The sequence below is a fragment of the Oreochromis aureus genome, linkage group 2 (genome assembly GCF_013358895.1).
Source record: "Oreochromis aureus strain Israel breed Guangdong linkage group 2, ZZ_aureus, whole genome shotgun sequence".
NCBI lineage: Eukaryota > Metazoa > Chordata > Actinopteri > Cichliformes > Cichlidae > Oreochromis > Oreochromis aureus.
Genome location: NC_052943.1, coordinates 26,488,325 through 26,631,884, shown reverse-complemented (window position 1 = coordinate 26,631,884; position 143,560 = coordinate 26,488,325). Strand labels below are relative to the sequence as shown.

Genomic DNA, 143,560 nt, shown 5'->3' with positions numbered 1-143,560 from the left:
ACAGGTATTGATGGTAATTTGCAGTGGTTTAGTATTGATTGAAATACCTGTGAAGTCCTGTTGGTTTTAATGATGATTTTATTGTTGCTTCAATATTATCCAAGGGTGCAAACGTGGTGGAAAATCAGAATCAGAATTTAACATTGACCCAACATCAGACCCTAACATTGTTTCAATATAGGACAGCGAACTGGATGAAAGTGACAGCGAGTACGAGAGGATCCCAGAGTCAGGCCTGAGGAACAGTTAGGAGATCAGGGGTCAGTTAAAGGTTATCAATATCTGATGTGTGTAGGTAATCAATAGTGTGTGTGTGTGTTTTTGTTTGTTTGTTTTTGTTTGTTTTGTTTTGTTTTTTTAAGGTCAGCAACAGTATTCACCCTCTGTCTGAATCTTTGAGATGATTAAACTTAATCCAAGTCTGGTGTGACTTTTGAGAACATAAGGGTAATGGTGTTACTTTGTCTCTGTTAGAGCTCCCCTGCTGGTCAGGGTGGCAGCAAAAAACCCATTTTTGCAAGAGCTTTGTAAACACTGGCAATCCCACGTCTCCCAAACTGCCTACCACCTCATTTATTTCAAGCATCGGCTGATTAATTATCTCTCTTTAGTCTCTACATCCTTCCTATATCCGTTATGTGACATTTGGAAATTATCCTACAGACAATCGCACCAGATCTCTTGTTTTCTCTTTTCTTTTTGAAATTCAGCATATTCATGCAGGATAAGACCAACACTAAAAAGAGAAGATGAGAACCTGAAAGACATGTATTTCATCCTTCTAGATTATTTAATATTTTAGGGGTGGCTGTAGCTCAGGAGGTAGAGCAGGTCACCTACACCTACAGACAACGATGAGACGGCCTATAGAGAGGAGGTGATGGCACTGTGCAGTGGTGCCTGGAAAATAACCTGACTCTCAACATCAGCAAAACTAGAGAAATGATAGTGGACTACCGGAAACGACCAGTCAGGGAACACCAGCCCATCCACATCAACGGTGTCAAGGTCGAAAAGGGTCAGCAGCTTCAACTTCCTTGGAGTCAACATCACTGAGGACTTCTCCTGGACCCTCCACACAGACACTGCTATCAGGAAAGCTCGCCAGCAGCTTTACTTCCTGAGGAGGCTGAGGAAGTTTAGCATGAACGCCAACATCACCTCAAATTTTTACAGGTGTGCAATTGAGAGCTTGCTGACGAGCTGCATCACAGTTTGGTACAGAAGCTGCTCTGCCAGCAGCCGTAAATCACTACAGAGGGTGGTGAAGGCAGCAGAGCACATCACTGGCACGAGGCTTCCTGCCATTCAGGACATTTATCTCCAGCGATGCCTCCGTAAAGCACACAGCATCATCAAGGACCACAGCCACCCAGCACATCAGCTCTTCTCCTTGTTACCATCTGGCAGACGTTACAGGAGTCTGTCTGCTTGGACTACAAGACTTAAAAACAGTCAAAGGAGTTTGCAAAGAAAAGCGTCTGGACTTCTTTAAGTTGCTTGAAGACGTTTCACCTCTCATCCGAGAAGCTTCTTCAGTTCTAAGGTCAAATGGCGAAGCTGAAGAAGCTTCTCGATGAGAGGTGAAACATCTTCAAGCAACTTAAAGAAGTCCAGACGCTTTTCTTTTGCAAACCTTTGACTACGATGACCTGGATGACTGAGAACCTTCACAGACAAGACTTAAAAACAGTTTTTACCACCAAGCCATACGACACCTCAACCACAACACTTAAACACACACAACACAGCACTCAGAAGCTACCCTGCAGCTTCACAAGTACTCTGTTTAATCTGCACTGGTCACTTCACTTTATTGTTATTGATATTTATATTTAAAAAGTGCAATACTGTAATTTTCTGCTGCTCATTCCTGTGCAATATCCCATCTGCCCTCCCGTCATATTTCTTTTCAAGATTTTCTTATTTAATCACTAGTGTACATATATTTATATTTATATTTATATTTATAGATACATATATATTTAGTCATCTTTTCTCTTTTACCATGTCTCTCTAATATTTTGCTCTTTGCTATTTTTTTTTTTTTTATTTTATTATATTTTATTATATTTTCTCCTACTGTATCATGCTGCTGAGTGACTGCTGCTCGTCAAACACATTTCATTGCAATGTTGACCCTGTGCTAACTTGGATATGACAAATAAAACTGAAAACTGAAAACTGGGAATCCCCGGCAGCCTCACGTCTATTGCAGCATAACTAAGGGAGGATTCAGGATCACCTGGTCCAGCCCTAACTATATGCTTTAGCAAAAGGAAAGTTTTAAGCCTAATCTTGAAAGTAGAGATAGTGTCTGTCTCCCGAATCCAAACTGGAAGCTGGTTCCACAGAAGAGGGGCCTGAAAACTGAAGGCTCTCCTCCCATTCTCCTTTTAAATACTCTAGGAACAGCAAGTAGGCCTGCAGAGCGAGAGGCGAAGTGCTCTAATAGGGTGATATGGCACTACAAGGTCATTAAGATAAGATGGGGCCAGATTATTTAAGACCTTGTATGTGAGGAGCAGGATTTTGAATTCAATTCTGGATTTAACAGGAAGCCAATGAAGGAAGCCAAAACAGGAGAAATATGCTCTCTTTTTCTAGTCCCTGTCAGGACTCTTGCTGCAGCATTTTGGATCAGCTGAAGGCTTTTCAGCGAGTTTTTAGGACATCCTGATAATAAAGAATTACAGTAGTCCAGCCTGGAAGTAATAAATGCATGAACTAGTTTTTCAGCGTCACTCTGAGACAGGATATTTCTAATTTTAAAGATATTGCGCAAATGGAAGAAAGAAGTCTTACATATTTGTTTAATATGTGCGTTGAAGGACATGTCCTGGTCCAAAATGACTCAAGGTTCCTCACAGCATTACTGAAGGCCAAGGTAATGCCATCCAGAGTAAGAATCTGTTTAGATACCATATTTCTAAGATTTTCAGGGCCAAGTATAATAACTTCAGTTTTATCTGAATTAAGAAGCAGAAAGTTAGCGGCCATCCAGGTCTTTATGTCTTTAAGGCATTCCTGCAGTTTAACTAATTGGTGTGTGTTACCTGGCTTCATGGATAGATAGAGCTGCGTGTCATCTGCATAGCAGTGAAAATTTATGCTATGTCTTCTAATGATGCTGCCTAGGGAAGCATGTATAATGGAAATAGAACTGGTCCTAGCACCGAACCCTGTTTAACACCATAATTGACCTTAGTGTGTGAAGAGGACTCTCCATTTACTTGAACAAATTGGAGTCTATTAGACAGATATGATACAAACCACTGCAGCACAGTACCTGTAACACCTACAGCATGTTCTAATCGCTCTAATAGGATATTATGGTCAACAGTATCAAACGCAGCACTAAGGTCTAGCAGGACAAGCACAGAGATGAGTCCACTGTCAGAGGCCATAAGAAGATCATTTGTAACCTTCACTAAAGCTGTTTCTGTGCTGTGATGAGCTCTGAAACCTGACTGAAACTCTTCAGATAAGCCATTCCTCTGCAGATGACCTGTTAGCTGTTTGACAACTACTCCAACACTTCCAGTGTTAAGAGCCCAGACCCATTTTTTACCGTCATAAAACCATGGGACAGTCAATTCTGAAACATTAACAGAAAGTGTCCTCAATGTGTAAAGGGCAGTGACACCTGTGTCACTGTGGGTGCTAATATATACATTTTAAATTGTTATTGATCCCTTTACCCCGAATCCTAAAGTATATATTTATTTTCTTACTCTTCTTATATTTGTTGTTTGTTTACTTGCACTGCTGTAACTGGAGCCTCGTCGTCTCGTCTCTCTACATACTGGACTGTATGTAGCGGAGATGACAATAAAGTTTACTTTGACTTCAGCAGCGCGCAGGCGCACCGAGAGCTCTCGCGCTCACTTTTCAGGTATAGAATTTCGAAAAAACATCAGTGCAAATTATAAGTCTGTATCATGATGTCTGGTGTTTTCGTGTTGTTGGTTTGTTTTAATTTTGTTTTATTTTGCGAGTTGGTTATTAGATGCTGCTCCAGTCAGCCAGAGAATCCCCGCCGCCCGCCCTCTCCTCCCTGTGCTGCAAGAAGCAGGCGCACCTCGCAAACGGAGGGCGCCCTTACTCCCAGCAAATGGGCGATAGAAAACCGATCGGTGCCTATGCCATTCCCAATATGCGCTGGCTGATGTCGGGGCAGCATGAGTACGAGTAATTTATTTATTTATTTATTTTGCCGATGCCCGTGATGCCGCCCCCCCACGTCAACTGCCCGTGTCGCCCGTATCTAAAACCGCTACTGATTGTAACATTGTAAACATAATGTTACAATTTTACATTATGTTAAATTGTAACATAATGTAAAATTGTAACATTAGAAACATAATGTTACAATTTTACATTAAAATTGCAACATTGTAAACATAATGTTACAATTTTACATTATGTAAAATTGTAACATTGTAAACATAATGTTACAATTTTACATTATGTTACAATTTAACATAATGTAAAATTGCAACATTGTAAACATAATGTTACAATTTTACATTATGTTACAATTTAACATAATGTAAAATTGTAACATTGTAAACATAATGTTACAATTTTACATTATGTTACTGTCAGAGTCGGACGGTGCCCGACCGGTCGACCTGTGTGTGTGTGTGTGTGTTTGTTCCTCTCTCTCGCTCTGCTTTTTCTCCGGCTCCGCTGCGATTGTCACGCGGTCGCGTAGCAACGGAAGACCTCAGACCCGGAAGTGCTGCCGCTCTGAGCTGCCTCACCTGCGACCGATTCGTCGCCAGCTACTGCCAATTATCCACCATCGTTGGTAGGGCTATTTAACGGTGTGGCTGAGTGACAGACAGCGCTGGAGTATTGCACCAAGCCTGGAAGCGAACGAGACGGAAGGGGAGACTTCACTGATTCTCTGGAGTTTTGTGGACACACGAGGGGAGACGGGGAGAGGAGCACTGAAGGGACTTGCACTGTGGATAACTGTGGATTGGTTTTGGCTTCACTGTAAATAAAGACACTGTTCAACTTAAACGAGAGGTCAGCGTCTGAGTTCGCTAACTCACCACCCTTAACAGTTACAATTTAACATAATGTAAAATTGTAACATTATGTTTAATGTTACAATTTTACATTATGTTAAATTGTAAGATAATGCTTAACAGATAATGGTTATCCTTTTTTATATCATACACAGTTCTCTTTTTTCACAGGTATTGATGGTAATTTGCAGTGGTTTAGTATTGATTGAAATACCTGTGAAGTCCTGTTGGTTTTAATGATGATTTTATTGTTGCTTCAATATTATCCAAGGGTGCAAACGTGGTGGAAAATCAGAATCAGAATTTAACATTGACCCAACATCAGACCCTAACATTGTTTCAATATAGGACAGCGAACTGGATGAAAGTGACAGCGAGTACGAGAGGATCCCAGAGTCAGGCCTGAGGAACAGTTAGGAGATCAGGGGTCAGTTAAAGGTTATCAATATCTGATGTGTGTAGGTAATCAATAGTGTGTGTGTGTGTGTGTGTGTGTTTTTGTTTGTTTGTTTTTTTTGTTTTGTTTTGTTTTTTTTTAGGTCAGCAACAGTATTCACCCTCTGTCTGAATCTTTGAGATGATTAAACTTAATCCAAGTCTGGTGTGACTTTTGAGAACATAAGGGTAATGGTGTTACTTTGTCTCTGTTAGAGCTCCCCTGCTGGTCAGGGTGGCAGCAAAAAACAACATTTTTGCAAGAGCTTTGTAAACACTGGCAATCCCACGTCTCCCAAACTGCCTACCACCTCATTTATTTCAAGCATCGGCTGATTAATTATCTCTCTGTTAGTCTCTACATCCTTCCTATATCCGTTATGTGACATTTGGAAATTATCCTACAGACAATCGCACCAGATCTCTTGTTTTTCTCTTTTCTTTTGAAATTCAGCATATTCATGCAGGATAAGACCAACACTAAAAGAGAAGATGAGAACCTGAAAGACATGTATTTCATCCTTCTAGATTATTTAATATTTTAGGGGTGGCTGTAGCTCAGGAGGTAGAGCAGGTCACCTACACCTACAGACAACGATGAGGCGGCCTATAGAGAGGAGGTGATGGCACTGTGCAGTGGTGCCTGGAAAATAACCTGACTCTCAACATCAGCAAAACTAGAGAAATGATAGTGGACTACCGGAAACGACCAGTCAGGGAACACCAGCCCATCCACATCAACGGTGTCAAGGTCGAAAGGGTCAGCAGCTTCAACTTCCTTGGAGTCAACATCACTGAGGACTTCTCCTGGACCCTCCACACAGACACTGCTATCAGGAAAGCTCGCCAGCAGCTTTACTTCCTGAGGAGGCTGAGGAAGTTTAGCATGAACGCCAACATCACCTCAAATTTTTACAGGTGTGCAATTGAGAGCTTGCTGACGAGCTGCATCACAGTTTGGTACAGAAGCTGCTCTGCCAGCAGCCGTAAATCACTACAGAGGGTGGTGAAGGCAGCAGAGCACATCACTGGCACGAGGCTTCCTGCCATTCAGGACATTTATCTCCAGCGATGCCTCCGTAAAGCACACAGCATCATCAAGGACCACAGCCACCCAGCACATCAGCTCTTCTCCTTGTTACCATCTGGCAGACGTTACAGGAGTCTGTCTGCTCGGACTACAAGACTTAAAAACAGTTTTACCACCAAGCCACACGACACCTCAACCACAACACTTAAACACACACAACACAGCACTCAGAAGCTACCCTGCAGCTTCACAAGTACTCTGTTTAATCTGCACTGGTCACTTCACTTTATTGTTATTGATATTTATATTTAAAAAGTGCAATACTGTAATTTTCTGCTGCTCATTCCTGTGCAATATCCCATCTGCCCTCCCGTCATATTTCTTTTCAAGATTTTCTTATTTAATCACTAGTGTACATATATTTATATTTATATTTATAGATACATATATATTTAGTCATCTTTTCTCTTTTACCATGTCTCTCTAATATTTTGCTCTTTACTATTTTTTTATTTTTATTTTATTATATTTTATTATATTTTCTCCTACTGTATCATGCTGCTGAGTGACTGCTGCTCGTCAAACACATTTCATTGCAATGTTGACCCTGTGCTAACTTGGATATGACAAATAAAACTGAAAACTGGGAATCCCGGCAGCCTACGTCTATTGCAGCATAACTAAGGGAGGATTCAGGGTCACCTGGTCCAGCCCTAACTATATGCTTTAGCAAAAGGAAAGTTTTAAGCCTAATCTTGAAAGTAGAGATAGTGTCTGTCTCCCGAATCCAAACTGGAAGCTGGTTCCACAGAAGAGGGGCCTGAAAACTGAAGGCTCTCCTCCCATTCTCCTTTTAAATACTCTAGGAACAGCAAGTAGGCCTGCAGAGCGAGAGCGAAGTGCTCTAATAGGGTGATATGGCACTACAAGGTCATTAAGATAAGATGGGGCCAGATTATTTAAGACCTTGTATGTGAGGAGCAGGATTTTGAATTCAATTCTGGATTTAACAGGAAGCCAATGAAGGAAGCCAAAACAGGAGAAATATGCTCTCTCTTTCTAGTCCCTGTCAGTACTCTTGCTGCAGCATTTTGGATCAGCTGAAGGCTTTTCAGCGAGTTTTTAGGACATCCTGATAATAAAGAATTACAGTAGTCCAGCCTGGAAGTAATAAATGCATGAACTAGTTTTTCAGCGTCACTCTGAGACAGGATATTTCTAATTTTAAAGATATTGCATAATGGAAGAAAGAAGTCTTACATATTTGTTTAATATGTGCGTTGAAGGACATGTCCTGGTCAAAAAATGACTCAAGGTTCCTCACAGCATTACTGAAGGCCAAGGTAATGCCATCCAGAGTAAGAATCTGTTTAGATACCATATTTCTAAGATTTTCAGGGCCAAGTATAATAACTTCAGTTTTATCTGAATTAAGAAGCAGAAAGTTAGCGGCCATCCAGGTCTTTATGTCTTTAAGGCATTCCTGCAATTTAACTAATTGGTGTGTGTTACCTGGCTTCATGGATAGATAGAGCTGCGTGTCATCTGCATAGCAGTGAAAATTTATGCTATGTCTTCTAATGATGCTGCCTAGGGGAAGCATGTATAATGGAAATAGAATTGGTCCTAGCACCGAACCCTGTTTAACACCAATTGACCTTAGTGTGTGAAGAGGACTCTCCATTTACTTGAACAAATTGGAGTCTATTAGACAGATATGATACAAACCACTGCAGCACAGTACCTGTAACACCTACAGCATGTTCTAATCGCTCTAATAGGATATTATGGTCAACAGTATCAAACGCAGCACTAAGGTCTAGCACAGGGGTCGGCAACCTGCGGCTCCGGAGCCGCATGCGGCTCTTTAGTCCTTAAAGTGCGGCTCCGCTTGGTTTGGGCAAATAAATTAGAAGTATTTAGCTGAAGTGTATTTTATTTATGTTAGTTCTTTTTAACTTGTAGTTCTAAATTGGAAGATGATGTTTTTAACGAACACCTTTTATTGCATGTAATGCACAAACACACCAACAGAGGGCAGTAATATTCCTTCAACATACATTGTAAAATTACTATTACAACACTCCCACTTAATTTTACCATGGAGTTCACTTACTTGACTGCCATTGCTTATTTCTTTCCAAAAAAAACAACATTATGCACCTATATCACAGTGTTACTAGAAAATAAACATTTTCTCTCGTTTTGAACTCACACAAAAAAAAAAAAATGTACTGTGTCCATCTTAGACAAAAACATTATTTTTCATTACAGTTATATGCATCACATCCTAACATAAGCATAAGGATAACCCTTTTAAACTGAACACAGTCCAATCTTCTCTCTGAGATACTCAAACCTTTGTCTAGGCAGTGGTTTGGTTAAGATGTCAGCCTTCATGTTCTCTGTACAGCAATACTTCAGCTGGATTTGTCCATTTTGCACACATTCACGAATGTAGTGGTAACGAATGTCTATGTGCTTTGTTCTTGCATGATCAACTGGATTTTTTGCGATTGCAATTGCTCCTTGATTGTCCTCCAGGATCACTGTTGCTGTGGTTTCCATTCCAAGTTCAGTTAGTAGTCGTCTTAACCAAACTCCTTCTTGTGCGGCTTGGCTCAAAGCAATATACTCAGCCTCTGCAGTTGAAAGTGCAACTGTTGCTTGTTTCTTGCTAAGCCAACTAACTGCACCTCCTGCAAGTAGAAAGATGTTTCCAGTTGTAGAACGTCGATCGTCCTGATCACCTGCCCAATCAGCATCTGAATACCCAATCAAGGTTCCTGTTTCTGTTCTTTGATATTTGAGTCCCAGGTTTAGAGTTCCTTTCAAATATCTCAGGATTCTTTTCACAGCTGTAAGGTGTGTAGTGTTTGGGTTTGCATTGAATCTTGACACCACACTCACTGCTTGTGCAATATCTGGTCGTGTGGCCATGGCAGCATACAATAAACTTCCAACCATTGACTGATACATGCTTGGGTTTACAGGTTGACTGACATCATCACTCTTTCTTAATTTAACATTTGTGTCGGCTGGAGTTCCTACAGGATTGGCACTGTACATTCCATACTTTTGTAGTATGTTTTCAATATACTGTCTCTGATGAAGCACAACATGGTTTTTGGCCTTGTCTTGGACCACTGAGATGCCCAGAATGTACGATAGCTCACCCATGTCCTTCATTTTGTAGTGTTTCTTCAGAGTGTCCTTTAAGTTCGTCATGCTCTCTGCTGATTCTGTAATCAAAATCAGATCATCAACATACACAGCCAATATTTCCAACTCCTGACCTGTTCTAACAAACACACACTGATCTGAGGTACTCTGTGTAAAACCAATACTTTTCATGAACTCTGTAAAAGCTTTGCTCCAGCAACGTGGAGACTGCTTCAGTCCATATATTGACTTGTTTAGTTTGCACACTAGATGTTCCTGTCCAGGTTTGATGTAACCCTCCGGCTGCTCCATGTAGATTTCCTCTTCCAGGTGTCCATTCAAGAATGCGGTCACAACATCCATTTGATGCACATTCAGGTTGTTTTGCACAGCAAATGATAACAATGTACTAATTGAACCAAATCGTACAACTGGAGAGAATGTTTCATCATAGTCTGCACCATAAATCTGTGAATACCCTTTGGCAACAAGTCTGCACTTGTATCTTTCCACTTGTCCATCACTGTGATGCTTAACTTTAAAGACCCATTTTGATCCAACTGCTTTGCGATCCTTTGGTAGATCCACTAAGTCCCATGTGTCATTTTCCAGCAGTGACTCATATTCCAAATCAGCTGCTTCTTTCCACTCCTTTGCATTTGGACTTGACATAGCCTCTTCCAGTGTTTTTGGTTCTGTGACACAACAGAGGTTTGCATAATGATCAACTGTAGCTACATCAGCAAACTCCTCAAATCCATATCTCTTTGGAGGTCTTCTGATCCGCTGATCTCCTTTTGCAGCATCACTGGCGACAGTCTCCTCAGTACTTGTTTGTCTTTCATCCGTGTGTAGTGTCACCTCATTCCCAAGACAGAGATCATCTTCACTTTGTTTGCATTTAAACTCTGTTTCATTGAAGACCACATCTCGTCGAATCAGTATTTTTCCTTTTTGCTCATCCCACAGTCGGTAGCCTTTTGCATTGGTTGCATATCCCAGGAAACGAACTTTCACTGCCTTTTTGTCCAGCTTCTTTCTCTCTGTGTCTGGAACATGAGCATAAGCAACACAACCAAATACTTTCATATGGCTAACATCTGGTTTTTTTTCATACCATCTCTGATAGGGTGTTTCATTCTTTAAAGCAGATGTTGGGAGCCTATTCTGTATGTAAGCTGCAGTAGCAACAGCTTCTGCCCAGAATGTGTTTGGCAACTTTGCATGTGACAGCATACTTCTAGCTGATTCCACTAGAGTTCTGTTTTTTCTCTCTGCGACACCATCTTGCTGTGGTGTGTGTGGTACAGTCATTTCATGGTGGATGCCTTGAGCTTTCAAATATTCTTGAAACTCTTTAGATGTGTATTCCCCACCATTGTCAGTTCTGAGTCTTATTACTCCCTGTCCACATTCATTCGAGAAGATTCTTTCAAACTCTTTGAACTTGCTCAGGACTTCCGTTTTTCTCTTATGAAATACACTTTACAACATCTGGAGTAGTCATCAATGAAAGTTACAAAGTACTTTTTTCCTCCTAGTGACTCAGTTTGAAAAGGACCACAAACGTCACTATGCACTAATTGCAACTTGCGTTTTGATCGAATTTCTCCCACTGATTTGTAAGGCTTTCTTGATAATTTGCCCTCAACACAAGCTTCACAAAAAAATGTCTTCCTCTTCATTTGTAAAGCTAACTCCTTTTACCAAGTTTTTGACTTTTTTCAGATTTGTAGTGTGACCTAGGCGCTGATGCCACATACTTGTCGGAACTGATGCAGTTGACGCTCCATGACAAGTTGTGCAGTTTCCCTCGATGTCCAGCTGATACAATCCGTCAGATCGTTGTGTTCCCATTCCATGGAGAGCTCCATTCTTTCCTCTTATGTAGCAATGAGTCCTTTTGAACTTCACTGTGTTTCCTTCTTGGCAGCAGCTCCCACTGAGAAAAGGTTCATTGATAATTTGGGAACATACAGCACATCAAACATTGTGACATCTTTTCCATCACTAACTCTGAATGACATTTTCATTGTTATGTTGCCCAGACCTAAAGCCTCAACTACTCTGCCATCACCGAGTTTCACTGTTTGTGGTTCTGAAAACTCTTGGTAGTTCTGTAGAGCTTCTTTATTCCATGTCATGTGTTTTGACGCTCCTGAATCAATTAACCATTCTTCTTGTTGTGCATCACTTTTACATGACTCATTTACAACAAAAGCTCCCTCATATGAGTCCTCTTTGTCTTTATACAGCACGCTTTTAGCCTTGTGGGTTTTGTATTTCTTTTTAATGCTTGGACAATCACGCTTGATATGTCCTTCCTTCCCACATTTGTAACATCTCCATGAGTCGGAGCTGTTTGCTCCCCTGTTTTTGATCCACTCTGCTCATTTCTATGCATCTGAGATGACATAGCTGATACACTACTGGACACAGTGGTGTTGTCAGTAAGCACTCGCTTTTGTTCCTCATTTATCAAGGCTTGTTGAACAAACTGTAGTGTCAGACTGTCCATCTTTGTCTCCAAAGCAGTAACAACAGTTGCATAGCTGGGTGGCAAACTACCTAGAAGGGTGACAATTTGATCTTCCTCTTCAATTACAGAACCTATTGCCCCTAGCTGATCAGTAAGTTCCTTCATCCTTTTAAATGATCATTGAGATGTTCTCCTTCCTTCATTTCACACCGGAAGTACTTCTTCTTCAGAAATAGCTTGTTGGCAATAGTATCTCTTTTCAAACTGTGCTTTTAGCATCTCCCATGCTTCTTTGGGGTCTTACAGTTTGTTATCAAGTACAATTGGGGTGTACTTACATTCAGTACCAGCACTGAAAAAGCCTTTTCCTTCTTCCGTTCAAATTCAGCTCGTACTTGGGAATTAGCATCCGCAGCTAGCTGCTCCGTCTCTTGTACCATACCCCACAGTCCTTTTGCCTTCAACAGGTGCTCCAGTTGAAATTTCCACGTTGCCCAATTCTCCGGTCCGTTCAGCTTGTCAATAAACATTCTATCTTCCATTGTGAATCCCACAATCCTGTTTATGACTCCCAAAAAACGTGTTAGCAGCTTCCTTTGGCGACCTCTGGGCCCATAACCTGATGTTTTTAACGAACACCTTTTATTGCATGTAATGCACAAACACACCAACAGAGGGCAGTAATATTCCTTCAACATACATTGTAAAATTACTATTACAAAGGAAGATTATTGTGATATTGAAATATAAAAATAAAATCATATTTTCTATTATTTTTTCATCGCTCAAAATAAGAGTCACACTCGCGGAAGCCGGTGTTCCCCCCCGAAACGCCGTGCATTTATCGAGACTTTCAACCCCAGGTAGGCCAATTATGGATCTTCGGATCCACATTATGTCAGCAGCTGTTCTCCACCGTGAACTATGTTAAAGACAAACACCGTTCACGCCTGACAGATGACAGCTTACAGTCCTGCGTAAACTGACTTTGTATAGCCCTGATTTGCGGACTGTGCGCAGAGGTTCAGGAGCAGAAGTCCCATTGTAAACATATCACGGCAGACCCGACGATGTTTCCATGAGCATGCTTTTGAGCATCTCTTTATTGAGCACTTTTCACACACGGTTGCTGTACGCATACAGCCGGCTGTAGCTTTTCAGCTCACAGCCCGACAACACAACAGCACAGATAGCGCAGACTTTAAGGCAGCGAGGCGTGATTGCGGGTGTCGCTCAGGTGCGTCCGCCTCCCCTGCAGCGGCGCTGCAAACCACGCCCCGCCGCACGCATTAACCAGGTAAAATACATATTTAGGCAGAATTTTGCAAATATCTATTTTTCATTTTTCAGCAGCATAGTGCTTTTTTCCAATTATTTTTAAGAGTCAGGTCAAGGCTCCAACAGCCCAAAGGGGATATAAGGGTGGCGGCTGACAACAGTTTTGTTTGCTACATGGATCATTTTAGTTCAGGTTGGTGTCTTTCCTTTTGTTATATTTCTTTAAGAGTTCAAAATGTGTTGATTACATAAATATAATGTAATTTTCTCTGTAGCACTTCATGGATTTCATAAGCAACACACTTAAGTTGTTCACACAAAGCATAAAGATAAAAAACAATATATACAGTGTTATCTTCATTTTAGATGTCAAAAAGTATTTGCGGCTCCCAGTGTTTTCTTTTGCGTGGAAACCGGGTCCAAATGGCTCTTTGGGTGTAAAACACAGACACTGCTATCAGGAAAGCTCGCCAGCAGCTTTACTTCCTGAGGAGGCTGAGGAAGTTTAGCATGAACGCCAACATCACCTCAAATTTTTACAGGTGTGCAATTGAGAGCTTGCTGACGAGCTGCATCACAGTTTGGTACAGAAGCTGCTCTGCCAGCAGCCGTAAATCACTACAGAGGGTGGTGAAGGCAGCAGAGCACATCACTGGCACGAGGCTTCCTGCCATTCAGGACATTTATCTCCAGCGATGCCTCCGTAAAGCACACAGCATCATCAAGGACCACAGCCACCCAGCACATCAGCTCTTCTCCTTGTTACCATCTGGCAGACGTTACAGGAGTCTGTCTGCTCGGACTACAAGACTTAAAAACAGTTTTACCACCAAGCCATACGACACCTCAACCACAACACTTAAACACACACAACACAGCACTCAGAAGCTACCCTGCAGCTTCACAAGTACTCTGTTTAATCTGCACTGGTCACTTCACTTTATTGTTATTGATATTTATATTTAAAAAGTGCAATACTGTAATTTTCTGCTGCTCATTCCTGTGCAATATCCCATCTGCCCTCCGTCATATTTCTTTTCAAGATTTTCTTATTTAATCACTAGTGTACATATATTTATATTTATATTTATAGATACATATATATTTAGTCATCTTTTCTCTTTTACCATGTCTCTCTAATATTTTGCTCTTTACTATTTTTTATTTTTATTTTATTATATTTTATTATATTTTCTCCTACTGTATCATGCTGCTGAGTGACTGCTGCTCGTCAAACACATTTCATTGCAATGTTGACCCTGTGCTAACTTGGATATGACAAATAAAACTGAAAACTGAAAACTGGGAATCCCGGCAGCCTCGTCTATTGCAGCATAACTAAGGGAGGATTCAGGGTCACCTGGTCCAGCCCTAACTATATGCTTTAGCAAAAAGGAAAGTTTTAAGCCTAATCTTGAAAGTAGAGATAGTGTCTGTCTCCCGAATCCAAACTGGAAGCTGGTTCCACAGAAGAGGGGCCTGAAAACTGAAGGCTCTCCTCCCATTCTACTTTTAAATACTCTAGGAACAGCAAGTAGGCCTGCAGAGCGAGAGCGAAGTGCTCTAATAGGGTGATATGGCACTACAAGGTCATTAAGATAAGATGGGGCCAGATTATTTAAGACCTTGTATGTGAGGAGCAGGATTTTGAATTCAATTCTGGATTTAACAGGAAGCCAATGAAGGAAGCCAAAACAGGAGAAATATGTTCTCTTTCTAGTCCCTGTCAGGACTCTTGCTGCAGCATTTTGGATCAGCTGAAGGCTTTTCAGCGAGTTTTTAGGACATCCTGATAATAAAGAATTACAGTAGTCCAGCCTGGAAGTAATAAATGCATGAACTAGTTTTTCAGCGTCACTCTGAGACAGGATATTTCTAATTTTAAAGATATTGCGCAAATGGAAGAAAGAAGTCTTACATATTTGTTTAATATGTGCGTTGAAGGACATGTCCTGGTCCAAAATGACTCAAGGTTCCTCACAGCATTACTGAAGGCCAAGGTAATGCCATCCAGAGTAAGAATCTGTTTAGATACCATATTTCTAAGATTTTCAGGGCCAAGTATAATAACTTCAGTTTTATCTGAATTAAGAAGCAGAAAGTTAGCGGCCATCCAGGTCTTTATGTCTTTAAGGCATTCCTGCAGTTTAACTAATTGGTGTGTGTTACCTGGCTTCATGGATAGATAGAGCTGCGTGTCATCTGCATAGCAGTGAAAATTTATGCTATGTCTTCTAATGATGCTGCCTAGGGAAGCATGTATAATGGAAATAGAATTGGTCCTAGCACCGAACCCTGTTTAACACCATAATTGACCTTAGTGTGTGAAGAGGACTCTCCATTTACTTGAACAAATTGGAGTCTATTAGACAGATATGATACAAACCACTGCAGCACAGTACCTGTAACACCTACAGCATGTTCTAATCGCTCTAATAGGATATTATGGTCAACAGTATCAAACGCAGCACTAAGGTCTAGCAGGACAAGCACAGAGATGAGTCCACTGTCAGAGGCCATAAGAAGATCATTTGTAACCTTCACTAAAGCTGTTTCTATGCTGTGATGAGCTCTGAAACCTGACTGAAACTCTTCAGATAAGCCATTCCTCTGCAGATGACCTGTTAGCTGTTTGACAACTACTCCAACACTTCCAGTGTTAAGAGCCCAGACCCATTTTTACCGTCATAAAAACCATGGGACAGTCAATTCTGAAACATTAACAGAAAGTGTCCTCAATGTGTAAAGGGGCAGTGACACCTGTGTCACTGTGGGTGCTAATATATACATTTTAAATTGTTATTGATCCCTTTACCCCGAATCCTAAAGTATATATTTATTTTCTTACTCTTCTTATATTTGTTGTTTGTTTACTTGCACTGCTGTAACTGGAGCCTCGTCGTCTCGTCTCTCTACATACTGGACTGTATGTAGCGGAGATGACAATAAAGTTTACTTTGACTTCAGCAGCGCGCAGGCGCACCGAGAGCTCTCGCGCTCACTTTTCAGGTATAGAATTTCGAAAAAACATCAGTGCAAATTATAAGTCTGTATCATGATGTCTGGTGTTTTCGTGTTGTTGGTTTGTTTTAATTTTGTTTTATTTTGCGAGTTGGTTATTAGATGCTGCTCCAGTCAGCCAGAGAATCCCCGCCGCCCCGCCCTCTCCTCCCTGTGCTGCAAGAAGCAGGCGCACCTCGCAAACGGAGGGCGCCCTTACTCCCAGCAAATGGGCGATAGAAAACCGATCGGTGCCTATGCCATTCCCAATATGCGCTGGCTGATGTCGGGGCAGCATGAGTACGAGTAATTTATTTATTTATTTATTTTGCCGATGCCGTGATGCCGCCCCCACGTCGACTGCCCGTGTCGCCCGTACCTAAAACCGCTACTGATTGTAACATTGTAAACATAATGTTACAATTTTACATTATGTTAAATTGTAACATAATGTAAAATTGTAACATTGTAAACATAATGTTACAATTTTACATTAAAATTGCAACATTGTAAACATAATGTTACAATTTTACATTATGTCACAATTTAACATAATGTAAAATTGCAACATTGTAAACATAATGTTACAATTTTACATTATGTTACAATTTAACATAATGTAAAATTGTAACATTGTAAACATAATGTTACAATTTTACATTATGTTACAATTTAACATAATGTAAAATTGTAACATTGTAAACATAATGTTACAATTTTAAATTATGTTACTGTCAGAGAGTCGGACGGTGCCCCGACCGGTCGACCTGTGTGTGTGTGTGTGTGTTTGTTCTCCTCTCTCTCGCTCTGCTTTTCTCCGGCTCCGCTGCGATTGTCACGCGGTCGCGTAGCAACGGAAGACCTCAGACCCGGAAGTGCTGCCGCTCTGAGCTGCCTCACCTGCGACCGATTCGTCGCCAGCTACTGCCAATTATCCACCATCGTTGGTAGGGCTATTTAACGGTGTGGCTGAGTGACAGACAGCGCTGGAGTATTGCACCAAGCCTGGAAGCGAACGAGACGGAAGGGGAGACTTCACTGATTCTCTGGAGTTTTGTGGACACACGAGGGAGACGGGGAGAGGAGCACTGAAGGGACTTGCACTGTGGATAACTGTGGATTGGTTTTGGCTTCACTGTAAATAAAGACACTGTTCAACTTAAACGAGAGGTCAGCGTCTGAGTTCGCTAACTCACCACCCTTAACAGTTACAATTTAACATAATGTAAAATTGTAACATTATGTTTAAATGTTACAATTTTACATTATGTTAAATTGTAAGATAATGCTTAACAGATAATGGTTATCCTTTTTTATATCATACACAATTGTCTTTTTCACAGGTATTGATGGTAATTTGCAGTGGTTTAGTATTGATTGAAATACCTGTGAAGTCCTGTTGGTTTTAATGATGATTTTATTGTTGCTTCAATATTATCCAAGGGTGCAAACGTGGTGGAAAATCAGAATCAGAATTTAACATTGACCCAACATCAGACCCTAACATTGTTTCAATATAGGACAGCGAACTGGATGAAAGTGACAGCGAGTACGAGAGGATCCCAGAGTCAGGCCTGAGGAACAGTTAGAGATCAGGGGTCAGTTAAAGGTTATCAATATCTGATGTGTGTAGGTAATCAATAGTGTGTGTGTGTGTGTTTTGTTTGTTTGTTTTGTTTTTTAAGGTCAGCAACAGTATTCACCCTCTGTCTGAATCTTTGAGATGATTAAACTTAATCCAAGTCTGGTGTGACTTTTGAGAACATAAGGGTAATGGTGTTACTTTGTCTCTGTTAGAGCTCCCCTGCTGGTCAGGGTGGCAGCAAAAACCCATTTTTGCAAGAGCTTTGTAAACACTGGCAATCCCACGTCTCCCAAACTGCCTACCACCTCATTTATTTCAAGCATCGGCTGATTAATTATCTCTCTGTTAGTCTCTACATCCTTCCTATATCCGTTATGTGACATTTGGAAATTATCCTACAGACAATCGCACCAGATCTCTTGTTTTTTCTCTTTCTTTTGAAATTCAGCATATTCATGCAGGATAAGACCAACACTAAAAAGAGAAGATGAGAACCTGAAAGACATGTATTTCATCCTTCTAGATTATTTAATATTTTAGGGGTGGCTGTAGCTCAGGAGGTAGAGCAGGTCACCTACACCTACAGACAACGATGAGGAGGCGGCCTATAGAGAGGAGGTGATGGCACTGTACAGTGGTGCCTGGAAAATAACCTGACTCTCAACATCAGCAAAACTAGAGAAATGATAGTGGACTACCGAAACGACCAGTCAGGGAACACCAGCCCATCCACATCAACGGTGTCAAGGTCGAAAGGGTCAGCAGCTTCAAGTTCCTTGGAGTCAACATCACTGAGGACTTCTCCTGGACCCTCCACACAGACACTGCTATCAGGAAAGCTCGCCAGCAGCTTTACTTCCTGAGGAGGCTGAGGAAGTTTAGCATGAACGCCAACATCACCTCAAATTTTTACAGGTGTGCAATTGAGAGCTTGCTGACGAGCTGCATCACAGTTTGGTACAGAAGCTGCTCTGCCAGCAGCCGTAAATCACTACAGAGGGTGGTGAAGGCAGCAGAGCACATCACTGGCACGAGGCTTCCTGCCATTCAGGACATTTATCTCCAGCGATGCCTCCGTAAAGCACACAGCATCATCAAGGACCACAGCCACCCAGCACATCAGCTCTTCTCCTTGTTACCATCTGGCAGACGTTACAGGAGTCTGTCTGCTTGGACTACAAGACTTAAAACAGTCAAAGGAGTTTGCAAAGAAAAGCGTCTGGACTTCTTTAAGTTGCTTGAAGACGTTTCACCTCTCATCCGAGAAGCTTCTTCAGTTCTAAGGTCAAATGGCGAAGCTGAAGAAGCTTCGGATGAGAGGTGAAACATCTTCAAGCAACTTAAAGAAGTCCAGACGCTTTTCTTTGCAAACTCCTTGACTACGATGACCTGGATGACTGAGAACCTTCACAGACAAGACTTAAAAACAGTTTTTACCACCAAGCCATACGACACCTCAACCACAACACTTAAACACACACAACACAGCACTCAGAAGCTACCCTGCAGCTTCACAAGTACTCTGTTTAATCTGCACTGGTCACTTCACTTTATTGTTATTGATATTTATATTTAAAAAGTGCAATACTGTAATTTTCTGCTGCTCATTCCTGTGCAATATCCCATCTGCCCTCCGTCATATTTTTTTTTCAAGATTTTCTTATTTAATCACTAGTGTACATATATTTATATTTATATTTATATTTATATTTATAGATACATATATATTTAGTCATCTTTTCTCTTTTACCATGTCTCTCTAATATTTTGCTCTTTACTATTTTTTTTTTTTTTTTATTTTATTATATTTTATTATATTTTCTCCTACTGTATCATGCTGCTGAGTGACTGCTGCTCGTCAAACACATTTCATTGCAATGTTGACCCTGTGCTAACTTGGATATGACAAATAAAACTGAAAACTGAAAACTGGGAATCCCCGGCAGCCTCGTCTATTGCAGCATAACTAAGGGAGGATTCAGGGTCACCTGGTCCAGCCCTAACTATATGCTTTAGCAAAAGGAAAGTTTTAAGCCTAATCTTGAAAGTAGAGATAGTGTCTGTCTCCCGAATCCAAACTGGAAGCTGGTTCCACAGAAGAGGGGCCTGAAAACTGAAGGCTCTCCTCCCATTCTCCTTTTAAATACTCTAGGAACAGCAAGTAGGCCTGCAGAGCGAGAGCGTGCTGCTCTAATAGGGTGATATGGCACTACAAGGTCATTAAGATAAGATGGGGCCAGATTATTTAAGACCTTGTATGTGAGGAGCAGGATTTTGAATTCAATTCTGGATTTAACAGGAAGCCAATGAAGGGAAGCCAAAACAGGAGAAATATGCTCTCTCTTTCTAGTCCCTGTCAGGACTCTTGCTGCAGCATTTTGGATCAGCTGAAGGCTTTTCAGCGAGTTTTAGGACATCCTGATAATAAAGAATTACAGTAGTCCAGCCTGGAAGTAATAAATGCATGAACTAGTTTTTCAGCGTCACTCTGAGACAGGATATTTCTAATTTTAAAGATATTGCGCAAATGGAAGAAGTCTTACATATTTGTTTAATATGTGCGTTGAAGGACATGTCCTGGTCCAAAATGACTCAAGGTTCCTCACAGCATTACTGAAGGCCAAGGTAATGCCATCCAGAGTAAGAATCTGTTTAGATACCATATTTCTAAGATTTTCAGGGCCAAGTATAATAACTTCAGTTTTATCTGAATTAAGAAGCAGAAAGTTAGCGGCCATCCAGGTCTTTATGTCTTTAAGGCATTCCTGCAGTTTAACTAATTGGTGTGTGTTACCTGGCTTCATGGATAGATAGAGCTGCGTGTCATCTGCATAGCAGTGAAAATTTATGCTATGTCTTCTAATGATGCTGCCTAGGGGAAGCATGTATAATGGAAATAGAATTGGTCCTAGCACCGAACCCTGTTTAACACCATAATTGACCTTAGTGTGTGAAGAGGACTCTCCATTTACTTGAACAAATTGGAGTCTATTAGACAGATATGATACAAACCACTGCAGCACAGTACCTGTAACACCTACAGCATGTTCTAATCGCTCTAATAGGATATTATGGTCAACAGTATCAAACGCAGCACTAAGGTCTAGCAGGACAAGCACAGAGATGAGTCCACTGTCAGAGGCCATAAGAAGATCATTTGTAACCTTCACTAAAGCTGTTTCTGTGCTGTGATGAGCTCTGAAACCTGACTGAAACTCTTCAGATAAGCCATTCCTCTGCAGATGACCTGTTAGCTGTTTGACAACTACTCCAACACTTCCAGTGTTAAGAGCCCAGACCCATTTTTACCGTCATAAAAACCATGGGACAGTCAATTCTGAAACATTAACAGAAAGTGTCCTCAATGTGTAAGGGGCAGTGACACCTGTGTCACTGTGGGTGCTAATATATACATTTTAAATTGTTATTGATCCCTTTACCCCGAATCCTAAAGTATATATTTATTTTCTTACTCTTCTTATATTTGTTGTTTGTTTACTTGCACTGCTGTAACTGGAGCCTCGTCGTCTCGTCTCTCTACATACTGGACTGTATGTAGCGGAGATGACAATAAAGTTTACTTTGACTTCAGCAGCGCGAAGGCGCACCGAGAGCTCTCGCGCTCACTTTTCAGGTATAGAATTTCGAAAAACATCAGTGCAAATTATAAGTCTGTATCATGATGTCTGGTGTTTTCGTGTTGTTGGTTTGTTTTAATTTTGTTTTATTTTGCGAGTTGGTTATTAGATGCTGCTCCAGTCAGCCAGAGAATCCCCGCCGCCCGCCCTCTCCTCCCTGTGCTGCAAGAAGCAGGCGCACCTCGCAAACGGAGGGCGCCCTTACTCCCAGCAAATGGGCGATAGAAAACCGATCGGTGCCTATGCCATTCCCAATATGCGCTGGCTGATGTCGGGGCAGCATGAGTACGAGTAATTTATTTATTTATTTATTTTGCCGATGCCCGTGATGCCGCCCCCACGTCGACTGCCCGTGTCGCCCGTATCTAAAACCGCTACTGATTGTAACATTGTAAACATAATGTTACAATTTTACATTATGTTAAATTGTAACATAATGTAAAATTGTAACATTGTAAACATAATGTTACAATTTTACATTAAAATTGCAACATTGTAAACATAATGTTACAATTTTACATTATGTAAAATTGTAACATTGTAAACATAATGTTACAATTTTACATTATGTTACAATTTAACATAATGTAAAATTGCAACATTGTAAACATAATGTTACAATTTTACATTATGTTACAATTTAACATAATGTAAAATTGCAACATTGTAAACATAATGTTACAATTTTACATTATGTTACTGTCAGAGTCGGACGGTGCCCCGACCGGTCGACCTGTGTGTGTGTGTGTGTGTTTGTTCTCCTCTCTCTCGCTCTGCTTTTTCTCCGGCTCCGCTGCGATTGTCACGCGGTCGCGTAGCAACGGAAGACCTCAGACCCGGAAGTGCTGCCGCTCTGAGCTGCCTCACCTGCGACCGATTCGTCGCCAGCTACTGCCAATTATCCACCATCGTTGGTAGGGCTATTTAACGGTGTGGCTGAGTGACAGACAGCGCTGGAGTATTGCACCAAGCCTGGAAGCGAACGAGACGGAAGGGGAGACTTCACTGATTCTCTGGAGTTTTGTGGACACACGAGGGGAGACGGGGAGAGGAGCACTGAAGGGACTTGCACTGTGGATAACTGTGGATTGGTTTTGGCTTCACTGTAAATAAAGACACTGTTCAACTTAAACGAGAGGTCAGCGTCTGAGTTCGCTAACTCACCACCCTTAACAGTTACAATTTAACATAATGTAAAATTGTAACATTATATTTACAATGTTACAATTTTACATTATGTTAAATTGTAAGATAATGCTTAACAGATAATGGTTATCCTTTTTTATATCATACACAATTGTCTTTTTCACAGGTATTGATGGTAATTTGCAGTGGTTTAGTATTGATTGAAATACCTGTGAAGTCCTGTTGGTTTTTAATGATGATTTTATTGTTGCTTCAATATTATCCAAGGGTGCAAACGTGGTGGAAAATCAGAATCAGAATTTAACATTGACCCAACATCAGACCCTAACATTGTTTCAATATAGGACAGCGAACTGGATGAAAGTGACAGCGAGTACGAGAGGATCCCAGAGTCAGGCCTGAGGAACAGTTAGGAGATCAGGGGTCAGTTAAAGGTTATCAATATCTGATGTGTGTAGGTAATCAATAGTGTGTGTGTGTGTGTGTGTGTGTGTGTAAGTATGTACTTCTATGAACATCAACTTGATGTTTCTTAAAATGATAACTTATTAATTCATATATAAACAAGGGGCCCAAAGCTCCTAACAAGTAGGGGTGGAAGTAGGTTTGGTACAATGACAGACGATATCAGTAGGCCTGACACCGGAACCGGGCTGGACCCGCTTTTGCTTTCAGCCATCAGAAGGGGGTACACTGTGGTCATAACAATACTCAGACTGTAGCATTTAAAGGTCCCAAAGTGTACCAGGAAATATCCCTGCGGTTACACCAGCAGCCTGAACTGTGAATGTGAGGGAGGATGGATCCATGCTTTCATGTCGTTCACTCCAGATTCTGATCCTACCAGCAGAAATTGACACTCATCAGACCGGGCGTCATTTTTCCATCTTCTTCAGCATGTTCAGAGCTCTCCTCCGTACTTTGGTTGCTGTAGCCTTTGTATTGGCTTGAGGCAGTCAGGTCATTTGAAATCAACATGACCCAACCGGCCTGTCTAGCACGGACAACCACATCACGAGTCCATTAAATCATCTTTCTTCCACATCCAGATCCACACTTTGAACTTCAGCAGGTCGTCTTGCTCATGTCTAGAGTTGCACTCATCTGAAACGGGTTAACAGCTGAACAGGTGTACCTAATAAATCGGCCAGTCAGTATGTGGATTTTGGCTAAAAAAATTTTTTTAAAGTGTCACAAAAGGGTAAGAAGACAGATTATTGTTCAGATCAACAGAAAAATAACCACCAACATGTCCTGTCAGGTTGTGTACATACATTTCCATGTGGGACCATTTGTTGGATATTTTCGGGCATTTCGGAGCCAAACGATTAATCTGTCAATCATATTCCCTACTGATATGATAACACACAGATCTTGAAAGTCAACAAAAATACCAAGCACAGATTCAAATTTTCCTTTTTATTATTTTTCTTAAAAAACAAATATACATAAGAAATGATAAATATAAAAAAACAACCCAGAGCCAAAGAAAAAGTTCTTCAATGTTACAAACCACTTCGTACTGCAGAGAAAACAAACACTAGTGTTACACCTGACAGTTAAACTCGTGTTGCCTAAAGTCTTAACTTGTTCTTGTTGCTATGAAGCCGTCCCTCATGAAGACGAAGAGTCACATCCGAAGGAAACAAAGACGTCAGAGTTTTTAGTGCTGTGGATCTAACAGCAGATTATTCACACCGTACGAAGACGACGCGCTGCAATACGGAGCTGGAACACATGGACATGCAACTTTACTACAACACCGGCCCTTCATCTGCTCCGATCCGGGCCCGAGGAAGCAGGCAAACAGTCTCAGACTGCCTTATTTAAAACCTACAACTGAAGTGAGAGGGGTGGCACGTAGAGGACGAGTTAGAGACACTCCAATGTTAAAGAAAGATCACTCCCAAGGCTCAGAAAATCACATCTGAATAAAAATAAATAATCTGTAACTGGTTTGGTTGGTCTGTTAACAGGATTACTCAAAGAGCTGTGCACAGACTTAAAGGTTGGCTCAAGTTGCAAGTCTTTAAAGATCTAGATTTGGGATGGGGTTTTTTTTACCGTTATGGGTAATAAAAATAGATAAAAAAAATAAAAATGGACATTTTGGGACATTATATCAAACTGACCACTGATGTTCTTAAGAAAATATCAGAATAGTCTGGGTTGAGATGTTAATAATCGGGAGAGAATATGCGAACATGTTATCAAAATGTTGTTAAGAGTTTAGAGTGCTACCCCCAGCCGCCTAGCAGATGCACCTACGACAACATTTTCAGAAAACTTGACCTTGACCTTCACATTTAAGTTGAGGTCACTAAAAGGTCAACCTTTTATGGCTGAGGGATAACAAGCAAGAAACAACTTCAAGGCTCCGAGAAATGAACCTATAAACTTGAACTGAAACAATGTTGTGAAGTTAAAAAAAAAACATACATGAAATTTACTTTGTATTTGGATAGTTTTTGTGAGTTTGGTCAAATTTGTCGACATTCAAAGCTAACCCATTCTAAATTTCTTAAAGACAAAGACAAGATGCAACCTGAAAACCCTGCAGGTAACGATGAAGGTTTTATACTTCTTTTTAAAAATCAAGAGGTGAAATGTTTTCACGTAGGCTGTAACCTAAATGTCACTGAGCTACGAGCAGCACAAACATCACAAACACCGGTGGAGGTCACGTTTGTGACAGATCTGGGGTTCAGTTCAGGTTTTGGAAACATTCTTTACCTTCTGAGACGAGACAGAATTTGACTTAAATCAGCCTTAAATTTGTGTCTTGCTTCTTTTTTTTTTTTTTTTACCTCTGTGATTTCAAACTGATGCTTCTTTTTTAAAAAGCTCTTGTCTTTATGCAGATGTGACAGATGTGACCTTAAAGTTAGATGCACCCTGTGTTTAAATAAAAAATACAATAAAATCCACTGAAAAAAAAAATCATAATCTGATTATGACAACGCTGCATAAGTCAGTTGATACAAAGATTCTGATTGGAGTGTCACTAACCCACAGCTCACCTGCTGACCCTACACCTTCAGCAGCAGCTTGACCTCTGCGTGCCAACTGGATGGATTGAAATTGGTAAATGAAACATATAATTAATCAGCAGACAAGGAAGAGGAGCTGAAATGTTTCATTCCAAAAAGAAATAGAGTTAAATAAATAACAAATTTGCTTTGTTAGTTCATGATTTTCACATAAAGTCCTTAAACAGGCCGGTCACGCTGGAAAACCCTCCAAAGTTTCTCAATTAAAACAATTCTATAGAGACGTCTGGACAAAAATACCCCAAAGTGAAGTCTGTTTGTGTTTTAGGAGACACACCACTTAAAGCTTGATGGGGATTTTACTGTTTTTATATCACCACGTTTGTTTACCATCTCGTTTTTGTCATTATTCCAATCACACTGATGGATTTGAGTCTTGCATATGAGTATCTGTACAAGTTCTAACTGAATACTTAAAATGATCAGACTTTTCTGATGTTGGAATGAAACTTCTCAGTTCCAGGTTAATCTGCAGTCAGGTTAATCTGCCCGGCGACAGCAGTCACATGGTCCAAACTAATCTAAGTGTATCTGAATAGCAGGAGTTACATATTTCCTTTGATTGCTCTTAGTTTTTTCTTTTCGGGACTTTTAAACATGAATAAATGTGTGTGTGTGAGAGTGTAAGTGTGTGTGGTAATATCTGAGCTACGAACACTGTTCATCTAAAATACTTTACAGCTACTTCAAACGGACGTCAGTGATGAATGAACTCCATCTTTAGTGCAATTAGTTAACATGCTCAGAGCATTGAGTGCGGCGACCACGGCCTCGCTGCTTTTTCACACACATGCTCTTAATAATTGAAAGCTGAATGTCAGACTGAGGTCCAGTTTTCTGCACACGGAGAGATTTCCCACAACAGCTTGTGAATCTGTCGGATTGTTTTGTTTTTGTTTGGAGGAGACGCTCCTCAGCTTGGCCTCTCTGAGTTCGGTTTATCTGTCAAAGTGAAGGAGGTGTTTGGCAGAGACGAGGTGCATGATGGGAACAGTCGCAGCCTAAACACCGCCGGTCAGAGCCAATCAGCTGCGCCCATTAACATCTCAGGAACAAAAAGTGTTAAACTGCACACAGATGTTCATCGTCACAGCAGCAGACTCAGACCAGAAACATGTCAGCAGGTCGATGTTTGAACACAACAAACTTTAAACTGACTGAACCCACAGAACGTCCAAACTCCAGACTTCATCCTTAGGATGTCTCCATGGAAACACCTTCAGCTTCAGTTTACTGTAAACAGCTTAAAAAGGTAACATTTTTGAATAATGTGGATGAAAGTTGCTCTGTTTCCACTGATGCAAATGGTAAAGTGCCCACAAGCTGCAGTTCCTCTAACATCCACCAGAGGATCCAGCAGCGAGTCAGTCCCCATAAACCCCCATGTTAAAACTTTACAGCAGAAATAAACATGTTTACAGTTTATATAAAAATGTTTTTTGTCTCTATAGATAATTTACACCTTCATAACACTTCTACAAGTCAAGAATGTTTTTATAACTCACCTCTTTAAATTATATTAAGGCTTGAAGTTTGCATAATTAGGGGTGTGGTCTATTTGACTGACAGCTGGATGGTGATACAGGTGACTGTAGCTGCTAGCTGTCTGCTAGGCTTCACCTCAAGTAACTGGAGTTAGAACTGGACCTCTGCACCATGTTTGTTGGAGCATTTTTAATGCAATTATCTGACCAATAATATGGCTGCTGTGAGGTTTATGGACTAACCGACTGTCCAAATGTTCTGAGCTTCAGTTTTGGTGAGGGAAATTTTAGGATTTTATTTGCAGCACTAATTAGGTTCTAAACCTTCATTAATTTCCCTCCATTTTGAACCTGGTTTCCAATGGGAGTTACTCATGTGCAGATCATCATAATGATTTAGGATTTGGGATGATATAGGAGTGTTCAGTCTACACAACATAACTGAGATGTAGGTCCCCAAAGTGCCCAGATAAGGCCAGACATGTTTGCTATCTGGGTTAAGTCTGTATTTCAGTCTGAAGGAAGGACGCTTGGATTCAGCCTCACACACAGCTTAACCTGCAGTGCAACAAGGCAACATGTTGGCCAACCAGGAGAGTAGTTGCCTCGGCAGCACCGTTGCTCTCAAATCAAAAGTTCCACTTTCTTCAGCACTTGACTAAAGACTTTCTGATAACTCAAACTCACATTTTGGGCAACCTTTCTTGCTCAGGATGCCCAATGAGTTGCCTTGTTGAACAATAAAAGGAGATTAAACCTCTGACAGTCGAGCCATTGGTCGGACTTCCTGCCTGAGGCGAAATTAATCATTGAACCTGGAACATGTTGAACAAAAGGAAGCAGGAAGACTTGTTGTCGTTGTTGATGTGGTCACATGATGCAGTTTTTTTTTTTATTGCTGACTGAACTCAGCCGTCACATCTCCCACCGTCTTCTCGATGGAAACAACAATTTTGATTTGTGGCGGTTTCAGAGATCGGCTCTGGACAGGAAGTGGGATCCGGGTGATTGTTTGTTGGAGCATCCGTCTCTGACTCCAGTAAACCGTTTTGAGCCCCGACCACGAGGGGACTCGGCTGATCGTTACAGCCTACGAGGTGAGAGTCATGTGACTGATGGAGACAGTTTTCTATTGGCTATTTATAGGTCTGATATGCATCAAAGATTCTGTCCTGATATGTTTAGGCAATGCACAATACATATCTTGGTGTTTGAAATGACTGATTGATATTTTTTAAAAAGAGTGTGATTTCAAATGTATTGATTTATCAGTCAGGAAACCTTTTAAAATTATTTTCCATTGTTCACAGTCAATATGTTATCTGCAGTGGGTGGCAGTAGGCCACACCCACAAGCAGATGCACAAACTAGAACCATGAGCTGCTATGTACACAAGATTTTCTCCACTTTACCCATATTAAACAGCTTTTTTTAAACAAGGAACTGATGCTGTTACACTCCACCAGACCCCATTCATAAAAACAGTAATTTTACCCCAAAAAACACAGGAGTTACTCATCTACTGTTGCCACAATTGAATAGTTTGTAATATTGTGTTACTTTGGTGATATAATGCATTAATTCGGACCCAAACTAATGCATTAAAAGCAAAAGTCACACAAAGAGGTCAACAAAACTCTATTTTCAGTGTTAAAAAAATCCCTGTTTTTGTCAAACAAGTCTGGTGGATTTAAAAAAAGAGCCACTAACCCCGTCTTCTCCACAAGCTCTGTTGTCCTTCCTAGCTGCAGGAGAACTTCAGGCTTCAGCAAACTGAAGGTGCTTCATTAAGGAGTCACATGACTGGTCTCATGACCCACACCTTGCAGGTTGTAGCATTAACTATGGTAGAAAAAACAAAAAACGCACACTCGTGGTGATCCATCCCACATGGAGTCTGGCAGCCTCAGTCTGACCTGGACAGATCTCATCCACCAAATAAATGTAGTTTTATGGCTGCTGTTCGGCCTGTCCACAGGCCCCACCCCTTTGATGACTTGGTTGACGAGCTGTTGTCGGGTCGTCTCCAGAACAAACGTTAAGACAAAAAACGGAAAAGTGGCTGAAAACTGTTAGGAACTGAAGAGTGAGCGATGAGTTGGGGTGAGTTTTATAAAAAAGGACATCACTACGAAAAAATGCATCAGCCGGTTTAAAATCTGCAGCGCTTCAATATAAAGTGCTTCATTACATTGTTACTTTTTTACAGTTTCTTATTAAAATATTGTTTTCCCTGGAGTGAAACCATAGTAAACATGTTACACGTTGGTAAAAATAAACATTTGGAATGTCTCTTTTTAACAAGTCCCATTGGCTGATTTTGGTCAAGCTGAACTCGTCCCCGGAGCCTGAAACAGGAAAATGGTCATATGGTTAACACAAGTCATGATCAAACACATTACAGGCAGTCACACAGGGTATGGAGGGGAGAGCAGAGCATAATGGGAGATGAAGGTGAGTCAGGTCCACATAGCTGGAGCAGGGTTTGCTTATTTCCGAGTTTTTCTTACTAAGTTATTCACTTCAGTTTTTAATATTATTATTATTATCATCATCATTATTATTATTATTATCATCATCATCATTATTATGAGTGTAACAATTCTTCAGTTGGTCCCTTATGCCCATGAGAGTTCCAATCTCTGGACATCCTGTTTCATGGGGACGCTCATGGGGATGCCTAGAATAAATGAGGCTCTATGGACTTAGAGCTAAAAGGGGTAAATTTTGAGGGTTAAAGATTTACTTCTGGAAGATGTTACTATGTTTCTGATCAAATGGAATAAAAAAAACAACAATGACAACAACAACACTTTTGTTACAGTTTTAGATTTTTGTGGTAAAATCCCTTTCCTCGAGTACTACAGCACCAGAAGCTGCTTTACTATATCTTACATTCTGATATCTGGCTTCATACAAGAGGTAGCTTCCACATAGTATTACCTTTAACAACCACTTTGTCTACAAACACTTGTAGGATCTATATAGTTATTGCCACCAAAGGAGGACCTCCTGTCATAAATCCTAAACTGAGCATCCATTAGCAAAACAATGATGGTTTTTAGGCAAAATTGGCTTCACTGTAAGACTAACTGAAGGACTATTTGTAAAAAATTAGCCTAGAATCTGGCAAATAACCTCCAACTGATCGAGACAGTCCATCCTTCCCTGAGCCTGGTTCTGTTGGAGGTGTCTTCCTGTTAAAAGGGAGTTCTTCCTCTCCATCATCTCCAAGTGCTGTTCATAAGAGTTTCGTCTGATTGTTGGACCTCTTTCTTAAAGTTGTAGGCTTTTGACGTTACGGTATTGAACTGGTGTTATAACAGTTGAAATAACCATTTTAGCAGTTTGGCTCCAGAGTGGAAAAGCTATCCTTAAACTGCTCTGCAAAACTTTAAGAAGCGACTCAGGGTAAAGTGTATCCACCACAGCTATTTTTCCAGTGCTATTCCTACCGTGACAGAATACTGGGGATTTTTCACAAACTGAAACAAAATCTGCACAAACCTACAAGAGCTGGAGTGGTCCTTTGCATCTCTCTGTTGTTGCTGCACTTCTAGATTTGGTTGTTTTTTGTTTCTCTGCAGTTTTTCTTTGGTTGATTGTTGGGGGTCGCTGATGGACAAACATACAGGACGTGACAATCACCTGGTTTCTGGTTTTTAATTCGTCTCACTCTACCAGGAATAAACATCTGGTGGGGAAAATAATGAACCCTTTAGAATTCATTTCTGAGTCAGACCTAGCTCTTCCTTAGCTGCTCGAACTGTGAGGGACATGAGTTCAAGAGATGAAATATCATTATATGAAACCAAACAGGAAGCTAGGACCCAGAAGAAAGCATCTTTCTAAAAACCACCTTTAGTTAACCTCAATCGGCTCCCGAAAAATAGATTTTTTTTTAATCTATGGTCCATAAACTGAACTCTGTCAACATTTTTGATTCATATTTTAAAAATGAACTAGCCTGTCTTATATCTGTTCCCATTTTATTGGTTATTCAATCATTTTGATCAGCAGGGGAGAGCAGAGTTTACATCTCAGTTTAAAGAATTTTTCTCCAATCATAAGGTAGTATATCTAAAAACGTGATGACCAGGACCAGAATCACAGAAGCACAAAGAGAGCCTGAGACTGAACCATGAACCTGAAGCTGCAGCTTACCATCTGCTGAGTCCTTCTTCTCGTTTAAAGCACCACAGTGAGAAAATAAGGCTGAACAGAAATTCACTCAAACAGCAACAAAAAATCAACACATTTATAAAAAAATATTTCAAATATAAAAATTACAAAAGTAAAAAATAAATAGATTACAAACAAAAAGTCAGTAGGAGTTTAGTCTCTGAGGAATCAGCCAGCATGATGATGATGATGATGGCGGCGGTGTAAATGGGTTTGGCTAGCATGCGTCAGTGGGCCATCCAGTCAGCATGCTTGAGTCACCACATGCATCAGTTAGCATGTATAGGTTAGCACACAGTGTTTACGGCGGCTGATTTAACATGTGATTTGGCAGAGGGGGCGGGGTTTGGCGTGTTCAGCAGGCTGATAAACAGGAAGAGAGTGGAGGTGGGAAGGCAGACACAGAGGAAGAGGACGACGTCCTCGCTGAGACAGAGGACAAAGTCGCTCTGCTCCATCAGCATCCAGTCCACCAGCACCCCCATCAACAGGTAGTACACCTGGAATTCCTGATGCTCCTCCCACTCCCCGTCACCACCCCAGTCTGGACCCACCGATGCCTCCTCCAAAGAGTTCTTCTGCCTGGCCACGCCCCCTCTGGTGTCACTGTCACTCACCATGGGCTTGATCTCCGCCCCTTCTGATGCCACTTCCTTCACCCGACTCCGCCCACGTTCCACGGCACGCTCCAACCGCCGGCTGCTCTCCACAAACTCCTGCAGGAACACAGAAAGGTTGAACGAAGACCAAAAAGGTTAAAACACTGCGCGCCATTGATCTTCAAGAAAATCCTGTTATGAGGAATCATAATCAAAACTTTATTTAGAACATAATCATGTTTAACAATGAAGGAACTACACATCCCATAATGCATTGCAAACTGGAGATTCAACAACAAACAACTCACCCTTCTTGAACTGACACCTGCAGGTTATCATTACACTGACATATTTTCAGAGTTGAATGTTACCATATCAGTCATTTTAGTTAATTCACCGAGCTCTGAGGGAAACAGACGAAAGATCTCACCATCAGAGCTTTGTCCATGAAGAACTCCTTCCCTGGAGTGCCGTCGTTGTACTTCGTATCAATGGCGAAGCAGAGGAAGAGGACGTCCACCACGATCTCAAAGATGGACAGGAAGCAGTGGGCCACCAGGAAGGAGAAAAGACACACGATGATGAGCGGCAGCAGCCACTCTGCGTAATCCCGCTGGTAGTTCAGGAGGAGGACTCCAGCGAACGCTGTCGTCGTCACAATCAGGATCTGAGGAGATATATTCAAATAAACTGATGACAGGTTGGAAAAGAAAAACTGAAATCCACTGTCTGCAAATGCCGTGATGATTCAAAGTTCACTTGCTACTTTTTTTCTATTAAAGACAGAAATCAACAGAGCTCCCGAGAACACCTTAGACAGGTAACCTACCAGTCAACATCAGCTCCAGCTCTGCTGGGGTGTTTGTAAGCTAGAAATTTATCTATCAGCTCAATGTGGACAAAAGCGGAGATGAAAGCCCTCCCTGCCACTAGATTTTACAGCTAAAAAACAAATGCAAAGAAAATCAAGAAAGAAGATGAACATAATAGCACTGTTTCTGGATCTGGCTAGCTAATAGCTCCTTTCCCCACCTATACTGGCGTATACGTATAGTATAGAAAAAACATTTAGGCATGGCATTGAATCTCATTTCACGGGACCAGTAAAAGTGTGTAAAGTCAATGTTTTGGAAATTCTGAACCTAATCCAACAGAACTACTGTAAATGGTAAATGGACTGGTTCTTATATAGTGCTTTTCTGCTGTACCTGAGCACTCGAAGCTCTCTTACAGCAACATTCAGTTACGTGGTCACAGTGAAAGTGAAGATCCGTCCTCCAAAGCAGCACAAACCTGGCAGGAAAAATGGAAAATCAAGCTCCCGCCTCACCTTCCCCAGGAAGAGCACAAAGTCTCCAATGGCGTTGATTGTGGCGACTCGCAGCGCGTTTTCTACCAGGATCACGAAGGCGTCACGTGCAGACGTGCAGAAACTGGTGCTGTTGATGGCTGTGGCTGCATATGCATTCTGGGAAATAAAACCAGACATGGTGAGATGAATGTATCAATGAAGAGAAGAGAAGAGAAGAGAAGAGAAGAGAAGAGAAGAGAAGAGAAGAGAAGAGAAGAGGGTGGAGTATTACCTGATTGAGATAGTTGAGGCACTTCTCCAAACACCACAGACAACAGATACAAGTTTTCAGCATACAGCGAGCGCACGCATTCTCCTGATAAACAACAGATAACATCAGGTTATATACAAAATGTATTTATGTTTACATGTCACATACAACACACTGTACATGTAATCATTTTAAAAAAGGATGAACGAGTTGTTGATGCAACAGAAATGGTGTGGTAGTGATGAGGACAGTTCTGTATGAACAGCAAAACATCATCAGCATACAGACGGATGCTGTCTGGTCTGTATTATTACCAAACCAAGTGACAGTGTTATGGTAAGGTTCCCTACTGAGAAAAAAAATCCATAAACCTATGCACATCTCAGTATTCATCAGGAGTTTCAAGAGGACATACAGAAAAAAAGAGGAAAAAAATCTGCCTAAATGCTTTCTTTAACTAATTGTTACATAAGATCAATGTAAAATCTTAAATTTAATGGGATCTGGTGAAATAAAATTTACTTGGTTGTTATATATTCAGCTTATACTAAGCACTATCCTCTTTAAAAATTAGGTATTTGAATAAATAAACCTTGGATTTTAGGTATTTCGGTTGCGTCTTATTGCTTTATTGCTTCATGTTTATTAAAAGTGAAACATTTTTTGAGGGTTGGATTTTTTTAAGGCTTCTGGCGCCCCCTGTGTCTGTCAGCCTGTTACGGCAGCTCTGCTCATTTCTGAGCTTCTTTCTTATTTCCTCTTTATCTTCTTGTAACTTTCTAACTTAAGTCTTAGCAATTAGATGCTGCCATCATGCGCTACTGTTTTGTGCTAATTATAGCATTTTATCCTATTTTATATATTATGCTATTCTTTTATCTTATTCTATTCCATTGTTTTTCTTAATTTTTGCTGCTGTAACTTTGCAATGTCCACTTTCTGCTGTGACACAACAAATTTCCCAGGTGTGGGACTAATAAAGGTTTATCTTATCTTATCTTATCTTATCTTGGCGGTCTAGTTATAAATAAAGTTTTTGTACCTTTCCTTTGAGCTGATTATGAATGTACATGAGGATGAGTCGTGGGATCTTGACCAGTGTGATGATGAAGGATCCTTTAGCAACTGTGCCCAGGTGGTACCGGACCAGCCTCAGGACCGAGGACAGGATTGGAGTCACCGGGAGTCGGTTCTTGTCCCTGAAACACAAAGTCCTGGTTAAGAGTCTTTCCTGTCAGGAGGCATTTAGCAGAACCTTTGTTTCCTGAAACAAGGAGGTACTAATGTGGAGAATCCACTCTGAAACCCAGAGTTTAAAAAGGCAGGCTAAAAAGATGCAGTATTATGCTGTCATTGTATAACACAGTGACTAGAAATACAGACAGTATGATTTTAATACCTTGAGAAAAAACAAGAATAATAATTTTTTGGTAATTTTGACTCTGTACACCTCCACAGTGTACTTTACTTCAAAGAATTATGATGTGGCTAAAGTGCACTCTCTAGAAGTATCACGGCCAAGGTCTACAATCAAGAGACACCTTCAAAAACATAAATCCATTTTGCAGCTTTCATCCAATAAGAGGACCAGATTAGACTTTATGACAAAACATCTAAAGAGCCTGCACAGATTAACTTACTCCAAATGGCAAAAGAAAAGTATGGAGAAAGAGACACACATGATCCTGCTGTCCAAATACTTACAGACCAGCTGTTCATTTTCCTAAAAGTACACAAGCTGATTTTATCCACTTTCCACCATGATGCTTTACTACATTGATTACGGTCATTGGCTCAGGCGAAGAGAAGCTGTCTTTTCTATTTAAATACCATCATATACCGAATTCCCCAGTGAAATATCAAGTACAAAAAAGGTACGTAAAGTATAGTATGGACTCACCTGGTGAAATAGTACGTGACCACGGCACCGGCCACAGTCATCTGCTGACAGGCCAGGATGAACTCACTGATCCAGACCAGGCCCACAGCATGGTACCAGGTCAAGTACTGAAGAGGACCGGTCAGTCTGAACTCCGTCAGCCCCGTCTCCTCGTTCTGTACAGGGTTACCTGGACGACCACACAGAGCAAAGAGAGAAAGAATGATTTGATGAATAAAACTAAATGAAATCTGCTACTTTACATTCAACATTCGACACAAACGCAAATCCACAGAGATAGTTTCCAGTACTGGGATTCGCCCAAATTGGTCCAAGCATAATTTGTAGGATAAATGATTTACGAATGAGTTAGTACAACCAAAAGGTACAACAAGAACAGAGAGAAACTGTAGATATTGGACAGGTGAACATGTGTATGTGATTGGGGGTTTTTTTCAACCAAATATATACCAGCTGTTTGACTTATTAGCAAAACAAAGACAAATATCTAACAGCATTGCAGTTTAAACTGAAGACAGGAGGCCCGAGGTAGCAGTAGCAGAGTTAAAAATGTTAAGGTGTTCACTGGGAGTAACCAGGAGAGATAGGATTAGAAATGAGCACATCAGAGGGACAGCTCCGTGTTTATGATGTCAGCTTTTCTCTTTGACAGCTGCAACTGACCGGTGGTTCCCAAGAAGAGAAGGACCAGGATCCAGTAGATCCAGAAGAGCAGGAGGGCAAAGAAGGTGACAAAGGGCTGCAGGGTGAGGAGGGGGAGGTGGATGAAGACTTTTCCTGCCACGTGGAACAGAGCGATGGTCAGAGCTACTCGTTTCCTCATGAAGAGCATCAGCAGCAGGAGGATGATCTGGAGACAAAACACACAGTCAGTCTCGGGTTTAAAACTCCAACTGATCACACTTTCTCCGCTCTGTTTGATGGCGAGTACATACAGTGAATACAGTGGCAGCAACGGCATAGACAAGCAGCGCCTGTCCACTATCTCTGGTGACCTCCACCTCCTCCTTCGCTTCCTTCAGCACTTTAGAGGAAGTGTCGTTCCCGTATAGCCGGTAGTCAATGTAGAGCCACCAGAGCACACTAGTCCCCGCTTAGACACAAAAAGCAAAGCCCTGATTTCAGACACATTTCATCTGTTTACATCCTTTAATGCAACCAACAGACAGGAAGTGGTCTCACCAAGGGATCCAAGGACAACCAGTGAGGTGAGGATCCAGACGAGGACAGCAGAGATGTAACGAATGATCACCATGAGGATCATGGAGAGGACTAAAAAAGTCAGGCAAAAAAGTGATGTTAGAGCCTCAAGTGGCCATTAGAAGAACTGCAGTTTTTGGCACTTCCATATGAGAATTAGATTTTCATCTTAGAGGTTGATGCTTGTTCTCACACAGTGCGAGGACACAAAGTCCGATGATGATCTCTTTACTGGCAGCGACGCCAGCGATCAATCGGTGCAGAACACTGTTATCCCCGACAAACGTCACCACAGCCTCAGCAAACCTTGCGTAGCAGGAGATGTCCACCGGAGTGCAGCGATTAAACACGGGCAGCGGTTTACTGAGAATGGAAGACAGAGGTCAGAGGTCACAGAAACAGCAAAAAAGCAAGTGACTTTGGGGTGAAAAGCTGCTACATACCTTGGTGGAACAGGTAGTTTGGGGCATTTAGTGGTCCTCTGTTCGAGAACAGGATATCTATGAGCTGCTAACTCATAGGAGCACAGCTCAGAACCTGAAAGAAAAAAAATATTTTAAATAATAATAAAATAACTTCTAATACAGCCCTTTAGATGCAGGGAAGGTCTTTGACAAGGTTTAATGATCCTAGTTCTTTAAAGTCTCACTGGGATGGTCCTCTGCTACCGCTGCTGTTTACACTAGCAATTCCACTTTTGCAGTACCTGTACCCACAAATCTATGGGTTAACAACAGGACACACTGGCCATCAACTATCACTATATGTTGATAATATAATTTTGTTTATGCCAACAGCATCAGACTGATGTTTGCAGACGATATGCATGACCTAATGGAAAGCACATCTGCTTCAGTTGCATTCAGGCATTTACAACACAGTAAATCAAACAGTTCCTGAAATAGGTTTCTACTGGCTTAACCATTTTAAAAACAATAAAACGTAATAATAAACACTGAAACACTGACACCATTTTAACTAAATATTGCATCCTGCGTCATTGAGAAACCTGCAAAACAAAAATGCATGAATTGGATCAAGATCAAATTGCAAAGTGTCAGAGATTGTCAGTTAAGTTATTAGTATGAGAAGCCTATATTATATTCTTCCTGTGTAAATACACCTATTGCATTCGCAAGATTTTTAGTAAACATAACCTCTGACCTTAACCTTGAGGTCAAGGTCACCAATATTGATACTCGTCCAAGATTTTTAGTAGATGCACTTATGGGATCAAGTCACTAAAAGTACAAAAGGCACCACTGTTTAACTATAAGCTGTTCTGCTGTTCTGCTAAATTTGGGGTGTTTTGATATTCACAATATTGGTATTCTAGTCCTCAAGTTACAGAATCAGTATGATGTTAACATGCAGACTTTCATGGTTTTCACATCCAAGCTGATGTCATGGTCGGGGTGAGTGCTGGGTTTTTCCACAGTGCCAGCGTTTCCACCTCTGAGCGTAGCCGCCGCATCACCACTGACAGGCTGCACCTGAGTGTAATCTGGGCTGCTGGCTTCTTGAAATCAGTGCTCACATTCACACTCCGCCAGATCGTCTGCTAACCCTTGTTAGTCAAGGCCGCCACAGTGATAGTGTCTTGCCATAGTTATTTCTGTATTGACCTTGTACTTTCTGCTCACAGAAAACCTCCTCCGGATGTTGCTGAAACTCACTGCCATAGCCCGTCTTGGTTTAGTCGCTGGTCAGCACGCAGCTTCTCCACTTACACTCACCTGCCTGCCTCCCTGTCCAGCACTCTGACATTAACGAATTTACTCATCGGAGTATCTCTACACCTCATCCGGACCACCAACCCCTCTATGCTTCGCTTCCGCCTGTGAAAAGTAAGATTGTTTGCAATTTGCAACCTACGCCTTCGATCAGCATCTGGGAGCCCTTCTAACACTTGTTTCCCTTGTTTCAGTGACACCCTTTCCCTCTGTCCCACACCCCATGGGTCCTGCACTGGATGTTACCCAGTGTCGGGTCCTCAGCCCTCGTCCGCAACAGCCCCAAGGCTCCCTCACAGACCATGTCACAGTTCACGTAGTGATTTACTAACCACTCATTTCAGTGTTTTTGTAATTGTGTGACTTTTTTATAGTGTTGTTTCTGTGCTTCATAGTATACTTCACGTTCATAGTGTTTCTTTGGAGCATTTGAGTAGTGATTATGGAACAGTTCAAGGAACTAGTACATCATAGTATTACTTCTGTTCATAATGTGTCAAAGAATTATTTGAGTAGTAGCTTCCTAGTTTGCTTTGTCACTCGCCCTAAGTTTATGGTATACTTGCTAGCGCTCCTTGCATTTCTGTATACTTTGTGCCTCAGTTCACGCTTTGTAATAAAAGTCTATTTTGCTCACAGTCTCTGACTCCAAGTGTGGTCTGCATTCAAGTCCATTCCCTCGTGTTGACAGCTGGAGGAAAAGTTTAGGAATTATAGGTCTGTACTACACAGACAACTTCCAGGGGCCAAATGTAACTTGTGGTACAGGGTTTCATTAATTCATCATAAATTAAACAGCCAAAAGGTTGATAAAAGAGTCCAGGTCCATCTGCTATTGGCAGCTGCTTGTGTGAACCCACAGCATGCAGCCAAAGAAGCTCTTAGAGTCTAAGCATCTTAGTTTAACTACCCTAAGCACAATACAAATCCTTCACTGTTCCCATGACTTGTGACACTAGGTGAGGATAGATCGATAGTTTGGTACATTCAGAAGAAAAATGGAACACAATGTTGGGCCCAGCAGTACGAAAAGGTCTGCACTTCCACAGAAGACAACAGTGGAGGATGATCATAGGATCCTTTCCATGGTCAAGAAAAAAGAACACTTTCCAGGAGCTAAACAACGTTGCTGAAGTTTACCATAAAGACACGACTTCAGAGAGCAACTCGAGTGGGTTCAGCACAAGCTGCAAAACCCTTCATCAGCCTCCGGAACAAAAGCACCAAATTAGACTAGAAGAAAAGAAAACATTTAAAGCCTGAGTAGCTCTGAAACAGCAGACAGATAACACTAAAATAAACATGTAGAGTAATGATGGGGGGAAAATGGGTGGAGAAGGCTTTGAACAGCTCAGGATATGAAGCAAACCACATCCATACAGTGTGCAGTCCAGACAGTGTGATGCATGGACCAGTTTAGCTTCCAGTGACACTAGGCCACTGCTGATTACAGATGGACTCTGAAATGTACATGGATATACTATACTGGTATACTCTAGAGGTATGATACTATTTTTAAACCAGTTAGTTACTTGGGCTTTCATTTTTTGGTGCAACATAGACATTACTGTTTATCACACGGTCAGAAACATTGCAGAAAATTGCACATATTTGTATCAACAAGGTATCACTACCTCTGCTCTACACAGTGATCATGCTTGCTGCCATACATAATCACCACCCAAAGGCACCATTCTTGGGAGGAAAAAACTCTAACAAAAGAAACATGCAAAGCCACAGATGACTACAGTCATTAAAATGTCTTGTGTGCAAATCCTTTAAAAAACCCATGGGAACACGTGGCTGAAGAGGGGAAAAAACACACCATCCAGTGCAAACGGCTCCAAGAAAAGCAAGTCCCCAACATGCCCAGTCATTTGACTAAGATGCCCAGTTTGTATAATTCCTGACTGTGAACTTGATTTTTATTTTGAAAGTTTAATCTGAAACATATGAATATTTCCGCTTGTATGAACAAACTGAGTCTGAACGTGCTGGAGCAGGGCCTCTGTGACAGGCTGCTCAGGTGTAGCAGATAAACTAGTTCCTCTGTGTGAATCTGTGACAGTGGATCCTTTATAAACGACTGCCGGAGGAGCTGTGAGGTCACCTGACCGAGGGTCTGCCGTCACGTTTCAACACGTTTGTGTCTCAAGCGAACAGTGAAGGCTCTGAGTCACAGAGCAGCCATGATGGAGGAGAAGCAGAGCAGAGTGGCACCAACGACACAACACGCATTAATGCTGCCTTTGTTACTGTACTGTAAGTTCAGTATACTGTTGGTGTGTCCGGTCTGCAGACATTCAATCATCACGGTGACGCGATGGCGAGCGGTCGGCCAAGTGCTGACATCACTGCTTCCTTTAAAACCAGCAACATGCTCGTACTTCTGTCTCCGTGAGAACATCGAGTCACACAGTGCACTCCCCAATCCCCCGCCACTTCCAGCACTCCACCTGCTTTTTGCCTCCAACGCATCACCCACCCTTCATATTTAACACCTGCTTTCAGATTCAGCACATTGTGTGTTTTCACCTTCAGCAGATCACCCGTTTTACCTTCAACACTTTGCATGCTAGAAAAGGATTATTTATTAAAAAAATCATTACAGAGAATGCCTTTGTCAGAAGTGTAAAGCTTGCACATGCATGTGGCAGAATGTGTGCAAAGCAAAAAATAACACAAGAAAACATGATGCAGCTGAACTGGTCCAGTTTAGAAGGTTGGTTTCAAATCCAAACCAGGACAGGGAGCAATGCAAGTGCAGGCAGACGGGAGTGTTTCACTGGGCCCAGCTCTCACAGCTAATTACTCTCCAAATCAGACAAGACGCAGCACAAACCACAAAATGAAAACCAAAACAGGGACATCTAGTGCCTAAGGGTCGTCACAACTTCAAGACATCACGTGCTTTCACCTGGAGCGGTTTACCTACTTCCATCTTTAATGGTTCACCTGCTTTAAGCTTCAATACTTCATCGGCTTTCCTCTTTAACACTTTGCATACTTCTTTCAAACTTTATTATATTATTTAACCTCAACATATCACCTGCTAGCCATACAAGGGTAGAGAGATGGGGGGAGGGTGGGAAAAGTTTCTTTTTTGTTCTTTTTTGTCCCACATACTGTCTTATCCTAATTCTTTCTTGTAATTATCAATATTGTTATTACTTTTTGTGTTTGGTTTTCAGATGTTTGAAATGATCCTTGAATGGCATGGATACAAGAATATACACCTAAGTGTGTTCCTGTAGTCACAATAACTGACCATACTGTAACGAGTTGTGATATTTACTATGTGCCATAAATGTTCTGTAAGAGCTTTGGGGTTTTTTTTTTAATTTAAAAATGAAAATAAATCTTATTAAAAAAAAAATCACCTGCTATCACTTCAAACATGTGAGCTTCTTTATGCTTTATTTCCTTCTATTTTTATTGTTTCCATTATCTTCATATTTATTAAGTTACCTGCTTTTATTTTTTTACATTCTGCACGCTTGATCTCAACACAATCGTCACCTTCTTTCAGTTTTCACCTCCAACACATCAACCGGCCAGCTTCACCTGTTTTCATCTTTAACATATAATCTGTTTATACCTCAAAAACTTTACCTGCTTTGAATGTTTGACCTTGCTGAACAATTAAAGACACATATTCAAATACATTTCCCATCAACACCCTCTCCTGCCTCTAAAGCCAAGAACAAAGCCTCTTTGTCCCTCAGCTCAGACGTGAAAAAACACATCTGGATATCCAGACAAGCGTGCAAGGAGTTGTGTGACATTTATGTCCTCACCATTGACCATAGCGAACCTCTTCAGGTCCTGGTAGGTCTTCAGCTCCTCTGTGGGACACAGAGACACACAAAGAGCCATCGACTTGATTTTCCTTTGAACAATGTCGATGTTACAGGGATCCAGGAAGAAGACAAACCTGTAAGCGACAAAAAGCACAGGAAGTCAGCACATCGACATTTATAATAGAAAAATGACTCAATATATTTTTTTTTTTTTAAAAACGCAGGTAAATGCCTCCAAAGACCTTAAAATCTAAAAAAAGAGTGAGACCAAATAGGTCAGCAGTGGATTGGCATTTAAAACATTTAACGAATGGTGCTTCTAAAACCAGAAAAATCTCCATCTTCTAATAAATATGAAGACATGAAGCCAGTAACTTTCTCAAAGTTTAATTTCAGGAATTGCTGATAAAGAACACAATGCATTTTTAAAAGAAAAGCACAATTTTCCCGACTTTAGAAGAGTACTAAATATTATAAATAAAGCAAAAAAGCTTCTGAAGTCCTTTAAGTGTCTTTAAGTGCAGGGAAGTGCAGGGAAGTGCAGGGAAGGCCTTCAGTAGGGTTGAATGGACCTTCTTATTCAATGTGTTTTAAAGTATCAGTTTTAAAGGATCACATTTAATTAAATATCAACTGCAGAAATGTTTAAGAACAGGAATATTTTACACCTAATTTCTATTAAAAGAGGGGTATCGAGACTGCAATAGAATGCAATCACATTAAGGAAATATATTTAAAAAACTGGATAAACTTGAGTGTAAGTTATAATTTTATACTCATGATCCATTTTATTATTAATCAACCTCATTATGATACAAAACCCAGCAGAAGCACTACATCAGCTGCCTGCCCTTCAGTCCATCGTGTATCAGTGCTGCTACTATCTGACTGTTTCACGTACTGAAGACTTGAACTGACTGTTGAATTTTGGCAGCGCTGCCCACTCTGCCCAGTTTGATAATCCCGACTTGAGTCATGAACAGAAGTGTTTGAGTAAAAATAGAAGCTGAGACTGAGCAGAGGAGGATTAAAGCTGAGCAGAATGCAGGAATGTAGATGTGGGAGAAACGTGTGACTCAACAACAAATGGAAACAAAGAGCCACAAAGAGTCTGCAGAGACTCAAACCCTCGCCGTTCCTCTCCTACAGGAGCAGGAATCTGTGATCCTGCTCACTTCACCTGAAATCACCTTGCTCTCTGTTCAGCCTCGTGTTCCCGTGGGTTTATATCAGCTGAAGGACTACATCTGATCCCACATCAGTCAGAATGTCTCAGAGATCAAACAGTCTGACACAGTAAAGAGCTGACAGATGTCTAACAAATCAGATCTGTACCGTGTGTAAAAGTAGGTCTGACATCGCCTCCAAACTCCAACAGCTGCTCGCCCTCCAGCAGGTGGAGCTCTGTGTGTGCGTGTGTGTGTGTGAGATGAGTCACAGCTCTCAGCTAGTGTCAGCATAATCAATGCTGAACTCTCCCACAGGACCTCAAACGCATCGAGTGTTAAAGTGCCAGGATGAGCCGCCACAACGCTCTAAAAATACCAAAGTACTACTTCAGTAATACTGCAAATTAACAAAGACAGACTGTACAGGACAGACGTGCAACACAAAAATACTACAGAATTACAGTGAAATTAAATTATTTACATATATCACCACCAGGAGCACAAAATAAAGGAAACAAAACTGCAAAAAGACCTTGCTAACTTAAAAAAACCAAAAATATTTATGCAAAAAAATCCCAATTATTAGACACTAAAAACACGGCATTGTGTAATAAAATATCACCACAATAATCGAAACTGCTATGCACTGAAAAAGCTTTATAAACTGCAAAGATGAACACCTTAATACAACCTATAAACTAAGATAAGCCAAACTACACAATTCCTGTAGTCACGACAAATTCATAGACAAAATCTCCCTCTGATAACCTTTTTTTAAACATTGCTTTGGTAAGTGGAGTATATATTTACTCAAATATCACATTTTTGTTTCTCAAATAGTCAGAAGTAACTTCAAAATGCACAGATTCCTGTCAAACAGTAACAAACTCAACACTTTAACTGTACAAGGAACAGTAAAAACACCAGGACTTACTTCCTGTCAGTGTGGTCGAGGCCACTCAGCCTGACGCCTTCAATCTGTTCATTTCGTTGGCCGCAAGTGTTGCCATAGCTGTCATATCCGAAGACGAGGCGAGCGGCGCCGCCGGTGACGATGGTGAACCCGCAGATGCTGCCCTGGAGGATAGAAAGAGAGTCAGTGAGTGCAAACACACACCTTTAGCAACAGGCGCGTTTCTTGCTGTCTGTATTCACCGAATCTCATCACTGCACTCGGCTCCATCCCTCAGTGCACTGTATCCCATCTACTGCTGTCACATTCTCCAGTTACACTTTAATTTATATTCAATCAATAATCTAATCTCACACCAGACTCTGAATATATATGGAAGCTTTTCATGACTCTCGTCTCAGCAGCACGTAAAATGACCGAACTCAGGATGAGTTCCAAACTCCGTCAGGACATCACTGTGAAAAATCTGAGACCACATGACATCTAAAAGGTTTAAATCCACAGAAATCAGGGCTGAAGAGCAGATGTTCTGACCTGAATAGGTTCAGATCCACTATTTATTCTCTACTCATCATAAAATTTTCATGCATCTATTTCTGTCCTCACTTCAGTTGTAAAATCAAACGACTCCTGACCAGTCAGATCTCTGCCTGAGGCTCTACAAGCCAATCAGCTGCCTGCTCTGCTCCTGCTGCTACTTCCTGTTACCACAATGTTCATACAGATGTGCACATTCATTCAGTCCCCCCAAAAAATTATATAAAGGGGCAGACATATACAGTTTAACAACATGCTTCAGTGTGATCCACATAGAGCCACATAAAGTTTATTAGCCATCAAGTTATAGTTTGCAAAACAATTCATTCTGATTGCAGTTTTTCAGGTACCTCACAACTTTCACAAGTCTGAGTCTGACAGCTATGGTTAGAATGAGGCATTTCATAAAACCAAACATGTCGTGGTGCCGAGTCAAAAAATAATACACCTAAATAATCAGGGAGTTTGCCCGCATCATACAGCCTGGCCTTCTGCCTTCAAACGTGCTGCAAATAAAAATGAGTTTCATCACTGCTGTGCTGTAGTTACAGGTCTCTTCAAACTGCTGCCTGCCTCAATAAGTCTGGCAGGAGATGTTGTTGATGGTCTAACAGCATTTTGGTTTGAGTTGTTGAACCCACCAGGGCCAGCGTATGAACATCTTACCACTTCACCTTGAAAAGTAAAGCAATCTGTCCTGTCTTTTCTTTATTTCTGAGTTTTTTTCTCAGAAATTTAAGATGTATCAGAACCCAAAAGTTGTGTAATTACTAAGCTGAAAAGGAAGAAAAACTACTTAACCATGTTTATTAAAGGGCAAAGAGACAGCGGCGTTTCAGCAGTAAGCCATCGTCAGTGATCATCAGCGATTACTGTGTTACAATGGCTAACTATATATAAAATATAAAAAACTGAAAACTTATTAGGTCAAAATCTACAATAAGGGGTTAAAATGTAAAATGAATGCAGTCATTGTGGCACAAGGTGGTAAAGATTTTCCATATCTGTGCTTGTAGCAGCAGAAAAGTATTCAGCTGCATGTCCAGTAAGCAATTTTCCTCATAAATCAACTCAAACAGAAACACTGTTAGAACATCAACAACACCAAACATATTACAGAGGCAGGCAGCAGTTTGAAGGGGCTTCTAACTACAGTGCAAACAGTTTCTTCAAGTCAATTCTTAACAAGACGAAGCTGTAAAGGCAAGTTTCACCGACTTTACTTTTCATACATGTTTTTTCTCTACAAGTGTTCACAACTCTCGCACATCTTGCTTATACCGTCATGCGCTCTCACGCTGCTCAGCCAAATCCCAGTTACAGAGAGTCTCAGAGTCCGTTCTTTATGAAAAACATTAGACTAAAACAGGCTTGTTCCACATTTTAGCACCAACTCTGAACCATAAACATCAGAAAATGCAAAATTCACTTGCCTGATTTTCTGGGTCAACGCTTATCGGTCAGTAAGATGCAGATTCATAATAATTTGTATTTTTATTTCATTTAAAATCTTTGGTTTAGTGTCAGTGAATAAAAATTTGCTCATTTAAGTTTAAAAAACAAAATAAAACATAATTTCATTTTCAGCCGTCGGCCACTTTACTGGTTACATCTGTTCAGACTGCTTTGAACTCAAATGAAGGCAACAGTATCTCAAATAACCACTCGTTACACCCAAGACATGCAGAAGAGCATCTCTAAACGCACAACCGTGAAGCAGATGGGCTACAGCAGCAGAAGACCACACCATGTGCCACTCCTGGCAGCTAAGAACCGGAAACTGAGGCTTCAATTCACACATGCTCCCCAAAACTGGACAGTAGAAGATTGGAAAAATGCTGCCTGGAATTTAGGGTAAACAAAATGAGAATGTTGTGGTGGTGGTGTAATGGTGTGGAGGGAATTTTTTGGCACACTTGTCCATTAGCTGTCCATGAATTTGGGACCAAATTCATTTCCTGATGGATGCTTGACACATGTTCCTCTTTGTGACACATCATGTCACAAAGAGGAACATGAGAATGAGCTCACTATATCCAGATGCCACTCACAGTCAGCAGATATGCATAGAGCACATCTGAGACATGGTGGAACATAAGATCGATATCATCAGCAGGAACTATGTGATGCTATCACATCGATATGGACCAGAATTTCTGACAAATGTTTCCAGTACCTGAATAATTAAAGCAGTTCTAAAGACAAAAGAAGGTCCAACCTTAAAAAGGTGGCCAATGACTGTATAATGTGTAGTATTTGTCAGATTGTAAGATTTAGGAAGTGTGGAACTGTCCGGTTACACAATATACCACACAAACACCTGACTGAGTGTCAGGTACATATCCCAGTATCAATAAACAGATGCACCAAAGCCTCCACAGGTGTGTCGTGTTAACATATTTGCACAAAGACTAAAACAGTCCAGTTTGCTTCGGGAAGCTTCCTAACCGACTGCAGTGACCCGGAAGTATCCACATAGCAGCCATAACAAGCACCAATCGAACATCCGACTATTCACGAAAACAAAAACCATCAACACAAGTGGCACAATCATGTTTAATCAACTGTGCGTTTGGAGCCTCTACGGACAGGCTGTTAATCCCACACAGGTGAACTGTGAACGTTATGCTGCTGTGATAACATCTGCTTCTTATGAAGTTTTTGTCATGTGTGAAGAATGCAGATTTATACTTTAGAACAGCGGTCCCCAACCCCCGGGCCACGGACCGGTCATTTGGTACCAGGCTGCAAGAGTTGAGGCTAGTGTGAGAAATTTATGGTTTTCAGGGTTTTTATCGTTAACTCAGTTTCCCTGGGTCTTTTCCCGTTGTGTGTCTTATTTTGAAAGAAATATTTACTTCTTACCATAGCAACCAGAGAGCATTAAGGGGCAGAGAGGAGGATGTTACTCTCAATGTTGTTGCTGCATTTCAGGAGGATGCTGCTAATAAAGTTGCACAATTACACAGTGAATTGCATTTATTATTATATTTACAAAATACCACAGTTTTTGTCTTGGTCGTATCATTTTATTTTGTTGTATTTATTCGCGTTGTATTAAGGCTGGTCCATGAAAATATTGTCTGACATTAAACCGGTCCGTGGTGCAAAAAAGGTCTGGGACCGCTGCTTTAGAAGGTTTAGAAATGAAGATTATGAGCTAGATAAAGTCATCAAAAGGAAGCTAAGCTGTGTCCTAATTTCCTTGCTATGTCCTTACTACTCGGTATGACCATTGCTGTGTTACTTTTACTTTTATTATTAATTAATTTGACTTCAGCCACAGAAAGCCTTAATAATTTCACTCTATCGTCTCTCCACCAGAAAGAGATTAAAGGACAAGCATTGCATTTCACTGTTTATGAGCTATATATCCATTATTGTTTATATTCTTCCAGTCTTTGTAATGAAGTGATGATTTTAACCTTATTTTTTATATGACCTGCTTCAAAGAACACGTTAAGAACACGTTAGCAAAATATCCAAGGTGAATTTAATAAGTAAACAATATCATTTCATTTTTTGAATAAAGCCTAGTTTTTATTTCAGTAACTAAAATTTATTTCGTCTGTAACTCAGAAAATATTCATAAATGAAGCAAGTAACTTTTAAATAATGTCTAATATGAGATCAAGATTGGTAACAGTGAAAATAATTTTACTGCAGTTATTGTTAGAGATGAACAAATCTTGCAATTTTCAACATAATCCTTCACAAACTAATAAAATGATTTTGTGAGCAACACAGAGAGAAGAGCTATGCTCATAATCACAAATGAACAAAGTGGGATCTTATTTACCCAAAAATCTACTATATTTTGTGCTTTTATTTTACTTAGTAGTTAGTGCTGGTGGACATTATTAGCATAGTATAACTGTTTTATGAGGTATCACTACTGTAGTATCACTGTAGCATTGGTGGTATAATTGCTGTAATACAGGAGGGTGCTATTGCTATAGTATCACTGTAGTACAGGAAGTATTATTACTGTGGTATTACTATATTATTGTGAGGTAATATTAATGCACTATTACTATTGTTTTGGCACTCTTATTGCTATAATATCACTGTAATGTCGAGGGTATTGTTACTGTATTTTTACTGTAGTACTGGGGTATCATTACTGTAATTGCTGTAATTACCAGAGTATCACTGTAGTTTTGTGTGGTATTATTACTGTATTGATACTGTATATTCGAGGGTATCATCACTGTAATACTGGGATGTTACTGTAGTATCACTGTAGTACTAAGAACATTATTTCTACAATAATATTGTAGTTCTGAGGTTATCATTACTGTAATAATAGGATATTAATACCATATTGTCATTGTACTATTAGTTGGTATTAATACTCTAAAAATACTGTAGTTATGGGAACATCTTTACTGTAATATTTACTGTGGTATCACTGTAGTATCAGGCATATCATTAATGTAATATTACTATAGTTCAGAGGTATAATACCCAGGGTATTACAGTAATAATACTGTAGTGTTATGTGACAATATTACTGTATGTACTCCTGAGGTAATATCACTGTAATACCAGGTTACTATCGCCATATTATCATCGTAGTATTGTGTGGTATTATTACTGTAGCATTACTGTAGTACTGTGAGTGATGTGGGTGCTGATGGAGGGTTTCTGTGGTTACCATGCCGACGCAGAAGACGGTGAAGAGCAGAAACCAGGGCAGGTCTGTGCAGCTCCGGTCCTCCAGCGGTCTCCATTCTCTCTTTGTCCTCTGAAAGACACACACGCACGCACGCACACACACGGTGAGAGCACAGCCGGGCCTGCAGGAATTCCATCCCTCCCTCTATCCCACCTGCCCCGGCCTGCTAACTCGGCTCGGCTCGGTTCCATCCCCCAGCTCCGTGTCTGTTTACGGCCGCAGAGAGCGGAGTGGGGCCGCTCACAGGCCGCGGTTACCCGCCTATTCCTATTCCCGGCTGGAGCTAATTGGATTAAACGAGCTGCTGGCTCTAATCCTAGCTCGGCCCGCTCTGCTCCCCGGGACCGGTTTCCCTTTCACGGTCACAAAATAAACATACACCGGCGCTCTGCTGAAGGACACACTTAGAAGAACGAGCACGGTACCGGATCGAGCCGAACCGGACCGAACCGAACCAGGTCGCGCGTACCTCCGTGCTACCGCAGCATCCCATTGCAGTCAGGGTGGAGGTGCCCGGAGCTTCACGGAGCTTCACAGAGCTTCAGCTCAGCAGCAGCGGGGGTCTGGAGCCCGACAGGCGGGGGGGTGGGGGGCGAGGAGGAGACGACCAGCCCCGCGTGATCCCGGAGGCCGAACCCGGAGCGGAGACGGTCCCGACGGTCAGACAGAACGCTCCGACCCGCTGAGCATTCTACTTGTCGGAGGCTACTCCGGGTACCTAACCGAGCGGGGATTAACGGCCGAGGATTTGTCCGCCACACTTCCTGGTGGGCCGTCAGGTGCTGCGGCCATTCATCTCATTGCGCGTGCGCAATTAGTGCCCGCGCCGTGAGCGGAGCAGAACAACAAAGCCGCTTTTGACCCGCAGCTGCAGTACCCGCTTTGACCACTAAATCATTCTAAAGGCAAGATGCCGCTGTTTGCCCTGTAGAGCTCATTTACACTAGAAAGTAACACAAAACACCCTAAACAGTCACATCTTCTAAGTAACAACAGTAATCAACAGTTTTCTCAAACAGAGTGAAATACCCTAAAGTTATGAAACAATCTATCCAATAAATAAATAATTAAACCTCAGTTTATCCCCCCAAATAACGCAAATAAACATTTCTGCAAACCAGACTGATATCTGCTATGAAAGGTTCAATAAAAGCATAAACCTCTCAGAGGTGTGGCTTATTTAAAACAATAATAATAGTTTGGATACTAAGTAGTACTAGAGTACTACTACGTCGTACTCTACCCTATTTATTTTTAAAGCTTTATTTTTTAATAGAATATTTTATTATTATATAATGTATTTAATATAGATTAGTCAGGAGTACAATCAGTTGAAATCATCTCCAGCTGCAGCATTAGAGTGATGTGTGGCAAGGATAATGGAGCATTGTCTGATATGAAAATTAATGGATCGATAATTTTATTAACTTGTCATTTTAAACTACAGAAGAGAGATGGATGCAAAATTAATTCAATTTAAATTCAGTGTGCCGAGCACTGAGCAGTGTATATGCTTTGATTATTTTATTGACTGTATTTTTTATTGTTTTTTTGTAACATGATATAACATGATATGAAGCACACAGGAGCTGGAGGTGGCAGTACTGAAGGTGCTCAGATTTCCATTGGGAGTGAGCAGGATGCAGGATTAGAAATGAGTCCATCAGGGGGACAGCTCAGTCAGAAACGTGAGGCTGAGATGATTTGCACATGTGCAGAGGAGGGAGAGTAAGTGTACTGGACAAATGATGATGAAGGTGGAGCTGGCAGGCAGGAGGAAAGAGAAAGACGTCAGAGCAGGTTCATGGATGTAGTGAAGGAGGACGTGCAGAGGGTTGTTGTAGAGATGGAGGCAAATGATCATCTGTGGCAACCAAAATAAGAGGAGCTGAAGATTAATTTTCAGTAAACTTCCTCACTTACAAATACTGTTTATCCTTTCGATGTTTTCACTGTTGGGATGATAAGTTTGACCTGTGCTGCAGAAGAAGCTGCTCTGCTGTTGTCAGCTCCCCCGCATGTATGTATTTATGTACTTTTTCATTTCCCTCCTCTTCCTCAGTGTGCATTTGCTGTTGAAGCTGAATAAAGCCACTGTGTCCGTCACCGTAAACGTGCTGGTTTTGATAAAGCTTTTAAAGAAAGCAGTTTGACCTCTGACCTCCACAGACAGACTGCCACGCAGAGCTCCTTCAACATTTAAAGAAGTGACATCTTTGTTTCACGTCCATGTGAACACTCAGTGCACTGTTGACATTCTCCACCCCAGTCACCACATACACAAAACACCAACATACAACAACACGCGCTTTCTTCCACATGCTGGACACATCACTGTCATAGCTAAGAAAGAAAAAAGGCTGGCGTTTGAACTCTGCATCACTACATGTTCATATACCTCCAAGAGACTATGTTGGCTCATTTACGACGCCATGCAGCTGCTGTGGTATTTTCAATTATAGAAATGTTTCCTACCATGAATTCATCATAATTCTACTTTAACAACTTTTCATAGCTATTTATAGAAACTGCTCCATTGGTGTGGAAAGGAAAGGAAAGGAAAGGAAAGGAAAGGAAAGGAAAGGAAAGGAAAGGGAAGGGAAGGAAAGGAAGGGAAAGGAAAGGAAAATAGAAAGTTGTGTGGAAATATTTTTAGCACTACAGGCTCTGATTTTGTTCTGATTTTTGACTTCTAATGGCTACCCTCTGATATTTCGAAGAGACAGATCTAGAAGAAGACTCGAAGATATCCTGAAGTAGGTGCAGTTTGACAATCGAGCAGCCAGAGCAGATGGTGAACAAACCTGCTGCTTTCAGGAATATTTGAACAATGTTTGTAGCGGGGCCTGTCTCCCTGGTTCTGATCTCTGTGAGGATGAACAGTTGGTAGCTTTCAGAGCCAGGTGCAGTTTCAGGCAGTCCCTTCTGAGAAAACCATGATGCCAGAACTGCATTTTTTCATAAAATGACTGAAAATCATAATTCATGATGTCAAAATATTTTAGAGTGTCTGAAACAGTTATAAACACAAACAGTGCCATGAAAAAAGGCTTCCTTTGTAAGTTATGATGAGGTCTTGACCTGCAGCTGTTTCACTTTCTTTTTATAGTGTACATATTATTTATTAATGCAATTTGCACTGTTGTTTAACTTCCATCCATCCATCCATTCGCTTCCGCTTATCCTTTTCAGGGTCGCGGGGGGCGCTGGAGCCTATCCCAGCTGTCATAGGGCGAGAGGCGGGGTACACCCTGGACAGGTCGCCAGTCTGTCGCAGGGCCAACACACAGGGACAGACAACCATTCACTCGCACATTCACACCTAGTGACAATTTCGATTATCCAGTTAACTTGTTTAACTTAATCTAATTTAATTTTTGTATTTTATTTGCTGGTTTTAATCACTATTGTATATATAAATTTTGCACAGCATACTATGCACCTGTGGCATTTTTACTGTAACTATATTGTTTATTTATTGCAGACTGTACTATTTGTATTCTGCACTAACACAGTCATTTCCCTTATTCTCATTTGCTATTAAGTCCTTTCACCTGTGCTCTGTCCTCCCACCTTTTCTTCCTTTGCGCTCCTGTACTCCTCGAGTTAATTCTTTTACTCCTTGTGCCTGTTGTGGATGCTGGTTTTGCCATTTCTTTGTGGTTTTGTTTACCTTTTGTTCAAACAGCCAAATAAATTACTCGCTTTTGGTCTGATTGTGTCCTGCATTTGAATCCTTCACACACCACTTTCTCACACTAGATATTAGATTTCTGGGAAAAGACTTCTTCAAGTTTGTGTCACTTCTACAACCACAGCTAGACTCTAGACTCAACTTTCATCATGTCAAACTTGAGTGTTTGAACTTTTATCTGAGAGCTGAGGTGTTACTGCTGGTATAAATCTAAAGAAGGATTTTCCTTCAGTTGATCTGATCTGAATGTTTAAAGAAATTCTCAGTTTATCCTTTGAGGCATTCATTAAACCATCTGTTAAAGTGGGCGTGCCTTCAGTCGTGATTACCTTTTTTAGCATTTTTATAGGCTGTCATGGCATCGCGCCCAAAGACGTAAAAACAAAAGTTTATTTTGTGCTCTCTCTGACTGCCATGAAGTAAAGGATTCGGTCTTCATGACTGCAGCTTCTGCAGCAGGCTGTGTGCACCTCCTTAAACTGTTTTAGTGCTGATGTGACTGTAAGTGTAAGACAGTGAGGATGCTGATTTTCATTCAGTCTTACACTGATTTCACAAAGTTTCCTTCACATTTGTATTTGACTTTAAAGCTGCACTCACTCTGCTAACTTCCTGTAGCCCCTCGTTGGCTGAAATAAGCACATTTCCCTGATTTTAGTAGCACTTTGTGTGTAAATGCAGTGTTTTTCTATTGTTGTATTTTACTCATACATTTGCTGCAGTGAAAGCTTCCCCTACCTCCTCAGGTCATCCCTCAACAACAAATTGTTTCTGATGATTAAAATCAGGGGTTAAAGTGCTTTTTTTAAAACTTGCTTTATATTGTTGAGCCATAAAGCTCTCTGCTTTCATTTTGTCAAGTTTAGTTCTCCACAAAGGACAGTGAACACTGGAGTAGCAGCACGGGTTAGCAGATCACAGCCTGTACACAAAGCTCATAAAACAAAGTGTAATCTTAGGGTTCCCCCACCTTCCAGATCGCACTTTAACTCCTCAATAAGGGTACTGCAGTCAGTTTAGAAACTCTTGTATTCATTGTCCAATCAGTGCTTTGTTATCATACTGTTGTTGTATTTTTTGTAGTACTTTAATATCACTGTTGGAGGTAAGTTTACTTTTTTGTCACACTACTTTTCCTGTTAATAATAATCAGATTCTCACCGAGTCATTGAGCAAAACCAAACCAACTTTTTATTGTTTTTGTTCATTTTTGTGTTGCTTTTTTGAGTGTGTGTGTGTGTGTGTGTGTGTGTGTGTGTGTGTGTGTGTGTGTGTGTGTGTGCGTGCGTGCGTGCGTGTGTGTGTGTGTGTGTGTGTGCGTGTGCGTGTGCGTGTATTCTCCCTCCCTACGTCAAAACACGTACAATCAAACAGAGTTTCTGTTCTTGACAACAAGAAAAAGGAGAAAACGGACTCAGTGAAAGCACGATAAGAGCATGATGCTGTCAGTGTGGAAATAGGAACATTTTAGTTCATGTAAAATAATCACGTTTGCTGTGTGAAGAGCAGCAGATCTTTTACCTTTTGCCTGAGTCGAACCTGCTGCTGAGAGCTTGAGGAGAGGCGCTTGGGGTCCATGTTCCTGTGGGAGTCCTGGAGGGTCTCGGAGGGTTCCGCAGAGTCCTGGTGCTACTGTCAGACTGAGGACGGCAGTGATGTAGGTCTGATCAGGCTGCAGAGGACAGAGAGCTTTTGTCTTATTGTTTACTGTTGTACCAGGCTGAACACTGGGGGTGTGTGTGGGCATGTGTGTTCCTGCGTTCTTCTTGTTATGGGGAGACTAAACTGTTCACACGGTCACATTTCGGGCACATAAAGCAGTCGAACCTCATAACATAAATCATGAAGTTTTATTAAGAATCAAAGTCTCAAATTAACACACACAGTCATGTTTCCATTCCTTCAGAGGGCGTCATGACTGTGTGCGTTCATTTAAAGAGTTGACAGGCAGCAATGTTCAGCAGAAATATTTAACTTCTCTCAAAATCACATTTGAATCAGGCAGGAAGCAATCGTGACCAAACAAATCTGTCAGGAAGAGGCAAAAATCCAAAGACAGGCAGACACACGAGGAATGAAACAAACAAGACTGAAGAAATTTCTGGAAGGCTTACTGGTGAGAACAAGAAAACACTGCAAAGGACCAAAGACACACAGAGGAGTTTACATACTGGAGAGTTATTAACAGATTGCGAGCAGGTGATGGTGATGGAGGTGGGGCAATAAAGGATTGTTTCCTGTCTTAGTCTGCCTCCCTTAACACTGAGATGGCAGGAATACAGAAGAACCAAAGATTACAAAATAAATTAGGAACTGGTTTAAGACAAAGCAACTCCTGCAAAGATGACATATTTGTGTAAAATGTTCCCAAAGAAATGCTATAAATATTAAACTCTGTGCAATTTTTGGTCTCTGATTTCAAAAAGAAAAAAGTTTGTGTTTGTGGAAATGGAAAAAGTAGACAATGTAAAGAACTTTTATTAGAGATGGAGCTGCAGTTTTCTTTGTTATTTTCTCTGAAACAAACAGACTGACATAATGAGGTGCCCTTTGACCTCTTGAGTCTGTTTGAAGGATTTGAGTTGTGTCGAGTTGATTGATCTTTTTACACCAACCAAATGCTCCTGTGAAGTTAGACACAGGTTCATCCATAACTTTTCAGTGTGCTTGCTGTCGGTGTCCAGTCCGACTCTGATGGAGACACAGCAGTGTTCAGATGTTTGTTTTGTGCTTTTACAGGCTGTAAATTCATCAGTTCGCTTCAGCCACTTCTGTGTTTAATGCATTTATCGAGGGAAAGGAGGCATAACATGGTCTGACAGGGGGAAACAAACTTAGTCACAAATACAAGCAATTAGAATAAAAGAGCTGCTGATAGGCCATGTTTGCATTTAATTTACATTTATTCTGGTTTTACTTTCAAAATTAAACAAAGAAGAAATAACAATAAACAAGCAAAAGAGAAAAAACTCCATTAGTTAATACATATAGAATCATATAGAATCAGAGAGGAGGCCCTGAGGGCAGCCCCAGGACACGCTGGAAAAAATAAAAAAAATTAAAAAGTAATCATTTGATTGCTGTTTGAGTTCCATGAGGTCTATGAGTATGTCCACGAGGCATGTTTAAATGAACCCATTTAGTCTGTAATTAAGTCTGCACAGGCTGCAGCTTTATTATTAAACAAGAAATTGTGTAAAATTTCTTGAGTAGGGGAATAATAACAGTTCTTTGTATTGACTAGACTTGATATTTATCCATAAGATAAGCACTATTATTAAATGTTGTTGTTGCCATGCTTATTTGAAGAGTTTCATTCGGGTTTCAGAGCTCATCACAGTACAGAAACAGCTTTAGTATTTAAAAGTAGAATGGGAGGCAGAGCCTTCAGTTTTCAGGCCCCTCTTCTGTGGAACCAGCTTCCAGTTTGGACTCAGGAGACAAACACTATTATCACTATCACACTAAGATTAGGCTTCAAACTTTCCTTTTTGCTAAAGCATATAGTTAGGCGGGGTCAGGTGACCCTGAATCCTCCCTTAGTTATGCTGCAATAGGTGTAGGTTGCTGATGGATTCCCATGATCCACTGAGTGTTTCTTCTTCACTCATGTGCGTTTAATCATTACTTATTATTAATCTCTGGCTCTCTTCCACAGCATCCTCCCCTGACCCCTACCAGTCGGGGCAGATGGCCGCCCTTCCCTGAGATTGGTTCTGCTGGAGGCTTTTTCCTGTTGAAAGGGAGTTTTTCTTTCGCACTTTCGCCAAAGCGCTTGCTTATATGGGGTCATATGATTGTTCTGGTTTTCTTTTTATTACTGCAGGGTCTTTACCTTAAAATAAAAAGCATCTTGAGGCAACTGTTATTGTGATTTGGCACTGTATAAATAAACTTTTACTGAATTGAATTGAACTGAAGTTTATTAACAGGATCATCCAACATGTTCGAACAAAGGAACCTTCAGTATTTATAACTGATGTGATGGGTGCGGTTTCACTCTGGTCCAGCAGAGGGCAGTGTGACACAGCAGATGCTTCATCATCGTTGGGAAAAACGCAACAAGACAAAAAATTTAAACTTTCCAAGCTGACTTTTACTTTATTTCACAGTTATAGACAATCAGGTTATTACAGGCTTTCTGAAATCTTATGTCAGCTAAAATCTATTAAAAGTGTGCTTTAATGTCTGATAAAGTTCAAACAAACATCTTTTAATGCTTCCTGGGGGCAGCAGCTGGAAGTAAACTCTCACAGCTGGTTGTCATTTGTGCAGCTGTGCTGTCATGGTGATAAGTACCCTTGTGTAATTACCCACAAAAGAGCTCAGGTACAGCAGTGGTCTTCTGTGGGCCAGACTTGAATTCAGGTCACTTATTTCTGTTGCACACTTAAAAACAATCAGGAGTTTACTCAAAGTGCTTTCCAGACACCAAGGATACAGAAAAATATGCAGAATACGCAGTGACAACACAGAATAGGTGGTGCAAAGGACAAATCATGAAAATCTCATAAAAGTGATGTCAAATAGAGTAGCTTAAAGGAAAATACATTTAAAAATATTATTGAATGGATAAAAGCTAAGCAAAATTGAGAACATATAAAAATATCTATATGAATGTCTTTATATCAGTTATTTAACTGAACATATAGGTGAACACAATCAGGGAATAACTTTAAAATAAAACAGGAAATAGCCAAACAATAGAACATAACTACCAGTAACACCTGAGATGAAAGAGACCAGGAAACAGAAGGGACCAATGTACAAACACAGAAACAAAGGAGGTACCGAAAGAAACACTGATGTACACACATGGGAAAAATAAAGTTTTCACAGGATTCTACTCTTGCCAGTGAAAACTTTCTTTTACACATTATTGTATCCTAATAACATGCAGATTGTTAGCCAGAACACAAGATATCAATAAAATGAACTGACCACCAGAAACTGTGAATTAAAAATAGGAACTAAAGACTCTGAAAATATTTGAATTATAAAGCCTGAAAATGAACAGAAACAAAAAAAAAAATCTAAACTTTAAACATTGTAATAACATTAAACATAAACTTAAGGACTCCATTATATTCTCTAAGCACCCAAAACAGAACTCAGCGGAAATGTGGAAAAGCTAACTTCAAGCCAGTAGCAAAAATCACCATTAACTGCAGAATCTACCAAGGAGTTGCCCTGTGCCCACTGCTCTTCTACATGGGCCTGAACCCCTCAATGAGATCACTGAAAAGACTGGCTACGGATACCATCTATGGAACTGAGCAATCGTCAGCCACCTCCTCTACATGGATGACATCAAGCTGTATGCCAGGAGTGAACGAGACCTCAATTCGCTAATCCACATCACAAGGATATACAGCAATGAGACTGGAATGTCATTCGGACTAAAGAAGTGTAGTCGGATGGTAACAAAGAGAGTAGGTAGTCAGACCTGAGGGCATCGCACTATCAGAAGGCAGCATCGCAGATATCAGGGACGGCTACAAGCACCTTGGTGGGGATGAAGAGGCCACTAGGAAAGCTGCAACCACAAAATACCTGCAGAGGGTCAGGCAAGTCCTGAAAAGTCAGCCGAATGGGAAGATCGGGGCAATCAAAACCTACACCCTAGGTAGGAGGAAGGTGAGGGGATTGGTCATTGGTACCCTGCTGGGATAATAAGCTGCTCAAAGGAGGAGATAGAAGCCACTGACATCAAGACAAGGGAGCTCCTGAAAATGCATGGAGGGTTTCACACCAAATCCAGCACCCTGATACTGTACGCTAAGCGAAAGGAAGGAGGCCAAGGACTGGCGAGTGTCCGAACAGCTGTCCAGAATGAGACAACAAACATCTATGAATACATGAGGAAGATGGCCTCAACCAACCGTGTGCTTAGTGAATACCTCTAGCAGCAGAAACCAGAGAAAGAAGAGCAGCAAGGAGCAGAACCATCATGGAAGGACAGGCCCCTGCACGGTATGTACCACTGGCAGATAGAGGAAGTGGCTGACATCCAGAAATCCTACCAGTGACCAGACAAAGCGAGACTGAAAGACAGCACGGAGGCACTAATCATGGCAGCACAGGATCTCTGTCCCAGCCTTTATAGATCTAAGTACAAGATCCATAGAGGCTAGGGTCTACCACACCAGGCAAGACCCCAGGTGAAGGCTCTGCGGAGATCCACCTGAGACAATCCAGCACATAACAGCAGGGTGCAAGATGCTAGCAGGCAGGGTATACATGTAACACCATAAACCAAGTGGTCGGCATAGTATACAGAAACATCTGGGCCAAGTCCTGAGGGACTTCCACACACAGATGGACAAATTAGTAATGGCCAACCAACCTGACAAACTAGTGGTGGACAAGCGGATGGAGATGGCTGTAGTGACATGTAGCTACATGGTGTGATAGTAACATCAGCAAAAAGGAACACAAGAAGCTGGAGAAGTACCAAGGGCTCAGAGAAGAGCTTGAAAAGATGTGGAGGGTGAAGGTAACAGTGGTAAATCGGTGCATCGGTGCAGTGACCCCGAAGCTAGGCGAGTGGCTCCAGCAGATTCCAGGAGCAACATCCGAGATCTCTCTCCAGAAGAGCGCAGTCCTGGGAAGAGCAATCAGCAAGAAAATGATTCTGTCTGTCAGCTGCAATGAGGTCACAGCAGCCCCTTCTACAGCCACCATGATTCCAGTGTTTTATGGGAATCAGCAGTTGTGTGATGCCTGTGCCAGAAAGTTGGCTTTGTCCTCTTCAAAATAACTAGAGTAGTGGAATAACTGATATGTTTGACAGTTACAGTGACGATGTGGGAAGAAAATGTGCACAGATACGAACTGTCAGAGGTCCTACTAACTATCAGTCAAAAATAATTACTGCTCCAATGCAAACTGTGCATTTGTTATTCAGGTCCATAAAGACTGATTTAGAGCTACAACCTTTGGAATTGTTTGTGAACGTCACTTTACAATCTCAGGAGTGTGAGCTTGTAAAATGACATTATCTGTTTTATTGATCCTTTCTGGGTCAACATATTTCCTAGATTTAATACACATCATCAAGAGGAATGGGCGGCCACCGCGTGACACCACCTGGGAAACTACCTGCCTCGGACGTGGGAATAGTTACAGGATATTTATTCCTGGGATAAGCCAGAAACTTGCACAATGCTAAAAGGACTTGAATTCTTTCTGATTGCCAACAGGGGGGTAACTCTGGTTTTGAAAAGAAAGCTGGTTGTATAGAAGTACATCAGAATCAGAAAGTGTTTTACTGCCAAATGTTAAGCAGATTTACAACATTAGGAAATTGCTGCGGTACTTTGTGCGAGACATACAATAAGACAAACACTTAAATAAAAATAAAAAGTACTAAGCAGAGAAATACATGAGAAAATGACTCTCTCACTCACTTGATCTGTGACCCCACTGAACACTTTCTTGATGGGTCTATGGCCTGTAGTAGTAGCCTGTAGTTTCAAGCCTTACTGAACACAACATGATGATATTTGATCAATTTTGGTCACATTACTTAAAAAAAAGATGAAAAAACAGACTGTATTAGAATGATATGATGATGATAGGGATCCCTAGTGCAGGAGCTGCATGGTACCGCCTGGCTGCTCATTTTCATGTCTTTGAAATGGACAGAATACATGTCAAATATTCAGCTGCAGGAGCCTGAGCTTTGTGACCTATATGCACCTTTATGCCACTTCTGTTTTCTCTGAAGCTCTATAATGGTGGTGGAGAACACAACATTAGCCTTAAATTTGACCTTGACCTTACCCACATGGACACAACAGACACATTAATGTGAAACAGAGCAAGTAAAAGCTTTATGTCCAGGGTCCAGTCAACTACTGACTACTGAGGGAGGGCAAAAACTGGTTCATGGTCACCTGATCCAATCTTAACTATGAGCTTTATAAGAAAGAAAAGTTTGACATCTGGTTTTTAAAAGTAAAGAATCCAATCTGAGAGTTGGAGCTGAAGTTCTGCCTCCCATTCTACTCCCCTTCTAGGAACCACAAGTAAGCATGCAGTGTTCTATTGAAATATATGGTGCTATGAAGTAGCGGGGAGCCATATAATGGGTAATCTGGGAAATATACAGGGAGTGCAGAATTATTAGGCAAATGAGTATTTTGTCCACATCATCATCTTCATGCATGTTGTCTTACTCCAAGCTGTCTAGGCTCGAAAGCCTACTACCAATTAAGCATATTAGGTGATGTGCATCTCTGTAATGAGAAGGGGTGTGGTCTAATGACATCAACACCCTATATCAGGTGTGCATAATTATTAGGCAACTTCCTTTCCTTTGGCAAAATGGGTCAAAAGAAGGACTTGACAGGCTCAGAAAAGTCAAAAATAGTGAGATATCTTGCTGAGGGATGCAGCAGTCTTAAAATTGCAAAGCTTCTGAAGCGTGATCATCGAACAATCAAGCGTTTCATTCAAAATAGTCAACAGGGTCGCAAGAAGCGTGTGGAAAAACCAAGGCGCAAACTAACTGCCCATGAACTGAGAAAAGTCAAGCGTGCAGCTGCCAAGATGCCACTTGCCACCAGTTTGGCCATATTTCAGAGCTGCAACATCACTGGAGTGCCCAAAAGCACAAGGTGTGCAATACTCAGAGACATGGCCAAGGTAAGAAAGGCTGAAAGACGACCACCACTGAACAAGACACACAAGCTGAAACGTCAAGACTGGGCCAAGAAATATCTCAAGACTGATTTTTCTAAGGTTTTATGGACTGATGAAATGAGAGTGAGTCTTGATGGGCCAGATGGATGGGCCCGTGGCTGGATTGGTAAAGGGCAGAGAGCTCCAGTCCGACTCAGACGCCAGCAAGGTGGAGGTGGAATACTGGTTTGGGCTGGTATCATCAAAGATGAGCTTGTGGGGCCTTTTCGGGTTGAGGATGGAGTCAAGCTCAACTCCCAGTCCTACTGCCAGTTTCTGGAAGACCCCTTCAAGCAGTGGTACAGGAAGAAGTCTGCATCCTTCAAGAAAAACATGATTTTCATGCAGGACAATGCTCCATCACACACGTCCAAGTACTCCACAGCGTGGCTGGCAAGAAAGGGTATAAAAGAAGGAAAACTAATGACATGGCCTCCTTGTTCACCTGATCTGAACCCCATTGAGAACCTGTGGTCCATCATCAAATGTGAGATTTACAAGGAGGGAAAACAGTACACCTCTCTGACAGTGTCTGGGAGGCTGTGGTTGCTGCTGCACGCAATGTTGGTGGTGAACAGATCAAAACACTGACAGAATCCATGGATTGCAGGCTTTTGAGTGTCCTTGCAAAGAAAGGTGGCTATATTGGTCGCTGATTTGTTTTTGTTTTGTTTTTGAATGTCAGAAATGTATATTTGTGAATGTGGAGATGTTATATTGGTTTCACTGGTAAAAATAAATAATTGAAATGGGTATATATTTGTTTTTTGTTAAGTTGCCTAATAATTATGCACAGTAATAGTCACCTGCACACACAGATATCCCCCTAAAATAGCTAAAACTAAAAACAAACTGAAAACTACTTCCAAAAGCATTCAGCTTTGATATTAATGAGTTTTTTGGGTTCATTGAGAACATGGTTGTTGTTCAATAATAAAATTATTCCTCAAAAATACAACTTGCCTAATAATTCTGCACTCCCTGTATGTATATGATCTGTCTTTCTAGTCCACATAGTGCCCCTGCTGTGGGATTTTCTTTGATCAACTGAAGGCTTTTCAGCAGCTTTTTACTGCAGTCTGATTATAACGAATACGAAACGATCCAACCTATAAGTTTGTCAGCGTCACATTCAGACAGGAAGTTTTCTAATTTTAGTGATATTTATCAGATCCGGTCAAAAATTACTCCAGGGTTTCTTACATTGATACTGGAGGCAATGGTAAAGCCGCCCAGAGGAATTCTCCGCTAGGCATGACGTTTCTGAGACGTTTAAAGTGAATTTAGTTTCATTGTACTTTCATTGTTTTTTTGTTTGTTTTGCTTTGCTTTTCTCAATACACATTGATATTTGACATCGATACTGTCAACTTTATTAACCAAATAGAGAATATCACTATATGCTGATGATGTGCTGTTTTATTTTTTGGGATTCTGCTTCATAATGGAACAATGTCAGCTTTTATTAAAGTCAGTAAAGTCTGTACATCATCATATCAGTGCCAAATACCTAATAGATGCTAAAGTCTTTCAAATTCTCTGTACATTAAAGAGATTTTACAAAAATAATAACTCTGAGGAGCAGCTCTTTCTCTGTGACAGGTCTGTGTGAACGCTGAGTGTATATGGCAGAAGATTTTTAGGGTGAAGGGATTGTGTTTCTGTGTCACAACAGCTCAGATGCATTCCCATGATTATATCACACGTATCCAGCTGTGTGATCATCTGGAGCCAGGCCTCTGGGTCAGCAATCAAGCTGTGATGTCACTGTACAAACACCAATGAAATGGCTCCACTCTCACCTACTTATATAAAAGTCATATAGTTTGTGTGAGCTTTTTACAAGTTTGAGGTTTAGTATTTGGAATATTCTGATTCATTGTTAATCATCCAGGTAAGAAGATCAAATCACAAAAAGTTGATTCTGTGGGAGAAATGTGTCAACTTCTTCAGTCTCAGCAGGCTTGCCCAAACTTATAAACAATACATTTCCAATACATTTAAGTACCATTCACAGAGAGTTGGGGAATGGTTGCAATCACAGCATTATAAGATAGTCAAAGATGTACTCACAGGAATTGAGGAGGGGGCCTAGGATCTTTCACCATCCTACAATGCTGTGATTGCATTGTGAAAGTTGTCAGTTTTTGCCAAGTTTTTGTGCATCAGCAGAATCTTGATTATGAGTTTCATTTTTGATTAATAGAAACTGTTGGAGCTATTTGTTCTTTATTTCTATTATTCTGAAATTTGTTAAAGTTTGTTGTTAGTTTACTTATATTTTGGGGTTTATTTACAAGTTTATTGGTAGGTTAATATTTGTTTGTTTGGTGTTTACCTTGTTAAATCAGTCAGTATGAGCTGTAGGGCCATTTTGTTTCTATAAATAAAGAGACTGGTATAGGACCAGCATGCACTGGGGTGGGCCTATGGTTTTTTACCAGAGCAGGAGAAGCAGCAGGAAGAAACAAAAACATGGATCTTGTTATTGCTTGCCAAACTGGATGAATAAACCATAAAAAGGCAACCTTCAAGTTTGGACAGTGGAATTCTTTTGCCTGCGTACAAAATATTATCTCAGTGCAGCAGTGGCTTGTGGACTTTTAATTGTGGGATGTTTGGTTTGTCAAACAAAGGAATTGCCACCACAGAAACCATAAAGTTAAAAATAAACATTTTCCTGAATTATCTATAGAAATCTAGACTCCTGCTTGAGAATATCAGGCTTTCTTTTATTGTCTGAGATTCATTTTATTTTCTAAGTATGTCCTACCAGTTAGTCATCCATCAATTTAATATGTCTATTCGGATCCTTGGATCACCTCAGCTGGCTCCCTTTGTTGTCGAGGACTAGCAGTTCTGCTCTGAGTTTCTCCAAAATGACCAATCCCCTCACCTTCCTCCTCATCTCTCCCAGAGAGGCCAGACACCCTCCATGGATCACCACCTTATCACTAGTTAGTCTAAAATGTAGTAAAACAGAATAAATACCAAGTAAAATAGGCAAGCAACTTAAAATACATTAAAAGGGCAAACCACCATAACGTGTAATGAATAAAAATGACCCCTTAGGTACTTTAGTGCAGGCTGTGTCAGTAAAACTAACATCAGCTTAATAACAGAATAAATCTTTCAGCATACAATGAGCTCTAATCAGTGAATAAATGTACACAGTTCCAGACTTAAAAAAACAAACAAACAAAATAACAAAATAACGAAACTACAAAATAAAGTAAGTGATGTGTATGCCAGGTTAAAGATGACTAAATAAACAAAGATTCTAGTACTTTGCGTCTTCAGTGTTCCCATTTCACGTGAATCACTGCGGAAACTCTCTTATTGTGAAATATCAGCTGGACTATCTTTTATTGTGAAACAGTGAACCCATCTGCTGGTGACCGAGAGAAACCCCGCAAAGTGAGCGCTCCACCAAAGGACGGTCAGTATGACCGGAAGCGTTGCTACCACAATAAAAGCATATAAAAGCAATATAAAATATAAAAGCGATATAAAAACGATTTGCTTTTCACGCTTTTTAACAGGTTTAACTTTAACTTTTTAAATTTGCATTTGACCTGTTAAAACAAAAGCATGTCTTGAACAAATTACTCACAGAACTAATACAAAGTTATTTTATAACACTAAAGTTTTTATATTTTGGTTGTTTCTGTCTTATATTTTTATTCTTTGCCTGTACTTGACTGGTTGTTACCAATTTACGTAACTTATAATTGTACTGCAGTCATACAATATCAAGAGTCTTATTTTTTTCCTTAATTAATAAGGTTGCATAAAATCTTATAAAATAAATTAAATGTATTACATTTCATAAATTTAAATCAGGTAGCCTATTTGTTAGCTTTTTACCTGTTGGTCCACACTAAAAATGTATTATTTAATTAGCTTTATTAGTTCCTCATGACAGGGTAAAAAAAAAAAAAAAAAAAAAACCCAACAAAATATCTCTGTCAAAAAGCAGAAATGAAAGTGAAATATAAATATTGTTTCACTTTAAAATACATGAATAAATTGTCACTTTTAAAGAATAAATATGTTAAATATTATATGAAATATGATACACAATATACAATATTTAAAATATATTATCTAAAAATAGAATGCGATAAAAGAAATATTTACCAAAAGCAGCCTTAAAATGTGCTCTTTAAAATGTAGTGAAGCCGGAAAAAGAGCACTGACATGCTCACTACCCTCCACCTGAAATCAGCAGCAAAAATCAATAAACCTGAAAGATCCGATCTATGTAGATGAATTTAAGTAGATTTGCTTTGATTAGATCTGGAGGCGATTACATCAATGACCGCTTTCATGGACTTTTCTGCTGTTTTAGGGTTGCTCAGCTTTGACATTTGCTTGTTTTGTGTTTTTTGTTGTTATCCTGGTTGGATAAATGTTTCATTAATTATTTCCAAAACATAAACAAGTACAAAGTCACACACCGGTTTGTAAAACTTCCACCAACATTCTTGTAGTTCGTTTCCTCCCTGGCGGTCCGGTTTTATTTTGAAGGTCCTGGGCGGAAGTGTGTTGTGACTATTGGGGCTTTACTCCGGTGAGTTTTGTCCGGCGGCTGCTGCTCCGTGAGCAGCAGATGCTGCTGAGTGAAGGCAGAGGAGGAGACAGGGAGTCCCGGACCGAGCAACTGACTGCTAGCCACACAGGTGAGATCACTTCGCTTCTCTCCTCTTGTCCTCCTCTTTCATGTTCTCCCCTCTGCTTCTGCTCTTTAATCCGGTTTAAACTGCGGTACAGTGGGAACACAGCGCTCGGTTTAAACGCGTCACGTTTTACCTCAGGGGAAAACAGAAAAGTTCGTTTTAGGTTCCCGGACTGAATAAAAAGCATAGAAGAGGCTCCAAAATAAACTCCAAAGAACAAAAAGTGAGACAGTAAAGAGGAGAAGGAGGTCGGGGTGTGAACCCGGTTCACGTCAAACCTTTAAACTCTTTAAAAAACAGAATAGACTCTTGCTTTCAAAGTGCATTTTAAAGCATTTAGCGCGAGTTATTTGGATTTTTAAGAAAGTTTTAAAGCGAGTTGAGAAGCAGAATGTGCAGTTTGTGTTCGTACCGCTGGGGACGGTGCAGCAGCCTGTAGCTGAGGTTTTATCAATCAAACTCATAAAGCGGCATCAAACTGCAGATCAAAGCTTCTGACATGTTTTATCTGTCCGGAAATGTTTATTCCTGAACCTCCACAAGTCAGAGTGTGTGAAATGTTCATATTTACTCACTTTTTTTACGCCACACAGCCTCCTCCAGAGTCCCAGGGGAGTAAAATCCAGACCTGATGAGCTGAAACCAGCAGCAGAATCAGCTTTTAGAAAGTCTGTGAAGAAAAGCTCAGTTTTTATGTGTTGTAGATGATGCCATGTCAGGCTGCATATTTGTCATATTTGCTCAGTGTGTGTGTGTGTGTGTGTGTGTGTGTGTGTGTGTGTGTGTGTATTCAATTCAATTCAATTCAATTTTATTTATATAGCGCCAAATCACAACAGAAGTCGCCTCAAGGCGTATGTATATGTGTCAACATGTGTCACGCTGTCTGTTAGAACCCACAGACATTAAATCCTCAGTCTGGGAGTGTTATCACTGATGATTGGATTCTAATCATTTACCTTAATCAATAACTGCATTGATTCGGGCAGACTTTGAAGATGACAGTGTGGCGTTTTCGAGATGAATTGTGGAGTTGCAGATTTACCTGATCAAGCTTTATCCATAAAGTTTTCTATAGATGAAGCAGCTGCTGCGCCGTGGGCCGTTTCTGATCTGCTGATTTAATCATGGGCACACCACAAGAAACAAGTGTGTGTGTGTGTGTGTTAGAGGCGGACCTGCGGCTCATTGATCAGTGTGAGTAAAGGTGTGTGTGTCCATGTGGTCTCCTTCCTTTTTGCCCAATCACACTGATCAGTCGGGCCAGTACCGATCAAACTCTCCACTGCTGCTTAAACTACTTTCAGATCAGTGAAAACTTTATTTAAAACCACGGGCGGCTCGGACTATTCTCGACTTTGCTCAAAGATTAAGGCAGATTAGTCGTAACTTTCAAAACTAAAGACTACGCCCAGGATAAGTAAAGCTAAGTCTTATTTCAGAGACGTGCCTGAGGAGCAGCCCCGATGGCAAAGGAGGGGAGAAAAAAATAACACAGCTGATAATTTGCACGGCACAAAAGAAAGAGAAGAAATTGAGCTCAGCAGTTTAGATTAAAGACTTGATCCTAACATACAGGTGATAGGCATGTATTTAAATGCCTGTAAATAGCAGCGGTGCGTTTCAGGTGCAGATCAGGCTCTGACAGCCCTGCTGTGGATGGTCGGTGTAATGAAATGAATGAATTTAGTCGTCTATCTAAAGTCTGAAAAGATCAGTTCCAGCTTAAAAAGCCAGCACTCATCACTTCTTAAGCAGCTCTCCACATGTGTTCGCTCAGATCAGATTAATCATGCTGGCTGTAGCTCAGGAGGTAGCGCAGGTCATCTACTGATCGGAAGGTTGGTGGTTCGATCCCTGGCTCCTCCAGTCCATGCCTGAAAGGAGCAGCTCCCAGGTGACGTCCAGCTGATCCCTGCGGTGATGCAGCAGGTAGACGTCCAGAGAGCGTACATCGATTCAGTTTAGACTCCATCTTTAGTGCCTGCTTTGTGATGAGACAGGACACAAGTAATAGGTATTCACTCTCGTCATTATGCATTATTAAACTTAAAAAAAAAAAGGCACACTATGAGCAAGCACTTGGCAACAGTGGGAACGAAAAACTCCCTTTCATGTTCTTCAGGCTTGGGGAAGGGCATCCATCTGTGGCAACCGGTTGGGGGTGAGGGGAGGAAGACAGGATAAAGACACACTAGAGCCAGAGGTGAATAATAACTAAAATTCCTTCAAAAGGATCTTCCTCGAAATATAATTCAAATAAAAAAATTAAAAGATGAAGAAAAGGCAGTGTTGGGGTTGCTGGTATACACAGGGATGGATTCTGGGCGTTTTTGACTGTAAGGGTTATTACCCAGCCTGTACCGAGCGAAGAAACACAGACTGTGAGAGTCACCTAGACCCTAATTCCTGGTCCCTTCTTAGGGTCCTGTTCTGTTACCATGTCCTGAATCTCATTAACACCACGAGTAACACCTGAGCTCCCTGAACCTGGCGACAGGACGCATGATGACCTCTCACACCACCCAGACTTTAAACCCGAGACCTGCAGGTTAAAGAGCGACACCTGTGGCTCATTCTCAGGTTAATGTAGCGCACGTGTAAAACCAGCTCGCTTTCTTAGGCTACGTTCACACTGCAGGCGAAAGCGCATCAAATCCGATTTTTTCGCCCCTATGCGACCCGTATCCGATCTTGGTATGACAGTGTGAACGGCACAAATCCGATATTTTCAAATCCGATCTGGGTCACTTTCGTATGTGGTACTGAATCCGATACATATCCGATGTTTTAGAAAGCGACTGCTGTGTGAACGGTCAAGTCGCATTAAATCAGTCTTTTACGTCACTGACACAAGACAGATGCCAATTATCAGCACCGGAGAAGCGCCCGAGAAGACATCACGAATGATTTCCTACCATCCGGTGAAACTGTTGGGAAGACAACGTTGGAGAAATGTGAACATTTTATTTTTACTGTATTTTCTGCAGATTCTGACAGAAATCTGCAACTATCCTTTGAAGCACCGCTCCTCTCTAAAACAGCAATAAGGATAATTATTAGGTTATTTACATTATTATGTAAATAACAAAATAACTTAAAGCAAAAATCTGGAAACATAAAGTCTGAAGTCTTTATATTAAGGGCAATCAGTCAAACAATATTGTTTGCTCTGGGTCTAAACAGAGCGAGTGGTGTGTGACATCTTCTTTTGCGCATGCGGGCCGCTTTGAGCGTTCACACTAGAGCGCGTTTGATGTCGCATTTTATGTGTAGTGTGAACAAGCAGACAAAAAAATCGGATTTGATCAAAAAATCGGAATTGAGCATTAAGACCTGCAGTGTGAACGTAGCCTCTCTTAACAAGTTTTACTGTTTCTGCATCCGAGAGTATGCGGGGTGACATGAAGTTTGTTATCAGACGGTGAGGGTGGGGCTCAGCTTGGACATCCATAGGCTCTGCAGCTCTCTGTGTCCATACCAGTCAGTGGGAGGTGAATGATTGACATCTCTCATTTAAATCAATACAAAATAGAAAACAGAGCAGCTTCGTATGGAGACGAGGGTTGTGCGTGTGCCGCAGTCCTGATGCAGCTTTTTGCGTGCTGCCTATTGTGTGTGTTCTGCTTTTCTGTAAAGAAAACCACCAGTAGCCCACGAGAAGTTCTCAGAAACGAGGGCTGACGTCACATGGGTGAATATTGCTGACTGGATCTCTAGTTGACGTCTCTTACTCATTGAAATGTCTGACCTTAAACACCACATATCGTATCTAAGCGCATATTCATGCCGCAGTAAAGGAAGAGATAAAGCTTTAGTTTCAAGCTTTATGGTGTAGATTTTTACGTGCACTTTGAGGCGTTTGAATGCTTACACGCTGGATTTAAATCACAGGTGCTCAGTTTGTTATTAGCTTGCAGGCGTGTTTTGTTTGGTTCAGACTTTCAGACCAATTGGAGTTACGACAAAAAACCCACAAAGAGAATCAAAATCACTTTGCATGTGTTTGAAGATGCAGAAACGTGTTTATTTGCAGCTTCTTGGTATTAGACCTTCCTCGAGTTCTCTACCTATTCTGCTAATTAGTGTGTGGGAGGCTGTTTGCAGATCCAGACCTGAAAAAAGTCAAAATACGAGGAAGGGATCAAGTTTTTACTGAATGATGGTTTGACGTTATACAAAGTAAAGTGGAATAAAGTAACGCCTACAGGCAGGCAACAAGATGGATGTGCTCTCTGTTTAATAAAGTCATAATAGAAGGCAGTAGTCATCACGGTTCAAAGCGAGACCAAGCCCATGTAGGTGATGATGGCAGGGTGGAGGTATGTGAGGTAAAGTTGTTTTTGTGCTGTTGCGTGTTTACAAACTCAAGCTAAAGTAAACCCGAGTGCATGAAACCAAAACGTGAACCTTAGTTTGGAGTTTGTGATGTGAGAGACGCTCAGGTGTGTATTTTTAAATCCTGAAAGTTGGATCGTTTCATAGCCAGAAGTGACCAAATCTGGATGAGAGGGTGGAGTAAACCCAGGAGGAAAACAAGAGAGCTGAGAGGGTAAAAAAGGAGATTTTCTTAGATTCACCTTTGCTATAAATAATTCTAAGGGGATGAAATCCTGAATCCAGAAGGATACCTGGATCTGACACAGGTTGCGATGTTCTCCTGAGATCATCCAGGTGACGCCTCATAGTTCTGATTTCAGTTTGATGTGTTTGTAAAGATGTAATGGCAGATGTGCAGTTTGCTCCAAAGGTTCCTGGGTCAGGATTCGAATCACCTTAAAAAAAATACAGATGTCCGGTTTCTGATTAAAATCCTCAGATAATTTAAAAATGTTTGATAAGATTTTAATTAGTGTTTAACTTTGTGAAATATTTCCTGTTTTATTTGTAAATGCTCTCACTAAGAATGAAGAGTGAACCCCGTGAGGACGACTCCGATGGGAGACACTGAGACAGTTGCTGACTGTGTTTCAGCTGATAACTTGGACTGAGATCAGCAGCTTCAGTATCTGATGTGACCTTTGAGCACCTTTGAGCTCAGTGTTGTGTGTGCTTTAATGCAGAGCGAGCGGCAGCTGACGATCATTCCGGCGGAGCAGCGACGGCGGCAGCAGGCATGTCTGTCACTACACAGCTGGGTCTGCTGCTGTGGAAGAACTTCACCTACAGACGACGACAGACGGTCAGTCACACACACACACACACACACACACACACACACACACACACACACACACACACTGTTCATCGGGGCTTAGCCTGCGAACCTTTTCATTCATCAGGGTGTCATTTGGTCTTTTTAAAGGTTCTTTTTCAGTTTCGGCATTATTCAGTCAATCACTTGGTCCATAAATAACCTTTGAGGACCTTTAGACCCTTAAAATGTTAAATGTTGGACTGAAGGAAAAGTATTGCTAGACAAAACAGTCGATTAGGCTGCTTTTATGAGCCTTTACCTTCCTGTCCTTAAGAAACTGCACCTTCTTCAGCTCTGACATGTTGGATTTATTAATCAGTCATGCGGTTCCTGAAACAGCCGATATCTTGAACTGAAGGAAAAAGTGTTTGTGGGATTTTTACAGATGGCTGAAGAAAAGTCTAAAAACGTGGATTAAATGCCATGTTGTTTGAATATGTTATCGGTGTTTGCCTGTCCTCGCAGAAAGAATTACTTGTATAGCAATTTAGATTAAATGTTATTTAGCTGATCAGTTTCTGGATAAATCAATTGCTTGATTGGTTGATAACATGTCTGATAACAGAGAGAAACATTTTTTTAATGATGCTCTTCTGCAAAGCATCATGAGTGGAGCTGGAAATAAAAAGAATAATTTTATTTTCTACATTTTTATGTTTGCAAACTGAGATGAAGCTGACTGTAAATGGTTCAGTTTGTGTTACCTGGATAGATCCACCTGTCTGATATGTTTTATGTTTGATCACAGAAACAAAGCGGTCAGCGTGATGGGGGTTAAAGGTCACCTCTCTGGAGTTGTGTGGGGTTTTTTTGTTTTTTGGGGGGGGGGTTTTCACTCGACCCTGATCAGTAACCTGCTTCGGGCTCTGCTGCTGATCGATCAATCACTTTTCATTAATTATGAATAACTTCTAATAATAAACACATGAAGCTGCTTCCTGTCGTGGGGAAACACTTAAAAGGAGCCAATCAGGAGGCTTTTAGACCGCATGCACACATTCTTTGTGTTTTTCTCTAATGGTTTCCTGTTTCTAGCTGGATTACGTGTTAAAGTCTGTGTCTGTGTGTGTTTCAGCTCCAGCTCCTGGCAGAGATCGTCTGGCCCCTCCTCATCTTCTTCATCCTCATCTCTGTGCGGCTGAACTATCCTCCCTACGAGCAGCATGAGTGTGAGTTGAAAACCTTTATTTAAACGTTACTCTAATGGCGCTCTGGTTCAGAGCCTGAGTCGATCGACCCGTTGAGGCAACAGCTGCCCCAGTTATACAAAGTTTACCTCAAGTGATGAAGAGTGATGTCAGAGAGCATCCTCGTCCAATCAGCCTGCAGCATCGTGTCTGTTTGATCTGGGAGACAAATCTTGGCGTGATGCGAAGTTTATGCTTGTCATGGTTGACCCAGCACACGGAGCTTCGGGCTAAAAATGATGATGTCATAACCATGGTGGTGACAACATCGGGCTCTGTTTGACGTATGTTGGGCGTCTGTGGGGACTGACATGTTTATCGGGCCACTTTTATTTCTACGTTGACTTCGTTTTTCAGCTATGAAGGTGATTTTCTTTGCACAAAAAATGAGCACAGCTTCAGCTAGAAACGCTCTCAAACCAAAACAGAACTGGACCAGCACCAGTCAGGTGGTGCAAATACGCGCTGGAGGTGAGAGACATGAACACAAAGGTTCAAATCTAGAACATTCCTGCTGTGAGGCGACCCTGCTAACCACTGCACCACCATTATATAAACCACACGTATAATATATTAGTGTAGCGGGGGTGGGTTGTGCTGATGGACGATTTTATCAAAGAATGCGCTTTTCTGTTTTGTTTTTTTGTCTAATTTTCCCATTAATGTGCAGATAAGTCACACACAGACTTGTGTGTTCTTGCCCAGAGCTCTGCCCTCTTTGAAATGAATGATAAAAAAAACCCAGAGCCAGGCTGATGTTCAGCTGACTGCTCTTGACTATTATCTATGAATTAAAGCTAAATCTATATCCTTTTTTTAAAAATTTATATTTTACAAACAAAGTCGCAGGTGTGTTTCTGACACCAGCATCATCATGGAGGGGGGATAGCGCTACCTTAATTTGTGCACCCTGACCCCACCTCCTCACCCGGCGTGGCAGTGAGGGTGTCAGTTATCGGTGGTCACACAGAGGGCGATCAGGCTGTGGGCACATACATTCCAGCCTAGTCCAGCTGAAGTCCTGCAGATGTTGCAGAGGTGTTTTCAGGTGTTTCTGAAGGGTCCAGGGGCAGCCAGGTGTGCGCTGGTTATCATCTCTCTTCAGACCCTTGCACCTTTAGGAACATCTGATATCGGTTTCACACTCATTGATTTCCGATTACCCGAGGTTATTGATTGACAGTGGTCCTGGAAGCAGGAGGAAGTGCATTATTGCTTACTGCTGCAGGATTTCAAATTAAAGCTCCATGTGCTAAATGAATCGCCCTGTGTTGTTTGTCACGAGGAGCTTGTTTTTTATTGCTCTTTATCGCTCATTATCAGACATCGTGAAGGTCGCAGAGATTCATCGACGATCATTAAAGTTCTGATAGGAGTGATAAACTGCACGAAAGGGTTAAACCTCACTTCAGCGTCTTCGTTTTCCGTCTCAGCGTAGACCTCGATGTTGCATAAATAAATCAGCTGTTTAAAATCAGATGTTTTGAACATCTCCCCAAGCCTGAAAGGAAATATGACGAAGGACATGGAGAAGTTTGGAGAGAAGAAGCTGACTCAGACAGGAAGTTATGGTGCTCTCACAGAGAGAGAAAGCAGGAAAACATTTTCCAGGTTACTTCCACATGGAAAGGAGCTCATGTTTGAATCAAAGGTGTTTGAAGCTGGATTGAACTGCAGACGGAAATTGGTCTTTTTTAAGTTTTCTGTAATGTGTAGATTCAACACCGGTTAATCTCTTGAATTTGGTGCCTTTTTATGTTTAAGTGATTCATTTGTTAATGCTAAGTGGTTAAAAATGGTCAGGTATAAGAACTGGACCATGGAAAACTGGAAAATGAGTGGAAAAAGCAGCAAATGTCCAGAGAAAAACTGGATTTTGCTTCTTGAAAGCAAAATATGAAGACTTGAAGGGATGACTCGGTAGCGTAGGTCCACTTTAAACCGATAGTGAATGGTTGTGTGATGTGAGGCCTTTTTGCCCGGCAAGCGCTGTGAAAATGAAGAAAAACTGAACATCTGCAGTGACTCTATTTATTAGTCACATGTCAGCAACTTAAATATGTTTCCACCCATCTGTTTGTTCATTTACTTTGAGCATTGACTGACACGTCCGCTCAGCAAAAGCTGACGTCGCCCGACCAACAGTCCAAACCTCAAAAACACAGAGTTCACGATTGATCAGTTCACGTTCTTCCCAACAAATGATCGGTAAACTCTTCCGCAGCTGCAGACGATATTGTGCATGCAGCCAACAGTCATATTTTAACCTGGATGACCCCTGTGAGATATAAAGTCGCAATCTGGGACGACCCCAACCCCAACCCTGTTTTACAGCAGTGCAAAAAAAAAAAAAAAAGCCTTCCTGTTGTGTGTCAATCAGAATGATTGTTTTCATGCCGAGACTTTGAAGAAACAAAAAAGTAATTTTTCTCATTTATTGAGCAGTTCAGTTGAAAAACAGCCTGAGATTGCTTAAGAGAAATTAGTGGAATCAGTGGAAATATACCAGTTTTTTTCCACACTGCTGTCCTTAGAGACCCATTGTTATTCCACTGCCATGAAATCTTTACCGGAAAGGTATTCAAGCAACTTCTCCAGATCAAGAAATGCTTTTAGATTTTAACTTTCCGTATTAAATCTGGCATCACTGCACTGGGAATATCTGTGATTTTACCGGGAATTTGTCACAGTTAATAACAGTAATTTGCTGTAATTGACTCTTCAGCCGTCTTTTCATCTCGCTCTGTTGAAGCTCAGGAAATATTTCCTTAAAACGACACAACTTTTAAAGTGTAACACACGTCGGCATAAACCGGCTCAAATAGGGTGTAAAATGCCAAAGTTTAAAATGACTGAGGGGCTCTTGAGATAATCCGGTGTCAGCAGCTGAAGATGAAGAATCAGGAGCTTCAGGCTATACTTTTTTATGGGATGAATGAAACCTGCCTGACAGGAAACAAAAGGGAACGCTTTCATTCCTCACCGATTATCTCAGAGGAGGAGCGCCTCTCTGCCTCACTCGGGCCAAACATCAACATCAGGAGATGAAGACGGAGCAGGAAGCTGCTCGTCTTCCTCTTTCCCCGTGAAAGCAGAAGCTCTGGGCACTCGAAGTACTTTCAGTTCTCATGCTGTATGAGAATAGTTGTGCAGTGATTCACGCAGCATGTGAGTTGCAGGGACGTGTTGAAACTCGCCACTCTCGGCTGGAAGGCGCTCGGAGAAAGTTCCTGAGGATCAGAGACGAGCTGGAGCGTGGTCCCGCTCAATCCTTTAATATCCAGTTTTACACGACAGCGTAGCTTTGAACGTGTTCATGGAGATGAATTTATAATGGTTAATCCCTCTGCGTGGGCACTTTGGGTCAACACCGCGTGCTAAACGTGCTGTACAAATGAATGTGACTTGACGTGACACGACAGCTCCGCTGCACACAGTTCATCGTCTGCTCTGTGGAAACTTTTCTGTTTGTTTTTGTGGCAGATATTCAGAGCTGCTGAGCTGCTTTCAGCTGTAGATCCCACTTTTCTTTCAGGCGATTGTCCGCCATGCCAGCCAAAAACATCAGAAATATAATGGATGTGACTTTTAGCTGTGAAGCTGGGTTAATGAAACATAATCGGACTGATTGAGTCAACAGGATAAAATTACTTTTTAAGGTTAATTTCTAAAAAGAATGTGGCTGTTGACATCACCTTTAACGAGTCTGAATCAGTTATGTGAGGGCAGTCTTCGTCATCTGTGGCTCATTTTTAAGGTTTTTGCACATTATTCACTTTACTTGACTTTGTTTCTAAAAAAGTTTAGATGCTGTTTAAAATCTAAAGAGTAAAACCAAAGTGTGGATGTTTCATCCTACAGCAACTCGTCAAGTGTTGAAATGTGATTGTCTTTTAAAAAATATCAGCTTTTTCTCAAATTCAGTTGTTAACACGCTTGAGTGAAGTTGTTACGGGAGAATGTTTCCCACTGAGGTGCATCACATCTGTACGCCAGCGTGTTCCTCCAAAACCTCTGACTTTTCAGAGGTGTACTTGAATGCATCGCCAAGTCTCACAGGTGATTTAGAGTTAAGGCTTTGCTGAAAAACTCACCTGCTGCACCGTGAAGCGCTTTGGGAAGAAAATATTTCAACTATTTCTTTATTTTACCAACTTCTAGCAAACTCTGAACACCTCAGGGGACATGATAAGTGAAATTACTAAATAAAGCAGCCAGCTGACTGAGGTGCAACCACGCTGGAATATAACTGCAAAGAAAACAACGTGATGATGTGGATGGTGTGACGCAGTTATCACAGCAGAGTCAGGCCACAGCGCGTAGCTCCACATGTTTGAGTTGGCAGCACGAAACAGAAGTTCTGTTTCATAATAAGACACAGACAAGAGAGACTCCACCTGGTGCTGGGACAGGTGGAGGACTGAAGGATATCCCTTTAGTCTGTCTGTGCCTAGACTAGCACCAGTTATCTTTAGAGTGTAACTAGTTGCATTACGGTGTGTAAAAGGCTGTTTACGGATGTGATTCAGACGTCACTGAATAGCGAGCTAGCGTAGGTTACCAACCATGAAACCCACATAACCTCAGCTCTCCTGCAGCTCTCTTTCTTCCTCTGGTTTTTTTTTTTTTTTTTTTCAGCCCCAGTGGGAAAAATCTTGATCTGATCTGTCTGTGTGTATGAACATGACTTCTCTGTCACGGGCAGCAGACATGATGAAACCAGTAGTGATAAGTTTATTAAAATATTTCTCTAAACCCGCATGTTTATGTTTACCTGCCTGTTTTTGAGGATTCTTGGCCGCTGCTGGTGTGGGGAAATCATGGTTCAGTCCGTGGATGCCCGTCGGCCTGCAGAGAGTGGCTGCTGGTGGTCTGTGGGCCACTCTCTTGGTTGTTGTGTTGTTGGTCCTAAAGGAGAGTGAAGTCATGATGTGCAAGGAGGTGAAGTGAAACCAAGTGTTCGACTGACTCATGGCGTCATCCACGTCCCGCACTGTGCAGCACTTGGGAAACTGCATGGAGCACGTTTGCGGTGGTTGGAAAGCCCTCTCTGGGGAAACGCGTGCACAAGTGGATCCAATTGCAGTACTGTAAATTGCACATGAGTCTGCTTATGCCTTCTTATGATATAAATCTGAACCTGACAAACACCAGGAGGGAGGTCCGAGCGGCTGGAGCTTTTGCTCGAGCTATTAATTGATTATTAACGTTTTATGATCATTATCAGTTCACATCAGTTCTTTTACACCCAGTCTAACAAGTCAAGCTCTGGTGTTTTGATCTGGAGCCTGTGGGAGTTTTTCCACCCCTGTCGTCCTGAGCTCATCCTGAAGTTGTTGTTCCACCTGTGTGGCCCTCACTCTGCTGTCGAGTGAAGTGAATCTGCGCCTCTCGTTTATCTTATCTGTGTTTTGATTAAAAAGAGGCCAGTTGGCAGTCTTAAAGGTTCCCTGATATCAGCGCCTTCTCTGCGCGTACAGCTAACACGGTGAAGCTCGATGAGAGAAGGGGGTAAAGGTCTTTGCTCTCCAGTGAACCCGCTCGCGCCTCTGTCCTCAGCTTCAACCTGCAGCAGGTGCCACTGATGCTCGACTGCGGGCGACAATAAACCAATTGCAGCTTATCTGACACCTCTGAGTCCAGGGGAACGTGGGAACACTTTGTTCCATCAGATCAGGAAGATAAAGGAGCACCCTGAACATCTTTCAGATTAAATCTGACCGCAGCACACAGGCAAAACCACATGTATGGCTTTAAAACCTGCACATCTTACATTGGGAAACACAGGGGCTCTATTCTCTTCATGTTACAGTGCACAGGTGAGTTGGAGGGCGCCTCAAAATGTGCACTACATCTCCCATGAGCCTATTTGGAGATCTGTTTGCTGTTTGAATTAAAGACTCACTCTTCTTTATAAATTTAATTATAAAATGTCGAGCTGGTCACAGCTTTCCTGTCACTTTTACTGCAAGATCTTCAGACTTTCTTGTGACTTCCTGTTTTCATTTCCTGTCTGCAGGTCATTTTCCAAACAAGGCTATGCCATCAGCCGGGACGCTGCCCTGGCTTCAGGGAATCCTCTGCAACGCCAACAACCCCTGCTTCAGACATCCGACACCGGGCGAGTCTCCAGGCATCGTCGGGAACTTCAACGACTCCATGTGAGTGCCCAAAAAAGAGGCTTTTATTCTGAAAAATTGCTCATCTTTGTTAAACTGCTAAAGCGTGCTTGTGGTTTCATCTTTTACTAATCAGCAGACATTTTTAAGTAAAATGAATTTTATTTTGATAGTACCTCACATTCTTTCATTTCTTGTTATTTACATTTACATATCAAGTCTGTAGAGTTGAAACAGGCTGTCAGTGACTTTATTTCTGAAACTTTATTGATACACTTTAACTTTCCTTCTCTCACACATTAACAGACAAAACTGGATTTTAAGATTTCAGCTGCTCTCAGTGTTTTTGTATAAGCTGACGCTTCAGCTGTTTTCATGGCCAATATCACCCAGAGGTCGCTGGAGGTTCACAGGCTGGTCTCTAGGCCTGTGTGACTGAGGCCTCAAATCGTTAATCTTATTGGTTGCTTATCAAATTCCTGCTACTTTTTCCCTCTCCTAAGGAGCCAGAAGCTCAACTACTCTCAGATGTTTTGAAACATAAACATCAACTACTTTTAAGACTTAAAGCTACAATATAAATTACTTATCTGAGGTTTTTCACTTTAACACTTCAAGTTATATAGTGACACTTAATCTTCCTGTAGAGTTTAATTTTGAACCTTTTTCCACTGTTTCACTTCACATATTTTAAATGACACCTTCCTCCCTTTTCTGTCTGCAGACAGTCAGTGTAAGAAGGTTAGCTTTTGAACCTGTGGACTGAAGTAGTAATCCTGACATATCTACTACTTTTATCTAGAACCTACTTTTGGCTGATCCCTTATTCAGAAGGTCGTCACGATCTGTGATCAAACCGGGGGATCTTTTGCTTGTTAGGCGAATGTAAACCTTAAACTCTGGAGTTCAGTTAGTCACTGCTTCCATACAAACTAACACTTTAACTGTTTTGAGCGTCAACAGGAATGTGTCATTTTAACCTGTTTGTTGTTTTCACTGTAAGCTGGCCTGTGCCGGGTCTTTCCCTCTGTGTTTGTATGTATGCTAAGAGCTCCTTTGTGGCTCACGTTTGATGTTTTACCTTTATTTTGCAGAATTTCTCGCCTTTTCTCGGACGCCAAGAAGATCCTCCTGTACAGTCAGAATGATAAAAACCTTGAGGGCTTCAAGGAGCTGGCTCGAGCCTTGCAGGTGCTGCAGTCCAGCCGCTCAGGTAGGACACACAAAACGCAACCTTCACTTTGTGGAGATGAGCTCAGATTAGGGTTAGCGATGCAGTTTGACTTTGTTTGATTTTGCTAATCTGCACATCAGTGTTGTTTGGAGTGATAGCAGACATATCAGCCGTAATCACGTCATCACCAAATAAGAAAAACACAGTGTAGATAAAAGCTCAAAGCGTGTTTAACTGGTGAAAGTTCCAGCTACGAGGTGTATTTACAGTTATGTTTTTTTTTTTTTTTTAATCTTAACAACCTGCACACGGCAACAAAGATTAAAAAAAAGGACTTTGTCAGCTTTTGGATAAGAAAAGTAAATCTTACTGTGTCAACATGACCATAGTAATATTAATTATTATGATTTTTAAACTGTATAACAGAACAAATACAGAATGTAAAAGAAGTAGAACATTTTTTTTAAACATCCAGCCGGTGCCTAAATGTGAAGGTTTTATTGCCATTCCCACAAGGTAGTCCTTTAACAGAGGAACCTAAAGGCCAAAATGCATGCACTTATTTTGAAAAGTAATGTTGTAAAAACACAGCAGAACCCTAAAACTGGTCACCTGGGCCCTGACTGGTGTTAAGAGGTTAAACTGACTGAGACTTCGGGCCAGATGAGAGCCTCTTAAACCAGCCACATAACACCCATCTTCCATATTTCTGTACAAACCGTTCCACCTGCAAAACAAGGAAGCTGGAGGCAAAGGTTTAAACATTTCTGGTGCTGATTTCATGGTAGCTATAGGACTTGGTCTTTTCAGACGTTTAAGACGCACCTGATGAATTCCTTAACCCCAGGTTACCATGTTAGAGGAGAGGATGGACTGAAGTTATCACCTAATGCTGGCTACATTGGTTAGCAAGCTTCATCTACAGACTGTACAGTAGGACACACACAGTTAACAGACAACTTGGAAACTGTATTCATACAATTAAGCTCACAGCAGCCATAATATTGGTCGGATAATTGTATGAAAAATTAAAAAACTGCTGGAGCCTCGAGTGGACGTTAGAGGAACTGCAGCTTTTGAAACTGGAGCCTTAGCTTTTATTTTTTAGCCCCAGAGGTTAATGTTTGGAGAGCATGCCTGGACTAATCCTACGGTGTAATTCATAAACCTGTGAGTCATGACTGTCGGCAGGCTCTTTTTTGAATGACACCTTCGTCAATAAATCATCTCTGAGCTCGCTGAAGGAGCCTAACAGCTAGCGAGTCTTTGCAGAGCCTCTCAAAGGTCAACAGGTTTTTAGGCATCCTCTCTCTGCCGCAGGAGATTTCAGGCTCGCTGAACAAAAAGAATTTCTCTCTTTTGTGCGTTAATTTGCAGCTTTGGCTCTCTGTGGGGGGCGTTTGTTTTCCCTACCTGCACCGACCTGCCGGCTCTCTTGCTTCTCCTCCCTGTTGATTGAACATCAGCAGTTTCTGCTCTTTATTCCCACTAATCTGATAATAAATGAAGCTGTTTTATTGGTCAGGAGGAGCGATGGTGTGATGAGGGGGCGGCATGACACGCCGCAGCAGGTTTACCTGCTTACCTTCCAGGTGAGCTCACCTGGTTAGGGAGCAGCAACCAGGATTCAGCAGTTCTCAGGAAACTTCATAGCCCGAGGGCTTAGAAACAGATCCGTGAAAATGCAAATGTTTCTCTGCAGCAAGCGACCTTTAACGGTTTGTTTAGCAACAATAAAACGGAAAAATTTTCATTTCAGTTTTAAATCCAAAGCAAGCATAGAAAGCTAATCGGCTAATTATCAAGCTTCAAATGAGCCAAGACCCCCAACTTTCACATCGAGGCGTTAAGACCAAAGACCGCACACTGAAACACACTGAAAGTTTTTCCTTTGTTTGTTTCTCTCTGGTGGTTTTTATAGTTTGTTTTGTCACTTTGTGTTGTTTTTATTTGTATTTTGTGTTGTTTTTGGTTGTCTGTGTTTGTGTCCTGTTTTTGTGTTTCATTGGTTTTTGTCTCTTCACGTTTAATTCGTTGTCTTTTTGTCTGTTTTTGTCTCTTTTGTAGTTGCTTTTTGTCTCTGTATGATATTTTGCTTCTTTGTATCCAGTTTTTGCCTCTTACTGTTTGATTTCTTCCTCTTTGTGTTGTTTGTCTTTGTTTTCTGTGGTGTTTTTGGTTGTCTGTGGTTGTTTTTTTGCCCCATTATGCTGGGTTTGTTGTTTTGTGTTGTTGTTTTTGATCTTATGTTTTGGTTTGTTTTGTTTTGTATGGCATGTTTTTTTTGTTTTTTTTGTCTCTGGTTTATTTATTTGTAGTTTTTTTGTCATTTTGTGTCCTGTCCTTGTCTCGCATTGGTTTTCTTCTCTTTGTATTTGATTTTTGGCTGTTTGTGTTGTTTTTGGCTCTCTGTAGTTGGTTTTTGTCTCTGTGGTGGATTTTGGTTTTGTGATTTTGTGTCTTATTGGTTTTTGTTTCTTTTTATCTTGTTTTTGCCTCTTCATGTTCGTGATTTGCGTCTGTTCATTTTATTTTTTCTGTGGTTTATTTATTTGCCACTTTGTGTCCTTTTTTAATTTTTGTGTGATTGTTTTTGTTTCTTCGAATTCAGTTATTGCATCTTTCTATTCAATTGTTCCCTCTTCATGTTTGATTTTTGCCACTTTTTGTTGTTTTCTCTCTGTTGTGGATTTTTCTTTCGGTTGTTGTCTGATCGTGAGCGGTCACTCCACACACAGTTTTCTGATATCAACACAACTGTCTTCTGACTCTGCTGAGGGAGGTAGAAGGGTGGCAGCAAGAGCCGATTCTGATTGGCTGGCCCTGTGGCCCCTCCCCTGCAGGTGGACTGACAGGGTCAGTGTGTGTGGTGTGTGTTCGCGACGCCCTGTCGTGTTGGGTTTTCTGCTGCTCAGCTCGGCGCCGTCCCGCAGAGCGTCACTGAGTTCAGATGTGTCCCTGCAGCTGTACAAACGTGTAATTCAGAGTGCCTTAATGGGGGTCCACATCAGACCTGAACCTGGATTGGGTCACTGCAGTCATCTCACATAACCATTACTGTACAGTTTAGCAGCTGACTGTTAGTTCCTCTGTGGATTAAAACCAATCTGGCGAGGTTGAAATCATGAAAGTGGAGGAGCGTCTTTATTTTCTGAAACGCTATCAGAAAGTTCAAACATGATGAGCGGCAGACAAGAACCAGTTTTTTGATGTGGCTCCGGAACGCGGTGGTGTGGCGGTTTAATGACGGCGAGTTGTGATTGAAGCAGACGGGCTTCTCTGCTGGAAACTGCTTCTCATTTGACCAATCACATCACTGCGAGCTGCTGATGTCAGACAGCTGGACCTGTCCTCTGACCCGTCACTAACACTAACTGTAGTAACACACAGTCGGCTTTTTGTCCCCAAAGGGCCTCTATACCGCCGCACATCTCAGCACAGATGAACACCACCTGATTGCCGCCTTGGAGCTGAAACAGGAAAATTAATCATCGATTGATTTATTAGAGACAGATCAGAGAACATATGATACTTCCTTGGAAAAGACTCGCTTTTACAGCGTTCCTGCCTGAACTTGATCTGTTCAGGGTTCCTCCTGCTCGAGCAGGAAGTGAAGCGAGTAGCTGATCTGGGCTGGCACTGAAATCAGATTGAGGCTGAGGAGTGACGGCTTCTGATTTAAAATAATTTCTTTCACAACAAAATCACATAAATCATAAATACGATCTCTGTATTTTAGCTGAACATGCTGAAGTCTGCAAACATGGAATGAAAAGTGGACAATTTTAAACAGGTAAATATGGAATGATAGATTTTCCAGGCTTACAAAAGCTTGTAAACCAAAAAGATGTGTGTGAAGTGTCCTACATGACATAAGTTAAAGTGCATTTAGTGGAAAAGTGTCCTAGTGTCAGTCCCAAGCCCAGATAAGTGGGAGGTTTGCGTCAGGAAGGGCATCAGGCGTAAAATCTATGGGAAAGCAGATGTGCAGATCCATCCACTGTGGCGACCTCTGGGGAAAATAAGGAAGCAGCCGGAAGTACCTGTACTGTCCAGTCCAAATATGGTCGTTTGTGACAAACCTGTAATAAAATATAAATATTAAGAAGAACCAACATGGCACGAGCCAAGCTACTAATGTTAAGTCACTTTGAGTGAGCTAAGGTAACAACTGTGTGACAGCACAATGGCTTTGTCCATGTTCTATAAAGTCTGTGAATAGAAGGGTAAAAATATTAATTGGATGTATGAAAATACGGATCAAATCTTGGAAAATAAGAAGTGAAACAGGAAAACGGCAGAGAGGGATAAAAAAATATGCCTCAGTTTGATGCTTTCCTGCTGATAAACAGAGTGATGAAGGAGCCGATTAATAACGGTGACGTCGTTCTAAGCTGGAGGATAAAAGCTTCTGAGGAAGCTCGACGATGCTTTTATTGAATTTTGGGGTTTCTGATGGAAGCTGGCTGATGGATCAGCAGCCGCATTTTACCAGTTAGAGCGTTTCTTCATGGATGTCCATAAAGCTGCAAATAAAGCCAATCGATCGATACATTTCTGTGGTTTGCTGATGTTCAGCAGGCTGGAGGCAGGAGGACAGCAACACAGCAACGACTGTAATCTCGGATGATCCGTCATCTTAAATCTCCACGTTTTGAAAGAGTGAAGCAACACAGGCAGAGAAGCTTCACACGTTAGCTTCCTGTTTGTTTCAAATGAATGACAAGAGAAGCTCCTCTCAGCCTTCGTTGCAGCTGCCTGTTCAAACCTGCAGAAGAAGAAGAAAGGCGCAGGGAGGGGTGGGCATGTATGCGTGTGGGGGCTTCATGCAAAAGTGCATCCAGCTGCTGTGATGGAGCTGAGTGGAAAGTTTGAGCTGCAGGCGTGTGAGAGCACGCAGGTCGAACGAAGAGCAGCGATGACGTAGCAAAGACTGAACGTAGAGGCCACTTGCAGCCGCTCTGGTACGGACGTGCCCCCGACAAGCCCAAATATGGTCCGAACGCCTCCTCAGGCCGCGGTTATAGCATCTGTACCTTTACTGAAATGATTTCTATCTGACTTTCAGACTCAAACTGACATCAGATTAAAATTTAAAAAATCCAACCACAGTAAACGGACCATTAACAATCACTCCAGCCTTCCAAATCCAAACAAATAAAACCTCTCAATCTTCCGGGATTATTCGTAGTTCAAATATCTGTCAACAAAGGTTTTTATTGCTGTAGCAGTCGGCTCTGTTACCAACAGTCACACCTGTTTTGTTTTTTTTCTTTTCTTTATTTTAATCTCAGATCTGTGTTTTTGTGTAATTGAATTTTTGTCATTGCAGTTTTTTGGGTGTTTGAGGGATTTTGTTTTTCAGGGATTACTCACAGTTTACTTACCCATGTCATGAGAACATAGAGGAAGGTCTCTGTTTAACGCCCTGACTGTTACCTGTTAGTCTTTCTCCTGCACCAATCACGAGTGAATGGTGTGTCACCTGAGAGGCCTAAAAGCTTGAATGAAACCAACATTTTATCAGCCTGTCTCGTTCCCAGCTTGGACGGATTTTAGTCAAACCGAAAGCAGAGATGTCATTTTAAAAATGTGCTGGGGGAACTGCTTCATCCCCTCTGTAAAAAAAAAAAAAAAATTACAAAATTGCTTTGTGGCCACAAACACGTTCACATTTAAAAGACAAAACCCTCTGATTTACTGGAGGTGGAGAAGGAGGAGTCAGGTTTCTCTGACCTGCTCTGTTTTGTCTGTTTTTGTTTTTTCTCCCACAGGCTTCAAGTTGAAGCATTTCCTGCGAGACAATGAGACTCTGTCAAGTTTTCTGTTGAGGAACGCCTCCTTCCCCGAACACAGCGTCCAGCAGATCACGGAGGCCGGCATCAACCTGGAGAAGGTGAGGAGGCATTCTGCACATGCTCAGTCTGACCCCTGTGAGCCCTACATGGATACGGGCAGCTGGAGGAATTTTACTCTAACAGTGTGGAGTAAAACCATCCAAAATATACGGGATAAAAAAGTTGGCAGATATCAGATGAAAGTCTGAAAATATAGGTAAAATTAAAAAAATATATAAAATGCACACAAACACAACACAGTATGGAGTATAAAAGAAGAAGAAAGTGTCAGACTAAATGGAAATCATTTAGGAAAAAGTCAGTTTAGAATATTTGGAACATAAAATTAAAGAAGTCTGAGCCGATGGTGGAAAAGTGACTGAATTTGGAATAAAAAAGTAAAAATTAGAAAACAAAAAGTGGAATATTAAGCGAATGACAACTTAAATTCAAATATACGAGAGTTGGATAATACTGAACTTAACTTTATATCCTGGGGTTTTATTCACTGCATTTAGTCAACTGCATGTATTAAAAGCAGTGAATAAGATTGTGTGATTATGGGGATTTTCTTAAGGAAGGTCTTAAAATTGGGATTAGGTTTGGTCACTGTGGAAAATATGAAGGAGAACAATGAAGACATGGAATATAAGCTTAAAAATATGCAATAAAAGCTGGAATATTGTGGACCGGTGTACAGAACACAAGAAAGAAAAATGCAAATATGAATTAAGTGGAGGGGTGGAATAACAATAAGGAGGAAAAGTTTGTGGATGTTTAAACACTTGAAATAGAATTTGCCTACATGCAGAAAATCTGGATCCAAACTTGGAGAATATGGAATAAAAGACTGAAATGTTGGAGTACATGTTACACAATAAGAACATGAAGTAAACACAGTGATTGAAACTAATTTCAGAATATTAAAGTCAGACTATAAACCTGAAGATAAAGAAGTCCGTCTTTGGCCTCTGTTTCTGTCGCAGGTCCTCCTCGGGGGGTTTGGGGTCCACCTGAGGGACATGTGTCCCAGCAAGGGGGGCAAGCAGAGCCTGGAGGAATTTGTGACGATCTCGGACCCACAGGTGTCAGCGATGGTGCAAGAAAAGATCTGCCAGACTCCGCCCACCTGGCTCAACCACGCCGAGGAGCACTTTCTGGACAACGTGGACTTCCTCAAACCCATCCGGGTAAATACGGCCCCGCTAATCCACTGATATGATTCATTTTTTTGTTATGGTTTACAGATGATCAGTTTCTGCTTTAATAAAGTTTATTTTAGCTTCTCCCAGTGTGAAACCACTTCCTGCAGCGTTTCAGCTTATCCTTTATGAACACATTTCAAATCTTGACTTGTCTTCTTGTCTGTTAAATACTTTCTCAGGTTTTATAAACTTATTATATAAAGTTCCTTATAGATGTTAAACACTTGAACTGACACATTGAGCACTTTTAGCCCAGAGTTCTGCCTGCAGGTGTGTCTTTCAGGCTGCCTCTAACATACTTTAAATAACAAACTTGTCTGAAAACGTGGTGAATTTTACACTGGAATAGTCCAAAGGCATTTTTTCCTTTCTTCCCCCCCGCTCAGGTGACACAGCAAAGGTGTGCTGGCGTGTCCTCAGCATATTAAATGTGTGTGTGTGGGAGGAGGCGTGCCTCGGCCTGTCCCGGCTCTTTACAGTCTCAGTTTTCGTAGCCGGGAGACCAGTTTTAAAGAGTTTGAAGGATTCATTGCAGCCGTATGTCACAAGAGGCCTCAGCCTCTTTTGTGTGCAGAAATCTACGAGCGCTTCGAGTGACTGCGAAGCTGAAACCGAGCGAGTTTCCACAGCAGCACAGAACGAAGTCCGTGAAAATCCAGCAGCCTCGTCTCAGAGAAGTCATAGGTGTTTGGCTAGTTATCAGTTATAGGAATCTTAAAGAGAATGAACTAGACTTAAAAACCAGATTTTAGGGGAATAACCCACACACATGCCCATTATTGCCGTGCATTTATCTCCAGTTATGACACAGCAACTTTTTAAACTTGATTAAAAATCAGACAAATGGCAACGTTCGGAGAAAAGTGGACAACACGAAAGCAAAGAAATGTTAGATATTCAGAGAAGTCAAATCGTCACAAATATGAGCCCAAAATAAACAACAGCGAGCAGAGTTCAGGTGATCTGCTAGAAGTGCAAAACACCTAAAGAGTTCAGAGTTCAGTTTGCTGAATGAGTGCTAAATCCGTCTGTTTTCAGGGTACAGAGAACGTTCATATGATGACTTATGTCATTTCAACACTGCTGGGAAGGTCTCTGTCTCATCTGACTGTGAAACATGTAAAAATAAAAATGCACTGAAATAACTAAACTGAAGATAGATGAGTGGGTTATTATTTATTTCAGCCAAGGTTGAGTTGAAACTGAAAACGTTTCTTTGTGTCTTTCAGAGGGACGTCAGGGCTGACCCCGAGGCCGTCCAACAGGTCGCCAGGGCAACCGACAACCTGCTGGATAGTCTTGGTTCACTGGCAGTTGAGGTAAGTCATAAGCAGGAGCTCAGACCTTTATTAGTACGATTAATATCTCAGCAGCCGTGTTATTGGTCCACAGGTCCAGTTCAGACACTGAGGTTTAGCCTAGCATAAGCTAGCAGCTTAAACCACCTGTCAGTCAAAGAGGCCACTCCCCTTTTGTATCAGACTCTGAAGGTGTTTATTTTTGCTTTAAAATTGGCCTCTTTGGGGACTGGTTCACTCCTGGAGCCTTTGGTGGACATTAGATGAACTTCAGCTTCAGCTTAACTTTTCATCCCTGATGGCTGATGCTTGATTCAGGCTAATGCAAAGATCATCAGTCAGTTTTTCTTTGTGTCTTTTCATCATGTGTTTTTAACGATGGTGTTTGTCTCACGAACAAAGATCAGGGCACAAAATATCACAGTCAGCTTTTTACTGGACATGCGTGTCCCCCAGTCAAGTCTTCCGGGCCACGTCAGCACCATCAGGGGCCACTGGGTTTACTTGGCAGCTCCGAGTATCTCTGCAAGTCTATGTGTCCAGATAAAAGCAGTTTCCCTGCAGCAGAGACAGACGAGTTCCCAGCTGAACAAAGACTCAAATGTCTCAGTGGGTTTTCACTTCACAGCCGCCTCAGGAGGAGAAAACACGAGTCCGAACAAACAGCAAACACTGAGCGTCCATCTATGTCCTGCTGAGACGCTGCAGACCGCAGATGGCTGCATGCAGCCTTTAGTGACCATGTTAGAGGTCACAGAGACACTGAGGAGGCTCTGAAAGCTGCATTGTGCAGCAGAAAGTTGTTTGTGACACATCTGCAGCTCTGCAGAGCCTCCAGCCTGGGATTACAGTGGGAATAGACTGGAAATAAACTTGGAGTGGGAGACTGTGGTTGGCGTGAACAGTTTGATAATCAGAGTAAAGTTCAGTGAGACTTCTCCAGATTGTTGTTTTTTGCCCCGAGGTTATCACATACTTTAAAACACACAGTACACACAATCGCTCTGTGGGCTAAAGTGAAAACATGTGACAGAGTGTTTTGTTTGGTTTGTGCAGGCGCTGAGTCAGGGACAGGACGAGTGTGATCCTGTAAAAAAGGAACTTAAGATGGGCATTATTGAACTGGCAAGCCAGGAAATTACAACGTTTAGTTTTAAAAAAACCAACAACAACTGTTTAATAACTTTAACAATCTTATCTCCTTCGTTCTACTTTGTTCTCCCGGTCAGAGAGGAAGTGTTTTTCCCAGCACTGCATTAAAAATCATGTGATGAAGAAAAAAGAGACACTCGGCTGTGATGGGACCGTTAGAACAAAACCCATTTTACATTTTCTGTGAAAAACTCCCAGTTTAAAATAACTTTATTTAAACATCTGGAGCTCCATCTGTTTGATAGGATCCCAGTCATATGAAAAACACATACAGTGTCTCCCTGTCCACAGGTAAACACGTAGTTTACACGCCCACGCCGTCAAAACCTGACCTACTTTCAAGTGTCTCAGCTGTGAGGTTTAAAGACGATATGTACGAGACCCGACGATACAGCGACAATAAAGTAGTCCTTATTTTACTGCCTGGTTAATATTATTAGTTTAATCAGTTCATAAAAAGAGTGCTTTGAACAATAACTTGAACAGCTTTAACATGAATGGTAAAACACGCCTGTCCGAATTTCCCAGAGCCCAGAGGACACACTATAGAAGCACTGACAACAAAGGCTGGGGACAGTAGAGACACAATAAACATGCTGAGAACAAAAACAGGAAACCCAGCGTAGAAATACTGGAAACAAACTTTAGAGATACTCGACACATAGTACTCAAACTTTTGCAGATAATCCGGATAAATATTGAAGAGGTGTTGGGGACAAATTGAAGAAATACTGGGACAAAACTGTAGACATATTGAGGACATGTTTGGGACAATAACTGACCTTTTCCTCAGATTGGAGCTGCAGCAGTTTCATTTCTGCTGAGGGCCGATGACCTAAAGTAACCTGCGGCTCTTCCTCTTTGAGGTTCCTTCCTCTTGAGGCAATAAAAATAATAACATCTGAAGCTCCTTTTACCTTTCCTCTACTGTTACTTTTTAATGCTGATATTTAGATTCTGCCAGCAGGCACCAAAACTCCTGTGGTGTTCTGGTCAAATTAGAACCTTTTCAATTAGAAGAAAATCACTTTGTTACAGAAGAATGTGTTCTTTCTGGTTCCTATTTTGTGACACACCTGGGGAACATCTGTGAGCTTAAAAGGACCTAATTACCAAAAACAGGTGAAATAGCAGAACTGGAAAGATTTTGAGTCAAACAAGCAAAAGTTGATGCTCAAATCTCTAAATCTGTTTGCTCTCTAAAAATGTCTCATTTAAAGGAGAATAAACCAGATACGCTGAAAAATCATGATGTGGTTTAAGGACCGAATGATTAATCTGTAAGCAGAAAACGAAACTGCTGATTAATGAGTTATCAGATATTTTGGTTACAACTGTGAGACTTTTAAAAACTACTTGAAATTAAGCTTGTGGACCTTAAACCTTGTTTTTTGACATTAACTGGATCAGCTGTTTGCATCTGAACTTTTGCTTTGTTACATCACTTTTGTTATGAAGTGTATAAAATTAGTCTGAGCTTCAACAGGAAGCGCAGCCAGACACGAGTTTACTGTCAGCAGTTTTTAGCTAGGGGAGAGTTCAGCTTTAGTCTGTGATCCATTTTTAGCGTGTTCAGTTTTTAAACTTCAGCGAATGTCTATAATTCCTGAGTTCTGACTCTTTTTAAAGTTTATTTCATTTTTAATTACGCATTGTTTTCCACTTGAGCCTTAACTTTATTTATATTTTTCATTTATTACATATTTATATATTTTAATTTAGACTTTTATGTAAATCTAGCATTGGTTCGTAACAAGAGACAGAACCCAAACATTCAGATGACCTGTGAGAAAGCTTGGCGACGTCAGGGAGGAAAAACCTCCCATTTGACAGGAAGAGACCTCAAATAGAAGCAAGATCAGGGAGGAGCATCTGCCTTGACCTGAGGGGTGAAGGAACAGAGACGAGAGTGTAGATATAAAGAGCAAAACACAAGCTACAGTCAAGCGCAGACAAAATTTAACAATGTGAAGAGGGAAGTGGATGCTCAGTGCATCATGGGAAGTCTCCCAGCTCCCTGAGCGTATGCAGTGTAAATTAAGGGAGGGTTCAGGGTTGCATGATCCAGTTTTAGCTATCAGTTAATTGCCTAACTGCATTTATGTCAATGGGAGTCTCCCTCGAACCAGTCTGACCAGTATCTTCTGTCTCGGGTCTACAGTTGGCCAGTATGAAGAGCTGGATCGATCTGAGGAACGAGATAGTCTTCCTGACGCAGAACGCCACGTCGTCGCCCAGCGCCATGTACCAGGCCGTCTCCCGGATCGTGTGCGGTCACCCCGAAGGCGGCGGTCTGCAGATCAAATCCCTCAACTGGTACGAAGACAGCAACTACAAGGCTCTGTTCGGAAACTACAACAGCAGCGAGGACGAGACGGCGTCGCTCTACGACAACTCCTCCAGTGAGTCCTCGGGGTCATCCTCGGACCTTCCAACCCCAATGAAGCGTTTGTCTTCAGATGTCCTCTTCCATCTGTCAGAGTAGACAAACATTCAGCTAATACAGCCCATGTCAGACAAACTAAAATCCTATAACAGCCTCCTGTGAACAGATAGATGTCCGAGTCCAAGAATAAAAACACTGAGGTGGAAATGAGCTATTATGTCCACTTCAAATACTCTGACTCTGATACTTCTGTATTTATTTGTCTTTGTGTTATTGTGACTCCTGAAACACGCCAGCTACATGTATGTGGTAACCTCCATCACGTGTGTGTTGTAGCTCCGTACTGTAACAGCCTGGTGAAGAACATGGACTCAAACCCCATGTCCAGGATGATCTGGCAGGCCCTCAAGCCCCTGCTGTTAGGGAAGATCCTGTACACCCCCCACACGCCCGCCACGCAGAAGATCATCCACGAGGTATGATGTCACTTCCTGTGCAAAAGCTCCAGACTGCGACTGATTGGTCACCTTTAGCTAGTAACCCAGGGTAACAAGACTCGTGTCTGTGGTGTGTTTAGGTGAATCGGACCTTCCAGGAGCTCGGTGTGTTTAGGGAGCTGGGGGGGATGTGGGAGGAGATAAGACCCAAAGTCTGGGACTTCATGGAGAACAGCGAGCAGATGAACGTGATCAGGGTAAGCAGGCTCCGTCCACCACCTCATCGATGTCTTTCTAACTCATCTGCTTTATTTTAGACTTTGTAAACCCTCCGTTTGTCCTTTCGTATTTCCTTCCTTAATTCCCTCTCTTTTCTTTTTCTTTCAACCTTCCTTTGTCCTTCCTTCTTTCCTTCCCTCCCTCCTTCCTATCTTTCATTCAGACTCTGCTAAAGAACAACATCACCGCCAGAGTCTTTCGCGCTCAGCTTGCTGACACGGATTGGACCGTAGAGGACATCTCCAACTTCCTGTCCAAGCAGGCAGATGACCAGCAGCCGCCAGGCAGCACCCTCACCTGGAGGGATGTGTTCAACGAGACCGATCAGGCCATCATGAGCATCTCCCACTTCATGGAGGTCAGTATACAAGCATTCAAGGCAACTGGCTGTAGTTGGCGTGCACAGATCACATGACCTGATGCGTGTCTGTGTGTATTTTAAGTGTGTGAATCTGGACAAACTGGAGCCGGTCTCCAATGAGGAGAGAATGGTGAACCTGTCCATGAAGCTACTGGAAGACAGGAAGTTCTGGGCAGGGATTGTGTTTCTGGATGTCCCCTCCAACGCCACAGAGCTACCTCCCAAACTCAACTACAAGATCCGCATGGACATCGACAACGTGGAGCGGACCAATAAGATCAAAGACGCGTAAGGAGCCACACACACAGGCAGATAACAGTGTCCTGTTCCTCATTCCTAAATTCCAGAATTTGCTCCAGTAAAGCCAGCACAAATAGTTTAGAGGTGGGTTTGTATGCGGCCCGTGTGAGGACTCGACTCTCAGTCAGTAACAGCCAGGACATCACCGCAATGTAAACATTTCATTTCAGGGCCAAAGAAACTGATTTCATTGTCTCTAAGCATTCAGACTCATGAAAACCAAAATTACGCTACAAAGGAACCTGGAAAACAAACCTTCAAAGAAAACCCTCCCAAAAAACTTTAAACCTGGTTTAATCGGTCAGATTTGGAGGTGCTACTAGGTGCATTTTATCAGGGCTCACTTTGGGGTTTCAGGCTCGGACGTTAAAGCTGATTAAATCTGAGATTTTGTTTTTTGTTTTTTTGTTTAATGTGTATGCTGTTTGATGTAAGCTATAGGTAAAAAATGTGTCTGGCAACACTGTAGAGAAAGCATAAACAGTCTGTGGTTGAAAGGTTATCTGGTGCTAATGCTGATCCTCAAACAGACATTTTTAATCTTCCAAACATCTGCAAACCAGAGTTTTGGGTTTTTGTGAGGTCTAAAATGACAAAGTCATGGCCTTGGCTCCTTTGCTTGAGCATTATTTAACCTTTCTGAGGCTTTCTTTCAGTCTTGCACTGTTTCTTCTGCAGCTCACATCCTGCCGTTTAACTAGCAGCACTTCCTGCACTCTGTCCTCCTTCTCAGATACTGGGACCCGGGTCCTCGTGCCGACCCGTTTGAGGACATGCGTTACATCTGGGGTGGGTTCTCGTACCTTCAGGACGTTATTGAGCAAGGCATCATCAGAGCGATGACGGGCACCAAGGAGAAGACGGGAGTTTACATCCAGCAGATGCCGTACCCATGTTACGTAGATGACATGTGAGATTATTCACGTCATTTCCCAGGTTCGGTCCCCTCCTCGCCACTCTCGGTCTGTAACCCTGTCCTTCCTGTCCTCTGTCTCAGTTTCCTGCGGGTGATGAGCCGCTCCATGCCTCTCTTCATGACTCTTGCCTGGATGTACTCAGTGGCCATCATCCTGAAGAGCGTGGTGTATGAGAAGGAGGCCCGACTGAAGGAAACTATGAGGATCATGGGTCTCGATAACGGCATCCTGTGGTTCAGCTGGTTCATCAGCAGCCTGATTCCTCTGCTGATCAGCGCTGGGCTGCTAGTGTTGCTGCTCAAGGTGATGACTAAAAACCAAAATGCATAAGAAACACAGAACATCCACACACACGCACATCTCCAAGAATACAATATTAATAACCTGCCTTCTCTTCTTCTCGTGTTTCCTATGCAGATGGGAAACCTCCTGCCCTATAGCGACCCCGGCGTCATCTTCCTCTTCCTGGGGTCCTTCGCTGTGGTGACCATCATGCAGTGCTTCCTGCTCAGCACAGCATTTGCCCGCGCCAACCTCGCCGCCGCCTGCGGAGGAATCATCTACTTCACCCTCTACTTGCCGTACGTGCTCTGCGTCGCCTGGGAGGAGTACATCGGCTTCGGGACGAAAGTCTTCGCTGTAAGGCTGCGCATCTTTTTCTCGATTTTGTTGGTATGAAGGGAATGGGGCGAGTCACATGCCCACCTCTGACTCCGCAGAGCCTTCTGTCCCCTGTGGCATTTGGATTCGGCTGCGAGTACTTCGCCCTGTTCGAGGAGCAGGGAGTCGGTATCCAGTGGAAGAACCTGGTGTCCAGCCCACTGGAGGAGGATGAGTTCAGCCTCCGCACCGCCATCATCATCATGTACTTTGACTCCTTCCTGTACGGAGTCCTGACCTGGTACCTCGAAGCCGTGTTTCCAGGTGAGAGCTCTTCTTCATGTGTTTACTGAACTGCAGTCATCATTATTTAGCATGCTACAGGAAGTAAATGTGAGTTATACATCTTTATTAACGGTTATAATCAACACATTAGCGTCACATCCTTTCAATAGCCCATCAAACTATCGATCAGTCCACAGGCTGTTCGTACACTGACCATGAAAAATCTCTGATACACAACAAAGACTGCATAAAGCACGTTCTCCTCCTCAGGTCAGTATGGGATCCCTCGGCCGTGGTACTTCCCCTTCACTAAGTCCTATTGGTTTGGAGAAAAGGACGGAAAGTCCACCAAACTCCCTCTGAATCGGAAAGGAAACCCCGGAGGTGAGACTGCTGTGCTGCGAAGCTGCAGAACTTCCTCCTAAAAACCAACAACTGAGTTCTCTTTATTTTTAAACAGAGCTGTTAATGTGAAAGAGACTTCCTGAACAGTGCGGTAAGATGTGTCTGTATGTCTGCAGCGGTGTGCATGGAGGAGGAGCCAACTCACCTGGAGCCCGGAGTCTACATCGAGAACCTGGTGAAAGTTTACCGTCATGGTAAGAAGCTGGCGGTGGATGGACTGACGCTCGGCTTCTACGAGGGACAAATCACCTCCTTCCTGGGACACAATGGAGCCGGAAAAACCACCACCATGTGAGTCCCAGACACACGCCATGCTGCTGATACAGATTCTGTCACAGGTCCTGGTGCAGGCAACATCCTCCTTTCTTTTCCCTGCAGGTCCATCCTTACTGGCCTCTTCCCACCCACCTCTGGCACTGCCTACATCCTAGGCAGAGACATCCGGACGGAGCTGAGCGCCATTAGGCAAAGTCTGGGAGTCTGTCCACAGCACAACGTCCTCTTCAGCATGTGAGTGCTTTTCCTCAACGCGCTTGTTATGCTGTCTTTGCTCCATCTTTACCCTGATTGTTGTGACATGACCTTGCTAATGATGTGGCACGCCTTGCAGGCTTACGGTGGAGGAGCACATCTGGTTCTACGCACGGCTCAAAGGCCTGCCAGAGGAACGCGTGAAAGGTGAGATCGAGCAGATCCTGCAGGACACAGGGTTGCCACACAAACGCAACTGCAGGACCAGCACTCTGTCTGGGGGCATGCAGAGGAAGCTGTCCGTGGCTCTGGCCTTCGTTGGGGGGTCAAAGGTTGTCATCCTGGATGAGCCTACAGCCGGCGTGGACCCTTATGCCCGCAGAGGAATCTGGGACCTGTTGCTGAAGTACCGCCAGGGTAAGGTTCTCTCAGATTGGTCAGATTTCAGCTTGTCTTTTGGTTTTGACTGGATTTTTAACGTTGGGTCTCCTTTCAGGCCGGACCATCATCCTGTCCACTCACCACATGGATGAGGCGGACATCCTTGGTGACCGCATCGCCATCATCAGCCACGGGAAGCTGTGCTGCGTGGGCTCATCTCTGTACCTGAAGAACCAGCTGGGGACCGGCTACTATCTGACACTAGTGAAGAAGAACCAAGAGCCATCACTCAGCTCCTGCAGGAACTCGGCCAGTACCGTCTCCTTCACCAAGAAGGTCTCTGCAGAATTTAGTTATTAGTAATGCTTAGCTCTGCAGTTTTCAGTAGGTCTTTCTTTACACTGTAGTTCAGCAGTTTGTCTGTTAGTGAAAAGTATTTTTGCAATATTTTACCTTTACTGTGTAGTTGTCTCGTTATAGTATTTTTCTTTAGCATTTGGAGTATAAATTAGCAATATTAATTCTTCCTGTGCAGTAGCAATACCTTAAAGTAAAACTGTTTGTGTTTTAGGAGGAGGAGTGCGGCTCAGTCAGCAGCAGCGACGCAGGACTCGGCAGCGAACATGAAAGTGAGGCCGCTACCATCGGTGAGCTCTCTGTTCTCACAGAGCGTTTGATTGGTTTGCTGTCCAGTGGAGCTGATTTGTTTTGCGTCTCCATCCTCAGAAAATGGCCCAGCGGCGTCCATCTGCAATATCCCCTTTGTACCCCCGGACGTGTCTCTGGTTTCTGCCTTGATCCTGCGTCACGTCCCTGACGCCCGCCTGGTGGAGGACCTGGGACATGAGCTGACCTACGTCCTGCCATACAGCGCTGCTAAAGACGGAGCTTTTGTGGAGCTCTTCAAAGACCTGGACACAAAGCTTTCCGACCTCGGCATTTCCAGCTATGGAGTGTCTGACACCACACTGGAGGAGGTGGGACACGTTTGCGTAAATCTGATTCGTGAAGGGAAATATTTCTTCTCCGTGAATCACCATGAAGCATGAAAACAAAAGCATTACATTAGTTTTAATGTTTTATGTCACTTTAGATTTTCCTGAAAGTGGCTGAAGACAATGGAGTCGACACTGAAGTGACCTCAGGTGAGGAAGGAGTGATGTCTGACTGTGACATATCAAAATAAGAGTCTGAAATCACATTTCCACATTTTTTGTTTAGATGGGACATTTCCTGTCCAGAGGCGGAGGAGGACTCATGCTTTCGGTGGAGGAGACCCTCAGAGCTGCTTGAGACCATTAACAGATGATGACAATGATGACTGCAATGATTCTGAAGACCAAGGTACAAAAAAAACACACAGCAAAGCAATATTTATTCACAGAGAGTTGCAATGGGATAAAATACCAGGGGCGCAAAATTCAAGGGAAGAAAACAAAAGACTCTGGAATTGCAAAATAAAGCACCAACTGTGCAAAGTAACGAGTGCAAATCTGAGAAGTTTCTCACTTTTGTTGTGTTGTAACATCCTGTCTGTGCACTCTCCAAGTTTTCTTATTTGATCATGTGACCTCGTGTCCTGTCAGAGTGCAAAGAAACCGACTGGCTGAACTGTACTGATGGCAAAGGCTCATATCAGGTGACAGGCTGGACTCTGAGGAGGCAGCAGTTTGTGGCTCTGATGTGGAAGCGGTTTCTGTATGCCCGGCGCTCCAGGAAGGGCTTCTTCGCTCAGGTATGCCGTCGCCAGCGATAAAAACCCGCTGCTGCTTTCTGATCAAACCCGCCTGCTGCAGCTCATCGGGAAAACAAATCTGTGTTTCAGATCGTCCTCCCGGCCGTGTTCGTCTGCATCGCCCTGGTCTTCAGTCTCATCGTGCCGCCGTTTGGAGTTTATCCCAGTTTGGAGCTGCAGCCGTGGATGTACCAGGAACAAGTGACCTTCATCAGGTACACGCCTGTCCTGAACTCTCTTACTGAGTTATCCGGAGGTATTTCCTGCGATCTGACTGTGGTTGACTGTGGTTCTTCCTCTCAGTGATGATGCTCCTGGAGATGCAAACATGCAGAAGCTTTTAGATGCGCTGCTGAATGTTCCAGGATTTGGCACTCGCTGCATGGATGGATACACAATCCCGTAAGAAGTGGCGACACCCTGAGCATTAAATTCCCTGTTGCTCCTCATTGAACTCGTCTTCATTTCTGTGTGAACGAATCAGCTTTTACTCACCTGAAACCTCACTAAGTTTTTTTTTCTACCCTCTGTCTCTTCCTCTCTCACCCCTGTAGAGAGGCACCCTGTACGATGGGCGATGAGGACTGGTACACTCCTGAAGTTCCTGAAAGCGTCCTGGAGCTCTTTAGCTCCAGAAACTGGACCATGGACGATCCCTCTCCAGCCTGCATGTGCAGCTGTGATGGCAAGAAGAAGATGCTGCCAGACTGCCCGGCTGGAGCCGGAGGTCTGCCCCCACCTGAGGTCAGAGCACAGGATTGGTGGGCGGATAACGCACACATTCGGCCTCTATGGGGTGCCCGTTTTACACCCAGTCAACTTGCTAATTAAGCTCATACTACAACAAATTCAAGACAAGCAGTTTTTTTTTTTTTTTTTTTTCAACAAACCATCAGATTTGTCAGTTTCTTTATTTCAGATTTTTTTTTAAAATTATTTTGTGAATTAAATGCAGACACTTTAAATCAGGGGTGGGCACCGAGGGCCGGTGTCCCTGCAGGTTTTACATGTGTCCTTGAACCAACACAGCTGATTTAAATGGCTAAATTATCTCCTCAACATGTCCTGATGTTCTCCAGAGGCCTGGTAATGAACTAATCATGTGATTCAGGTGTGTTGACCCAAGGTGAGATCTAAAACCTGCAGGGACACCGGCCCTCGGGGCCTGGAATTGCCCACCCCTGCTTTAAATGATTGTATTTACATTTTACACAGCATCCCAACATTTATTACTAGAAGAATTAGAACACTCAAATCATCCTCTTTTTTTTACTTTGAGCTCTCTGAAGAGGGATTTCTGTAAGCTTAGAAAAACTTTGAAAAGAATCACCTGAACACATTTAATATTAAAATATTAGTTCTAAAATAGTTCTTATATTAATATTAAAACTCTTTTTATGCCACATGTTTTTGTTGATTTTTTGCATTTACCCCAACTTTAGTCTTAGATTTACCTGACCTAAGCCTGACCCCACCTGTGTGCAGCATCGTGTGTAATTGTGGTTAAATAACAAGGGACTCTTCCTGTCATTCAGATGAACCTGAGCAACACAGACATCCTGCAGAACCTCACTGGGAGAAACATCTCCGACTACCTGGTGAAGACTTACGCTCAGATCATTGGCAAGAGGTAAGCCACACACACGCTCAGATAACTCACCTGCTCACACACACACACACACACACACACACACACACACACACACGCTCAGAGGACTCACCTTCACACCTGAACACAAGCTGGACTGAAAGTTTTTTTTCTGTTTTCACAGCCTGAAGAACAAAGTCTGGGTGAATGAATTCAGGTCAGTGTCTGGTTTTATTTTGAAATCATAAACACCATCTGTTGGTCATTTGCAGGTGCTCAGATGTTTCCTTTTGGTATTTTTACAGGTACGGAGGCTTCTCATTGGGTGCCAGGAGCACTCAAGTGCTCCCTCCGGCTAACGAGATCGATGACGCCATAGAGAGAGTCCGAAAGATCTTTGAGTTACAGAAGGTCAGTCAGAGAGAAACCAAATGTTTGACTCATTGCAGCTTTTATTATCCAGACATTCCTCCAGGCTGTCGGGTTTATTACAAAGCAAACGTTTTACTAAAAACATGTCTGCTTCAGGCTCGACTCACAGGCTGGATGAACTCAAAAGACAATTACACCATCAGAATCTAAGTTGAGATGGTGGATCTATTTTAGGTCAGAAATTATTTAGTCTAATTAAGTTCATCAGAGGAAAGCCAGTCCACCTGTCTGATCCAGAACCAGCCCTTGGTTCTTTAAAGGGAAAGTAAGACTTGAATGTGACTGCTGTTTCCTGCAGGGAGCCGCTGCAGATCGATTCCTGGACACTCTGTCTGGCTTCATCAACGGTCTCGACACAAAGAACAACGTCAAGGTGAGAACACATGGTGGCGCCGGCGCCCTCTGGAATATGACTGGAATGATAACTTTAGTATTTTCAGTGAAGGCCTGCAAATGTTTGGTCTTTATACTATGAATTAGCTTTTCGGCATTTTGTGCTTTATAGCTACAGGAGATATTAAGACAGTTTTTTAAGAAAACTTAAGTTAAAATCATTTTATAGTTTAATTTTGTTTCCAATTATTGAAATCTAATAATACGAGTGGACTTTTGTGGACTCAACATGTACATGCAGCAGGTAAATTGTGTGTTTTACAGACAACTTGATGTCATTTTACTTTGTTGTTTTGTTTATAATGTATTATGTTTTTATTTTATTAATAATTACATGTTAGAAACAAAACCATCAGTCCATCAATCAAATATTTGAGTCAGTTCACCCACTTACAGTTGAAAGAGTCATTTCAGTCAAACCTGCTGATTAAAACTGGTCATTCTCTGTTGGGAGGAGGGGACGCCAGCTGACCTGAAGAGGCTGTTCACTGGTTTGTCCTTGAATCTTCTCTCCTCAGATCTGGTTTAACAACAAAGGCTGGCACAGCATCGGCGCCTTCATCAACGTGATGAACAACGCCATCCTTAGGGCAAACCTGCCTCAGGGAAGAGACGCCAGCAAGTACGGCATCAGCGCCTTCAACCACCCGCTGAACTTGACCAAGGAGCAGCTGTCCCAGGTCGCTCTGTGAGTGCGCACCTGAACGACGCACCTGCCTGCAGTCTTTGTTTGCACGTCAGTCCTCTTAACCCGTCCTCTCTTTGTCTCTCCCCACCACCTCCTTCTGCTCCTCATCTCCAGGGTGACGACCTCCGTGGACGTCCTGGTGTCTATCTGCGTCATCTTCGCCATGTCCTTCGTGCCTGCGAGCTTCGTGGTCTTCCTCATCCAGGAGCGGGTCAGCAAAGCCAAACACATGCATTTCATCAGTGGCGTCCATCCGCTGCTCTACTGGACCGCCAACTTCATATGGGACATGGTGAGACCCAAAACAAGCGCCCCTGTGTCCTGTGTGTTTGTGCGCTTGCGTGTTTGCTGATGCCTGCTTGTCTCTGCAGTGTAACTACGTCGTCCCGGCAACACTCGTCATCCTCATCTTCATCTGCTTCCAACAAAAAGCCTACGTGTCATCCACCAATCTGCCGACCCTCGCCCTGCTGCTGCTGCTCTACGGGTCAGATACTGCAAAATACTGCAAAGTCTTCAGTGTACTGCAGTGTACTGCATGCTGCCACTGTATCGTACTACATCAGAGATTGGCACCGAGCCAGTTTGTGCTCTAACAGAAACCTTTGTTTTCCTTTTTTTCCCCAGCTGGTCAATCACGCCGCTCATGTACCCGGCTTCCTTCTTCTTCAAGATCCCCAGCACGGCGTACGTCGTCCTCACCAGCGTCAACATCCTCATCGGCATCAACGGCAGCATCTCCACCTTCGTCATGGAGCTGTTTGGAAACAACGTGAGTCCTCACAGACGTCGACGCTACATTTTAAAACGATTCACAGATCGAATGAAAATAAACCAGTTAAATAAACCCGAGAGCAGCGGTTTGACTTTCCATTCTTTTCAGGAAATCGGAGGAATCAACGACATCCTGAAGAACGTCCTCCTCATCTTCCCTCATTTCTGTCTCGGCCGAGGTCTCATCGACATGGTGAAGAACCAGGCGATGGCCGATGCCCTGGAGAGATTCGGTAGCTTTACAGTTTCTGATCGCAGCATTTATTTGTTTTTATAGTCAGTCAGCGTGACGTGAGGCTGTTGAATGGTTCTGTGAGCGCTGTGGTTGTGTTCCAGGTGAGAACAGGTTCCGCTCTCCTCTGGAGTGGGACATGGTGGGAAAAAACCTGCTCGCCATGGCTGTGGAGGGAGTTGTCTTCTTTTTCATCACCGTCCTCATTCAGTACAGGTTTTGCATCAAACCCAAGTGAGTCAGCACACCTGGATCGCTTCATTTCGTCTTATGTAGACCAGTTTGCAGGAAAGCCGGTATGAGCGTCGTGTTTGTGCGTCTGTGTGTGTGCAGGCCGGTCAGTAAGCTCACCAAACTGGCACCTCTGGGTGAGGAGGATGAGGACGTGGCCCGGGAGAGACAGAGGATCGTCCACGGCCTCGGACAAGGAGACATCCTGGAACTTCGACAGCTGACGAAGGTGCAGATTTTTATCCAACTTCTGTTTTTTCCACCTGAACACAGTCAGAGGCTGAATGACGCTGATAAACTACATTAATGAAACAAAGCAAGTACTTCCTAAGAGCTGTTACCCAACGCAAGGAAATTTTACTCCCGCTTTTCCAAACATCTTGGTTTTATTTCAGATGCTTACGTTATTTTACTTTCCACACAGAAACAACATTTTTTCACCAAAACCAAAAACTACCAGGGTCCAGATGGTTAGCCCCCCATGCTAACAGTCAGTTTTGTTTAATTTTTGCAGTCGTTTCTTGTAGTTTTTAACAAGTCTCGTGTACGTCTCCTGAGCAATCCCAGCCCATTCTTCTTTTGGGAATGTCTCTGGCTCCTCCTCAAATCTGGAGGAGCCTGAGAAAGAAAACCTAATGAGTCACTCTCTCTTTCTCCCAGATTACAACAAATCTGTTGTTGTGTGCGTGTATTTTTATGATGGTTGTTAATCTTTATTGGAGATAGGAAGCACTTTAATCCAAAGTAAATGATTCCTGACAGAGTGAACTGTGTCCTGCAGGTGTTTAAGAGGAAGGAGAAGCCGGCGGTGGATCGACTGTGTGTCGGGATTCCTCCTGGAGAGGTGAGCTCGATCTGCAGTCTCATGTTTCAATTCAGCCTCTAAAACCAAACCATCACCTTCATAAAAACAAACCTGTGAATGGTGGTTTTTAAATGTGCGTCCTCAGTGTTTCGGCCTCCTCGGTGTGAACGGAGCCGGAAAGACGACCACCTTCAAGATGCTGACGGGAGACACCATGGTGACCAGAGGAGAGGCTTTCCTGGCTGGGAAGAGGTGAGGTCAAAGGTCTAAGCAGCTCAGAGCTTATTGGAGCTGAAACTTTGTGTGTTGTTGTTGTTGTTGTGTGTTGGAGTCGGGGATTGACCTGGTTCCTGCAGATTTATTCTGAGGATTTAGTTCACTGAGAACTCATTTCACTTCACATGGTTGGGCCTAAAAATTGGAGGCCGTAAGTCATAATTAAATAATTTAACCTCATTTCTAAAGAGAAGGTAAGGCGATGTGTAACACGTAAAAAAGTTTAAACATTCTTCAAACAAGTGAAAGATCTTTGGATCGATCCTGAAATCTCTTTGGGGTTGTATCAGGAAGAAGATCTAAGGTAAAAATCAGGGATTTAAAATCTGTGGAGCCGCCCACCATGTTATTCCAAATCATGACCACTGATTAATTAACTAAAGACACGAGCCTCTTCATCTCTCAGGGCTTTGTCTTCTCTTGATTTCTTCTGACTGTGCAAACAGAACCTGAGCTGAAGCTTTAACACTCACATACACTCGTTCCCCGATAAGCTCATTACTCGCTGCTCGATCAGCAGCTCAAACAAAGTTGTTAAAACAAAGCCAGGAAGTTGCTCCATTATTTTTTAATTGTCAGGAGTTCATGTGCAGAGCTGTGCAGTTCCCTGCAGGGCCTTCGCCCTCACACACCGTCCTCCACCCCCCAAAAAGTCACACTAGGCACAGGTGCAGCGGAGGGACAGCAAGAGGATTAATGTAAATTTAAATTAAAGTATTTTTCTGCTCTTCATGCTAATATCTGTGTGTTTGCAGCATCCTGCGGGAGATCGACGAGGTGCATCGAAACATGGGTTACTGTCCTCAGTTTGACGCCATCAACGAGCTGCTGACAGGAAGAGAGCACCTGGAGCTGTACGCCATCCTCAGAGGGGTGCCTGAGAAGGAAGTGTGTGACGTGAGTGTAAACACACACTGTAAACACACCGCCAACAGACTGCAAACACTCAAAAGAACAAAGCAAACATGCACTGCCAACACACATTGTAAATATGCAGTTTTAAATAATAAGACACCCTGAGCAACACACTGCTGTGCATCTGCTACCCATGGTAATGCTCATCATGATGATACTGCTGCTGTTTGATTGACAGGTAGCAGAGTGGGGTATCAGGAAGCTGAGTCTGGTCAAGTATGCAGATAAAGCAGCTGGAAGCTACAGCGGAGGAAACATGAGGAAGCTGTCCACATCCATGGCTCTGATCGGAGCGCCCCCTGTAGTGTTTCTGGTAAGATGCACCTCACTGCCTAACTTTAGTTAAAGGTAAAACTAGATTGAAGTAAGATTCAGTAAGATCACCACGAGGGGCATCGAAGCAGAGCCACAGATTCACCACAGGGGTCAAGACTGCAGGCTTTTCCTTTAATTTGTCACTCGTCTTGTAACTGAAGGAACGCTAAAAAACACGCTGTTGCACAACAGCAGCAGAACCAGGGCAGCCAATCACAGTGCAGATGTTTAACAGTAGGATTTGTGTCTGGGGGTGGGGTGGAGTTGGAAGGGTGGAGGTTGTGTAATGGGAAAAGGATTTAAAGGAGCTGCTGAGGAAAACAGGAGTAGGAGACGGGGAGGTCTGAAGCACAGAAGGACGAGAGCCGGTACTTTGTCAGGTGCAGGTGGAGGAGGTGTGGCTACAATGACACTCCTCCCCCTCCTCCTCACCTTTACCTTCTGCTTCCTGCTGCATCTGTGGGCCAACCTCAACCTGGCTATCCTACTCGTTACAGGACGAACCGACCACGGGTATGGACCCCAAGGCCCGCCGAGCCCTCTGGAACTGCATCCACAGCGTCATCAAAGAGGGCCGCTCCGTCGTCCTCACCTCACACAGGTAAACACGAGGAGAGGCGGATGGTTTTATGGTTAATGCGTCTGCCAGTCCCTCGGTTTAGTTGGTAGAGATTTTGAAAGGTTGAGACATGTTTTTACCATATCTGTTTTATTAAAGCAGCTGTGTGTGTTTCAGCATGGAGGAATGTGAGGCTCTGTGCACGAGGATGGCGATCATGGTGAACGGCAGGTTCAGATGTCTCGGCAGCGTCCAGCACCTGAAGAACAGGTAGCGCTCACAGACACACGACAGCACCTACATTTAAACACATTCATGCTCCTTTTTCATATCACAAATCCAGCTTTTTAATTCGATCAGTCAGAGAAGTTTGTGCTCAGAGGTTCAGGATACTGGAGAGTCTCTAATGTGACTTTATTTTAAATTAATATCTTCAGTGTTGAACTCCTGGTTTTGTGCCTCAGGTTTGGCGACGGGTACACCATCATCCTGCGGGTGGCGGGGCCGAACCCCGACCTGCTGCCCGTCATGAAGTTCATTGAAAGCGAGCTGAGCGGCAGCACGCTGAAGGAGAAGCACCGGAACATGCTGCAGTACCAGCTTCCGTCCTCGCTCACCTCGCTCGCTCACATCTTCTCCATCTTAGCCAAAAATAAAGAGACGCTGAGGATCGAGGACTACTCCGTCACTCAGACCACGCTGGACCAGGTAGAGACTCGCACGCACCTAAGGAGGTACTAAGGGGGTGTGGCCTGCAGAAGTTCTGACTGATGTTTGTGCTTTCAGGTGTTTGTAAACTTCGCGAAGGACCAGAGTGACGACTATCACTCCAAAGACAACTCTGTGAGGCGGAAGGACGTCGTCGTCATCGACCTCCCGGCACTGAGCTCGACCAGCGGAGCCTCGCATGACGGTGGCGGGGTGTCGGAGAGCGTCATGTGACCGCACTGTGAGGCTGAAGCTTCAGCCTGGACTTGACCCGCAGCAGAGAAGACACCTACCTCTTCTCTGATGACACACTGATTTAAAAAAAAAAAATGGCAGTGGGCGGAGTCACCTGCTGCCTTATGCCAGTCAATGCAAATGATTTCCTCTGGAGGCGGGGAGCGCTTTGCCGACAACGCCGCCTTAAACACTTGAACGAGTGCCTTCAGACCTCCCGCGGCTCCGAGACTCTTCTTCTCTTCCTGATTGAAGGCGAAGAACACGAGCGACTGTTTTTGGTGACAAACGATGAAGAATCCGAATCATTTCAAACGGCCGAGGGCTCGACTGCAAAAAAAAAAAAAAAAAGAAAAAGAGAAAAAATCACACATTTTAGAAAAAACAAAACAAAAAAACATTTGATTCCGTTTCTATTGTCAGACTTTATTTATATGTGTAGTGAAAAGAGACGTGTAATTTGTTGTTTTACTTTGACGGAGTCATTAACTGTTTCCTGTAGTGTTTAACTGCCAATCAAAGCACCTGATACAGAGGAGACGTACTGATTTTTATAGTTTTGTTTTTTAAAGAAAGGATACTAAGAAAAGCCGATTTGTGAGTTTGGGTGTGAAACAGTGAAATACCTCATCAGCTTCTGAAGCACACTACAGTATTGATGAGCAGCCTTGCTGATCGATCGGTGCTCTGATTGGTCGGCGAGCTGCTAAAGGCGACTCTCTGTGACTGCAGCACTTGAAGTGTTCAAACACCATCAGTTTGTCTTTGCACTGAAATCAAACTTGCTTTCCTCTGATCACGTTTATTGATCGTGCGGCTGATGGATGAAGAGCTGTTACGACCCGAACAACCAGGATTAAACTGAAACAAATCTCCCGCCTCCACCTGGCTCTTTACTTCGCTCTGACACACACACACACACACACACACACACACACACACACACCTCTCTTAGGTTTTTTTAAATCACTAACAGTAAAAAAATGAATTCAGGTTTGGAAAAGTTCAGTTTAAAGGGCAGAATCAGTTTTGGAAGCCAGGGCCTCCACCGCCTGACTGCCACTGAATCTCACCCAGCAATCCTGAACACCACCTCTGTGAGGTATTTTGACCATGTCCTACAGGTAGGAGGCTTCCGAACACCTCCTTATCCCCACAGATGACTGGGAGGTGGTGTGTGGGGAGAGGGCAGTTAGGACGTCTCTGCTTAGACTGCTGGCCCCACCGATCCGAACCTGGATAACCGGCAGGAAGATGGATGGATGGATCCTGATGAATCTCCTCAGACCTCTCATATACACTCATCACTAAAAAATGTTTGTGGAAACAAAATTTGTGCCACTATGTTTTTTATTATTATTATTTTTTACGTGTTTCTATGATGTAGTGAAGAACAATCGTGAGCATTTCATGTTTCAAAGGCTTTTATTAGCAAATAAATCAAATTTCAAGCAAAGACTCTTCTTCTGCTGCAGTTCTCTGTGACGTGCTGGCTATCAGTGCTGATCAGGTTGCGGGTTTCTGCTTGTCCACCCATTTTTTAAGGAAAAACCAAATAATGTTACTGTTTGTAATCCATGTAGCCTGAGGTGGACATGCATAAAAATAAAGTCTAAACTGTAAAGACAGAATTCAGATTTACACAAACTTTGAAGTTTTTGTGTGAAAGAAAAGAAAACGCATGTTAAAACCGAGAATTCTTCAAATTTTAGAAGTCTTAGTTTTTCTCCTTTATTTTGAATGAGATGCTTTCCCACTGGGTTAAATAAGCTTTTAGGGTCATTTCATCAGGATCAGCTGATTTTACCTGAATACTAGTAAATTACTATTACACAAGAGCATCCATAGCTCACAACGCCCCCCGAAGGCCAACGGCTGTATTAAAACGATGTTTGTATTACCACACGATGCCGCCAACCTGTTATGGCGTCTCTCTGCCTTTTCATATAATATATTACTCCATGTTTTTTTTATTCAAGGTCAGCTTTGACCTTGGGTGCCAACAATGAAGGTCAAATGCTTAGCCAGCCTGGGTACTCGTGCCCCCCATGGCCTTTGTGTACTGATATAAAGTATAAAGACTATGCATAAAAGTTGTGGGAAGTAAAAAGTTTCTACTGATTTACACAGTTACTGTGACCTTGACCCTCAATCATCACACAAAATTTGAAAATGAAATCTTAAACTGTGGACGCCTGACTGCTAACAAACAAACCGATTATATGCTCCAGCAGAGACCAGCAGAACAGTGACTGGATGTTGATCCTGGTGTTAAAAATAGGTGAAAATGGGAATTTTCACATGTTCCAACTTGTTTGGAGCAGCCACCCATCAAACATGGTGACACAATGCATTAAAAGTGCATTTTGGGTAAAATTTAAGTTTTGATCAACATGATCAAAATTACATTAAAAAGCTCCAGACTTTAACCCAGCTCTACTTGCTTGTCAGTTTTCAGCCTTTTTATATGTTGTCTTTGTACCAGATATTATCATATATAAAGCTACTTTGGGCTGCTCCTTTATTCACAGCAGGTAGCCCCACACATGCCTGATGCAACCCCTTTCAGAGCCAAATGAGGGACCTTTCACCTGTTAGGTGAATGTGTAAACTGCTCCAGATGTTATCGGATAACAGGCGTGAAATGACATGTAAATCATCACCTTTGTTTAAATATTTTTGAGTCCCAGCTTTGTGGAAAACAATTCCATCCATGAGTGGAAAAACAGTCCACAGAGTCTGAGAGGCACGTGACAGTTTATTTTCACACTTTGAAACTTTAAAGCAGCCAGTCAGCTAACGTAAAGCACAGAGAAGCCCCGCCCACCTTTAAGCAGTCACACCGTGCGATTGGATGCTGTTGCCAACACTTGCTGCTGAGAGTGCGTCTGTGTCTACAGAGGCCCACGCAGGTCAAACTAAAGATCAGGTTTGCATGCTAAACTTTGTTCTGGGTGAGAGGCGGGCATCAGGACAGGAAGTTACTTCAGAGGTGAGAAAGGACACGGCAACATGAGCTGGTTCCTCTGAGAGTCCAGATTGACGATGTTGTTTCTCACTGAAAGACACAGATTATCGATTATTGATTAATGTATGAGGGATGTTTGTCAGTGTGTGATGTCATTATGGGCAGAGTCTCACCTGCAGCCACCACTCTGGCGTCATGGTGAGCTGTGTGTCGGATTTCAGCTCTATGGTCGGGGCTCTCGAACCACCAGAGGGCGTGAACTGACGAGACGCACACAGTGACATTGTCAGCCACTCGCAGTCACATGATCTCTCACACACAGTGACATCATCACCTCAGTACCTCTATTTTGCAGTCCGAACTCGCAGTGGAAAGCTCCTATCAGCTTGCCGTACCCAGGTGCATCATGGGCAGTGACAGCGGCCTGGAAGGCCTTTCCCCAAACTGCTGGTCCACCAGGACGCATCTGGAAAGAAACCAGCTCGTACACACCTGAAACAAACAAACAAAACAGGTGATTGTTGACCGACTGGGGATGATGTCACTGACACGTAAAACACAGAGGGCGGGGCTTACCACCCTCTTGCGGCGGACTTTGCAGGCGGCTCCAAGGAACCATATAGGTGACTTCGTTGTCCTGTGACGTCAGCATTGGTAAGGCCTTGGAGAGGTACTCTGACACCCAGGCGGGATCCTGAGCGAGCGTCGCCCGGACCTCTGCCCGCTGGGCGTAACTGTCTGAGGAGTGGGTGGGGACGCATTACCTTTTAAAAGTCCCATGAAGAAGAAACACCTCCATATTGTGTGAGAGAAGAAGAAACAGGTCCTCACCATATTTCCATATGTGGAAGACCTTGTTCAGGCCACCGTACTCAACGCTCCAGTAGCCAACCAGCTCAGAGTGGGCAGTGCGCAGGTGGATCTTCTCATTGGTCAGCTTGAGGAAGGCGGCATTCTGATCCGGGTGGATGCAGTAGGTGCGGAACTCATAGAAGGTTCTGTGTTTCTGCTGGGGACCGGTGCCGAAGTGCGCACGTGGCTGCAGAGAGGAGGGAGGAGAGAAGAGGTCTCACTCTGACAGAAAAGAAGGAGCACGGGGTTCACCGATACTCAACACACGTCCTGGTTTCTGTTGTCCTAAAATCAACGTTTGTATGATACAGCAACAAGAACACGCCAGCCAATCAGCAAACAAAGAAACACATTTGGATCAAAAGGTCTGAATTATGGGCCAGTGCTGCTGGGGCACAAGTCAGGAACTGATCACCATTGGCTGGGTCGCCTGAACGAGGACGTCTGATGTCACAGGACTGAAACACCGGATGACTTCAGGAAACATCACTGATGATGTGACTGCTGAAAGAAGTGTACAGAAGTGTGTACAGGGGTATACTCCCTCAAAAACTGACAGGATGAAGATTAACAGTGTGAATGGGTAATTTTATAATAAATAAGCAAATGACCGTGTTCCATCAGACTGTCCTTTATTTAAATAAAACTGGGGGTGAGGGTCATGAAATTATTTCTGTGTACCTACTATCACTAACTCCTCTATGAGATGCGGTTCTTCAGCAGAACGAACCATCTAAGGCTGGAATCAGAACCACAACCAGAACTCCTAAAGCATGTTTCATTAGTTTTTTGTTGTTTAATTTCTCAGAGATGTTTCTTATTTAACCACCCCCTTCCCCCATGCACTTTTTGGGTCCCACATTAAAAAACTAAAAATAATCTGTTTATAAGTCTGTATCGGGGCATGTGAGCCCTTTAATCTGTGTTAGAGATATGACCAGTGTTAGAGGAACATCCAGAACCCAGCATGGGAGGACAGACACCAATAAAAATCAACACAAAACTGTGGTCATGGAAACGGTTTTAGTTGTATCCTGCTGCCACCTGCTGGGCTCCTTAAAACAGGGCAGCTGAGGGATACGTGACCGTGGACCACAGAGCAGGCTCTGTTTGTGTCTCCGTGTACTCGTGTGCGTATTCACGTGAACCCACTGCTTTTCTGCTGCTAGTTAATTTTAAACTTGTGACCTTTGACCCAGATCAAAGCTCAGCAGGTCAAACACGGAGCTAGCAAACATGAAGTCCAGAGCAGGAATGTGCGCGTGCACAGGTTCAAGTTTACATGTTCCAGCTCGGACGTGCGTGCACTGTCAGGGTCACGGTGCAGATTCGGTGCACTGACCTGCTGGGCTGGTTCTGGGCTGCAGCTGGACTCACCTGAGCAGCAGCAGCAGCAGCCGGTCTGAGGAGTAGCGTGGCGGACCTCAGAGAGCAGCTCAGCTTCAACATGTTGACAAAGTGTCCGAAACAAGTGGAACTGTAGGAAGAAGCTCAGGCAGGACGTGTGCAGATCCTCTATGAGCGCGAGGTCTCACTCCTTAGTACTTCCTTCCGCTCCCTCTCAATGAGATGATTCCTATCAGGGTATTTTTTTAATTCTACTGGTCAGTCCCTGCATAGGATTGGACATTGCACTGACTCTGCCTGCTGTCTCTTCCTTCTTACCTGCCCCCTTACTATCCCTCTGTCTGATTGGACTGATGCACCCAGTCCCTGCTCCAATCCAGCTGCACCACCACCTACTGTACCAGCAGCTGGGGTCATTAAATAAGTTACTCAGAAGGCTCCAACCACGCACATGACAGTACCTTTTCAATGTGCGTGGAGACACAATGAGGGATTTTACATCCACAGCAATCATTAACACATAGGTAACTTGGTTGTAGCTGCTAGCTGCCTCCAGGCTTCTCCACCTAGGGAGTAAAGACACAAATGAGACTTAAATACTCTCTGGTGACAAATATTTATTGTAAATTGTCTCTGCCAAAAAACAAAATAAACAAATTAATTAAGGTCAATCTGTAAACAATTTGTTTTTGCTTTTTGTTTTTTACATTTGTGCGTCTAAATTTAAGGCGGAGTGAGCTCTCCTGTCTTAACGTCTCAGATAGCAGGACGTTATGACGTCACGACGTTTAAAACGTTTTCCATTTGGCTGAATTTATGAATTACTTTATTATCACTATCTCACGCGCAGTGTTTGATTTTGATTGCTTTAAAAAAATAAAGTAAATTTATTATTATTTTTATTAAACCGGAACATAAACAAGCCACTAGCTTTACGTCACGTCCACAGGAGGAAGTTGACGCAGAGAGGTCGACTCCTCCGCGTGTGCTGAGTGTCGGTGCGCGTGTGGCCGTCGGGATGCTAAAGGTCCTGCAGGTGTGCGTCCGCCACCAGCTGTGGAGGAGCGCGTGTTCTTCTGCCGCGGGAGCGCAGAGGAGCTCTGGGGCCGCGGGGGGTCGCGGTCTGAGCCGGCCCGGGGCCCGGACCTGCACCGTAGACCCGAACCTGGAGGAGCAGTTCGTGTTTGTGGACTGTACAGGTGAGTGCACAGGTGCTACAGGGATGAGAACAGGTTCAGCTCAGCAGGTGGTTAGCTGTTGTGCAACAGTTTAATGTGGAGATATCTCTGATTATTTATATCTCTGTGTATGTGTTTAATGTGGAGATATGTCTGTTGATCAGAGAGAAACACTAAAATCAAGCACCAGCTGACAGTTCAACCTTAACTGGAAGGTTGAACTCTCCGGTTACCTGCCGGAGGTAGGTGTTTACAGTAATAGTTTTTCTCATTTATCATTATTATTATTATTATTTCTGCTGGATCAGTGAAGGTATTAGCATAGCATTACCTGTCTGTCCTCTGTTATGTTCATATGATCAACAGGTACAGACAGGTACTACTAAGAATCTCTTAATAATGCTTTGAATACTCTTTAAAAGCTTTAGACCCTCCTGCTGTCTGCACACTGTGGTCTGCGGGATCTTCCAGGAGTGGTAATGCTGTTTTTTTAGTGGAATGATTGGTTGGTGGTGGTTCTGTACCATAAGCTGCTCTGGAGCAGGTTAGGTGTGCACTCACTGAAAACCGAGCCTTAAAGTTTGCTAAGCCCCAATTCCAGCTTCAGAGGACAGGTCTCTGCAGAGTTGCTGCACATGTGTCATGACTCTATCTTCTTCTCTCCTGGTTCAGATCCAGATGAGGACTCCAGTCAGGAGGAGAAAGAGCTCCTCCATCAGCTGAGCGCCACCGCCTCCTCTTCTTCCTCCGCTGCTATTCCCGGATCATTGGTCGATACTCAGTTGTCCCCTCAGAAACACCTGAGGTCTCTGGAGCGTCAGCTGCAACTACTGAGGCATGGCGTCCTGAAGGAGCCACAGGCAAAGCCAGACTCCCTGATCCAGTTCCATGATGTGGACTTCCCGCTGGACGAGAGCATCGTGGCTGCAAAGAAGAAAAAGAAGAAGACGTTGGGAAAAGGCGAGCACAAGATCTTCGGCACCCCTGACGTGGACGAGCCAGTCAGCGACACGTGCTGCTCGGGCTGCGGCGCCGTGCTGCACTGCACCGCCGCCGCTGTCCCTGGCTACCTGCCCAGCGAGAAGTACAAGGTGCTGGTCCAGGAGGGTCGTCTGAGCGGTGCCACCTGTCAGCGCTGCCACCTGCTCACCCACCACCACAAGGCCCTGAACCTGCAACTGCCCAAAGACCAGTACCGGGACGTGGTGCGGCAGATCCGCCCGCACAAGGCTCTGGTGCTGCTCATCGTCGACCTACTCGACCTGCCGGACTCCATCATCCCCGACCTGCCTGAGCTGGTGGGACACAACAAACACATTGTTGTCCTTGGCAACAAGATCGACCTGCTGCCCGGAGACTCGCAGAACTACCTGCAGCGACTCAAGCGGCAGCTGTCTCAGTACTGCAAGGACGCCGGATTTGGCGATCAAGTGACCGATGTCCACCTGATCAGTGCTAAGACTGGTTACGGCATAGAGGAGCTGATCTCCAGTCTGCAGCGGTCCTGGAAGTACAAAGGCGATGTGTACCTGGTGGGCAGCGCCAATGCCGGGAAGTCGACGCTCTTCAACACACTGCTGGAGTCTGACTACTGCAAGTCCAGAGCCTCAAACGTCATCCACAAGGCTACCATCTCACCGTGGCCAGGTCTGCACCAGACTCCATTTACATTTTCCCCAATTTATCGTATCTTCATTTTCATCCAGACACAGAGAAGTCCCAGAGCATGATGGGAGATGTTTATGAATTTGAAGCAGCTGCTGCTTAATTCAGGTTGAAAAAATATTCTGTCACAAACAAATCTGTCAGAGATACATTCGAGACAAATGCTGCTGGTTTTAGATTTTTAGTTAAATCTACTCCAATCATGTTTATTAGCTTTACTAGCTTAGTTAACAGTTACTAATGACAGCTGCACCCATGAGAGATTGAGTCAGAGGGCCTCTTTTTAATTATTTTTTTATTTTAAGACATTGGCAATAAAAAAAACATTTAAAACAAAAAAATATCTAAATACTGTTTTAATGATTGAATTCTTCTCCTCTTCAGTTATTTCTGATATTCTTGCCTTTTGGTTGAACTGTTGAGTGTCCCATCATCATGTGACTGTTTCCTCCTGCTGTGGGGCCTTCAGGGACGACTCTGAACCTGCTGAAGTTCCCCATCATCAACCCGACTCCGTACAGGATGTTCAAGCGTCAGGAGCGACTGAAGGAGGCGTCGCAGCAAAAGGAGAGCGAGCTGTCGCCGGAAGAGCTGAAAAGGCTGCAGTATTTCAGCAGGCAGGGATACTTAGTGGGTAAGTGGTGAAGGAGCAGGAAAGACGAGGAGGTGCTTCCTGTCTGAACACGTGCTTATCTCTTCAGGTCGCATTGGCAGAACGTTCCGGCTTGAAGGATTCAGACCGAATGAGATCCAGTTTGATCCTGACAGTCTGGCATTTGGAGAAAACGAAGACAGTGAGGAGACGACAACAGGTGGGTGAACTGATATTTTATGATAATCCAAAAAGTGATCATTAATTAAGCTTTAATTAGTGGTTATTTTGCTGTAACATACTTTACCTTCTTCCTGTATTCAGCCTGATATTTACTTACTCCACAGGAGACTCCATTAATCTTCTCTCACATCTAAGCCTCCAGTTGTGATTCTCATAAATTATTACAAGTCTTATAGAGTTTTACTGCACTGCTGATTTGACCTTTGACCTCTGTGTGACGTTGCCTTCCAGCTGCCAGCGGGTCAACTGAGGAGCTGAGCCACAACGAGCTAAAAGACGCCCACTGGCTGTACGACACGCCGGGAATCATGAGGGAGCTTGACGTGAGGCTCATTTTAATCTTCAGGCTCGGAGCTAGTCCTTTAAGAAGACTTTCTTCTGATTGGCTACCCTTTGTCCCAATTATTGTAGTCACCTGAGTTCATTCTCTAAGCAAATATCTCTGGTGTCACTCTTATACTTTCATTAACTATAAATCAGTGGCAGAAGCTCTGATTTTACATGTTAACTGTAAATGCCAGCCTCCATACAGCAGGGGGCACTGCTCCACTGAATAGACTTCTCCTCAGTGTGTTGCTGACGTTGGATGTTCACAAATCTTTCATTGCCTCTCTCTCTTTCTCAGATCCTAAACCTGCTGCATGAACAGGAAGTGAGGTTGGTGGTTCCCACCCAGGCCATCGTCCCGCGGACGTTTGTTCTGAAGCCCGGCACGAGTCTGTTTGTGGGAGCTCTGGCCAGGATCGACTTCCTGCAGGTGAGAAGAAGAAGCTGAACAAAAGAACTGAAATCCAACAACTGTGGCGAAGAGCGAAAAAGAGCAAGAGAAGCAAGCTGTTAGTCACAGTGGAGGAGCAGCACCAGTGAGAGCGCTCCATATAAACTGAGCTGGATGAGCTGGTGACTGTAGTCCTCGATCATCTCTGCGGCGCTGCTTTGGGCTCGAAGTTTGGGGGAGGGGGCAGAGCAAGGAATACTTTTGGATCACAGAGTCCAACAGCGGGATGAGGCTTGCTAGAGAGGCCACTGAACGTATTCTTCAGTCATTTATTTATTTATTACAGAGTGCAGGTGTGGTCAGAAGTTTTCATCCACTCACCGTGGGTGTGAATGTCACGGTTGGCTGGGGAAAAAATAAAAATCCCAAATAAATTTCAATTTCTTTTTTTTTTCTTTGAAGTCTTTAAAGATGTACAATAATTCCACCGTGGAAACAGAACACTTCAAAGAAATCATTAAAAGCCAAAAAATATGATGAAATTCATACCCACGAGTGAAGAAGTAGAAAATTACAAATTACAGGGGGGAAAAAACAAATATTTTCTTATATAACTTGTATATCTATAATGTGTGTAACTTTCTGTTATCCTGACCACACCAACGAGCCAGTATCTGTTTAAATAAACCCAGATATTGTTAAATAAATTGATAAATTCATGGTTGGAGATGTTTAAGGATTAAAAATATCACAGTGGCACACAGGCGTAAGCCTGGGCTCTGAAACGGCATCACTGTCACTTGAAATTCGAGAACGTGTGGATGTGCCTGAAGCAGCTGCTGCCACAAATAGAAATGAGCTCTTTGGTGCTTCTGAGCGATTAATAAGTGATTGATCGGCACTGTCCTCCACAGGGAGAAAAGTCCTGCTGGTTTTCCGTCGTGGCCTCCGATCGGGTGCCGGTTCACATCACCAGCCTGGAAAAAGCCGACAGCATTTATGAGAAACACAGTGGACACATGCTGCTGGGGGTGAGTTGCATGAGCCCTGCACAGTGCTGCTTTCGAGTGCCTGTGATTATTAATGCTTGTGTGCGTGCTGCGTTCAGGTGCCTGTTGGAGGCTCGGAGCGCATGAAAGAGTTTCCTGCATTGGTCCCTCAGGAGTTTAGTTTGGAGGGTCGGGGTTACCTGGAGGCTGCTGCTGACATCAAACTGTCATCTGCAGGTAAATTCATAAACATCACCTGCAGCACCTTCAGTGTCTCACCTGCCTCACCTGCCCATCTCTCACGCTCTCTCTGCAGGCTGGGTGGCTGTGACGGCGGTGGAGGGTGATCAGCTGCTGTTGAGAGTTCACGGGCCGCAGGCTGCAGGCTTTGGTTTGAGGACGCCGCCGCTGCTTCCTCATGTTGTCTCTCTGAAAGGAGAACGTATCCGCAAGTCTGCTGCCTACAAACCGATGAAAGCCGTGGGTCTGCTGCACAGCGGACTGTCGGCCGCCGGAACCGAGAGGCTGCAGGTGAAGAGGAAGAAGAAGAAATGAGCCAAGGGTAGAGGACGTGGACTGTCTCACCACCAAGACTCTCTGCAGGTGGTTGTAGCTCCATTTCTAGAAAAACTGACCTCTGACCTTAGGGAATGTGGTTCTGGATCAGTTTGGCCTTGCTGGACGATGTGTGTCGTTCTGTTATATAAATATACATGTTTCATACTGTTATCGTCAATGGCGTTTATACAGCTGGGTCTTAATGTTCTGACAGTGACAGGCTGAAATTCAGCCACAATAAATATGAAGTTATACTATCAAAATAAAATAAAATTCACACTTTTAAACTTGACATGAAGGATTCATGTCTGAACCCACCAACGTCCTCACAAACTGGGCCTCCAGTGCCGTTTCTTCACTTCTTTATTTGTGGTTCTTAAATTATTCAGTTGTTTCCCCCAAAAAATTCCTGGTTTCTTTCACTCTTTCTGGTAGACTTTAACCTCCTGGGCAGTGTTCATCATTTGGCTGGACAGAAGAGGATCCTGTGGTCAAACCCCACTCTTATCATCTATGGACGTCCAGGCCAACAGCACTCAACGGCTAAAAGCTTATGCGTGCTTACTTTGGGGGGGGATTGTTTTGTTTTTTTCAGAGCGTCTTCTTTGAAACAGTTTATTTTGTTGACGTAGCTCATGAGTGACATTAGACTTTGTATTTCACTACGTTGTACGCTAATTTTCCCTGAGCCTGGTTCTGCTAAAGGTCTCTTCCTGGTAAAAGGGAGTTTTTCCTTTCCACTGTCACCAAGTGCTTGCTCATAGGGGGTCATTTGAGGTCATTTGATTGTTCGGGTTATCTTGCTATTATTGCAGGGTCTTTACAATATAAAGCGCCTTGAGACGCTTGTTGTGATTTGGCACTATATAAATAAAGCCTAGGTGGAAATACCCTCACATTAAATCTTAGTTTTCACTGTTTAAACTCGTATTCACAAAAATCTGTTGGTAAACTGTTAATTTGGGGAGTTTCGGTGTTAGCTGGTCGTGATGCTTTGATTCCATTCTGTGCAAAAACACATCCATGTGTGATATTTTAAAATATGTTGTCGCCAGCATATAGATTATATTTAAAGTCACACCAGATTTTCTTTGATGTCTGACATTAAGGACTAATGAGGCTTTTAATAGACTCCGAGCTCCGGTTACTTCTGAATGTGTTCCAACTTTATTAAAAACGGCCAGACAGATGCGGAAGCTGCTGATAGTGTTTGGAAATCTTTATTTACAAAAAAGCAGAAGAAAGTACGTTACAGATTAAAGCTTTAATCGGTTAGTTTTTAGCTGAAGAGTGCACTCAACTTGCTCACAGTAACATCAGACAGTTAGACAAACATTTCTAATTTGATTTAAACCTGACAGGAGAAGACATTTCATCTTGTTAAACAGACTGCAAACCTTTGTAAACGATAAAGTTGGTGTCATTTTATCTGATCATTTTCATCACTCAGTTACTCTGATATTCAGCTGTACACCTGCAGGTGTGAAGCAGATCTCAGGCAGATGAATGGAGACTGAAAATAGGCTAATGAAGGACTCCACCCTCTCCTTGTAGCTTCCAAAAACCAACATGGTGGAGTCCAAAGTGCTCAGTTGAGGCTTCAAGACAGAAACTAAAATACAAAGTCTGTAGAAGCAGGAAGAACCTTCTGATCTCTGTGTGAACTAGCAAGAGAAGCTGTTTCGGGACCCACTGGACGGATTTTTGGGCTCACATAAATGTAGTGTCCTCTGAACGCAGCCCCAAATAGATTTAGTTCCTTTTTTTAAAAATATCATTTTCACCTTTTTGTCACAGTTCAGTTAAGCTTAGAGATGCCTGAAACCAAGAACTGAGGGCAGTGCTTGGTCTCGAAGACTCGATGAGCCCCAATGAGCTTAATTACAAAAAAGATCAAATAACACCATCCTCATCGTTAAGTTACAGAAACTACACAACCTGCTGCTGACACAAACCTTTACAAGCAGTAACTCATACGTATGATGTCGTTTTCATTTGATAGCAATAAGCCTCTGTAATAATAACAGTCCTCGGACGACGATCACTCTGTACAGTCGGAAAGAAAACACTTTGGCGTCTCCACTCTCCACTAAAAGGAATATTGCACTGAAACTGTAATGAAAAATAAGAATATAACCCCCCAACCCCTAACCCCTAACGGAATTTAATGTTTTACTAGAGCTGGTGTAATAACCAGATCTTTAACCAATCACATCTCAAAGCATTCACAAACTGGTACCAGGGCCCCACTAAGGAAAAAAAAAGGAATTTTGAGAATAAAATTCATCTTCCTGTTGGCGCCTCTATAATATGGCCTGTGCTGATAAATTTGCACAGTCTGGTCAAAAGTATCAGGAATTCAGTTATTCCCGTTAGACACATTTGCGCAAACTCAAATAGCTGCTAATGCACAGATGCAAGAACATCAGTGGTCACACCTGTGTGAAATAGTGAGAGGCCACCACAGGAAACAGTGAGACACTTGGTGTTTGATCCTGAAGGCGTGGGGCTCAGGTGCTAACCTGGCAATAATGGCTTTAGCAGGTGTGGTTTGAAGCCTGCTCAACACACACACACACACACACACATCATTTTTTTGTGGAAACACAAAATAATTGTGTGAGCAGGTTTTCATCCTTTCAAAAATCTGGTTATTTTAAGTAGACTTATTATTTAGTTTGGTTTTAATCAACCTTTTCCATAAAGTGGCCCTAACACTAGTCTAACACAAAAATGGCATGTTCAGACCAAATGCAAAGTGAAGTTTAAGTGCAGCATGATTACAAAGTTTGGAAAAAGTTGTGAAGAACTGAACGCAAATTCAACAGATTTGCTTTGAGCTGTGTCAATTTTCCTGCAGACTTTTCATTCTCTTCAAGACAGAAATGGAGGAAAAGCCAGTTGCTAAATGATAAGGAGCGTAATCTTAGGACTTCATTTGAATGTTACATGACTTCAGGTATTGGTGAGGTTTATTAAGCAGCAGTCCTCCCACTGGCTATTAATATTTGTGATTGTGAAAAGGTCCAAAAACATTCCAGCGACTCTGCTTCAGGTTTTGTTTGAACACACCAAAGGGGAAAAGCATTTTTCTGCAGACTTGAACTTTCAGACGACAAATATAAAAACAAATGAGAAAAAGAGCGCAACATTTCAACAGCTGATTGTCAAAGGCACTGAATGTTTTTTCTTTTTCTCTTTTTTAAAAATGGGGAGAACAAAAATCCACTTTTACACTAGAAAATCTTTTTTTTTTCCTACATGGAGACTTTACGACACTGACAGGTTTCAAAAAGGTCTTCAGATGTTCTGTGGCGGTCATGAAAATTGATATGATGTTAAAATTCATTGTATGTGCTACAGCAGAGTTGAGGTGGACATGATCTGAGAGAGAGAAAAGCATATGTACATGCCACTGTGTCGGCTCAAACTGACCCTACAGACCAGACCAGCATGTAAAAGTTCAAAAGGGTCTGAGCACCTAACACAGCCCCCTGACACCTCTTCCAGGACTCCACAGGAGGAGGAGGATTCCAGGTCTTCAAATCAGTCAATCAAAAGCTGTGGAATCTGAGCAAAACAAGACCAAATCTGGTGATAACTGAATAGAAATCAGCTGCTAAATTTGAAGAGTTGGTGCTTGGACACCAAATGATGAGACATTTGTTCAGTTTATATGTTTGTGCAGTCTTATTTCACACAACTGGAGTGTTTGCACTTTAAAGCAGAGATGGGTCCTAAAGATGCACAGTGTGATGGATACAGCTCCTCATTTCTGGGAACTGCTGTCCATGTAGTAGACGTTCACCAGGTGGCGGTTCAGGTGGCGCCGGTACTCCACCTCCAGGGGGAACGTGCGGTCGCAGAAGATGCACATGTGACTCTTTAGCTCAGTAGGAGTTGGGATCTCATCAGTGGGTGTTTCCGGGTCATTGGGCATCTTAGTCGACCCGGCGCCGTTGCCATTGAGGCCGGAGTCATCGCTGCCCTCAGAGGCGCTGTCACTGATGTCACTCCCTCCTTCGTGGCTGCTGTGGATGCCCTCGTCATCCTCGGGCTCGGTGGGTTTGCTTCGCTGCCCAGGGAGCACCAGAGAAGGTGGTGACTTGGGTTTTAGGAATGTTGGGGCAGGTTGTTCTTCAGTAGGAGAAGGCGTGTCCTCACCGGAGCTGCAGGTGGGTGAAATGTCCGTCTTCTCAGAGGGTTTGTTCGGAGTCTTTTCCGACTCTGATGGAGCATGTGTACTTGCGGAGGTGATTCTTGCTGCAGGGCTGTGTTCTTTTGGGTCGCTGTGAGCAGTTTTCTTTGAGTTGTCCAGATGAGGAGAAACTTTAGGAGCCTCTGAGCATGGACTGTTGATTGAAGTTGCTCCACCCTCTGCTGGCTCCACAGCAGGCTGAGGGATGGTGGCTTTCTTGTTGGAGCTCCTTGTCTTCTTCTGCTTTGCAGGTATTGCCCCATTGGACTTGTGTGCTGTCAGACTGGACTCAGTTACCTTGCTGGTCTCTTGTGAGGCAGGTTTAGACTGAACATCCTCCACAGCTGAGGCTTTCACCCTCCTGGTTTTGGATGGAGTGCAGGGCTTGCTGGAAAGATCTAAAGCCTCCACAGCTCTCCTCTTTAAGGTCTTTTCCTTGACTACCTTTTCCTTCTGACCTTTCTCTGGACACTTGGGTTTCTGTGGAGCTTGTTTGACGTGCTCTGTGGTCTTCTCAGACTTCTTTGTTCCAGACTTTCTGGCTTTGCTGGCATTTTTGCTGTCATTCTTCTGATTTTCTTTCTCTTTCTCAGGCATCACTTTTTGTTCCTCTTTGTCCAGCTTCTGCCTGGCTGATCTTGCCTCCTCTGGTCTTTGCTGGTCAGATTTCTCAATCTCTGCTGGGTTTTTCTGGGTTATGGGTGCTTCTGCTTGGTTCTGAACAGCTACTTTCTCTGTTGCAAGCTTCTTGGCTCGTCTCTTCACCTTGTTCTCTACACTTCCTGTCTCCGTCTGGATTTCTTTAACAGGTGCGTTCTCCACCGGACTCTCAGTGACCTTCTCGACCTTCTTCTGTCTTGTGATCTTTTTCTCTGATTCCACTTTGTCCTTCGTCTTTGGCAGTTTCTCAGATGTGATGGTTGATTTCTTCTGAACCTTGTCAGGTGTTTCGGTTTGTACCGATTGGCCAGCGCTGGGCCGAGTGTTTTTTCTGATTGACAGATTGATAGGACTCGACTCCTCCTCCCCCTTGTCCATGTCCAGGTCTTCCTCAATGCTGGATGAATCATCGAGCTTATTTGCTCCAGAGTCTGACTTTTCCTCTGCACTCTCTGGACCTGGTTTCTTGACTCGCAGCTTGACTTTGGAAACATCCAGGGCAACGTTGCAGCCAGAGTGCCTAGACTTGATGTGATACTGCAGGTTGCATTTCTTGGAGGCAGCATACTTGCAGAGGGGACAGAGGAACTGCCGAGGGTTGAGGTGGAGTTCAACATGCTTCTTGTAGTTGCTGCGATCGGCGGTTTTGTACTCACAGTAGGGGCAGGAAAGAGGTTTGGGGCCATTGTGGACCTGTCGAGCGTGTCGAGTCACCTCGTGTTGGTTGGCTGCCAAGTAGGTACAGCTCTCGCACTTGAAAGGACGCTCACCTGCACACAAGAAAGTGAGAAAGTGTTACAACCCTGCAGTGAAGGCAGTAGGATATAGAAAAGCTTCATGCAGCAGGTGAGTCTGATACTTGAGGATCTATACACATCAGTAGACTGATTCCTTATGTTTGTCTGTAACTGCTATATGTCTGTATTCACAACACTGAGGTCCCTTTCTTAACCATAAAGAACAAAAAACACACCATGCATAAATCTGACTGATCTCTACTTCAAGGTAATCTCCTTGTGGACCTGTGGACAAATTCCCATTGTGGCTGCTGCTTTTTGAATGAGCTCCATGGTGAAATCAAGCAAACTAGCTTCCAAACATCAACTTCGGTTTTAAAGTGGCCACCTTTCAGGCCAAAGATCATGACTGCTGAAGCTGAAGGGTCTCCAGCTGCAGCCCAGAGACCAAACATTTATCCAACGGGGTGAGGGAGGGCAATTACTGCTGACCAAACCAACAAAACTTTACCATCCTACCCTCCTCACAAAATTTGGTTACGTGGAGATTGGTCAAATTGCTGTTAATATGTTTTTTGCTTTTTATAGGTGGAGTTTTTTATTTAACCTTTTCTCAGCAAATCTATAAATTGTGTCTTGTTTAGTAAAATCTTCAAAATTATTACTTTCAAATCATTCAGGTTTATTTGTGTATCCCGATGGAAGCCAAACAACTGAAACAGGATTGTTCATGCAGGAGTTTGAGGATCACAGAAGAGCAGATAAACTGAAACCACTTAAATCTGAGGCCGTTTTCAACCCCGCTGATCTGTTTTCAGATTCATCTGCTCCTCGGTGTGAATGCCCCACACAGCAACACAACACAACACAACACAGGAGGTGGTAGCATGTAGTTCTGCTGTTACCATGTTAGTCCAACAGCGACAGCTTCAGTGAGAGCAACACAAACAGAAATGTTCACAGTGAGTTAGAGGAACAAAAACAGAGCAATAACATCAGTGACATTAATTCTGCTTAGTCCTATCATATATCACTAATATCACCATGCTACATCTACTAAAGTATAGCAGTGTGAGCACTACAACTACCGTAATACTAATATTTTAACAGTTTTACTCTCGGGTCTTGGATATTCAACTATGAGCTAGATAAGAAAGAAAGGTACATTTCAAAATCTAGACCAGGGGTGTTAAACTCAGCCGTATTTTATAAATATGGGACAAATCCTGCTTTCAAGGGACAAGAAACTACTACTACTACTGCTCTGAAAAACTGCCCGGGTCTTTACGCCATCTGCTTAATCCTGGAACAAGTGCCAAACAAAGAAAGCAAACCACTCACTCTGGCCGGCTAAGAGAAACATCGAGCAGTGCTGTACAACTGATATAACAGGTGACTATTCAGCTCTCCAACTGATTTATTAGCCTCTACAGTTAGTTTTACCTGAGTGAGTCCTCATGTGTCGGGTCAGATGGGTCTTCTGTGAGCTTGAGTAGTCGCAGTATGGACACTGGAAAGGGCGAACACCTGAAATAGACAGAAAACAACACTGAGGTCCCACGACCACCTACATACAGACACTGTTAGTGCCTAAAAGACTGATACACAGAGGACCGTCGTACCAGTGTGAGTCCGAATGTGCTGGATATAGTTGCTCTTGCGGTCAGAGAAGTAGGAGCACTGGCTGCAGGTGTGCAGTTTGCTGGGGAAGTGATTCCTTAGGTGTTTCCTCCAGTGGTACTGACTGACGGTGGTGTATGGACACAGAGTACACTTAAACACCCTGCAGAGACACAGCGGCAGCACACATTCGTCACTCAGGTCGGTAAAAAAAAATGCTGGTATATGGAGGCAAACTGTGTGTGTGTGTGTGTCAGTGCACAAGTGCAGGTCTTACCTGTGGTCTTCACCCTCCTTGTTGTGGTGTTTCAGGTGGGCGATGTAGTGGTCGTATCGGTTGGTGTTGTAGCCGCAACGCTCACACCTGATCAGCCCTTTGATATCATCTGCATTGGCTGCCACCTCCCCGCCGCTCTCGGCCTCCCCACCTGCTGGGGCCTCGGGTGCTTCCGCCTCCTTTGACTTGGTCTTGCTCCTCCCCTCCACCCGGTTCACCACCATCATCTTGCTGATGCTGTGGCTGCTAAGATGATCCACAAACTCCTGCTCATTTTCCGCCTGGAAGTGACATGGTTTGCAGTGGAACGGTTTCTTCTTCTTCGTGCTCTCCGTCACAGCAGGACCGTCTTTACGTTTGGCACCCTGGGGAGGTGGTGTTTTGGTGGTGGTGGCGGAGGAGGAGGAGGAGCGGGGCTGAGGCGGGCAGGAAAGATCTTCAGCTTTGTCTTCCTCATCCTCGTTCTCATTCTCCTCTGTCCTGTTTCCAACAACCACAGCGCGGATACCTGGGCCCAGAGTCTCGGGATACTTCTCAATACCAGCATCTCTCTGATTCTGGTTCTCGTAACCATACCTGATCGCACACACAGGTGAGTTAGTGGCCAGATGAAACAGGTATCTGCAATATTACTATCAGGTTCTACAGAGCAGGTCTTTCTTTTATTATCAGTAATATCTCAATCAGAAAATCTAGCGTATGCTTTAAAATATTTTGCCTGCTGTGGGCATCCTTTGCACAAACAAGGGAATTCCTCACAATACGCACTCACAGCTCAGCTGAAATCAAACCAAACTACCCACACTAAGTGCTGCTGGAAAGGGAAAATGACTACAAAAGCAACAACTCATTCTCCATGACAGCAAAAAAGGCAGATAACTAGCTTCTGAACTGGGAGCACATGGGAGCATCACGGGCAGTCCTTAACTAGAATATGTAACGCCTTTTGCAACTTCACAGGGAAATATAAAACATTTATAGATCTTAGCTTCCTTCATTTTAATTCCAGACTTTTTAATGACCCGCAGGAACCCTGTGTGTGTAATCATGTTGGACCAAACGCAATCCCAACAGAAAAAAAGTGTGATTATGATTTCTGCCATTCACAGGAGCTGTCGCTGAAGTTTTTTTCTATTAATGTCAAATATAGAAACAGCTGGATGTTTCCAGGAATAGCAAACAACCCATGGAGCATCACAACTGGCCAATAAAAGTCAATTACTGTGTTAGCAAATAGTTTCAATGTTTGGTTAAAGTTTCCCTTGGTTAAATATGGGGGTCAAGCCGAGGTCAGACTCGTTCTCACTTCCTCACCTGATCACACTCTCGTCCTCGCTGTCCGAGTAGCTGCCTCCCACAGTTTTCAGCTCCATCATCTCCTTCTCACCGTCACATCCACCACCACTCTCCGCGGCTGTCACCGCTGCCACGTTTGCCAGCATCACCAACTGAGGGGCGGGCAGCGTGTTCCTGGGCATGTCGCTGAGATTCTGCCCATCCTCCATCAGAGGAACGCCCACGGGGAACATGTCGAGCGAGAACACGGGCTGAACTGCCATGTGGAGTTCAGCGCTTCACCTCGACACACAGAAAGCTGCAGGGACAACGACACGGGAGGAATATTTTTAATAACTGCGATCTCAGAATTATAACCACATATATGTTTCTTGTTATTTTTTCCTGTAACTTATGTGTAACACTGAACATGAAGCGTTCTAAATCCTCTCTGCCTAAGACGGACCACAGATAACAGTTTTTCTCATGTAGGATTTGAGTGCAATCTACTTAATAATGTTCATAATTACAGATAAATGCAAATCTGTTAAACAACACCACACAAGCTCATGGCCCTCATTTCTGAATATTTGAGTGGAGCCGTTCCTACCCTGTGCAAAAAAAGAATCTACAAAACATGTGCACCAGCTTGTTTGCGTATGTTACTAAATCAGACTCATTCTGAACCAACAGGCTTGTGCAATCTGCATACTGCCACTACTTTTCTATCACTTCTCTAGTTTACCTCCAGTTGAAGCGGAAGTGGTGATGATGTTTTAAGAGAGAAACATGCACCGCTAAGGCAAGAAGGGGGGTGGGGTCCACTTTATCACTTCCACTTTGGCTTTAGAACTGAAGAAACCTCTTGGATGAGACGTGAAACGTTTTCAAGAAATTTAAATAAGTCCAGTTGCCTTCTTGCTTCTTAGGCTACCATGACCTGGTTGACTGAGACATTATGGTTTGTTTGGGGGATTTTTGCAAACTGTAGATGATGACCAAAGGGCAATAATAACAACAATAGTTTTATTATTGTTATTAGCAGCAGTTTTCAATTTAAAGACTTGTGATTTTTCCTAAGACAAGGGCCACTATTTGTTCTCATGCATGGTCGGAGTTACATCTAAGTTTGAGGGTAGAGTACGAACACAGTCAGGTATAAAATTACTGATAAATCACTGGTTTGTGTGTAAATTTTTCTTACTCACAATTTACGCAGTGCATATGCACAGTTAACAAATGAGCACCAGTGTACTCCTACGTGGAATAAAATATGTCAGTGTTTGTCTTAACTTTTAAAAATGTTTTCTTTTCCCAGTATTACTAAAATAAAGACAAACTTTTTTTTTATTATTTGTAATACTTGGACTGTATAAATACATTTTACTGATACAATGTGTGTTTTTAACTCATTTAAAAAAAAAAAAGGGACTTCATTTTATTTTATTTTGTTTAAAATATTTTTCATAGTAAAAAAAAGCGATTCGTTTGTCATGTTAGTCGCTTAAATAGCTTGGTCACTTGAGGCTTACGTCATTTTAATTTACCAATTTTAAATATTAGCGCTTATTACTAATCAATGAGCCTCCCGGGAGATGAATTTGCCTAATATAAAAAAGAGGAAGTCATTACAGGGTAATTTTCCTTCCTCTCAGAATAAACATCCTGCAGTGAAGACGCTGAAATAACAACTGAAAACTTTCACTGCATCTCTCTGTCGGCCATTTTGAAAGCAGCACCACGGCTCAGTCGACAGCGCCACACAGAAGTCCCACTGGAAAAACACCAAGTTTAGAGGACCACCCCGCGGGAAAGGAGGCCGCCTGGCAGCTACTTCAACCCCACATCTCACCAACTAAAGGTCAACGTTATTCAGCAGAAAATAAGCCGAATTTATGGTGGAAAAACAGAAGTGACAAAAACCTTAAACTCAGCCACATAAAAACACAAATACCTCCATAAATCTGTCGAGCACAAATTAGCAGTGGTGAAAGTAAACTTGTTCAGCAGATTTGGATCAAAATAAATAAAGTCAGAGTGGGCATAAGAAGAAGGTTTTAAGTAGGTGAAGGATTAAAAAGTGAAAGTGCAATAATCTGCACAGATTGAGGATGTCTGGGGACTAACAACATCAGGAACTATTTTCTGTAGAAAAATAAAATCTCACTCCCGATTTTTTTTTCCTGAGACGTCTGATTGAATCACTTTAAACTTGAGCCATGAGATTATATTTTACTCGTGTAAAAAAATGGTGGCTGTAAAGGTGCCGTTGTAATTTACAGCCACCATTTCAGACCCTCTCGGAGTTTCACCAAACTTCGTTTGCGGAAGCGCACAAGTCGAATCAAACAGCGACATTTTACTGCGGCACTTCGGAGTCGGTCTAAAGTGTTACAGGAGCTTTTCCAGCTGTTTTCCAGCGGTGAATCTGCAGCTGGCAGCCGGGAAAATGTGGGGAAAGTGTGGGTCGATGTGTTAGAGTGTTAGCCATGGTCCTGATCAGCCCCGGACAGCGCCTTCTTCACCACCTCACCGCCTCCATTTTCCCAAACTGACTTCAACTTCGCAGCCGTTCCGCTCCGACAAAAACCCCGCACAGATGCGCTTTCAGCCCGACACTTCCTGCCCTGCAGCCCGGACACTTACCGGCTCCTCACGTCCGAACTCTACGGAACTTTTCCTGGACTTCTGCTTCTGTTTGTAGCTTTTCTTTCTCCCTTCGACGAACAGCGCACGGAGAAAAGTGGACACAACTTTCCGCACATTCCTCCACAGCGACGCACGCCCGTGACGTCAGCACGTCGCTCACACAGCGCGAGGAGGTGTGGAAATCAGCTCCCGTATTATTTATTTATTAAATCGTATTATTTATTAATTTTATTCACTTTATTTTGATTATTGTATCTGATTCATCCAGTTGATTTTAATTTTTTTTATATAAAATGTTACAGTTACCTACAAAGATGACTTTTCCCTCATACGGAACAATAAAGACAGGTTTTTGTTTTGTTTTTTAATTCAAAACAAAAAGTTATACTCTGTTGTTTCAGTGTTGTGCCAAAAAGTAGCCTTATATTGTTATGGAACTCTTGTGCTTGCTACGCCAAATAGCCAGTTCCTGTAAAAAAAAAAAAAAAAAAAAAAAAAAAAAAAGGAGAGGAAGCAGATTAACATTTATCATGCCCATTATAATTAAAAATATCACAGAACACAAATAAATATATGACTTGAGCCATAACTGACCTCACCTGGTCACTTGAAGGTTAAGTAGGCAACTTTTCAAAAGCAAGCACTGACAGTTTGCAGCTTGAAAATATAACTTTCCTTGCCTTTTTGAAACAAAAACGACTTCCAGTGAACAATAACACTTTTCTACCATCAAACATTGGTTTAATACTGACAGTGTTTCTGTCATAATACAGAAATATTTGGACAAAGATGCAGGTTTTCTCATTTTATTTTGAATTTTTATATTTTGAGTTTCTGAAAATGGGAGACTATAGAAATGTCTGTCTCCTAAACAGCTAATGCAATGCTCTTGTTAAATTCTTAGAATTAAAGCTGAAAGTCTGTGCCTCAATCACATCTTGTTTTTTGTTTTGTTTTTTTAATTTTAAATCCACTGTGGTGTGGACACAGACAAAATCACAAAAAAATTCTACATACATTAATACATATTGTAAAACCTCCATATGTATACACACCTATCATTCAACTAGATTATCCCATTAATGATGAAAGTATGTGAATCAGTATGATAAAGGGTTACATGCTCACACCACTGACTTCTCAGAATCATTTTTGTTTCAGTCAATCAGATTTGATTCCTTATTGAATGATTTTAAACACAAAATTAACATCTGAGTATATCAAAACATTGCTAACAGACTGGCAAAAGCAAAGGAAAAGGCTTATAGTGAATTTTATAGGATGCCGGATACTAAGGCATGACAAAAGAACTTGTATCAATTGGCTAGGCAGAGATATCAAACTGGAAAGGATGCGCAACAGGTTAGGGTGATTAAGGACAGAGATGGAAGTGTACTAACACCCGAAAGGAGTACTTTGAGGAGCTGATGAATGAAGAAAATGAGAGAGCGAGTGGAGGGTGGATGGAGGAAAGAGTGAATCAGGAAGAGCTGATGATTCGTAAGGAGGAAATGAGGGCAGCTATGATGAGGATGAAGAGTGGAAAGGCAGCTGGTCCAGATGACATACCTGTGGAGGAGATGTCTAGGAGAGAGGGCAGCGGACCTTTTGATCAGATTGTTTAACACAGTCTTAGAGATGATCTATAGTGAGAGTAGGGAACAGCTGGGAGAGGGGGGAAAGGCGTGCTCTGGAGAGGATGACTGAGAAATGGAATAGAAGTGCGCTGGTACCAAATTTCAAGAACAAGGATCCCAGAGTTTAACAAGAGCAGTGAGCAGTATGGCTGGTGTTTGATTTGAGAGAGTTCATTGAGAACTATAGAGAAGGCCAGGGTAATGGTTAGGTGTGCAGACAGCAAAGGCAAGTGTAAGGTAAATGAAAAGAAAACATTTACTGAGTTTGGAAAAGTCTGAGAACATAAATCCAGGAATTGTAAAAATGAGCTGGGCATCTACAAAGACAGAAGACAATACAGCGTGACAAGAACTGGGGCAAAGTGAGACTTTAAAGAGACGCATCAGGTATTCAGCAATACAGGAAACATCAGGGTAACGAGACACAGAATTCAAGAAGATGAGACCAGGGCAGCATTACTGGAAACAAGAGACAGGAGCTACAAAACAAAATACAAACCTGATTTATTTTGATTTTTCTAAAAGGATTTTGGAGCAGTTACCACTTAAAAAAGAAATGAGAATGAGGAGAGGAAGTGGAGGTTTGGTACCTCTGGGCCTCCATCTGGAGCCTCCCTAACATTAAAAGTTTCATCCACAGTGAGAAACAACCAGCAGCTTACTTACAGGTATTCTCACTTCACCTTCAGTTTGCACAGACGACAGAGCAAAGACTGCCCGCCGAGGAAGAAGTCCAGGTGCTGCTGAATGCTTCTGGAAAAACATAATGAAACTGATTCTAAGTCCAGCATAAACTTTAAATTTATGGATGGGTACTTGTTTTCTTTTTTGCCAGACAAAAAGCTGTATTGAACATATTGTAACAACAACACAGGCTGACCAAATATAATGATCCATAAATATAAATATGAAAAATAAATATGTCAATAAATAAAATTATACAAAAGGAGAGAGAAAAAGAAAAAAGGCACACACATATATAAATTTAAATTACTAAGTAATAAGAGTAATTTATAGACTGATCCATTTTGAACTGCCTTCAGAGACTTACTAAACAGCTTTAGATCATTCTTCCAGAATCTGCATTTGTGAATGAAATATTTTCAAATTAAAATTTCATTTTTCAGTAAATTTCCGCTTTTCTATTCTGGCCTGCAACCAGTCCAAAAGGACTGTATTGTTTTACTCTGAATTTTTCTAACTCACTGTTACAAAAATACAACAATTTACATGCTCTTTAAATCTCAGTGTAATAAAATCATTAAGTGGATGAATTTCATTTAAAATGGTTTAAAATGTTTTTTGTTTTTTATCTGTCCAAATTTTGGTTATCTGATCTGATAGAGATAAAATATCTTATCAAGATATGGTGTCTTTTAACCGTATACTACCGTTTATTCACGGCATGTCACTGTAAGCCCGCTGCAAGGTAATAAACTGCAATTTATTTACCAGTAACTTACCGTTGTCACGCATCATCAGTACCAAAAATATTCATCTCTGCTAGAGGATACTGTGTTCCTACAGGCAGTCATTTACTGTTTAACAGGTCCTAATTTACCGTAATTTAAGGAAACAGTAACATACTGTAAGAGACTGGAGGGTTCCAAAAAAAAAAAAAAAAAAGTACCATTTATTTATATATATTTTTTATAAAAACATATATACCCACTATCGATCGATTGGTCGAGATAGATACACACACACACACACACACACACACAAAATATAATTCATGTGCTTCACACCACTTTTTTATTTGTGTTCTGATTTTTCCTTGCTGAAATACACATTTCCAAAATCAAAAACTGAAAAGAACTGAAAACATATTTTCATTGAGGAAGCATTTGTTTTTACTAAACCATGTAATCCATTATTTTCTCAGATGGTTGTACAAACAATAACAATATTATGTCATATCCATATCATGGCAGACAATATATGCTCAAGTGTTGGGTTTTCTTAGTTATATTTTGTAGGGTCTTAAACCTACAATGTGAAGTGCCTTGGCATTCATTTTGTTGGCACCATACAAATAAACTGAATTGTAATGAATATAATATCAAGCCCCACACTTCTGCCTTTATAAACACTTTATCCAAAATACTGGCTCACACCACCTAATCAATGTACAAAGCAGGGTCCACAAGGACATGGATGAGCGTGTGTGGTGTGAAGGAACTTGACTGACCTGCACTGAACCCTGATCTTGCTTTGTGGACTGAGTTCATTGATTTGTAGGGTGAGCCAATACATGTGACAACTAAAGTGTAAGTAGCTGAAATAAATTTTAACAAACGGGTAAAAGAAGGGAAAAAAAAAATCAAAACTGTTGCACTCAAAAAACCTATTGGACAGAGACAGCATCTTGCAAGATGGCAAGAGAGCTTGTCTTCATTGTTGTTCGTCTTGTGTAAATGTCCAGAAAGCATGGGCCACGGATCATCTGTGGAGACACAGGTAACAACACATTGGTCACTTAAATTATACAAGAAATTCACTATAAATGGCAAAAACAGTTACCTAATTTGAAGTTTTTCACTCAAATTCAGTAAGCCACTGGAGGAAAGTTGTGACATGAGGGTTAATGTGAACAACCTTTCGCTTCACAGTGGTCCCAGTCTTTCTGCTTGTCCCAACCTTGGAGGTACATTTTGTTCCCTCTTCAGGGTTTATCCTTACAAAAAACCTTAAAACATGCCATAATAAATAGTAACATACAGTAACAGTGAGTTGTGATTTGAAATAATGAGTTACTTAGGGATAATTTATTCATCATCTATCACTATTAGCTAACTGTTCAAACATACCTCTGAATTATTTCCAATGTTGCACACGCTGACTCCTGGTATTCCAGGTTCAATACATAGAATGAACCAAAGAGGACTGACATCGCATCAGCAAAGGTGTTCTCTTTGTCCAGCTCAACAATTACACGCCCCTCTGCACTCACCATCCAGCAGGTGGCGGTCATTAAACTTTGTCCGTAAATGTATAGGGGCAACATGTTGTCATTATGCAACATAAAATAATTTCAATACTTCACTTCTTCACACTGTCTAGATAGTCATAAAGCAAATAGCGACGTACAGTTAATTATTAATGGCCTTATGTACATAAGTCCGTTTTAACATATTATGATTGTACATAATTGGGAATTATTCTGCACATTAAACACACCTAACAAAGAGTCAGCCCAATTAAATTACCGGAGATGAATCAACTGTATGGTTATTTTGGAGTTTGTGCTGCTGTTAAACTTTACAGTATTGACTTCAGTATTTCTGCTGTTGGTGTATAGCTAGACTACCATGTTGATCAGTAATATGTAATGTGAAACTTGATATTGTTACTTTGCTGGATTCACTGAGACACATGTCCAACAACCTTGGTTTATAAAGGAAATTACAGAAATTTGAGCTAACAAAACAGAGACTGGATACCTGTGTCCACGAAAAGCTCCTGTGCCAAACAGAAATTTTAATATGGTCTAATCAGCTCTATTTCATAAATGACTTCTTACCAAGCATAATCAGCCTTGGGGTGCTTGGCAGGTTGCTCTCTGCTTCAAGGGACATCCTGGTAGATGTTTCCAGCCAGAAAAAGGACCAAGACATTTTATGTAACAAAAAAACATCAAAAGAACAAAAACAAGAACAAAAAACCCCCCAAAAAAACCAAAACAAAACCGGACAGCAAGCAACAGCATTGAACCTAGAGCTGTATGAAAAAAGCTTACATCTGCTAAGACAAAGAGGGAGTCTTCATCTTCCTTGTAGTACTTCATCATGAGAAGTATGGCCGCTGTGCCAACCTTGTTGTTGGTCAAAACTTCCTCACTTTCTATCTGCTGGATGAGTGTCCTTATACCAAGGTTCCATTTGAGCTTCTGGCTGGAGAAATAGTTAATAATCCTTCTGCCTTTGGTTATGAGGGCCTGACCTAAGCGCTCACTGATATCGATGCCTGTGAGTTTGTGAAAGTGGTTTGAAAGACCTTTCCGAGTAAACAAGAATGGCCACTGCTCCTGAATTTCAGCTACTGAAAGTGAGGGACAACTGTTGATAAGCTGTCGCTGAGAAATATATGTGAGTCATGAAGTCATTCACATCAGGTCTCTCCACAGCTCCAGGTCCTTCTGAATTAAAAAATTGTTAACAAGATGTGTTTCTTTTCCTCTAAAGAAGCTGGCGTTTCCCCCTCAGGAAGTTCAACTGGCTGCCAATTAATACAACCATAGCTATCAACAAGGCATCTAACTTTTTTAGGTGGGGTTGCACTACTGTTGGGACTGCAGTCTTCCTCATTCCTGGTTCTCTTTGGTTGACAAAGTCTATGAGTTGTATTATCTCGATTAACATGTCCAACTCTAGATTTGATGCTTCTTAGTAGTGAATAATGTCCACAACCCAGTCCTTCTCCCTTTTCAGTAAAATCTGTAAATGTTTTACTGAAACATTTGCAGCAGTTGTACCACTACCAATGAAAGGTTAATGGTGTTAGATTTAGTGTCTACTTTTGTTTATGTTTTCCGTGTTAATCATCTACCAGACAATGTGAGCCCCAAAACGCTCTTCAATATTATACTGTCAAAGTACATGTGTAGTATGGTGAAGAAAAAAAAAAAAAAAAAAAAAAGCTAATCAAGCTAATCAGTGTCATATGAGTCTATGAGTGACCTTCAAATCATAGACTCAAGTCTATGAGTTGTACAGAACCTACACAAACCTCCTTTAAATGCAAGAAGTAGTTTACGTATTTGAATTGGTGTGAGAAAGGGTTTGAGATCTTCCGCCTCCACAAACAAAAGATCACTTTTTTGTTGTACACCAATAACGTCCGTCAGATGTTGTACAATGCAGATTATTTTCTCTCTGTCTAGTGTCGGCAGGAGGCTTGTGAGTTCCTCTTCAATTTCCATCCCTGAAAAAGAATTAAGAGGAAACTGAATGGTGTAGGGAGACAACAAAAAGGCCTGCCATGTTATAAAGTGGTAGTGGGTAATAATCCATCAGACTGTCAGCATTTACACACACACACACACACACACACACACTTCTTTCTGTAGGGCAACCCAAGCAGTGAAGTCCAAGGTCAATGAGAAGTACTGAGTGATGCAACTCGAGCATAAAGTACAATCCAGAATCGTCAAGTATAACAGCTATCTTCCCAAAAAACAAAGCTATCATCAGCGTCATCTACAATGGCAACATAGCCTTTCACATACTTGGTACCTTTGTAGACAAATGCTGACACACCCAAAGTGGTCTGATTGGTGCAGCCTGTTTTTGCCACAGCTTCTTGAATGACAGCATTATATAATCACTTGCTTCTCCAATGATTTGAACTGTAGGTGAAAACAGTTGGCCCACTGAGAGGTAGGACTGCAGTAACTGATGCCGTTCTGTCAGAGTCTTGCATAAGATTGACAAAGTTGTTCTTGTACATGCTTTGAAATACGAGTGCTTGCTCTCAAACCTAAGGGTCCACAAACGAATGAGTGGTCCAAAGTGAAGGATAAGCTCTGCATAATGTAACAAATAGTGATGTTTAGCTTTTAAAGCTTTGTCAGGAAACCTACTGTGTCTCAGATGTATATAGTCCTCTATCAGTATCTTTAGATAGGCAATGTCATTGTGACTTATTTTGGGGGCACATACAAGATCCACAGTGTCTCTAAGTTTAAGGCATAACTGCCAAACCTCACTATCCACAGGATGTTTTATCTTTTCACCAATGTACAGAGGCAGAAGTTGTAGAAGACACCAGTTCTGTGCTGCTGAACCCCCCAGCCTCTGCCCTGTTTTCACCTCACATGGCTTACTTAAAGCATCACTTCCTACATGTTTGAACTGTCCAATTGCTCTATTTAACTGGTTGTATGTGAAATGCCCTTCCACTCGCTATATATTGATACCACAAGGGTATCAATATATAGCGAAAAGGCACTGGAAACCACTCCTTCAAATAAATCATGGCCCAAACATGGAGGTAACCCAGAGCACACATGGAATTACTTCAGTGAATTAAACACAGTCAAATTTAATGCCATTCACAACCGAGTGGTCACTTGTAGAGAGGACCTCAATACTGTCTTTATAGTTATCAGCTGTTCTTTTTTGTCCAAGTGATAGTGGATCATTGATAAAGCTTTCCCTGTCAATTAAGCAGTATCTGCAAAAATGTTTGCTGCAGCTGAAATTCTCAGTGAAACCACCTATGCAGTGGGAGCCCGGATTATCTCCTAAGATGGCTATCAAAGCTGCCTTCATTATGGTTCCATCTACCAGAACCCCTGTCTCTTCCATATCTTTAAGGTCTGCAATAAGACTGGAAAAAACTTTGTTATGGCCAGAAGTTTTGAAGTCCGTGTCCCTGCAAAGCAGAACAAGTTGCATTGCATCAACAGAGGACCGGTTGTGTGGCAAGATCTCACCTAGAGCCATGTACACTGCCAGGATTTTATGTTTCTTTTTGCCAGACCCTAATGGATTAACCACTTCAAAAGCATCTTGGTAGAGAATGAGTGAAAGAGATGATGGATAGTGCTGTAAAAGTGCATTATCCTTGACATTTTGACCATCTGAGACATCCTCTAAAACAGGGGTGGGCAATCTCAGTCCACGAGGGCCGGTGTCCCTGCAGGTTTTAGATCTCACCTTGGGTCAACACACCTGAATCACATGATTAGTTCGTTACCAGGCATCTGGAGAACTTCAGGACATATTGAGGAGCTAATTTAGCCATTTAAATCAGCTGTGTTGGTTCAAGGACGCATCTAAAACCTGCAGGGACACCGGCCCTCGTGGACTGAGATTGCCCACCCCTGCTCTAAAACCATGTCTGGTGATCGGCGTAGTTTTGACTGTTTGTACTGTTCCCGTATTGTGGGTTGTCTCAAGAGAGACTTCAGTGTTTCTTTAATTGGCACATACTGAAAATAACGCTGTTTGCCTGTACTGTCAGATCCTAAAAAACTGAGTGGGTTCCACATAACTGAAATTTTCTTTGAAAATTGTCTTCCTTGTTTTGTCAGATCTCAACACACCTTTAGTGTACAGTGTTAAGAGATCATTCTGTGAAAGTTCTTGAATGATGTTACCCACTTCTGCCTGTGGAATATTAAATGCAGACAGTTTGTCAGAACATCGTGCATTGCACAGCTGTGAAGATCCTGAAATTCCTCTATGATGCACTGTATACTGCTGGTTGGCAAGAGCATTGTAGCCTGCATTTTTAAATAAAATAATGCCAATCAATCTAGAAATAAATCTTCATCAGTAGTATTGTGCTGTGAATCCCTGTCTTCTAATAGATTAACTGTGTCCTGTCCTTGTACTATGGCAATTTCACCAATTTCTTGTTGCCTTGACTGCTGAACTGTAGGCTTATGTTTTCGAGAAATATGGCTGGAAAATGATGTTCGGACACTGAAGTATTTAGAGCAACCTTCAAATGGACATAATACTTTTTCCCTCCCATCTTTGATGTGAAATCTAAGTTGTGAAGTTTTGTGCAGCATACCCACATCCAGGAACTTGACAGCTGAGGTCACCAGTGAACTTACAGAACTCCTCCTCAGTGGTCTCCCTTCTGGTTCTGTGATTCCTATGCATATGTGAACGAAAGGCAGGAAATGTTCTGAACGTGGCAGGACAGTTCTCAGTTCCACAGGAAAACCTATAGTTAGCTACATGTTTGTGGCTTTTAACATGCAAACTGAACAATATAAATTTCCGTGCAGGGAAGCCACAAATTTACAAATAAACATAGTTGCAAAAACTTCAATGACAAATTACCTATCCAAAATGCCATATGCAATGCAAAAAAAAAAAAAAAAAAATTAAATAAAAATAAGAGTATTGTCAATAGGGACCAATTCCCAGTTTTGACATTTTCAAAATTATTCACAAAAGGCTTCAATAAACACAAAATGTGTGCCGACAAAAAAGCACAGTAAAGACAAGTGAGCAGTGCACAAAAATGAAAAAATACTAGCTCGACGCTTGAATGAGTTTAGCCTGACTTAGTCAGCACCCCGCACCGTACAGGTAGTACAAGCACACCTGAAAACACTGACCACTGACCATTTACCAGCTTTAAGCATGGTAAATGGGCGCAACCTCGTTAGTTCGCCAATTCACCTGTTGCAAACGTCCATGTTTCTATCATCTATTGACATTTTGTCTTAGCATTTGACTGAAAATAACCAAACAGTAATAAGAACACATTTCTGACTTCTCTCGAATAAGTGAAAAAACACTTACCTTCAGACTGATTAGCTGGTTCCAGTTCAACTTTAATGTTTCCCATGTCAGTCAGTCTTAGGGAAAAAAGTGTTAAGTTTAGTTGTTTCATTTACTTTGAGATACTCCCGCATTAATTGGATGAGAAATTTGGAGTCTAGCAGAGTTGTCACGAATAGCATACGATCTTCAGATATAATCCAATCAACTGTGCATTTAACCTGACTGAACTCCATCCAGTTACCTCTGACTGCTTCTAAGTTGCACATCTTAACGGTCCGTAAATTGTCTCTTTTGTTCTTCCACCATCTCATCATCTGTGCTGCAGCGAACTGGATCTGTGGCACAGAATAATTGATGGTCATGTTGTTCTCCTGCTTTGCAGCTTTGTTTGAGTCTGAATCGCGTCTTAAACGTGCACAACTAAGAAAAGCAGATCAATATTTTCTTCTTGTTGTTATTTAATGGTGGTTGGCAACCAGCGAAAGGAGCATTATCTTCTATCCGCCATTGTTGTTTTGAAAGCGTGCGCCATACGTCACGTTGTACGTCAGGTAAAGGTGTGGTCTCGACTATGGCTCTCCCATTGAGATGTGTAACAAGTGCTACACACACCTGTCGCATAAAATGCTTTAAAAACGTAACATTCGCTTTAAAAACACAACCCAACGCGCTAAACATGAACAAACAAAAACACCCGTGTTACATTATCATGTATATCCAGGACATCTCTCCTGAACCAAGATAAAGTGGTGCTACAAGGAGAGTGCATTTTATAGCAGTCTGGCCTGCCACAAAATGCACCGCTAAAAATACAGTTTCTGCTTGTCCCAGAATTTATTAACTTTGAGAGTGAATGTACAAAAGGCCCCGTAGTTACGGTTTTATTCTGTTCAGTTGTTCACCTGTAGTTTTTGAGAGTGGCCAGTAGAGGTCACCCCACCGCTTTGTATGAGAGAGACCATGGGCAGGGAGAAACGTGGGCAAGGCACCTGCGCTTTTCTGCTCCAGATTACCAGCAGAGAATTGGTCATTCCGTGAGAAGTGTGCGTTAATGAGCAACGTAAGTTTGTGATATGTGAGGATGTGATAATAAGATGTGTTTGGGACTTGTCCCTAATTCAAAAATATTGAGGATAAGAACGAAACAACAATGGTCCAGAAGACTTTGGTCAAACAATTATTTTATTGAACACACGCACGGGGAGATGGATACTGCACACAATCAGCATATCTCTCCACCCAAAAATACACAAGCAATTGCTTTTATAATGTCGGGTTTGACGCCCCTTCACGCCTTACCAGAACATAATTTGCATCTTAAGAACATTATTTGCATCCAGGGGCGATTTTAGCCCATTTTTGGGGGTGAATCAAAGCACCCCCAAAAGATTTCTTACTTTTTTTGGACAATATTTGCTGTCTGTGTGACACACTGCTAAAAATATAAAAAGCATACAGTACTTGGTTGAGACATAACATTTTAACAACAAAAGTATAGATAACACCCCCCCCTCCCAAAATGGTTTGTTCCAGCTCGGCTCTCCCCTACTCTGGCTCTAGCGCCGTTGCTGCCAGAGCGGCAGCAGACGCAGAGGAGCGGAGGTGTAAGTGCCTGGCTTAAAACAGGAGATATTAGCTGCATTTAACCTTCAGTTTCTCTTTATATAGTTAGGTAGGAGTCATAGCATGTTTCTTTTTAGCTGAAAAACATTACACCCAGGTAACCTGCAGTGTTGAAAACATGTTTTCCAACGATGTTTGCTACCCTACAATCCGTCCTGCTCTGTAGTAAAATCAGCGACAGGGGTGTTTTGGAGTAAGGAAGGCTCAGGGTTTAAGTAGTCATCATCATGGGCTCATCCGATTAGAATGAGATTAAGCAGTCATCAGTCATTTGCAGGTTTTGTCCTTTTATTGGATAATGGGTAAAGAAAGGGAAGACACACATGGACTGCTATCTCTCAGCTGCCGCCCCATGTGGGAGTGAAGAAAGAGTGAGGGGTAGGTGAGTGCAGTCCTTATATAACAAATGACAGGTGAGTGCAATTAAGGCCAAGCACCACCCCCAATCAAAGGTGAGGAAAAGAAACAAGGTGCATCTGGTGAAGTGAATGTGCTGAAAGGTGAGCCTTTACAACAAGGGGAACGTGAGGAGAAAGTACAAGGTCAGGAAAAACCAGGTAAGAAAACAGACAGGGAACAGTGACAGGCACAACAGAAACTGTTAAACTGACAAAGAGAAAAAACCTGATTTTACTCATAATCTGGAAGTTGTGCTCTCCCTATATTAAAGCTGCTATACAGAATCTGCAAAACAAACTGGGTTGAAACATTTTTGACCCTCTTTAACAACATTCCAACATAACGTTATCATTGATTGGGGAGATTAAAATTAATGATATATTTTTATGTGGTTCAGCCACAACTCTACTAAAACCTCAGCCAGTAATAGGTAGGCCAACTTTTGGACCGTCCAGTTGTCTGTATGACTGCTGCAGTACAGTATCAGAAAGTGCCAAACAGAGCCCTGGTGGAGTGAGGAGCTGTAAAGAGAAGCAGATGCTCTGTTTATATTCTAAAAGTGTTTTAAGCTGGCTTGTTTCAAAGATTCTGTACAGCAGCTTTAAATGTTTTCCAAAAGCACACACACTTATCAGTGTTTCTCAAACTTTTTACAGTGTGTACCACCTGATAAAAATGTCAAGCTCTCCCAAGTACCACTATGAAAGCATGAAACTCAAATCTTACAACACAAAATTAGTATTATTAAATCAGTCGAATTAGTATCTGCAGTAAAGATTTTTATTTGTAATAATTTATTCTGTTTTGGGAGTGTTTTTTATGTATCTGTATTATATTATACATACACATTAAAAGTGAATCTCTGTCCAAATGCACTCAGTTTACTTCTTACTCACTATGAGCATCATTCATTATTCTCCCCCAGTAATTAAGGTTAGGATATGTATTTTTTTTTTATTCCAATCCATTCTTCTTTTGCAGCATTTAAATAACCTTTATCAGATTTGATGGTTTTGTTACAGACTTTTCAAAAAAAGTGTTTTGCCTTTCTTTCTCAAATGTGGGGATTAAATTGCGTTAAAATGTACAAAACAGTGATGTCATGGTTTGAGACGAGGACCCAGGCACAGAGAGATTTGTTGAATTTAAGAATCATATGATTTAATAAAGAAATTTGCAGACTTGCACAGAGATGGTAAAATTATGATGACTGATAACGGAAATGAAGACAACAGTCGACGAGGACAGGGAGGAACAGGGGTTTAAATGCACCAAGGAGACAGTCAGAGGGAACTCGGGACAACTGGAGACATTTAAGGATGCAGGGACTGACAGAGACAGGGAAGAAGTCTCATTGTGACGTGTAAAGTTTATCTTGCCTGGCTGGGCAGCTCTCTGGGTGCTCAGCACCCCCAAAGCTCTGATCCTAGAATCGCCCCTGTTTGCATCTTTTACAGACAATGATCATTTTTAGAGCTAAATGCAGACACAGAAGTTCCCCTCTCTAGCATCTTCTTCCAAATATGGTGATGATCTCAGGCCTTTGAGGTCCCCATGGACTGGACATCTTCTTTAGCACATCTTCTGTCACCTGTTACTAAGCAAACTCAAACGCAACAAGTTGCTGAATAGATTCAGGCCTTTGCCCAGGCCTGTTTCTAGATTATATGTACTATCAGGGCTCTAGACTAACTTTAAAAAGTTAGGCGCACCGGCACAAAAGTTAGGCGCACTCAAATTTTTCAACTGCATCGCTTAACACCGCAGTTTAACATGTGTGCTTTTTTGTGGGGGGGAGTTGCAGTCCATACAGACAATATTCATTTCTAAATTATTAACTAACAATCTTGTGCTTAAAGTGCTTTGTCAATATTGTAGAAAATGTTAAACTTAATCATCATCTTGGCTCCTCTGACGACCTGTTTGCTGCTGCTTGCTGCTGAAAGGCAGTGGGGAGAGGGGACACTTGGGCAGTGCATTTATTGCAGCATATAATGTGTTTTCTGGATACACTGCTGCTTTTTCAGCATTCAAAGATTGATGGCACCATGTCAGAGCTGGCTATGAATTTCAGACGGATCAGGCCTTAACAAAAAAGTTTTCAATAGTTCTTTTCATCTTTTCTTATTACCCACAGCTACATCCACTTCTGTCGGGCCTAGGCTGCTCGCTAGGGCTGGGTATCATCACTGATTTCTATAATCCATTCGATTACGGTTCTCAAAGTCCTGATTCGATTCAATTTAGCCTCAGTCAGAAATATTATAATTCTGATCATTTATCAGTACTGATACATGTGAGACTTCATCAGAATTGTGAACATCACAGCAGATGCCTTTGTGTCAAAGTAACTGAGAATAAAACACAGAAAAACATGAAGGAGATTTTCCTGGTCTGGCTTTTTATAGCAGATAACCTTAAAAATATTCTGCAATTTTGCATAATTTTAAAAAGTTTAAATTTCTTCAGTATTGAACAGCAGAAATTAGGCTTTCTTGTCCGAGGACATTTAAGTAAAAAAAAAAAGAAAGAAAGAAAGAAAAAGACAGCGGCCGACAGCGCTGTAAACAACGGTAGACTGGTGGGTAATAAG

The 143,560-nt window shown here is 42.3% G+C and overlaps 5 protein-coding genes and 1 long non-coding RNA gene across 10 annotated transcripts; 2 read left to right on the top strand and 4 right to left on the bottom strand.

Annotated features, from left to right (window-relative positions):
- Positions 1–28,515: 28,515 nt before the first annotated feature.
- slc44a1b (solute carrier family 44 member 1b) lies at positions 28,516–50,400 on the bottom strand. 4 transcript variants are annotated; one of them, XM_039621468.1, is made up of 17 exons: positions 50,069–50,092; positions 49,579–49,668; positions 44,406–44,548; positions 42,300–42,436; positions 37,213–37,306; positions 36,963–37,132; positions 36,752–36,841; positions 36,505–36,662; positions 36,233–36,419; positions 35,570–35,738; positions 34,712–34,868; positions 33,691–33,774; positions 33,438–33,575; positions 32,538–32,774; positions 32,126–32,224; positions 30,838–31,020; positions 28,516–29,674 (listed from the first exon to the last, which is right to left on the bottom strand). In XM_039621468.1, the coding sequence occupies exons 1-16, from the start codon at positions 50,090–50,092 to the stop codon at positions 30,883–30,885; spliced, it is 2,115 nt and encodes a 704-aa protein (XP_039477402.1). In that variant the 3' UTR covers positions 28,516–29,674; positions 30,838–30,882. The 4 variants fall into 4 exon arrangements, with proteins under 4 accessions (XP_039477402.1, XP_039477400.1, XP_039477405.1 ...); XM_039621466.1 differs by having other exon boundaries at positions 28,518–29,674; positions 30,834–31,020; XM_039621471.1 differs by lacking the exon at positions 30,838–31,020 and having other exon boundaries at positions 28,518–29,674.
- Positions 50,401–66,534: 16,134 nt separating this feature from the next.
- Positions 66,535–107,415, top strand: abca1b (ATP-binding cassette, sub-family A (ABC1), member 1B). The gene is made up of 49 exons (XM_031754907.2): positions 66,535–66,660; positions 71,721–71,839; positions 72,930–73,023; positions 79,061–79,202; positions 80,255–80,373; positions 86,109–86,230; positions 87,158–87,361; positions 88,606–88,695; positions 91,988–92,228; positions 92,549–92,688; positions 92,790–92,906; positions 93,092–93,286; positions 93,372–93,577; positions 94,323–94,499; positions 94,587–94,809; positions 94,924–95,145; positions 95,226–95,430; positions 95,662–95,775; positions 95,913–96,087; positions 96,175–96,306; positions 96,407–96,684; positions 96,764–96,984; positions 97,220–97,295; positions 97,375–97,625; positions 97,742–97,793; positions 97,870–97,992; positions 98,235–98,383; positions 98,474–98,598; positions 98,687–98,785; positions 98,938–99,127; positions 99,919–100,013; positions 100,156–100,188; positions 100,277–100,382; positions 100,702–100,776; positions 101,315–101,484; positions 101,599–101,776; positions 101,856–101,971; positions 102,112–102,256; positions 102,368–102,491; positions 102,595–102,724; positions 102,824–102,950; positions 103,503–103,565; positions 103,672–103,778; positions 104,558–104,699; positions 104,896–105,030; positions 105,530–105,633; positions 105,769–105,861; positions 106,056–106,299; positions 106,378–107,415. Exons 1-49 carry the CDS (start codon positions 66,591–66,593, stop codon positions 106,531–106,533), a joined length of 7,014 nt encoding a protein of 2,337 aa, XP_031610767.1. The 5' UTR covers positions 66,535–66,590; the 3' UTR covers positions 106,534–107,415.
- A 529-nt stretch (positions 107,416–107,944) lies between these two features.
- Positions 107,945–111,961, bottom strand: nipsnap3a (nipsnap homolog 3A (C. elegans)). Its single transcript, XM_031754911.2, has 6 exons — positions 111,731–111,961; positions 110,333–110,540; positions 110,078–110,239; positions 109,844–109,993; positions 109,675–109,761; positions 107,945–109,591 (listed from the first exon to the last, which is right to left on the bottom strand). Exons 1-6 carry the CDS (start codon positions 111,800–111,802, stop codon positions 109,515–109,517), a joined length of 756 nt encoding a protein of 251 aa, XP_031610771.1. The 5' UTR covers positions 111,803–111,961; the 3' UTR covers positions 107,945–109,514.
- Positions 111,962–112,659: 698 nt separating this feature from the next.
- On the top strand, positions 112,660–117,935 carry noa1 (nitric oxide associated 1). The gene is made up of 9 exons (XM_031754909.2): positions 112,660–112,899; positions 113,551–114,525; positions 115,013–115,177; positions 115,245–115,355; positions 115,610–115,701; positions 116,004–116,135; positions 117,011–117,127; positions 117,205–117,322; positions 117,402–117,935. Exons 1-9 carry the CDS (start codon positions 112,719–112,721, stop codon positions 117,638–117,640), a joined length of 2,130 nt encoding a protein of 709 aa, XP_031610769.1. The 5' UTR covers positions 112,660–112,718; the 3' UTR covers positions 117,641–117,935.
- A 912-nt stretch (positions 117,936–118,847) lies between these two features.
- On the bottom strand, positions 118,848–129,208 carry rest (RE1-silencing transcription factor). Its single transcript, XM_031754912.2, has 6 exons — positions 129,057–129,208; positions 126,450–126,729; positions 125,136–125,711; positions 124,861–125,021; positions 124,682–124,765; positions 118,848–123,271 (listed from the first exon to the last, which is right to left on the bottom strand). Exons 2-6 carry the CDS (start codon positions 126,692–126,694, stop codon positions 121,413–121,415), a joined length of 2,925 nt encoding a protein of 974 aa, XP_031610772.2. The 5' UTR covers positions 126,695–126,729; positions 129,057–129,208; the 3' UTR covers positions 118,848–121,412.
- A 3,230-nt stretch (positions 129,209–132,438) lies between these two features.
- LOC120443239 lies at positions 132,439–139,588 on the bottom strand. 2 transcript variants are annotated; one of them, XR_005615265.1, is made up of 5 exons: positions 139,187–139,588; positions 138,964–139,019; positions 138,221–138,304; positions 133,220–135,619; positions 132,439–133,142 (listed from the first exon to the last, which is right to left on the bottom strand). It is a non-coding gene; the product is annotated as an uncharacterized LOC120443239 (long non-coding RNA). The 2 variants fall into 2 exon arrangements; XR_005615264.1 differs by having other exon boundaries at positions 132,439–135,619.
- Positions 139,589–143,560: the final 3,972 nt, after the last annotated feature.

Coding starts and splice junctions, on each gene's coding strand:
- slc44a1b (XM_031754915.2), bottom strand. CDS start 50,092: ATGGGATGCTGCGGTAGCACGGAG. Junction 42,437..44,405: donor CTCGACCACACTGACAGGAA/GTAAGTCCTGGT, acceptor TGTCGCTTACAG/GTTTGTCTTCTTCCTGGATC. Junction 32,775..33,437: donor TTGTGCTCTTCCTGGGGAAG/GTGAGGCGGGAG, acceptor ATATCTCCTCAG/ATCCTGATTGTGACGACGAC.
- abca1b (XM_031754907.2), top strand. CDS start 66,591: ATGCTGCTGAGTGAAGGCAGAGGAGGAGACAGGGAGTCCCGGACCGAG. Junction 95,146..95,225: donor TCGGGACGAAAGTCTTCGCT/GTAAGGCTGCGC, acceptor CTGACTCCGCAG/AGCCTTCTGTCCCCTGTGGC. Junction 98,384..98,473: donor GGAAGGGCTTCTTCGCTCAG/GTATGCCGTCGC, acceptor TCTGTGTTTCAG/ATCGTCCTCCCGGCCGTGTT.
- nipsnap3a (XM_031754911.2), bottom strand. CDS start 111,802: ATGTTGAAGCTGAGCTGCTCTCTGAGGTCCGCCACGCTACTCCTCAGA. Junction 109,994..110,077: donor AAGTCCGCCGCAAGAGGGTG/GTAAGCCCCGCC, acceptor TGTTTGTTTCAG/GTGTGTACGAGCTGGTTTCT. Junction 109,762..109,843: donor GTTCGGACTGCAAAATAGAG/GTACTGAGGTGA, acceptor GCGTCTCGTCAG/TTCACGCCCTCTGGTGGTTC.
- noa1 (XM_031754909.2), top strand. CDS start 112,719: ATGCTAAAGGTCCTGCAGGTGTGCGTCCGCCACCAGCTGTGGAGGAGC. Junction 115,356..115,609: donor CAGTGAGGAGACGACAACAG/GTGGGTGAACTG, acceptor GTTGCCTTCCAG/CTGCCAGCGGGTCAACTGAG. Junction 117,128..117,204: donor GTGGACACATGCTGCTGGGG/GTGAGTTGCATG, acceptor TGCTGCGTTCAG/GTGCCTGTTGGAGGCTCGGA.
- rest (XM_031754912.2), bottom strand. CDS start 126,694: ATGGCAGTTCAGCCCGTGTTCTCGCTCGACATGTTCCCCGTGGGCGTT. Junction 125,712..126,449: donor GAGGACGAGAGTGTGATCAG/GTGAGGAAGTGA, acceptor GTGTGCGATCAG/GTATGGTTACGAGAACCAGA. Junction 124,766..124,860: donor GCACATTCGGACTCACACTG/GTACGACGGTCC, acceptor TGTCTATTTCAG/GTGTTCGCCCTTTCCAGTGT.